General features: G+C 34.9%; 1 long non-coding RNA gene across 3 annotated transcripts; it reads left to right on the top strand.

The window, feature by feature from the left end:
- The first annotated feature begins 35,867 nt into the window (after positions 1 to 35,867).
- Positions 35,868 to 140,760, top strand: LOC123837052 (uncharacterized). Of its 3 annotated transcripts, XR_010413712.1 has the most exons (5): positions 35,868 to 36,007; positions 43,200 to 43,351; positions 54,918 to 55,025; positions 59,176 to 59,225; positions 140,225 to 140,760. It is a non-coding gene; the product is annotated as an uncharacterized LOC123837052 (long non-coding RNA). The 3 variants fall into 3 exon arrangements; XR_006789141.3 differs by lacking the exon at positions 54,918 to 55,025; XR_010413711.1 differs by lacking the exons at positions 43,200 to 43,351; positions 54,918 to 55,025 and having other exon boundaries at positions 35,877 to 36,007.
- The last annotated feature ends 3,419 nt before the right edge of the window (positions 140,761 to 144,179 follow it).

The raw sequence follows: 144,179 nt of genomic DNA, 5'->3' as shown, positions 1-144,179 counted from the left end.
ACCAACAGTGCAAGAGGGTTTCCTTTTCTTGACAGCCTTACCAACACTTGTTGTTTCTTGTGGTTTTGATTTTAGCTATTCTGACAGGTGTGAGATGATATCTCATTGTGGTTTTGATTTGCATTTCCCTGACATTGAGTGATGTTGAGCATCTTATCAGATGTCTTTTGGCCATCTGTATATCTTATCTGGAGAAAATGTCTGTTTGTATCTTCTGCCCATGTTTTAATTGTATTGTTTGGGTTTTTTTTGGTGTTGAGTGTTAAAAGTTTTGTATATATTTTGTATACTAACCCTTTATTGGATATGTCATTTGCAAATATTTTCTCCCATTCAGTAGGTTGTCTTTTAATTTTGTTGATTGTTCTTTTGTTGTGCAGAAGCTTTTTATTTTGATGAAGTCCCAATAGTTTATTTTTGTTTTTGTTTCCCTTGCCTCAGGAGACATATCTAGAAAAATGTTGCTACAGCCAATGTCAGAGAAATTACAGCCTGTGCTCTCTTCTAGGATTTTTATGGTTTCATGTTTCACATTTAGTTTTGAGTTTATTTTTGTGTATAGCTTAAGAAAGTAACCCAGTTTCTTCCTTCCTTCCTTCCTTCTATTCTTTCTTTCTTTCTTTCTTTCTTTTTTTCTTTCTTTCTTTCTTTCTTTCTTTCTTTCTTTCTTTCTTTCTTTCTTTCTTTCTTTCTTTCTTTCTTTCTTTCTTTCTTCTTTCTTCCCTTCCTTCCTTCCTTCCTTCCTTCCTTCCTTCCTTCCTTCCTTCCTTTCTTCTTTCTTTCTTTCTTTCTTTCTTTCTTTCTTTCTTTCTTTCTTTCTTTCTTTCTTTCTTTCTTTCTTTCTTCTTCCTTCCTTCCTTCCTTCCTTCCTTCCTTCCTTCCTTCCTTCCTTCCTTCCTTCTTTCTCTTTCTTTCTTTCTTTCTTTCTTTCTTTCTTTCTTTCTTTCTTTCTTTCTTTCTTTCCTTCTTTCTTTCTTTCTTTCTTTCATTTATTTTTGCATGTAGCTGTCCAGTTTTCCCAACACCATTTGTTGAAGAGACTGTTCCCCCCCCCACATTGGATATTCTTGCCTGCTTTGTGGAAGATTAACTGTCTATATAATTGTGGGTTTATTTCTGGGTTTTCTATTCTGTTCCATTGATCTATGTGTCTTTTTTTGTGCCAGTACCATACTCTTTGGATTACTACAGCTTTGTAGTATATCCTGAAGTGCTCGATTGTGATAGCTCCAGTTTTGTTTTTCTTCTTCAAGATTACTTTGACTATTAGGAGTCTTTGTGATTCCATACAAATTTTAAGATTATTTTTCTAGTTCTGTGAGAAATGCTTGTGGTATTTGATAGGGGCTGCATTAAATCTATAGATTGCTTTGGGTAGCATAAACATTTTAACAATATTTGTTCTCCCAATCCATGAACATGGAATATCTTTTCATTTGTTTGTATCATCTTCAGTTTCTTCCATAAGCGTTTTATAGTTTCAGAGTATAGGTCTTCCATCTCCTTGATTAACTTTATTCCTAGTTTATTATTTTTGGTGAAATTATATGGGATGGTTTTCTTAATTCCTCTTCCTGCTACTTCGTAGTTTGTGAATAGAAATGCAACATATTTCTGTATATTGATTTTGTATTCTGTGACCTTACTGAATTCATTCTAGTAGTTTTTTGGTGGAGTCTTTAGGATTTTTCTCTATATAGTATGATGTCTTATGCAAATAGTGAAAGTTTACTTCTTCCTTAATAATTTGGATGCCTTTTTTTTCTTTTGGTTGTCTGATTGCTCAGACTAGGACTTCCAGTACTATGTTAATAAAAATCGTGAGAGTAGACATCCTTGTCTCCTTCCTGACCTTGGGGGAAAGGCTCTCAGTTTTTTCCCATTGACGATGTTAGCCGTGGGTTTTTCATATACAGCCTTTATTACGTTGATGTATGTTCCCTCTAAACCTACTTTGTTGACGATTTGTATCATGAATTGATGTTGTACTATGTCAAGTGCTTTTTCTGCATCTATTGAAATGATCATATGGTTTTTATTCTTACCTTTATTGATGTGCTGTATTACATTGATTGGTTTGCAAATATTGAACCACACTTGCATCCCTGGAGTAAATCCCACTTGATCACGGTGAATGATTTTTTAAAAAATATTTTGTTGGATTCAGTTGACTAATTTTGTTGAGGATTTTTGCATCTATGTTCATCAGAGATATTGGCCTGTAGTTCTTTTTTTTTTTTTAAAGATTTTATTTATTTATTTGAGAGAGAGAATGAGAGAGAGAGAGCATGAGAGGGGGAGGGTCAGAGGGAGAAGCAGACTCCCTGCCGAGCAGGGAGCCCGATGCGGGACTCGATCCCAGGACTCCAGGATCATGACCTGAGCTGAAGGCAGTTGCTTAACCAACTGAGCCACCCAGGCACCCTGTAGTTCTCTTTTTTGTAGTGTCTTTATCTGGTTTTGATATTAGGGTGATTCTAGCATCATAGAATGAATGTGGAAGTTTTCCTTCTTCTTCTGTTTTTTGGATAGTTTGAGAATAGGTATAACTCTTTAAATGTCTGGTAGAATTCACCTGTGAAGCTATCTCATCCTGGCCTTTGTTTATAGGGAATTTTTTTTTATAGGGAATTTTTTGATTACTGCTTCCATTTCATTGCTGGTAATCAGTGTGTTCAAATTTTCCATTTCTCCCTGATATAGTTTTGAGAGGTTATATGTTTCTAGGAATTTATCCATTTCTTCTAGGTTGTCCAATTTCTTGGTGTATAATTTTTCATAACATTCTTTGATCATCCTTTGTATTTCTGTGCTGTCAGTTGTTATTTCTGAATCATTTCTGATTTTGTTTATTTGAGTCCTCTCTCTTTTTTTGTTGTTGTTTTGATGAGTCTGGCTAAAGTTTTATTAATTTTGTTGGTGTTTTCAAAGAACCATCTCCTGGTTTCATTGATCTGTTCTATTGTTTTGTTGTTGTTGCTACTGCTTGTTTTTTGTTTTAGTTTCTATTTCATTTATTTTTGCTCTAATCTTTATTATTTCCTACCTTTTACTGGTTTTGGGTTTTGTTAGTTCTTCTTTTTCTAGCTCCCTTAGGTGTAAGGCGTATTTGTTTATTTGCAGTTATTCTTGCTTCTTGAGGTAGGCCTGTATTGCTGTAAACTTTCCTCTTAGAACAGTTGTTACTACATCCCAAAGATGTCCAGTTATTGTGTGTTCATTTTCATTTGTGTCCATGTGTTTTTATTTCCTCTTTAATTTCTTGGTTGACACAGTAATTGTTTAGTAGCATGTTATTTAATACTTCCACATATTTGTGTTCTTTCTAGAATATATATATATATATACCACATCTTCTTTATCCATTCATCAGTTGATAGACATTTGGGCTCTTTCCATAGTTTGGCTATTGTTAATAATGCTATTATAAACATTGGGGTGCATATACCCCTTCAAATCTGTATTTTTGCATCCTTTGAGTAAATACCTAGTAGTGCAATTGTTATTCTACTATTTTTAGATGGAATGCTCTGAATATATCTGTTAGATACAAGATTAATGTACAAAACTCACCTACAAATTTCCTATATGCCACAATGAATAAATGGAATTTGAAATGAAAGCCACAATGTTATTTACAGTAGTACCCAAATAAATGAAATACTTAGGTATAAACCTAATAAAATAAATGCAAAAGATCAATATAAGGAAAACTATAAGACTCTGATGAACAAAATCAAAGAACTAAATAAGCAAATATTCCATGGTGGTACATAGAAAGACTCAACATTGTCAAGATATTAATTTTTTTCAACATGATCTATAGAATCGTTGAAATCCCAGTCAAAATTCCAACAGCTTATTTTGCAGAAATGAGAAACTGATACAAAGTTTATATGGAGAGACAAAAGACCCAGAATAGCTAATACAATATTGGTGGAGAAGCAAGTTGGAGGACTGACACTACTTGGCTTTCAGATTTACTTTAAGGTTTAAGTAATCAAGATATTGTGATATTGGTGAAAAAATAGGTAAATTAATTAGTGGAGCAAAATGGAGAGCCCAAGGGGCCAGGAGGTGTATAGGAACTCTCTCTACTTTCTGCTCAATTTTGCTATGAATCTAACACTGCTCTGAAAAGTAAAGTCTATTTAAAAACAATTCAAGGTATAAACTAATATGGAATTATTCCCTGGGTACCATTTTTATTTTAACCACCCTATCTTATCAATGAAACCATTTACTCATAAATAAACACAAATTTAGTGCTTATATTTATAAAGATAATCTTTACCTTATTTTTTTTTAAAGATTTTATTTATTTATTTATTTGAGAGAGAGAGAGAGAAACAGCATGAGAGGGGAGAGGGTCAGAGGGAGAAGCAGGCTCCCCGCTGAGCCGGGAGCCGGATGCGGGACTCGATCCCGGGACTCCGGGATCATGACCTGAGCCGAAGGCAGTCGCTTAACCAACTGAGCCACCCAGGCGCCCCTAATCTTTACCTTATTGTTCAACATAATTCTTCCTTAAAAAAAAAACAACATGGAATTACATGTAAATGGCATGTACAGTGTTATCCATTTTACTTTGCAATGAGACTGTATGTCATTTGTATGTTGTAGTGGATTGAACTGTATCTTCCAAAAAGATATGTCTAAATTCTAACACTGTAGAGGATGATTCATGCTCCTACAGCCTTATTAATCTTAGAAAGCTGAAAGAGTGGATCTTAGAAACTACTTGAAGTTCCACAGGTTCTAGAAAGTTATCATTTGAGTTTGTTCACCATCTTCCTGTCTAGTTTCAGCTACAGATTCCTTAAAAGCACACTTCTCGGCATCACAACTTTATATGCCAAATTCCTAGAGAAGGAACTTGTGAGCATATTGTTTCTCTCAGGTAAGAATCTTTGGGGTTTTGACAGCAATAGATATCATCAATATGAATAGGATTTTATCTCTAAAGTTAGTAATTTTTCAATTTCTTCATTCAAATGCATTATGAAATTGATAGATAATAATATGGAAGATTTTTGCCTCAAGAAATCTTTCAGTCTACTTCTGTTGATATATATGAATGCTTTCTAAAAGGCTGATCTTACATTTTATTAAAATTTCTGGGAGTTTTTTAAGTAACAGATAAAATTGATATTAAGAAAAACAATGTTTACAAGGAGACCTGATTATATCTTTTACATATATGCTCTGAGAGACTGAGAAAATGCTTTCCAGAACACCTTATCTGAAAATTAAACTGGTATCTTTTTTAAGCAGAATGATTCCTTTAATATGGACTACAAAAGTAACCCCTAAAATCCCTTCACGTATTACTGTATTGTGTCACACTCAAATGCATTGCACATTGATGGCTTTTGAAATGTCATTATCATTTATTAGTTGCTAACATTTATTTCAAGCATCGTGTTTTGTTGTTTCCTTTTATGAAGCCTTTTTGTCTATTTCAAAATCTTTCACATGAAAATCTTTTCTCTTTGCAATTTCTGCTTTTATTGTGTTTCCTTCAGTTGCCTTTTGGATGCCTTTCTTTTTTCTTAGGTTAGAGAGTTTTTTGGTAATTAGTTTTCATTATTTCTTTAAATGGCCCTCTGTGGGCTTTTTCATTCTCCTTTTATTGCTTTAGTTAGTTTTTTTTTTTTTTAATAAGGTATACTACTTTCTCTTACTTGGAATCTCCTTGACCCTTTCCAAAAAATAACAATAAAAATTAAAAGCAGGGGAGAAAAACACACAAAATACGAGTTTAGAATAACCTCTGTGTGTGTGTGTGTGCACTCGTGCACACATGCATGCATATGATGCATAATACTGTGTTTTTCTTTAAAGATAGGCATTGGTATTTTATTTGGTAGATTTCCTTTTCATATTGGTTTGAAATAACAGTAATGCATACTAATAAAGAACAAAGAGAATAAAAATATAAGAAGGAAAAACAAGAAAATAATATAAACTTACATCTTTCAAGTATTATTCCTGGTTGAATTGCTTTATTTCCTGGAAAATTAACAGTCTGAAATACAGCTTATGTTGGAGACTAGATAGACTTCCTACTGCTTTGTATCTGTGATAAATTAGTTTCAGGAAAAGAAGCTAGACATCTGCAGAACTCACAGAGCAAGTTATCCTTCATGCTTACTGCATGGAAGATGGGGAAAAAAGAAACCCACTTTTTGTGAGCAAGTCCATATCAGAGAGGGATTACAAAAAGGGTACATTTATGTCTATGCTGTATACAGCATGTGTTTGTGCACACTCTATGAAGAAAAAGGAGCATTATTTTAGAATATTTCTACAGGGCAGAATTAGGACCAGTAAGTAGATTTAAAAGTTGGGTTAGGTACAATAAATTAATTTTTTAATATTAACTTGGGGTTCTGTGCCCCACTCCTGCTTAAAACTAAATCTGAATAACCATCTCTATGACATAAAATACAAGGAAAGCTTGAAAATTGTGGCTTCTAATATATTCTAACTCAGAAAATTATAAAAGGAAATAAAAATGGTTTAGATAATAAGTAAGAAACAAAATTACTTGGGGTCAAACTTTATCAAAAATAGGTATATAGGGGCGCCTGGGTGGCTCAGTCGTTAAGCGTCTGCCTTCGGCCCAGGTCATGATCCCAGGGTCCTGGGATCGAGCCCCACATCGGGCTCCCTGCTCCACGGGAAGCCTGCTTCTCCCTCTCCCACTCCCCCTGCTTGTGTTCCTGCTCTTGCTATCTCTCTCTGTCAAATAAATAAATAAAATCTTTAAAAAAAAATAGGTATATAAAACATTGTTTTCTACTATGATTTTTGCCTCATCACACTTACTGCTATCTTTATAATTGTTTTTTTTCCCAGTATAATTATTTGGTACATATAGAATCTGATTATAGCATGTTTATTCTGATCTTTACCTTTTATGATACAAAATTATAGAATTCAAAATTTTGAAAAGAATTAACATGATACCTGTTGGTACCTGTGCTATATCACAAATTAGTAAAATAAGAATAAAATAATTGCTGGTTGGGTTAGAGCTAAAGTAAAAAGGTATGGAAGGGATGTGTTTCAGCAAGATCAGACTGCCTCACAATTTGGTTAGTATCAGTGAATTTAATACCTTCATGGAGTTTTGAAAATTGAACCCAAATACTTAGCAATATGTACTATAGGTTAAAAAAATCTATATTAATATATAATGTGAAACTTAAAATTAAATCACTAAATATTTGACAAACTTCCATAGCATATAGTAATATGAATTCTTATTATATGCATGATTATCATGATTTAGAGGTATATAAAGTATTAAAACTTATTTTGAGACAATTTTTGATATCAGATTCTTAATAGTTCTGTTTTTTCTTTTTTTTTTTGAGAGCATAAGTGAGTGGTGGGAGATGGGCAAAGGAAGAGGAGAGAATCTCCAGCAGACTTTGCACTGAGCATGGAGCCTAACATGGCCCTGGATATCATGACCCTAAGATCATTAACTAAGCCAAAATCAAGAGTTGGACACTTAACCAACTGAGCCACCCAGGCACCCCAATCGTTCCATTTTAAAGGTAAGGAAAATTAAAACAAATTGACTGAGAAATTTTTCCCAAAGAATGTACTTATTTTGGGGTAACAAATCCTCTTGTCCTTCTACTAAAATGTGTCATTTCTTTATTTCATAGGGAACTTGTAGATGCCATGGAGAAATAAAATAAATTAGGAAGTGGTTCCTGGCTTTAAAGGGCTTGTGATATAGATTGGAAAACAGACATATACATATAACACCATAAACAAATGGTTATACCTTAGGCATTATAGCGTAGGTATGAAGTAAAGGATCAATTGCAAAGATATGATGAGGATAGTCTTTTTTGTCAGACAAAAAGAAAAATATAGCGGTCAATGGTGAAACACCTGTATCTGAAATATTGTTCAGAATTTTTAACACCAGAATTTAAGAGGTCTTTGAAATGATGGAATGCAACTGGAATAACACAAGGGGAAAAAAGGTAGATGATTTGAACATAAAGAAGAGTGAGTTTTGAACAGGGTTGGGAGAGGAAGTGTGTGAGCATGATTTCATTGTGGTTCCAGCAAATGCTCTTATAGGAATTTTCTAATAATTAGCACTGTTTCAAAATGGAATTGGACATTATCATTCCCCTTATGAATTTTTAAATAGAGGCTGAATTATTTTGTCTCTCTGGATTAAGTGCATGGAAGGTTGAACTAGATTTCTTTCAGTCCTTCTTGATTCTAAGCACCTAAAAGTCAATTAATGAACCTAGTAATTAGATATTAGCAAGAAATTTCAGATAAATTCCATTTGTCACCATGCCTGCCAGGGTTTATTTGTTCTTTAACTCAATAAATGCTTGTTAAGTAACTATGTGCAAGCTGCTGGGATTGGGACTAGAAATGCATAATGTATCAAGTAGAATTAAATAAATATAAGTAAGTGATCATACTAGATTATGACAAGTGCTTGTTGCAGGAAATGTGAGTTGGCTACCCATAGCCTTTTTCCTTTTTATTCCCTGTTTAAAACCTCTAGAACTTGTTGTTGATGTTGTAGGGAAAGTTCTTTCACCAGAGAACCCCAGATGGACCTTTTCTCCAGCTCTAGGGATGAATCGTAACTATGTTAACCCCACTCTCTTTTGTCAGTTATTTGCCTTCCCATTCTCCCATTTGACTCAAGGTGACCTTATGGCAAATTCTAGCAAAGGAAAGAGAAGGGTTTGACTTAAGATTCCTGAAAAATCTATTTTTATAAAATATGGGAAAAGTACACAAATTAAGGGCCTTATTGTCACTAATTCCTCAATGCTCTATCTTGCTTATTTTTGAATATATTTGTGATGCCCAGAACTTCTGCAGATAACTTAGCAGTCAGGTAACAGGTACAATAAAAGGGAAAAAACACCCATATTTGAAGAATAGTGGCTCATAAAGCTGGGAAAATCCTGGGGCTTTACTGAAATCATTGAGTTGCTAAAAAACAACACAAACAAACAAACAAAAACTCTAAGATTACCCATCTCTGCACTTTCCTTGTAAAATTGATAAATGTTCTTAGTATAAGCTACCATTTGGTATCTTTTAATTGCATCTGGAATCAGTCCCAACTTACACAATATTGTGTGCGTGTGTGTGTGTGTGTATGTGCATGCACACCTCAGGTGAAAATTAAAATATATGATCAAGAACACTGATCACTGAATTTTATATTACTAGTTGTGATGTGTCATGTTTTTCTTTCTATTTTGGTCATGTTTCTCTGTGTGCATTAACCATGTGACAAAATTGCCAATCGCTTGAGTCTTTTTATTCTCCCCTATGAGCATCTGTGTCCCAATAGAAAACACGTAGTACACTCAAACTGGATAATTTGAGAAAATTCAACATAGAACTATTGGTGAAAGTATGGCAGGGTTTAGAGGACCTAAAAAGAAATAGAATAGGGCCCCTGGAACCACCAGTAACAAGAATCATCACGACTACCAGCCCTAAAGGCACAAGGAAAGAGGGATTACTATAATCCCCAAATGTAGCTGTATGGAAAGACATCAGGTCATGGCTGGATGTTTCCTGGAAAAGTTAGTTGTGGGTCTGTCCATAGAACTGACATGACAGTTGGTTTCCTTCAGAGGAAGCAATTGAAAGAGTAGGGGAGAGCGAGTAAATTGGAAGCCACAGTATCTTTGTAATCTGATTGTGAAAGTGCTATCACATCACTTTTGCCATTTTCTGTTCATGGAAATGAGCCATTAGGTCTAGTGCACATTCAAGGAGTAGCCTAAACAAGGGCTTGAATACCAGGAAATGGAGATCCTTAGGAGCCATTTTAGAGAGTACCCATAATGTTAGTGTTAATCATCTAAGAATTGGTTTTTATCAACTCAGATAAAGTGATTTACAGAGATGATACTGAGATATGATATAGCTGAAGCATAGTAAATAACTAGGAAACATGAAGGAAAGTAGTCAGAGAATATCCAAGACTCAGTAATGCAGTGACCTGTAGATCATGGAAATTAGTTCAGGGGCGCCTGAGTGACTCAGTTGGTTAAGTGTCTGCCTTCGGCTCAGGTCATGATCCCAGGGTCCTGGGATGGAGCCCCACATCGGACTCTCTGCTCAGCGAGGAGCCTGTTTCTCTGTCTCCCTCTGTCTGCTGCTCTTAGGCCTACTTGTGTGCTCTCTCTCTCTCTGTCAAATGAATAACTAAAATCTTAAAAAAAAAAAAAAAAGAAAGAAAATAGTTCAGGCATAATGCTATATTTAAGTGGTATCCATTGATGTATTTTAATTAAAGTATTGAGAAATTTTTAATGCAATTAAAATGAATTACTTTTGAAAAGAAATTACTTTTGTATTTAGATGGAGAATGGGTTGCCAAGAAGCAAAAGTGAAAGAAGGAAATCAGTTAGGAAGGCAATAGCTGTAACTCAGGTTAGAAGTAATTTTGCTTTGGTCTGGAGTGGTGGTAATGGATATGAAGTAGGTGGATTTCAGATAGATATATTTTGGAGATTGAATTGTCTTGCTGAGTATTTAATATAGGTTAGTAAAAAAAAAAAGAAAAAAGAAAATCAAAGGTCTGCCTTAGGATTTTGGTCCTTATATCTAGGTGACTTACAGTTCTATTTACTGAGATGTGGAAGACTGAGAATAGAACAGGTTTGTTATAAAACCAGTTAGTTACACTTCATCCATTTTAGGTTTGCCCTATTATTAAACAATCAGTAGGTGGTACCAAGTAGGAAGCAGGATAGAAGAGTTTGGAATTGATAGTATTTGTCTGGGCTAGAGATAATGATGTGGAAGTCATCACATATAGATGACTTATTATATCAACACAGAGATATTTTGTGTGGAACTTTTCTACCAGAGAAGTGCTGGAGCTTTTAGAGGGATGTCTCCAACTCAGATGGCCACATCATTTATTTTACCAAACCAGAAATCATACTCTTCCTGAATATCTTTCTTCGGGCTTAACAGACTTTACAGTTTTCTTCAAGAATAATATGTGAGCACTTGCTTTAAACTTGTGTAAATAAATGACTCAATCAAATTACTTTCTAATTCGAAGGAACTATCTACACCAATGATAAACTCAATTTTCCATTCCTGCGTGACAAAAAGTAACATACTATCTTGAAATTAAAGTTTGTATAGTTTCTAGTTCCAGCTTATAAAAACATGTAGGTATATTTATAAGGAACCATATGAAGCTTATAATTATATAATATTTATTATTTTGCATTCCTAATTCTTTACATTGCAAACTAAGTATTAAATTCACCATTACAGAGTTTCAATAAATATAATTTCAATCACTGTGTTATAGTTCAAATCATAGATACATGAAATTTTATGTGATAGAAAATAGTACATATTTCAGGTGATGAACCATAACTTCTGGGCCTACGTAATCACTGATAAAATGAAGTTTTTAAATATTTTTTTGCTTGATGAGTAATTATTTAAATAAACATTTATTCAGGATTTAATGATAAAACAATATAAGAAATACAATTGATTTCATTTCAGTAACTTACATCCACATGGGGGATCTAAGGTAGCAAGCATGTAACTATAAAGAAGCAATATAGGTCAGATTATAGTCTGAATCAGAATCATTTAGAGTTCTTTTTTAAAAGGAAAACAGAGTTTTCTAGTTTAGGCATTGAGAACCTGCCTTTTATGACAGGATTCCAGGTATTTTTATACTCTAAATTTTGAAAACATATGATGTAATACATACATTTTATAAATACGGTATAATATATATTGTGATAATGGATACTTACAGGGTATAATGAAAGCAAGAAGACCACCCTAACTTGATTCTAAGATATTAAGAAAATTATTACTGAAAATAGGAAATCTCCCTAAAATGTTTATCAGACAATAAAAATAAGTAAGATTATTGAGCTCTGCCCTTCTAGGCAAGTGTTTCAAAACACAATTGTGATGGTCTTTTTGAAAAAAATCTATACAGAACAATTTTTAATGCAATTAAAATGAATTACTAGAAAATTAAAGATTAAAAAATGCATGCAAAATGCATGTCCCAATTTTTTTCTGTAATTCACAGACATAAAATATTGGTCAAAGCGCCATATGATTTTCTAAATATTTACTTTCAATTTCTGCACTTAATTTTTTGCCATTTGATAACAGTTTGCAAACCACCACCAGTCTACAAGATACACTTTGAATAGCACTATTCCTGGTCATGTGGATAAAAATTAAATATGTCCTGTGTAGAAATAATTGTTAAAGCAATAAATAGGTAGGAGACATCCACATCCATCCAGCACAGTGAAGGAACTGGGCCTTTTAGTATTGGTCCAATGTGGAAATGCATGAATACGTATACATGTGTGGATATATGTGTAAATAGTGATAGTTTATTTGGGTGGAAAACAAGAGCAAAAATATTATATCAACAAAACAAAGAAATAAGATGTTGTGAGCTCTGACATTATTCTCAGACTTTAAAAAATATAGTTTTATTTTACTATAGAAAAGATGTGAGTACTTACATACATGCCTAAAATTATATAAAAACTCTTATTTTATTTAATAAGCTATCATATTTTGACTTTTAATCCCAAAGCTGACATCTCAAAAACCATTACATGCCAATATCTAACCACTAAATAAATGTCTTCTTTTTAACCACTCCCGATAGGAATGCAGGGAGAAATTGTAGGAGCTGGAGCCTAAGATAGGAAAGGAGTTGGTCTCAACTGCTGCCATCAGTGGAGGTTCAGAAATATGAATTACCCTTAGCTCTTATGAATGGCTATTTGATACATCCTTAGAGACTCCTACTATAAGATTAACTATTTCTCTCATTTATTTCCTCCAACATCAATTAGGCTTGATAAGGCAGAAAAAGCCATATGTCACATTTGGTGTGTTTCTGGATGACTGCATTGATTTTTGGCTTGTGGATAAATTCAATTACATACAGCATTCAGAGATTTCTGTAATTGTAATTTTGTTGGATCTCCTCACTCAATAACTTCTCATTTCCTAATCTCCAGTAAGGTCAAAGTGGCAGAGTGTAGAGTAATTTTTTAAAGCAGTACATGAGTAAAATTCAGTATCTAATAATAGGCAAAGCAAATGCTATTATACACTCAACATTCAGCTTTTAAAATTCATAATAATTGCAAACTACCATCTGCTCAAGTTCTGTGGATGTCTCATACCTGAAAGCGTGGACTCCTGATTTAGAAAATAAAAGCTGTAATTTCTGCCTGAATGCTTTGGATTTAGCATTACTAAATTTTGCAAAAGTTAATTATGAAATCTTGAAGCTTAAGTTTAAATTATGAAGTTTTATAACAACGGGAATATGTATGTGTATGTATATATACAGTTAACATGTTATAAATATATCAAAAACATGCAAACCTGCAAAAAAGAGAACAAAGAAAGTGTTACATTCCAGGACAAGGATTAGGATGGAGAAAAGAAGAAGAGAGAGATTACCAGGAACATTTGTATAAAGAGAATGAGGAATGAAGTTGTTTCTCTGTCAGAATTTTTTGCTACTTCTCTTCATATATAGTCACTGATTATTGACTCAGACTGGCAGTTGGCTATTGATGGAATACACACACACACACACACACACACAATTCTATAAGGTACTACAAAAAATATCATTTATTTCACTCAGTTAGCTTTGGTATATTAAATTGTCAATGTTCCCTTCTGTTTCCAGTGTCATACTCCATATCATTGATACCATACATTGCTTCTTGAGCTCAGCTCTAATCTTTTACTTCCCCATGATCTCCTGGTTTATGGTCCTCTTGATTTTGTTTTGTTTGTTTGTTTTGTTTTCATCCCCTTCCTTGCTTTTTGTTGTGTATGGTACAGTAGAAGAGCACTAAACTAGGAGTGAGAACAAAGATTTGAATGCTAGGGCAGCTACTTAGTAATTCTTTTATGTTGGGCAAGTCTCTTTCTTCTCTCAACCTCAACACTCATCTGTAACAGTTATCCTACAGGGTACTTGTGAAGATTAAATAACGTAATAAATAAATGAATATATGATTGGAGCAAGACTGGCCAGAATGAATGGCCTCTAGAGCTTAAGACTATTATCTTAAATGACAATAACAGGATGCAAAAACTTATAAAACTTAGTTAAATTTTAAAAACCTTATAAATATATAATTTATAAATAAATTTAATGTTAAAACAAGTATTTTAGTAAGCCCTAAGAAGAAATAGATAAAAATGTAAATGCCCGTTGTTTCTAGGTTGGTAGCCATGGCTATTCATTTTATTTTTTATGTCTTTGTTTTTACAAGCTACTAAAAATAAGGATATTTTGATGGTTTAAAGAAAAAATATACATATACTAAATCACTAGGATAAATGAGAAAGGACTCTTCATACTCTGGGAGAAGAATGAAAAGAAAATAAGGAAGACAGTTGAAGGAAATGTTTGAAAATGCAGTAAAGCCAAGTTGCAATTACTTACTGTTACTTACCTCCTCTTTTCTCTGAAATAGAAGATAAAATGGCCCAGTGAGATCTAAAAGGAAACAGTGGATAAGGGAGCTTAAAAATACTGAGATACATGTGACATTCAGCCTAAGTAGTAGCCCAAGATAAGATTCAGGGACCAAGTATGAACAGATGATAAAACTTTTTGAGAAAAATCATTTGCTACAGAAACAAGGCTGATGGACTGAACATGTAATTACAAGACATTATGTTGCTATGTCTTAGAGGGTGTGGACTTAGGATAATCATTCAGCTACTCTTGTAATTAGTCTCCTAATGTAAAATTCATTCTTATTAGGACAGTTGAAATTATATTTTGGAAGTAGTGTGGAAAAGATAATAACATGAACCTAGGGCATGCCAATGAGGATGCTTGTTTGAAGTGTGATGAAAGACAAGATGTCTGAAGCTGGGATGGTCAAGGAACTGAGGAAACACTGAGTGTCGTACTGATATTTTAATGCAGATTTTTGAAATCACCGAAGATATTTATGGGAGTCAAGGTATAAAAAAGGGGGTCCTGTTGTTATGGAATTTTTTTTTAGTTATATGAATATGACTACATTAGCTAAACTATGTCTGCTGTGAAACTTGACTTTTATTATTTTTTTTAATTCCAGTATAATTGTCACACAGTGCTATATTAGTTTTAGGTGTATATTATAGTGATTCAACATTATATACATTTCTCAGTGCTCATCATGGTTAAGTGTACATTATGGACATTTTTTAATGTACTTGGTTTGGATATTTGTTCTTATGCAAAGACTATTTAGTTCTGATTTATGACTTTTATATTTTCTTGATATCTTTATCTTGAGACTTTGTTTGCTATTTGTTCTTAACAAATACATCTGTTAAAATTGGAGTTACACCAACTCAGTATGAAATTCCTAATTGCCATTGACTGGTGTTACAAGGCAGCATTTAAGGATTTCTCGGAGTTAAAAAGTTTATCTAGAAGATGCTGTGTAATGATGAAAATCGCATATTGGCCCACTTTTCTGTCTAACAATTCTTATGATGCTTTCTGACATGATTAGTGTATTGATATCCTGCAGAGAAGATATGTTGCATAGTTAATACAATAACATTTGATGGGAGAAAGTTTGAGTTTTGTCATATTTTACTGTAGTTTATTCCTAGGACATCCCATTATGTACTTTGAAGGTACCAGGGTCTGTAAGAAGGATGTTGAATTCTTCTTAGGGTTCTAACTAATCTGCAGACCAGTGTTTTCAAACTTCTTGGATGCAGAGCCCTTTGATACTTTTCAAAATAATTGAGGAATCTAGATAGAGTTTGATTATGTATATCATATCTATTAATATTTACTATTTTAGAAATTAAATATTTTTCTAATTAGTTGACTTTGTTTTTTGATTTAGGTATAATTGACATGTAACATAATGCTAGTTTCAGGTTTATAGCATGATGATTAGATATTTGTATGTATTGTGAAATTATCACCACAATAAGGGTAATTAATAGTTTTAAATACTTAGTGATTTTAAAATTACTGCAAAAATCCCCTATAGGGTGTCATAAATATTTTATGAGAACTAACAATATCTTCAAAAAATTTAAGAGAAAAGTCACATTGCTTTATATAAAGTTTTGGAACTGCCTTTAGTGTCTGACTTAAGAGAAGAAAGATTAATTTTCATTTTTGCCTCTGCTGCTATCTGTTTTGTTTGAAATTCATAGAGAAAATCTGGCCTCACATAGGTAATTATGAATATGCCATATAGTCTGTGGAAGACTATGCTGCACACTCATGAAATAATGAGTAAAGAAAATAATATCTTCCTATTATTATAAAAATATTTTTGACCTTCTGAACTTTGTGTGCAGTTCTCTATACAGTCAGTATCTGGGGATTGACACACACACACACACACTCAATACTCAATAGAGTCATGAAGTATAGCAAACAGTTCCGCTGAGGAGGGTGTGATCAGATAGAGAAGAGTATTTAGAGAAAATGGTGTCCGGAGGGGTCAGTAGAAAGTAAGAATCATTAGGAAATGCATGAGCTGTAGCTGAGTTAACAGTTAAGTGTTGTTGATGTGGGTGTGCAAGAGTCACAGTGGTCCAACACCAACCACAGTTAATTACAGATGGCCTCAAAATGAAGATGCTGGGTAAGCCCTTTGGGGCACAGTCAAAACACATGACCAAGAGGTTAACCTTATCCATCTACAATTGAAAACTGCAAACAGATTCTAACTATCCACAAAAGAATTGTTGTGTAAAGAGTAAAGAGTAAGACAGTCAGTTTAATTCAGCATAGAGGCGACATAAGGAAGTATCAAATGGGTGCATGCCCTAGAGCTAGAAACGCTGGGACACAGGAAAGTTGTGTCTTGTAGAGCGTTCAGTGTGTTCAGTGTATATTGCTCCTTCCTGTCATTATGAAAATGAACAAGATCAAAATTTGAAAGGAGAAAAAAATAGCTCTTAACTTCATTTTTTTCTCATTGTTCTTACTGTCATCTAAGTATTAGTCTAAAAACTTTTTATTTACTATCACCCCATAGCCTGCACACCTCCCATCCCCCTTTCCAATCAATTGTCCTTGCTGATACCAGAGTTAACGTCAGATGTTAATCTAATCAGGGCTATACTGCTTAAAGGGCTTCTCTGACTTATCTCTGATTTTATGATAAGCATCAAACTTCTTAGTCCATCATTCTTATCCTGCTTATTGGCACAAGCTCACCTTCACATTTCCCAGAGATACTTTTCTAATTTATTTGTTTAGAATTTATTCAGAATCTCCCTCTCTCTCCCACACACACACACACACACACACACACACACACACACACACACAGTTGAGACCTCTGGATGCTCCTATGTAGCTATGGGGCTGGCCACCCTACCCATCTCCCAATCACCTGTTGTTCTGCCTTTCAAAATAGAGATTAACCAAAGAGATCCTCCCAGAATAAATTAGAAAATGGAAACAGCAAAGACAGTATCCTTCCATGATGATACGAGAAGCAAACTCCTGGAGCGCCTGGGTGGCTCAGTCAGTTAAGTGGCTGCCTTCAGCTCAGGTCATGATTCCAGGGTCCTGGGATCGAGCCCCACATGAGGCTCCTTCCTCAGTGGGGAACCTGTTTCTCCCTCTCCCTCTACCTGCTGCTCTGTCTACTTGTGTTCCCTTTCTCTCTCTGTGTCAAATAAATAAATAAAATCTTTAAAAAAAAAAAAAGAGAAGCAAACTTCTTTTCACATCAACAGAATTGCTTCCAGATGACAAAAAACAGAGAACTATGTGCATGTAGGACTGCTCCACGGGTCATGTGAATAATCAAGTCCCCTTGTTTGTGGATGAAACTTTCCTCAGAGGACTATATGAGGCAGAACACAGCAAGGCCAATTCTCAGTATGCAATGGGTTCTTCTTTATCCCCACTGCAAAATTAAGCAATTAGGAAGATCAAGAAATGAATGTATCTACCTTTGGTCCTGGTGATGGGAAAGGTATAGAAAAGGACAAGAGTCATTTACTTGTTTGAGCAATTTATTTTTTAACGGTCTGATCATTCGGAGTGTTTAAATCTTCTGGTCCAACATATGAATAGGGAATATTGTTAGGGCAGGTAGGTCTCCCATGAATTCCAGGCAAATTTATATAAGGTACCTGGGAAGGTCAGAGCTACAACCATGATGATCCCAAATAAAAACAAGTGAGTAGAATATAAGTCCACAGAGATGGTATTGGCATATCTCTATCTCGATTTATATCTGTATCATATCCATTTCTGTAGCCAGGCCAAATTACCATCTCTTACAATGCAAGTATGTTTCCCCCGATATATTAAGTTACAGTAAAAAAACAAAAGAAAAGAAAACTGTCATAAAAATAGTAATGATACTTCTCAGTGCCTGTGTGTAAAAAATGTTCGTTTATTCTATGAAGACAATTAAGTGGGAAGGAAGCCAAATTATAACCATGAAGCAAATTCTGGGTGAGCATGAACTTGGAGGCAGACCAGCTATCTAAGGGAATTTTATGTATCTGCCTAGACTCCTGATATTATTTGCCAATAGATCCAAACATGATGGCTAGGAAGACTTAATCTGTTTGTGAAAGCTCCCTCTCCGGAGACAGCTGGGGTGCACACTGTTGTTGCTGGCTTCTGAGACTCATTTACTCATTTGTCTCTCCCCTCTTTGCCTCAGCACTCTTCTTCTTCTTCTTTTTTTTTTTTTTTTTTAAGATTTATTTACTTAGGGAAAGAGTGTGAGCAGAGGGAGGGGCAGAGGGAGAGAATTCTCAAACAGACTTGCTGCTGAATGGGAAGTCTGATGTGTGGCTCAATGCCAGGACCCTGAGATCGTGACCTGAGCCGAAATCAAGAGTCTGATGCTCCACCCACTGAGCCACTCAGGTGCCCCACATCATTCTTCTTTTGATTGAACTAACACATTCAATTAAATCGCGTCAAATTTTGTTTCTTTTAGATAACTTTGCTATCCTTTTATTGACAGAACATATATAGACTTTACTTTTGATACTCAAAAGACAATCTTTTTTTCTTCATGTTATATTATTAGAAGACTCTTAACTATAAACTTTAGTACTGTCTTCCTTTTTTTTTTCCTCTTTAAAAAAGGAAAAAAAAATGCATCCCATTAATGACTATCTGAATGGCACTTTACATGAATCATCCCTTTAAAATTTCTCAGTAACACAGATAAATTGAGATTATTATGTTTATTGATGTGAAAATACAGTGCAGAGGTGTCCAGTGACCTGCTTAAGGTCATTGAGTTATCAAGTGGCAGAACCAATATAGAACTCAGGTTTCTTTGGGCCCAGTACTCAGTCTGTACTTTTATTTATTTATTTTTTTTAAAGATTTTATTTATTTATTTGAGACAGAGAGAATGAGAGACAGAGAGCATGAGAGGGAAGAGGGCAGAGGGAGAAGCAGACCCCCTGCTGAGCAGGGAGCCCAATGCGGGCCTCGATCCCGGGACTCCAGGATCATGACCTGAGCCGAAGGCAGCCGCTTAACCGACTGAGCCACCCAGGCGCCCTCAGTCTGTACTTTTCTAACCTTAAGTTGAAAGACCATGGTAACTGTTCACTCAACCATGTAGTATGTAATCTATACATGATCATGTGCCATACTTACCAAATGAGATAAATATCTTAGGACAATATACTTGTCCTAAGTATTGTGCATTCAATATGAATGAGGAAATGATATATAAGAAAAACTGATATAGATTGGAAGAAAGTATGGAAACACCTGATATGGGAAGTAATACCTCTAATTATATAATACATAATAGTATTGTCCTGTGTGTTCTATACCTGAACGTATTTACTGTCCCTGGAAATGGTTTTGTAAATTCACTTATCAGCCATTTTAAGTCTAAAAGCAAAGACTTGCCTTGGCATTAATTGTAGATGACTAGTGATGGAGGGAGATGTGGGACTATTAATTCTAGTTATAACAAAAGTTAAAAGTTCTGTTGATGATTCATTTTGCCTAATCAACATCTTAATAACAGGTGAATAGATTAAGAGCAATAAGTAGTCTCAGTTTCTTATTGCTGATTGCTGTGATATTTTAAAGATTGAAATCAATAATTAAGATAATTAAGTCATTCAACGTCAGCCTTCTATGCAGACATTTAAAACTATTTAAATAAATAGCTGGCATACATCCATATGACATTTGGCTTATTCTGACATGCTTTGCTCTATACCTGATTAGATTAAAAAAGGGCAAATTATATATTTACAAATATACTAAAGTATGAGAATTTGCAATAGGACTTCATAAAGTAAACTCCTAAAGATATGGAATAAGGCATTGTTTGACTTGGATGCACAAAACTCCAACATTTCCATTTTCAAGAAACATGTTTATCATAATACTTTATTATCCATCACCATTTGGAGAATTGCAGGCAGCTGATAGGACACCCAGTAGTGTGTTCAACCCATCTGTTCATCCATCAAACTTATGGCAAATATGTGAAATGAAAGGTTTGCCTTAGGTTACAAAACCAAAGGCAAAATTTAGTCATGACAGTTAAGGAAAAAAACAAACCATACTTTAGCCTTTTGGCTAAATTTGTACTGAAATTACCTTGTCTCCTTTATAAAATAATCTGACAAAACCTGAATGACGGATCTTAAACAACTATGTCAAATCCTGTTTTACATTTGATAGCAATTTAGTTGACATTAAAAAAATTCAGTCAATAAATCTATGTAATGAAAAAATGGTCAGGACAATATATGTTTTTTTACATATGATTTATAATGTAAGGAGCTCTTAGATTATATACTTCTTTTAGTTGTGGGTTGGAGGGGTGCACACAACATCTTGGAAAATGGTAACTTAAATTTGTCCATCACAAGTGTCCATCTGGTCTCTCTTTATCACAGAGAGCAGCTCAAAAAAATTTTTTTTTAAGATTTTATTTATTTATTTGTCAGAGACAGGGCACAAGCAGGAAGATTGACAGGCAGAGGGAGAAGCAGGCTCCCTGCTGAGCAAGGAGCTGATGCGGGACTAGATCCCAGGACCTGGGATCATGACCTGAGCTGAAGGCAGAAACTTAACTGACTGAGCCATCCAGGCATCCCTCAAAAATTGTTTTTATAACCATCAGTCCTTAGTAGAGAATAATCTATAACTTGAAACATGGAATTATGTATGTTAAATTATCAAAAACCTCTACAATACAGCTACATGATTAAAGTTAAAGTGCATATATATCAAGCAAATTTATCTTTCAGTATAATCAGAAAAAGTATACTGTTATGCTTTATCTTAATATTTGGCATTATATTTATTGAAGTCTATATGAAATAACCTAGAATTCTGACTTCTATCCCCGTTTCTGTAATAGTATTTTTCTTATTCATTAATTGCTTCAACAAATGAAACACTTGAAACTCATGAAAACACTATGGTTAGTTTTAGATATTAGGAATGCTACAATAAATGAGAGTATCTGCCCTCAAATTGCTACTAGGAGAGACAGTAAGTAAATATGCAATTAAAGTGCAATATGATAAGAGTTATAATGGTTCCTAGTTCAAAAGGACAAGGCAACCCACAGAAAAGGCACATAATCTCTTCTTGAGTACCTAGAAAAACCTCACATTGGAATTCACATCTAAGATGAGACTCAAAGAATAAGTAGGAGTTTATCAATGAGAATAGGAAAGAGCATTCTAGGTAAAAGGAATTGAATGTGTAAAATTCCAAAAGAGATGAAGAATATGGTATCTTTACAAAACCACAAAGTTTTGGAAATGAAGAGGGCAGATTACAAGCAGTGGTGGTATGAGAATGATGCTTTTGTGGTGGTAAGAGAGGTCTGGAGGCTGTGAAATCGATTCAGTGAGAAATAATCATCACCTGACCAAAATAGTGACAATAAGGATAAGAAGAAATGGATAGATGCCAAGCATGATTGATTACTGATTTTCTATGAGGTTGAATGAAGGGAGTTTTGGAGGGGTGCACACAACATAATAAATCATAATCAATCAAAAATATACTGAAATTCATGTGAAGATATGGTTAGCAGTGAGTAGGCTCTTAGGAATGAATTCTGGAATGCAGGAATGATTTGGAGAACAATAATATATGGGAGAAAAATGAGATTTTGCATTTCTTCTTGTAACATTTTTCTCATTTGAACTCAGTGCTCAGTTCTGTGGAGGGATTTGACAGTTAAATCAGAGTTGCTTGCTGACATTTTGAGATTCCATCTGTAATCTTATTAGAAAATGGAAAGGGCTTATAGCAGAAGAGTCTCAGGCAAAATATAATAAGAAGTAATCTCAAACTTCCTGTCACAGCAGTAGGAACTTGTTATACCTTTGTGGATGAGGGAAAGCCATGACTATAGACTGAATGTTTGTGTTCCTCAAAATTCATATGTTGAAATCTAACCCCTAAAATAGTGGAATTTGGAGGTGGGGCTTTTGGGAGGTGATTAGGTCATGAGGGTGAACCCCTCATGGGTAGGATTAGTGCTCTTAAAAAAGACACTCTATAGGGATCTTTTGCCCCTTCCATCTTATGAGGACAAGGCAAAAAGACTGCCAGCTCTGAACCACTTTGAACCATGGAGTGGGCTCTCACCAGACACAATTTGCCAGTACTTTGACATGGACCTAACCTCTAGAACAGCGAGAAAAAAGAAAAAGAAACCCACTGTTTGTAATTCATCCAGTCCATAACATTTTTTATAGAAATCCAAATGAACTAAGATAGGCATCATGGAAGCAAGGAGAACATAGATGTGTTTGTATCTGTTTGTGTGTGTTTGGGGGAAGAGGTGGCTCATGAAGAGAGGAAACAGGAAGTTAGCTTCATGATCCATGTTCTAGGGAGGTGGCAAGGTAGATGTATTTGTTGATTTGTGGCCAGAAAAGATATATGCCCAATTTCCTGTTAAAAACCTTCTATCTGCTCGTAATAAAAATTAAGAGAAATTATTATATAGTTGGGTATATAGTTATATAGGTAACATATATATGGTTATATTTCTTTTATATTGAGGTATAACTTGCATACAGTAAAATATATTGACCTTAAGTGGTTCATTCATTGAATTTTCAAAATTGCATAAATCCTTGTAATCTGCACACCAAAAGAATAAAGACCAAAGCTATCATCCCAGAAAATTCATCATTGGCCCTTTCCATTCAAATGCATACCCTATTCCTACCCATGGATTAGTTTTGCTTTTACTGAATTTTATATAATGCCCTGGCCTCTTTTACTCCATATAATGTTTTTTGAAATTTATTATGTGTTTGTATGTATCTGCAGTTTCTTTTTTTTCTTAATTGTTGAGTAGTATTCTATTATATAGGTATGCCATAATTTCCTTTTTATGTGGATAGTTATTGGGATTATTTTCAATGTATTGGCTACTATGAATAAGGCTGCTATACACGATTTTTTTCAACCTTTTTTTTAGGGCTATATGCTTTCCTTCTATTCAGTAAATACCTGAGAGTTTAAATATGTATCATACAGTAGGAGAATGAATAATTTTCAAAGAAATGTCAAATACTTATCTATAACCTACCATTTAAAATTATAAATGTATGAATGTTCCAAGCACTCTGTATCTTCAGAGACATTTTGTATTGTTAATATTTTTAAAGAACTTCTCCACCTCTACCTTACTACTTCACTTTAATTTTTTAAACAGATTTATTATAGGATATTTTGATCTTTTTAAACAATTTATTGAAACATGATTAATATACAAAATGTTATACATATTGAGTGTAAATCCTCATAAATTTTGACGTATGTATAACTTGTAAAATCATTACTAGAATCAAAATGAACATATTTATCTCCCAAAAGTTTCCTTATGCCCCTTTGTAATCTCTCATTTCAATCCCTGGCTAATTCAAAGCGTCGCTTATGTACTTCATGTCACTCTAGATAAGTTTATATTTTCTAGAGTTTTATGTAAATGGAATCATGCAATTTATAATCCTTCTTACCTGACTTCTTTATCTCAACATTTTTGAGATTTTTCCATGTCATTGTGGGTATCAATAGTTCATTCATGTTTATTGATACATAGTATTCTACTATGTAGATATACTATTTATTTATGGACATTTTAATTTTTTTCTAATTTTCAACTATTATACTATGATCATTATTGGAAAATCATTTTAATGACATATTCTTTGTTTTATCTTGAGTACATCCACTATGGCAGCATTATTATATATAGCATATATTATATGTTTAACATTTTAAAAAACTATTCCAAAGTAGTTGTACCCTTTTACAGTCCCACCAGATCAAATTGCTCTACATCCTTGCAAACCTAAGTAAGTGTGCAATGATATCTCATTGTGATTTTAATTTCCATTCTCCTAGTAACTAGTGATGATGAGCATATTTTCATGTGTTTATTTGTATCTTCTTTGGTGAAATGTCTGTTTAAATCTTTTGCAAATTTTTATGGTGTTGTTGGGTTGTTTGTTTCATTGAGTTTTGAGAGCATTTTATATGTTCTGGATACATATCTACTTTTTTTTTTTTTTTTTTTTTTTAAAGTAGGCTCTATGCCCAGCATGGAGCCCAATGTGGGGCCTGAACTAACAACCCTGAGATCAAGACCTGAGCTGAGATCAAGAGTTAGATGCTTAACCGACTAAGCTGCCCAGGATACAGAACTATCTTAAGTTTCTTCCTGCTCTTGAAAAGGTTTCATTTAGCTGTGGTTGAATGAACTTTTTAAAAATGACAATTAAGGGGCGCCTGGGTGGCTCGGTCATTAAGCGTCTGCCTTCGGCTCAGGTCATGATCCCAGGGTCCTGGGATCGAGCCCCGCATCGGGCTCCTTGCTCCGCGGGAAGCCTGCTTCTCCCTCTCCCACTCCCCCTGCTTGTGCTCCCTCTCTCGCTGTGTCTCTGTCAAGTAAAAAAATAAAATCTTTAAAAAATAAAATAAAATAAAATAAAAAAATAAAAATGACAATTAAGACAAATTGTTTGATAATGCTAAGTCTGTTATATTCTTACTGATTTTCTGCCTGTCTTCCCTATCAAAAATTGAGACAGGTATGAAAGTTTCTGAAAATATACACATACACATATTTATATACACATATAATGTATATGTATGTATACATGTATATATACTATACATGTGTATCTTACTGTAGATATACACATATATATTATACATATATATACACACACATATATAATGTTTATATGTGTATCTATATACTTTTTACCTTTTACTTTTGAATTATTTGTGACTTCATAATAAAGATCATTTTTGGAGTCATGTTTTGATATTTTTTGTAATTTAACAAATGCTCTATTATATCTGGAGGCTATAATTTTTGCCAAATTATGTACAATTTTCAGCCATTATATCTACAGATATCTTTTATTTTCCATCCTCTTTCATCTTATTTGGGGACCCGATCACAGGTGTTTTAGGATACTTGAAGTTGTCCCACAGTTCACTAATGATTGATTGATTGAATTATTTTGTCTATATTTCATTTTGAATAGTTTATATTGCTCTGTTTTCAAGTATATTAATTCTTTCTTCTTCAGTGTCTAATCTGCCATTAATTTCATTGATGTACTCTTTATCTCAGGTAAGGTTTAACAATCTCATAGTTTAATCAATACCAGTTAACTAGATCTTTTAAGATTTTTTGTGTATCTAATTTTTTTAACATATAGAATACAGTTATATGGACTGTTTTAAGGACCTTGTCTCCTAATTCTAAAATCTGTTTTATTTTGAGGTTTGTTTTGATTGAATTAACTCCTCATCATGGTCATATTTCCCTACTTCTTTGCATGAATGTAATCCTGTGGATTTTAAATTTTTTGGGTGCTGGATATTTTTATATTTCTATAAATATCCTTGAGCTCAGTTTTAGAATACAGTTACTGTTGGGGTTAATGTAGAGCATGAAATCATCCATAATACTTGGCTTGCTAAAATGTAACAACAGAAGCCGCTGGGGGTGAGGGGAGTTTTCGGAGAAGGGCATAGGCCTTTAGAATGCCGAGGGGAGTTGCCTTCCGGGAAGCTTTCTTAGCCCAAACAGCCACCCTGTGATCTAAGAGACATATGCATTGTCCCTTAGGCTATGTTTAGCAGAACTTGTAGAACACACAGATTAGCATATCGTATCTTTCTCGTAAACAGATCCTCCTAGTTCCTGTAAAACCCTTTGTCACACATCACACATGCTTGAGAAACAGTGATAAGGATTTGTGATTATCCTGAAAGACCAATAAAAGCAGGAACAAAGAAGGGCAAAGTGTCGACCCCCTTGCTTCTCCTCTCTTTCACACCAAAGTTTGGGAGTAATCTTTCTTCCTTCAGTACAGGGATTGCTGGTCATTTCCGGGAAGTTACTTGGAAACAATTTGATCTTTTCAGGTCTTCTCTCAAGATTACCTTGGTGTGTCTGTAACAGTGCTCATTCTTACCTATTAATGGACATGTTTCCATGTTCTTGACCTTATGCCGCATTACTAACAATAATTTACAGACTGTCTGATGGAAACAGGTGTTCTTGCCAGCCCTATGTGAATGTTGCAGACCTACCTCCATTTCTTTCAAATACTTCTTTCCCAGATCTTGGGTGATTTCCTCACATATTTGCATTTGAGTTCTCTCTCTGTAGACTCTTTTCTCTCTGGTATTATGTCTTGTGAACACTAGTCAACTTGGTCTCCCAAGGACCTCAGCTGTCTCTCTCCAACTCATTGAGTAACCTCTTCTCCCCTGGGCTTATCTTACCCTTTCCTGTGCTGCAGCCTGGAATCTCTCTGAAGGCAATAAGTGGGGTCCATAGTAAAGCTTATCTCATTGTAAAGTATCTCAGGAATTGTCTTTCATTTCCTGATAATCTAATCACTGTGTCTTTTGAGTACATATGAAATCAAGTCTTCCATCCTTATTATTCTTTTTTAAAAGTTTTTTGGGGGGAGTGACTACTCTTGTATTATATTCATATTCTTGCTTTTTTGTGTTTCCATGCAAATATGAGATTGAGTCTCACAATCTCTTCAAGAAATCCCATCAGATTTTGACTGAGAACTTTTTAAATCTATAGATCCATTTGAGAAAATGGGTGTGTCAACAATACTGTCATTCTTTCCATGAACATGTTATATTTCTCAATTTCTTATGTCTTCTTTAATTTCTCTCATAATTATCATACTCAGTATTTAATTTTTATCCTTTTAAAAATACTATTTTTGAATTTTATTTTTCAAATGATTATTGTTAGGAAATAAAAACAAATAAATATTGCACATTAAAATATGTCTTACAGCCCCTCTAAATATACTTCTTAGTTCTAATATGATTTGTAGATTTGAGACTTCCTATTTTCAAAATCATGTTGTCTATGAAAAGGGATTGCTTTGCTTTCTTTTAAAACATCTATATTGATATCTAATTCACATCAAAACATTTACCTATTTAAAGTGTGCAATTCAATTTCTTTAGAAAATTCATACATTTGTATAACCATCACTGCAGTATAATTTTAGAACATTTTCATGACCCCAAAAAGAAGCATTGTCTGTACCTGTTAAGCAGTTACTCAATTCCCTCCTGCCTATCTCCACACAAAGCACTAAGCATCTAGTAAATTAAGGTCTACCTCTATAGATTTATCTATTCTGGAAATTTCATATAAATGGATTCATACTGTATGTGGTCTTTTTGTGTGTGGGGGGGTGACTTTTTTTTTTTTTTCTGTTTAGCACAAGGCTACAATGTTTCATCAATATCGATCATTACTGCCAAATAATATTTCATTGTGTTGATACACCACATGTTGTTTATCTACTCATTAGTTGATGGACATTTGGGTTCTCTCCACATTTGGGTGGTTACGGGTAATACTGCTAAAAACATTTGTGTGTAAGTGATCCTTTTTCTTTTATTTATGGAAGAGTTTTGAAAGGATTGGCATTTATTCTTTAAATGTTTGGTAGAATTTATCGGTGAACTAATCTGTACTTGGGCTTTTTCTTGTGAAAAGTTTTAAAATTACAAATCCAGTCGCTTAATTTATTAAAAGTATATTTGGATTATCTTTTTCTTTCTAGAATTAGTTTTGGTGTATTTCTAGGTTTTGTCCATTAATCTTAGTTGTCTAATTTGTTGGTATATAGTTATTCATAGTATTCCCTTATAATCCTTTTTTCTTTCGTAAGGTTGGTAGTGACATTTCCTCTTCTGTTCCTGATTGTAGTAATGTGAATTTTCTCTTTTCTTTTAGTTGGACAATCTAACTAAAGTTTCTCCATTTTCTTTGACCTTTTCAAATAATCAGCTTTTGATTATTGATTTTCTCTATTGTTTTCATAGTCTCCATTTAATATATTTCCATTTTATTACTATTTTTATTTTTTTCATTTAGCTACTTGAATTTAGTGTTTGGTTCTTTTGTTTGTTTCTAGAATAATGTAAAAGGTTAAGTTATTGCTTTGAGATTTTTCTTTTTTATGATTCAGGCCTTTTAACTATAAATGTCCGTTTAAACTTTGCTTTACTTGTATTCTGCAGCTTTTGGTATGTTGTGTTTTCATTTTCATTCATCTCAAAGTATATTCTGATTTATCCTTTGATCCTTCTTTTATTCTTTTATTTATGTTGTGTTATTTAGGGTTAGTTGTTTAATTTCCACATATTTGTGAGTTTCAGAATTTTCCCCTGGTTCTTTTTTTTTTTTTTTTTAAGATTTATTTACTTAGAGAGAGAGAGAGAGCATGAGTGGGAGAGGCAGAGGGAGAGAAAATCTCACGCGGACTCTGCCCCTGAGTGCAGAACCTAACTCAGGGCTTGATCTCACAACCCTGAGATCACAACCTGAGCTGAAATCAAGAGTTGGTGGCTCAAGCAACTGTGCCACCCAGGTGCCCTTTCCCCTGGTTCTTGATTTCAAATTTGATTCCACTGTGGTTGCAAAGGATACTTTATATAATTTAAATTATTTAAGTTTAGTGAAGCTTATTTTATGGCCTAGCATAGTGGCTGTTCTGGAAAATGTTCCATGCATGCTGGAGAAGAGTACATATTCTGCTCTTATTGGGTGGCATGTCCTACAGATGTCTGTTAGGTCTAGTGGATTTACAGTGTTGTTCAAGTCTTCTGTTTTCTTATTTAACTTATGCCTAGTTGTCTAGTCATTATTAGATGTGGGATATTGAAGTCCTCAACTCTTTTTTCTCAACTTCTTTTTTTTTTTGGTTGTTTTATGGTTTTATTAACACATACTACTCTCAACTCTTATTTTTGAAGTGTCTATTTCTCCCTTCAATTCTATCCATTTTGTGCTTCATGTATTTTGGAACTTTATTGGTAGGTGCATATTAATTAATTATTATATTTTATTGGTTTTTAGATCTGTTTGGCATTATGAAAAGCTCCTCTTTGCTCTAGTAACAATTGTTTTGTAAGTCATTTCCCCCCTGATATTACTATAGCCACTACAATTCTCTTTTCCCTGCTGTTTGCATGGTGTATCTATATCTATATCTATATCTATATATTCTGCTAATCTCTGCTTTTAGAGTTTTAATCTATTTACATATAATGTAATTAATGATAAGATAGGAATTATATTGGTAATTTTGCTGCTATTTACTATATGTCTTATGGCTTTCTATTTCTGTTTCATTATTGTTCTTTTTGTGTTACATAGACATTTCCTAATGTAACACTTTATTTTTTTTTTAAAGATTTTATTTATTTATTTGACAGAGAGAGGGAACACAAGCAGGGGGAGTGGGAGAGGGAGAAGCAGGTTTCCTGTGGAGCAGGGAGCCCGATGCAGGGCTTGATTCCAGGACTCTGGGATCATGACCTGAGCCGAAGGCAGATGCTTAAAGACTGAGCCACCAAGGCGCCCCTCTAATGTAACACTTTAATTGTAATATAGTATATATTTATATATATATATATAAAGTTATTTTGAAATAGTTGTGCTGTATATTATAATTATCATCTTTAAAATAATCTTGTTCAGATTAATACCGATGTCAATGAAATCTGGAAACTTTCTTTCAAATTGCTGTGTTCCCTCCATGTTCTTTTATGTTATCATTACCATATAAATTTGTGTTTTCATATCATAGTATTTGATAAATAATTTAATTCTATATAATTTACCTGATTTAAGGCTAAAAAGAAAATTGTAAAAAGATAAATACCTATAATAGGAAAATTTAGGTAATTTAAAATAGATGGAACCATAATCTGAATATAGAGATTAAGTCAATTTAGTTCTTAATACTTCCAGATATAGATCAGGCCAAAATTGATCAAATGATTTAAATATTTTTTTAAATGTCATTTAAAAAATCCATAATAATCAGTTTTCACATAATCAAATCAATGACACTACAGTTAATCTAAATCAGCAAATAATGGGAAAAATGAGTGATTTTTACCAAATTTTATATATTTATGTATTTATATGTACATGTATATATACACACACATATATATGAACAAATTTCATAGAGTGAGAAAAAATTAGGTAAATCTAAAATGTATTTAAAAATTATTTGTCTCGGGGCAGCTGGGTGGCTCAGTCCTTAAGCGTCTGCCTTTGGCTCAAGTCATGATCTCAGGGTCCTGGGATCGAGCCCCACATCGGGCTCCCTGCTCCACAGGAAGTCTGCTTCTCCCTCTCCCACTCCCCCTGCTTGTGTTCCCTCTCTTGCTGTGTCTCTCCCTGTCAAATAAATAAAATCTTTAAAAATTTATTTGTCTCCATTAAAAATTACTTTTGAGGTCTGTTCTTCCAGAGTGCTCTGTAGTGTGTGGTAATAAAGTTAAAAAGAGAGAGAGAGAGAATAAAAAAGTAGAAACCTAGTAACTAAAATGCCTTCTTTTGTTTTTGCTGTATTTACTATGTATAGTAGTATATATCATTATTGCAAAATAAAGGGGACTTTTTTCTACATATCTAGAACCCTGTGAAAATTCTCCAATGTAGGGTAGTAGCTTAGAAAGGGTGATATTTTCTTGCCTTTGCTTGGAGAGAGGAAGCTAAATTGGTAAACTGAGAAGAATTAACATTGAACACATACTATTTTTGATCATATTATAATTTTAATGTACTCCTCCCAAAACAGATGTTTTATGCCTCTAACCCTTAGTACCTATGAAGATTATCTTATTTAGGAAACCTTTGCAAATGCTATCAAGTTAAAATGAAGTTATTAGGGTTGGCCCTAATCCAGTATGACTGGCATCACTCTAAGAGGGAAATCTGGAGATAGCAATGTGCATGGAGAATGTCAAGTAAAGACTGAGGCAGAGATTATAGCAAGGCATCTGTAAACAGAGGAAGCTGCCATCAGAAATTGCATATACAACAGGTCAGGGAGTACTACGGACAGCTAGCTGTTCCCAGAAGCTAGGAGACAGGCATGAAATAGATTGTCCCCTAGAACTTGCAGAATGAACCCATCTTGCAGACATTTTGATTTTGGACGTGTAGGCTCTATAATTGTGAGACAAGAAATCTTTGTTGTATTAAGCCATCCATTCATGATACTACAGTAGAGCAGCCCTAGACTATCAACATACGGACTGTTCATAGATTTTACTTATTTCCGGGACTTCATAGTTTAAGAAACTTGAATGGATCATTTTACATTTCTGGATAACATATGACTCAATTTTTGTGTTGGTATGAATTGTTGGAAAAATGCCATAATAATTACACAAGACAATTTGGGGCTCAATTAATAGAAAGGTATTTTCTCAGATATTAACCCTTTTATTAAGTTGTTACCTTGCAAATTATATGTAGATTAGTATATGTGAGTAGTTAAATGTGTGCTAACCAACATTTAAAACCAGAATTTCTCATGTTTAATTCCCTACAAACTTAGTCTAAGTGCTAGAGTACTATGCATTTCTTTCATATTTTTCTTGCTTTCCTTGAAAATGGAAATCCTTCTTTTCATTTGAACTTTAATAAACTGCTAACATGGGAGATGCCACTTATCTCTGTGAGACCATTTTTCTTAAACATAGAGGGGGTGTAAATGTTTCTTTTCTGAGGTGAATACAGAAAACTATCACAAGTTTCAGAAAACTATCACAACTATCACAGCTCTTAAATTACTTTTAATCTTTAGATGGATTGTATTTTAAAGTATCAAAGAAATAAGATATAATTTAAAGCTGTATTTCATAGGAAGGTGTCTGTGTGTGTGTGTGTGTGTGCATATATATGTTTTAACTACATAAACAAAACTGCAAGCCTTTATTAAATAATATTAAAGGAATCCATGTAAATGTAGAGCATCTCTCCTCTGTCCAACCTTTAAAGAATGGGTTAATATACTATTTGAGAACTCTGGAACCCCCAGAGACATTTTTAAGTTATTTAACATAAGGCAGCTCATCTAAAGTGCTTAAGAAGGCATTTTAGGGACCTAACAAAGAATTAGATGTTTTAAATGTTTTCTCAAGTTTAATATTTAAGAAAAAAATAATTAGGTAAATTTCTTATACCTCATAGGCATTACAGGGAACACTCATAAAGGATAAAATGTCTGAGAGCAGAAAATACATTGACATTAAAGAGACAACATTTGGGGGGGCACCTGGGTGGCTCAATTGGTTAAGTGTCCGACTCTTGATTTTGGTTCGGGTCATGATCTCAGGGTCATGGGATCAAGCTCTGTGTCTGGCTCATGCTCAGCTTGGAGTCTGTTTGAGATTTTCTCTCTCTCTCTCACTCTCTCTCTGCCCCTCCCCCCACTTGCACTCTAAATAAATAAATAAATAAAATCTTAAAAAAAAAAAAAAGACATTTGGGAGGGTCCTACTTGTGCTCTTTCAGATAGGTTTAAATAATTGTGCTCAATACTTATTGGTGCCTTTCCCGGCACTGCTAATGGAGAAAAATAAGAAGTGCCTAGAATGCTCAAAGGGAAACATATGGCAGTAGTAACCTTCCACTATTATATATTAATTTCTTTAAACCCACTAAGAGGGGTGCCTGCATGGCTCAGTTGGTTAAGCAGCTACCTTCGGCTCAGGTCATGATCCCAGGGTCCTGCTCAGTGGCGAGTCTGCTTCTCCCTCTCCCTCTGTCCTTCCCCCTGCTTGTGCTCTCTCTCTCTCTCTCTCAAATGAATAAATAAAAATCTTTTAAAAAAATAATAAACCCACTAAGAGATGGAATAGGTAACTGAGGATTTATTATGTTGGAATTTACCAACTACAGAGCAAAGGAGATTATAATGCAGACAGATTTAAAATCAGATGTTTATTTAAAAAGAAGAGAAAATTTATGTTAAGCCCTTCTACAATTAGGATTTTGATGTGTATTGTTTCAAATAGCTTATCTACTAACTATTCAACAAATATTTAATTAGTGTCAGCTTTGTGTCAGATATTAACCTAGGTATTATTTCACACTGATGGTGTCTGCCCTTGAAGAATACACATTTTGGTATTAGAGATATGACTAAGCCAAGAGATAATAGTAACAAAGTATAGAAGGCATTATGATACAGTTAACACCAAATACTTTGGAGAATGCATATATGAGAATTGCTTTTGAAATTAATAATTATTTTCTACTGAAAGGTTACTTAATATTTGGTGTCTGAAAATACTCTGTTTGCCAGAGTACCCTGTTTGCATTATAAAATTTACAGAAAATATATGTCCAAATTTTTAAAAAGTTAAGAAGCTAATTCTCTGTTATGAAGAAGAATCTCAACAGGGGAATGTGTTCTCTATCATTGTTCTCTAAACAGGGATTTTAGAAGTTTCCTATGAGAATAGTTTCATTTTAAGTTTTCATTTTTATTATAATTTAAACATATATAAGTACATTCTGGATCATCCAGAAGAAACCTTGTAAATACATACATGCTACTTCAGAGCCTGAATTTATATATTTTTTAGAGCATTATAGTAGCACAATGTAAATGGGTATGGACTGATGAGAAAGTGCAGAAGTAGACTCATAAAGAAAAGCCTTGCTGAGGCATACAAAGAGTTCATAGTAATTCAAATAAAGAGAAAAGTTGGAAGACTTCAATGACACATGATACAGGGTGCCAACAGACATGTTGAAGTGAGTAAGATAATATTGTTACGTTATTGCAAATTTGAATGTCATTGACTTTATGGTTTTCCTTGTTTTACATTTATAAATATGTTTCATTATATAAATGTATAAAGCTATGTATATTCATATTTATGGTTTTATATATTTAAACACATTTTAATTAAAATTGTTTACATTATTCAAAGTCTTCTCATACAACTCTTGAGTCCTGGGCACCACTGCTGCTGAAAAGCTTTCAAAAAAGCAAATCTACTCTCTGCTGCTGAATTGCGGTGTTCAGAGTTCCCCAGAAATGCATCACAGAAGCCACCTAGTTTTGGGAAGTTCCCCCCTTTCTCTTATTTGTACTTACCCTAGGGTACCTGATGGGAGATTTTAGGGCATACCTATTTTTACTCACAATTCTAGGTATAGAAAGGCAAAGTTCCCATTACCGTCACTGAACTGGACTGTTAAATAGTCACATATCATCATTCAGGACTTTGTTTCTTAAACTTCAAGTACATAGAAACCATATAAAAAATGAAACAAAACAAATACCTTGAGTGTCAGGTGTTTCAGTACCTACTCCTCCTGGGACACATGGAAAAGTACAAATTAGTGAAAAAATTATCTTTCCCGTCTGAAATTATCCCGAGTTTTCAATAAAGATATTTTTAAAGTAAACAAAGCCTCATGTGGTATGTGTGGGCAGATTAAATGACAGGCTGGCTGGAGTGTAAAAGGTGTCCTATCATTTTATCTTCTGACATTTCCCAATAGAGAATTGGCATGATGTATTAAGAGGATTGCAACTCAGAGTCCCAGATGATGCCTGGAAGCCCAGGAGAGTGAATTTGTCTAAATATCAAATTTATGTCCAGCATATATGATTTAACATCTGACATGTTAGCTGAAAAACATCTGTGGAAAGTGTAAGAGCAATGAGTTCAAATAGTCCTACTCAAATCTTAATTTGGATACCTCTTACTGTGTAACCTAGAACAATGTACTTCACCTCCATATATGTTAGTTTTCCCATTGGTGGAATGTTAATGATGATAGTTCTGATTGCTATGGTATACAAGAAATTAATATGAAAAAAAATCAATAACTTGGGGTGGCTGGCATACGTTCAATAAGCATTTAATTAATTACAGATATTAGTACTATTGTTATATATTTTATTTAGTCTGAAAATAAACCATTAAAGTAGTTTTTTTTTTTTTTTTTAAGTGGAGAAAGTTAATATATAAAGTTAAGTATACAATAGGGGTGCCTGGGTGGCTTAGTCAGTTAAGCATCTGACTCTTGCTTTCCACTCAGGTCATGATCTCAGGGTCATGCAATCAAACCCCACATCCGGCTCTGCACTCAGTGGGAGTCTGCTTGGATATTCTCTCCTTCTGCCCCTTCCCCTGTTCTCTCTCTCTCTCTCTCTAAGATAAATAAAAAAATCTTTAAAAAAAATATACAATATAATGCCACATTTAAATGGATGTCCTTTGCCTAAGGATCTAAAGAAGACTCATTTCAGATAAATTTGCAAGTGAAGAAGATACTAGAACACATTTTATATTTTGGACTAATTTTTGGCAAGCATATGTATGATATCACTTAAAAACTATGCAAGACTGGAATTTCAGGGAATTTGATTTTCAAGCACTGAAAACACATGCTTCCTTTTTAAGCTGTCTTTTTATCAGATATTTCCTATTTCCTGAACCATATTTCTTTTAGAGTAGCCCTGGACTGAACAGAAATCATTAAATAGGTGCCCCTAGCTATGTTCAAATCTTCTATCTGCAGTACCTAAAACTGCTGTATAAAAAATGCATCTGAGAAAACAGCAGGTATGTATATTAATCTAAATTATTTAAGCCATTTTTCAAGTCCATTTATTTGCCATCCCATATTGCATTTAATTTATTTAAGTGTGCATTACCTTTTGTTTTATATCCTGCCAAAGGGAAAATCGTGTCTAGAGGGAGATTTACTGGGAGCCTCGTATGAGAAGAAGCAGTGTTAAGAACCATAAATACATTGGCTCGTTCAGTTGATAGAGCGGTATGTAGACAGGGATCCGCAGTAGGGGTGAAACGTATCCACCGTCTGTCTTTTCATCTTGTCTGTGTGGTTTTCTTTAGCACCCGTTTGCTTTCTGTTCCTTATTTCTAAATCCTAAATCATAAGAAACAAATATGCTTTTTACGTTCACTTGTGTCACTACTGAGTTTGTACTTTTGTATATCTATAAAATATATAAATATATTTTTTCTTTGTTCATTATTATTTAAATGAAACAGCTTCCAAAAAGATAAATAGTAGTGTATTCAAATTATCAACTTGGAATAATTTCTCATTGGCTTTAATTAATTTAACCATTTATCAATAGGAGACTGGCATATAAATATTTAAAAGACCAAAACCAAAATTAAATGACACAGTAAGTGGTTCTAGAGGATAGAAAACTGTATGTGCAGTCAGATTGTCTGGAGGTCAGTGATTGAGGAGCTGAATCTCCTACTTAGAATATATAAATGATTTGTTGGAATCACCTCTCTGAACCATTGCTGATTGTAAATATTAGATAATTTTTGAAATAAAACACTATCAAAGTATAAGTCCTGGCCCCCCTGAAAAGTTTGGTATCCTGAATTTTGTTGTTTGCATGGCACTTTTAATTTTAAAGACCTATTTTCTAGTCAACTACTGTATTTGAGTATATTTACTTTTAATATCAAATCTACTTAGAATGATCTTTTCTACTGCATCGTTGTCATGTAAGAGAGTCACTGCTTTGCCATTTAAATGCAAAAGAGTTTCCTCTTTAGTTTTTGGAGTACTGAACATTGATTTTAAATGACAGATATCTAAATCATTTACCTTGATGAGTGAAAAAATATAATTTGATGATTTTTTTTCTATCCATCAGTAATTGCTATAGTGCTTACCTAAGTGCCCCTTATGATACACAAAGGGAAGATTGAATATTTTTAAAGCCTGGTTGGTTTTAAATATTCATTCAATTGTACAACATTACACGATTTAAAGCTTGAGTAGTGTATATAGATATAGCCAACTTGACATAATAAGAAAAACTATTTAAAGCTTTAAACCATAAAAGAAACAAAGCTTTAAACGATTTAAAACTCTTTCATGAACAATGTGAATGCATAGCATTATGTACTTTGAAACTAACATTTAAAAAAATGAAATGATTATAGGATATTTATTTTGAATGGTTAGATTCTCATTTCTTTCTTCAAATGTCCAACTTCACCCAACTTTCCTACTTGTCCCTCCACAAGGATGGATAAGTCATCATGAATTCCCTTGTTTGTGTGAGTGTGTGCAAATCTTCCCCATACATAACTGTCCCCATAAAGCTCATCCTCTATCCATATTCAAGATGCATCTTTTATTTTACAAACCTTGTAGTTACCACTTAATCTTCTAATAATTTATAAACACGTTAGAGTTTACCAAGAAAAATCTGATTATTTACTTCACTATATATTTTTTTATTTACTTTATTATATTAATGGAAGTTCCACATGAGATGCTCTGAAAACATTTTCCATTATGAGCTTTCTATGAACTTAACCTCGACTCTTCCTTTCCAGCCCTCTTGCTAAACACAGATAGCCCATAGCTGCTAAATACCAAGAAAGATTCCCTCTTTTTCTGAGAACTGTTTTTGCCCAACTATTCATGAAACCAGCTGGACTTTTGCGGCTAAGCCTCTGTAAAAACTTGTCTTCCTTCCCCCAAAGTAGAACACCCCTTGACAAAGACACTTTCCTTGATCAAACTTTAGTCAAACTCTCCTTTAAACTCTCTTTTCAATAGGGCCTTAACCTTTGGATTGCATGATACTGTTCAACAGGAATACAATTAACATAAAAATTAACATGGTGGGAAATGTTCATAATACTTCTGAATGTACTTTCTTGCTTTGAAGTATATTGGTGAGGAAATGAAAAAGTAATAGCAATTTCCTTTTTATTTTAGGAAACTTAACAATTCAGAATTTCAGTGATTTGCCAAGATGATTCAACTAGTTAGAGAGAAGAGAGTAGAAAACATTACTTCTGACAAAAAAATGTTTCTCAGATCTATCACTGAGATGTAAATTGGAGGAATTAATAAATAGATATTACCTTAAGTTAAATTAACAATAAAATATAATAATCGAGTTTATTGAGTCTATTTTATAAAATATTTGGGCTTTATGTATGATTTCCTTAATTTTATACATCCCAGATTCCTTTATGTTACTGAAAGAATGGAGTTAGTGGTTACATATTGAGACATGAAGAAGAATAAACAAGGAGGGTTATAAAAATTATGTGTCTGTATATGTGTGCATGTCCTACTTCATAATCTTTTGTTATGTCTGTTGGAAATTAAGTAATTTTTTATTATTAAGAAAAATACAAATCTCTATTCATTCCAGCAACACACTGATGAATGTCATCAATCTTAATGGACCATTGAAGTTCACTTACCCTTATAGTACAATTAAGTATAAAATCAACTCCCCAAACTATTTATGCTTTGCTCATATAAATAGAAACATGTTTATTTGTTATAAAGGACTAAGAATGCAGAGAACTTAAAAGATATTTTTTTATGTAAAGGCAAATTGTATTTAAACATTCATCTACTTCCTAAAGGTTCTACAAATGTAATGCCGCCTTAAAAACTGAAGGTTTTATGTAAAAATGTATTTAAATGAGTACTTTATAACTGTGTGTTCTGCATTTGGTTAGTTTATTTCTACAGTTTGTTCACTGAGGACAGTTCTTTTGTTTTATTCATCTTTTCTAAACCAGCTATTTCATCTTTACCTCCAAGCATGCAGTTTGCTTTCTCAAGTAATAGCTACTTAGTAAATGTTAAACAAGCAAATGAATACATGAAGAATCTACCAAAATAGATAAATTTACACATGTAATCTATCAACAAACTTGTACATTTACTGAATATTAAGTGTTGTCCTAGGCAACAGAGTTTTAATATAAATATCATTTTTTTTTCAAAATATAAATTCAGTGGGAAAGGTAGGCATAAAAATAAATGGATATAATTCAGTTTTGTGATGGTGGTGATAATGAGAGGTTATTGCTGGGTATCAGAGGGGTGGCATGCAGGTACCAGGAAGTCTTACCTTACGTAGGTGAAACTAAAGCCAAACCTCAGAAAATCTTAGGTGGAACTCCCCTTTTCAAAGAAATTCACAACAAAAACATTCTATTTTGTAATACTTGAAACTCTTAGTCACAGTCTGTCTGCTTCATTTCATGGAAGAGAAAGAACGCTAGGCAGTGATATTACCTACTGCATGTGCTATTCAGGCTTTAAATTGGCTTTAAGTTGGACGCATAGAGAATTCCCATTTGTGAAAGAATAGTGAATGTATCACCATTGTCCACCTACAGTGTTACGTGTTTCATGGAGAAAACTGAAATTGAGATTCAGCAAAACAAAGGAAGAAGGATGGGGAAAGTGGGATTTATTTTGACAGAGACTATAGTGTATGATCTTAGGGTTTGGTGAGGTTGTGTGAAGCCTCCTGAGAAGTCAGGAGAGCTTTTTTGCCAGTGTGTCCATGGATACAGTACTAGCTTTTCTGGAATACCGCTGCTGTGGGAAAGTGAGAACGCTAAACTAGATGATGTGCTCTGGGCAAATTATGTAAGGAACGTCTCTTTTGCTTCGTTTTTGTCATCTGACAAATAGAAATAATCAGAGTATCAGCATCTTAATGTTTTTGTGAGGACTAAATAAAATAACACATTCGGTATACGTAGGGAAGTACTAATGAGCATCTACTAATTTCTCAATAAAGGTATTATCATTAATAATTTAAAAGTTTATGGTACCTACTAAGTATCCAAAGAAAACATAAAAATATCTTTCAGTCTCAAATTCCATATTTGTTAAAATATTTTTCAGGTGACAACTTGTACTCCCAGTCCTTGGAGGATTTCAGACTGTGTGTTTCTGCCAAATTATCCCTCTGTCAGTATAGTCTTTTCTATCTTATGGATTGATTAGTCTACTTGAGTGATTTTAAAAACACACTTTGAGAACAAACTCACTATGGAAGAATAAAAGCTATAAACTACATCTCCCACATAAGATGCTCTAAAATGAGAATAAAGTGAATAATAACAGTACTGTAAACAAGAAAAGTACCATTAATAGAGCAGAGATTTTAAGAAATTATAAAAAATTATTAAGAAGTAGTTGGAATTGAATAAAATCTCTAGAGAAGTAAACCAGAAAAACAAAACAAAACAAAACAAAACAAAAAAACAAAACAACAACTCAGAGTTCAAAACATTAGAACAGGACATCTGTATAGTTAAGATGTGTGTTCCAAGATCAGAATCTAATGCATGATACAATGCATTAGAAAAGTCCCTGAAAAATAGTCAATACTGATTATTTTTGGCAGAACATTCAGAGAAGCAAGATCTCCTCTAGGCTTTTGAAGATCAGTAAGCTCCAGGGTTTCCCCAGGAGAGATCAAACACGTTCAAGAGTTTAAGAGGAAAAGCTATGTTCCAGGTACCTAGACAACCAAGTAGTATGGGGGAAACACTCATTTAAACAAGCTTCTTGGGGTGCCTGGTGGCTCAGTTGGTTAGTCTACCTTCAGCTCAGGTCATGATCCTGGGACTCTGGGATCAAGCCCTGTGTCCGCTCCCTGCTTAACAGGGAGTCTGCTTCTCCCTCTCCCTCTTCCCCTCCCCACTCTCATGCTCTCTCTTTCACTCTCTCCCTTTCAAATAAATAAATAAATAAATAAATAAATAAATAAATAAATAAAATCTTTATAAAGAAAAAATAAATAAACAAGCTTCTCGTACATTTAAGCCAGCAACATACCAGGTTGGTCCCACCCTTGTAATCCTAGCCAGCATATTTAGTAGAGAAAAAGAAATAGTGGGGAAAAATAAAATAAAAAAAAAAAAAACAGGATTCACAGCTGACATTAATGTAAACATAAAAACTGAAGGGACACAAAGTGGATTAGAATTAGAAAGTTCATTAGATTTGCCAGATATAGCTTTTAAAAAAGAAAATCAATTACACTTCATATACTAGCAATAAATAGTAAAACATATTTTAAAAATTACCATTTAAAACAGTAAGAAAGCTATAGGATATCAAAGATGAGTAATGAAAGATGTATAGGACATTTGTGGAGAAAATTATAAAATGATTTTAAAGTATAATGAAAATGAATAAATGCACATAGAAATACATATGGTGGTATTTAACAAGATGCCATTTTATAAATTTCTCCAAATTCACCCACAAATATACTCAATTCTTATTAAAATCCTGACTTAATTTTTCAAGGATTTTTGCGACCTTATTCAAAAAGTTATTTGGAAAAGCAAAAGCTCTAGTAATAACAAAGACAGTTTTCAGGAGAAAAAATAACTCTGTAGGGAAAAATATCCTGTCAGATAAATAACAGCCTTATTATGATCTACATTTAATTAAGGAAATAAGACATTGGTATATGTATATATAAACAGACCAATGGAATACAGCCCAGAAACAGAACACTTACTCACTGTAAATTGGTGAGTAAAAGGTGGACTGTTCAAAAGTATTACATTTTTTTTTAATAGAGAAAAAAATAAAACCGAGTCATTTCATACCATTCACAAAAACAAATCCTGGAAGAAATAATGGAATGGTCTAAATGTCAAAAGACAACCTTTTTTTTTTTTTAATTTTATTTTATTTTGACAGAAAGAGAGAGTACAAGCAGGGAGGGGGAGAAGCAGGGAGCCTCACGCAGGACTCCATCCCAGGACCTGGGGATCATGACCTGAGCCTAAGCAAGACGCTTTCTTTTAGAGAGTTTGCTTCTCAAACCATTTCAGTTATCTGGACCAATAGGATTTTCTTCTCGGAAATTTAGAATTGTGACCCAGCTGCTTCTAGGTGATTGATGGTGAGAGTAAGGCATGTGAACAGAGGGCCGGATGTCTGGATGCTTGCACCTGGAGGGTTTTCTTATTTTCTCTTTTCCAAACGCATATTGTTTAGTTTGTCATGGAATTTAAAGTCTTTTGGACACAAACTGAAATTGCTCTTCATTTGAACTAATATGTGTGGATTTTTATCTTTGGATTCATTCATTTATTATTCACATTTTTCCCCCACATGTTCAATAATGTAGTTCTTTAGGAAAAGAAATCCATAAGAACAATAATAACAAGAACCAAAACAAATTTTTTCTGAAAATTAATCTAGTTCTCCCAAGTGCATTCTGTTGCTTTGATGTTCTAGTGCATATATTTTAATAATAAACTACCTGTTTAGTAATAGTTCTGCTTTAGGTCATGTACAGTACATTGGATTTCATCTGTCAGGACCATAAATTATTATTTCAATTATGGATTTCAATATATTTTCCAAATTGTATTTTCTTTAAATTGGTATTAAAATCATTTGAAATAATAATGAAAATTCAAAAAGTATTGCATAAAGAAAATATTTCTCATTGAATCAGCTTTTTATTTCTTTTCTGAGGGTTATTTTCCATAAAAATTTACATAGTCTGAATGAATTACTAAATAAATTGTGGATGTAACATCAGATTTGCATTTATCTTTTATTTTTAAGTGTTCCATTGATTAAATATTGCATATTTAATGATATTACTGGCATTACTCATGCACTTCTTTAGTAAATCACGTATAAAATAAAGACTAAATTTATGAAATATATAAATCTAACATGTGACTTACACTTGGCTAAAATTTAACTCAGAGGGTATATTATGAAGTACTTTCTAGAGTAAAAGAAATCAAAAAAGTAAAGTAGAAATGCTACTTACATTAAAGCAGTCAGCGATATTAACCAAATTTGTTTAAACAACTTCAAAAGTGATAATATATTACCATTTACAATATGCCACTCAAAAATAACTATAAATCCATACTATATATCCATAATCTTATTGTTCTGCTTTTACACTTCTGGTGACTTTGAGTCTTTGTTTTCCAACAGCAATCACAAAGGGGAATTATTGCTAATCAGATTGGTAATGTGTGGATGTAGGCTCTGGAGATAACATGTTGAATGGACTGACAAGGAACCTGAGACTTGTATTTGAAAAGGAGAGTCAGAAAATAGCTGTATATGGGGAGGTGTCACTGAAGGTAAGACCTGAAGGCTGAAAAAGTACAGTCTACACTGTACAGTGTGAGGGAAAACCTTCCAGGCTAAAGGAATAGCATATTCCAAGACCCTGAGGTGAAGAATAATTAGACATATTTCAAGGACTGAACCATAGTGTCTATCTTGGAACCCTGCAAATTTGAGATGTTACACTGCACTTTACAATTTCATTCATTTATGTATTATTCATTAAAGCAACACCTGTTACCACTGGAGAAATATTATTTAATAAAAAGAAAGGAAAGAAAAAAGAAAGGGGAAAAAGGAAGGGAGGAAAAGAAAAGCATCTGTTTTTTTTTAAAACTAACTTTCTAATAAAGGCAACCAACATTAAACAATCTCACAATAATAATTTGACTTTGTGGTATATAAACTTCTGACCCCTTTTATCAAAGAAAAGTGAAAACTGATATCAACAGATGTAGAATAAAATTGTGCTAAATTTTCTTGAATTATGTGATACTATTTTTACTTCATTTGAGCTTATAATCATCTACTCAGCACATTTACTGCTCTTAAATCTTCTTCATTTATGTTCACTTCTTACTTTCCACTGTCTCTATATTGTTATTTTTGTTATTGTTATTAAATCATTCATTTGCAAATAAAAATATGCTAAAAAACATACTTGAAGTCTAGGTCCACATCTTCTCACTTTTCATGCTTGAAATCATAACTAATAACCAGGAGACCATCACAACAAAAAACTTTTCAATGAAACAGAGAGCACAAATACATATAGCTGTGGACTAAAGCAATTGACCATATGAGAACACACCTGGGAAGTCTCCCTGTTACAGCACCCCACCCCATCCCCCCACCCCACCCTCCCACCCCTGGCAGAGAATGACTGAGGAAGTGGAGCAGGTCTACTAATGGTAGAAATCTGCTGGACATACCTACTCTGAGAACGAAAGGACTCACTCTTGAGTGGGAAAAGCTGCAAATAGGACTGAGATCCATTTTGACTGCTTCATTAGGGAAAACACATAGACAAAGCAGGAAGGTTATGTGATGGTAGTAGGTGTCACAAAAGTGACAAATCTCCAAAAAGCTGCATCTGCTACAATGGAGGGAGCAGTTAGGAAGCAGGAGCCCTCCGCTACAATAGCAGTTTCAGGTGAAGGAACTTTAGAAGCTCAGTGGTGGCTATAGAAACACTCCTGAACAGATGATGTTTGAGAAGCAAAAGAGATTTTAAGGTAACAGCCCATCATGTTAGAAATAAAAGGCAGGGGTGCCTGGGTGGCTCAGTCGTTAAGCTTCTGCCTTCGGCTTGGGTCATGAACCCAGGACCCTGGATCGAGCCCCTCATCGGGCTCCCTGCTCGGCGGGAAGCCTGCTTCTCCCTCTCCCACTCCCCCTGCTTGTGTTCCTGCTCTCACGGTCTCTCTCTCTGTCAAATAAATAAAATCTTTAAAGAAATAAAAGGTAGAGCTTGGGAGCAGAGAAACCTATAAAATTCTCCTGGCCCTTCACTACCCTCACCAGGAAACTTCTATTTATTTTTTTCCCCAGGTTTATTGAGATATAACTGAGAAATAACATTGTGACAGAGTAAGTTGTACAATATGATTTGATATGTGCATATATTGTGAAATGATTACCATAATAAGGTTATTTAACACATTTATCACGTCACACGTGTTTATTGGGGGAAGGATGATATGAGAACATTAAAAATCTGCTGCCCTTAGCAAATTTTAAATATACAATACGGTATTGTTAACTACAGTCATCACCCTACTTTGGATCCCCAGAATAAATTTGGTTAGTTTGTGTTTTATAATTGAACTATTTCTAGTAATACTTTTCAAATCTGAGTCTTAATTTTTGTCATATTGATATAATTGAAGAAATATATAAAATATGTAAGTAATATATTTTTGAATTACTATCATTCAAATTATCAATAAACATTAGCTGAAATGATATCTTAAAGAACACATTTAATTAACTGGAATTCACAGCTCTGTTCTGAATATGGAGACTACCTGCAAGATAGTGTGTGGATCACAATCTAGAGATAGGAAAGGGTGTTGTTATGGATATTTTAGTTTCATATAATGGCAGTATAAATTGTTTTGAATTATAAGCTACACAAAAGCTAGGACTATTTCCTACAGAGTACAAAATCATTGGGAAATTCAAAGACGTTATTTAGGTTACCAAATTTAAAATGACACTGTATATATACTGGTGCATCTCATTATTTCTGCTTTTATGTTGTGAAGAATATTATCAGGTTCACTTTATTTTGATAATCTTTTCCAATTTTCAAGTTATTTTTTGTTAAATTAATTTTAAAGTAAACAATAATGTCTTTTTGTCAATCAAGTTAAATATGCATAAAAATATAACTATAAATGTAAATAATTACTGTGGGGCGTCACAAGATAAAGCAGTTAAAAAGTACAGGAACACTGCTTTGGTAACTGCATAATGAAGAGTGAGAATATTAATCTGTTGGCTTCATTAGGAATTTCTAGTACCATTTAATTTTCATAAGGAAGTATATACTATATTATTATTGATATATTCAGTATTTAAATAAGAGAGCATTTATGTTGGTCATTAAATTCCCCTCAAGTTTTACTAGTTAATACACAGTTTGGTGAACTAAAAGAGGTGTTAAATATGTTTACTTATCTAGAGTAAAATAAAGGAACTGAAAAATGAACTCAAAATGTGTGAAATGAATAATTTCATTCACATTTGGCTTTAATTACCATAAGTGTAAATATGAAGATTTTAGACATGGCCCACTCCCCTTTAGATTTCTGTAAGGTAGGCAGTTTTGCTGTTGTGGATTAAATAATTTCTCTGTGCAATAGGTATCTTACTCTCATTGGACTTAACTAGTGGAGAGAAAGTTGTATAAAATGTAACTCTTGTTTGCTTTGTAAAATTGTTACTATTTCCTTCTACTTTGTAACATTTATCACATAACATTTTCCATTTTTGACTTCCCAATATTGGCTAGAATATTCACTTCTCAATTTCTTTTCCTATATTTTGGTTAATATCCTTATTCATTCTGTTCATTGTTGGTTATTTCTATATTTCCACTGCTTACTCGCTCACCATCTGTCATTCTCCCTTCCCACTCCCTGCCTCTTTCTACATTTTTTTTTCTTTGTGTAGATGACATCAGCCTAGTTTTCACTTGCCTTTCTTCCAGTTCTATTCTGTTCTTTTCTGTGTTCTTTATCTCTTCTTCTCTGTTGTGTGCCTTGAGAAATAACCAAATCATATCAACATTTTCAAATTCATTAATCTTCCAGGATTCCCAGGGCAGTGATGGTTTGGGGATAACATAAGAAAGAGACTCTTCTGATACTAAATTTAAAGAAACATGAGAAAGTTTAAATAACTTGTGAGAAAGTAAGTTTATTACCAATGTCAGTAATGACTTAAAAACAGGGTTTAAATTAAGAAGGGATTAAAGAATTTTAAGTGATAGAAATAGGGCCCTTGTTTAATTCACAGCACAGACATCACAGTATATCTTACAAGTGTTCTGATCACTTCCTTTGAGTACTAAACACTACAGCTAGCACAATATTCATACTCTGGTAATATTGCCATTTTTCCTTATTTATTGTGTGAAACCTTAAGCTCATTAAAGTTCTGCCTTTACACAATTACAGTATGGCTTATAGATTAGCATTATCAATCAGTGCCATGCTTTCTCTGAAATATCCCTATATTTTATTTTTTAAGATTTTAGTAATACCACCACTATATTATTTTTGTGAATAATGAGTCATATGATGTTTATAAAATTATTAGCATATATCTTACAATTTCATATTATTCCATGCTATTAGTATGTATTTTAAAAATATGTTTTAGAACATAAACAAATTTAACATTTGCTTTCATTCCCTTACCATCCTCACTAAAATAGTTACAAATGTTAAACATATTTATGAGGTAATAGGTTAAGGAAAAAATATCAGTTAATTGAAAAACTGTGGAATTATTGTCACTGGAATTTGTCTTTTGCTCTTTTGAAATAAAATGTCAGAATTTTCATATTACATTCATTGATTAACTCATATTTACTTCTTCTTATCTCAGACTAACCTGTGATGTCAAAGGGGATATTACTTGAAGTTTTAGGCTAATGCATACAATTTAAATTATGAATTGGAAAACTTCAGTGGAATAATTTTTCCTGAAAGATCATAACTTGCCTTGTCTTCCATCTATGTAGCATACAAAATCACATGTATAATAAATATATAATTTGATTTAAATATTTAACAGTGGAAATCAAATTCTGTTATTCCAAGAGACTTACAGGAGTCCATAGATGTTAAAACTGTGATTGTTATAGTAAACTTTACAGATTGCTACCATGACAAAATGATTTCCTTTATAGTAATATACCCAAAAAGCATTATGAAGGCCTCGCATGGAATGTTATAGACTAAATCAAATACAATATTTTTATATGAGACAAAAACCGTAAAATATAAGGTATTGACACTTATTTGAAGAGAAAACCAATACAAACATAACAAATATATTAATTTACTGATACTTATTAATTGCTTGTGTGTGTTAAGTGATTATTTTTAAAGATATAAATTATACATTTATTGAACATTCAATACAAAAAGTGTTTTGAATCGCAGTTTAGTGAAGCAAAGCAAATGTCATGAGAGATATGTCATTTCAGTTTTGGTCAATCAAAGGACAAAGTAAGAGGCTAAAATATCTTTGTAAGAGAATAATAGGACAAAACTATATAATGTGTTATTCACTTTATTTGTATAAAATATATTTGTTTTTCTGCAATTCTAGAGTATCAGCATATATTATTTATGAGCAGTAAAGAATAAGGATACCATTCATATTGTAAACATCATTATTTTGACATTTTTTATATTCTAACTGGGACTCTACTGACTCAATGGCATTATGATTTGTATCTCATTTGCTGAAGTTTTCCATCATAAGACAGTATTCTGATAAAATCTGTTATAGAAATTTTCAAAAAATGTAAGTTTCTTCTAATGGATGACTTTTTTTCTACTGCTTCTCCTTAGAAAGATATTATGAGCTTAATTAAAAAAAAACTTAATTGTTCAGATTCAAGAAAAGATGAAATTAACAAGAATAAATTACTCTCATACTTGAAACCAACCAAAATAGGTAAAGTGTATAAAACAATAGTTTTCAAGACACTGGGCATCACAAAATGAATGATAGTGAATCCTGAAAAGTGGAAAACAATAGTGCAAGCCCCAAATTTGCCCAAAATTACTGCTCTGAAAAAGTTTGCAGTCCATGCCACAGGGAGTGGGAAGTCAGGCAGAACCAGAGGACACCCTGGAGACAAAGCTTACAGTCTAGGTAAAGCAAGGTAGTTAGAGTTCACAGGACAGAGCAGCAGCAAGGAGAAAGCTGAACAGAAAGAGAACTCTGGCAGTCTGCAGAGGGTGCCCTGGGTAGTCTGCTTAGTGCGATCAGCCAATGTAGGTTAAGAAACTAGTGTGGAACGTGGATAGAATCACTGCAAGGTTTGGAGGTAAGAATGCATGCCGGTCACAAAGGATCAGAAATTTTTATTCATAAAATATAGAAATACGAAAGAGTGTAAGATGGATTGTTACCATTAATAAGTACTAGGGCTCATACAAATATCAGTTTTAACATAAAACAGTAACAGTTATAAAATGGCAGAAATGAAATTTTAAGTGATATCATATGTAAGAGCAGCAAGAAATCCTCAAAAACCTGGCTTTGTATCAAGCATTGACCTTTTCAAGATTCTTTGTTTCCAATAATTTATTTTAAATATCTGGGTTTTGTCAAGATGGCCCTAGCCCATATGATTCCTGGTTATGTAACTACTAGAATAACCCTTTTCAGTGGTATGAAAAGAAAGAGATGATACTATGATAAATTCTCATTTTCCGTATTCAGTTTGTATCTACCTTGTGGATAGGAAAATGCCTACATTTGAAAGCTTCATGGGATCTCACCACAAGGCCTTTTTATTTTTATTTTTAAAAATTTTTTAAAGATTTTATTTATTTATTTATTTGAGAGAAAAAGAGCGAGCACAAGCAGGGGGAGCGGCAGGCAGAGGGAGAAGCAGGCTCCCTGCTAGATCCCTGGACTCTGGGATCATGACCTGAACCTAAGGCAGGCGCTTAACCAACTGAGCCCCCCAGACATCCTGCCACAAGGCCTTTTTATTTATTTATTTTTTTATTATTATTTTTTTTATAAAGATTTTATTTATTTATTTGAGAGACAGAGAATGAGAGACAGCATGAGAGGGAGGAGGGTCAGAGGGAGAAGCAGACCCCTCGCTGAGCAGGGAGCCCGATGTGGGGCTCGATCCTAGGACTCCAGGATCATGACCTGAGCCGAAGGCAGTCGCTTAACCAACTGAGCCACCCAGGCGCCCCACACAAGGCCTTTTTAAATGATAATCTAAGAAGGTGATAAACAAAACTGTCTTTTTATTGTATGTCAAATGAAAGATATGAAAGGCATTTATACAGAGAGCAAGGAAATATTTTAGATATGTTATGAATTGTCTAATAAAGAAATGCATTTTTATGCATTCATATTGAAAGACTCAATGCTATTAAAAAATGTCAATTTCCTCCAAACATATGTATAGACTAAATGCTAACACAATAAAAATAGTAGCAGGATTTTGATGGAAATGCGAAAGCTGACTATGAAATATACATGAAAATTCTATTGTCAAATCTAGCTAATAATTTTGAAGAAAAAGTACAGAGAGCAAGAACCTAAGATAACAGAAACTTAATATAAAACACAAGTATTAAGACATAAAAAAGTATGGGTTGAAAGTGTAATTTAACTTAAGTTTATAGTTTCAATTATTTTGAAAATTTATCTATGTTAAATATTCCTACTGCTTTATAGTGCTAGATACATGAAATGTTAGAACATTACTTTCCTAATTGTCTTTAATATTAGAAACAATCCTGTAATTTTCTTTTTGTGTTATTAATCATCAATTTTACCTAGAAAACAGTTTCTGTAAGTGAGCTAGTTTTTTGCTAAACCTAGACATAACAGCAGTTGGAAAGTAAATAAAACAAAAAACGGACAGTTAAAAAATATTTTATGTCTTTTCTCATACTTAAACAAAATAGCAAAATACTGTCTCAACTTAATCTAAGTGCCGTTACTTTAAAAAGCTTAATAATTACTATGACTTGATTTGATGAACTCTACTTCCCATCCCCTAGTATATTAAGAACTGGTATTGTTCACTTAAAGCTTATTATACTATGGCTCATGTTATTTCTTCCTATCCTGGAATGTCAGCCCACATACATTATTCACAGGAAGCAGAGTGAACTTTAAATAGGGAGATTATACTGGAGGGAAATGAGAAAGCCATCATTCTCAATTTTACCCCATACTGTTATTAAAGGTTATATAGACAGTGATCTTTCTTTTCCCCACTTTTATTTAACGCTTTTTCTTCTTCCTTTTTTCTTTCTGATTATCTTATTCCTTTTCATCTCCCATAACATCCACATAATTCTTGCCTTTTTTCTGTATTGTGTGAAGGAACTAGTTGAGTTATTTTAAATGATTTACTGTCTTCATGTTGTGAGCTAGACATTGAAATAACTTATGATGAATAACATATTGTATACTATATGACTTCCTTCTATTCTTTGTCTAAAATGTGGTCGATCTGAATTTAAGTCATTAAGTATGAAAATATTTGCCTGAAGAATTTGAACAGCAAGTTTCAGGCTAGTATAAATTAAATTATTAAACAATGACAATTGCAATGGAAATGCTAACAGACCTTTTACTAAACAATAAACTATGCAATTATAGACAGTGTTCCCTGACAATCATGTGCTTACTTATCAGCAAAATGTTTCCATAACAGCATTTCCATGTTAGATGACTGACAGATACTTAAACACTGCAGGGAACATATAAAAGTTTTGCTTATTATTTATACTCAGTTCATAATTTCTGAGGAAGTATTTAAACTGGAAACTTATAAAGTGACATATTCAATTTTATTGATATTTGAAATTTTGGTCATAAAATAAAAAGTAGCAGTATAATCTAGAATCTTTTAAATTAAGTGTAAAACTCAGTGTTACTAATAATCACTACAAGAAAGTTTATATCCACACAAAAACCTGCACACATATTTTTATAGCAAGCAGCTTTTTTCATAATTACCAAAAGATGGCAACATCATGTGGCTATACTGATATCCATAGATTAAATCAATGAATTAGAAGAGACATCTTCCATGCAGAAGAATCCCAAATAATTTGGTAAATATGCCATCTTCTGCGAGATGTAACTTAATTCTCCACTCTTTAAGAGTGGACTGTACAAAGTGTTTTCCTTTCAGACTTGATGGGGAGCTAGCAAGTAATTTTCTGGTGGAGAAACCTCTCAAACACTACTTCCACTATTAACAACAGTGATACGTCATGTTGATAGTTTTTGCCCTTGATATGAAGTAATGAAGGGCACTTTACCTTAGTGGCCTTCATACCCAAAACACACAACCCCAGTCTAACAATGAGGAAAATAGATATAAATCCCAGTAGAAGAATATTCTGCAAAATTCTGCAAAAAAGGACCAGTATTCCACAAAACTACCAAGGTCATCAAGAACAAGGAAAGTCTGAGAAACCGTCATAGCCAAGAGGAGCCTCAGGAAATATGATGACTAAATATAGCGTCATGTCCTGGATGTGATACTAGAACAGAAAAATGGCATTAGGTAAAAAAAAAGAAAAGAAAAAAAGGAAATCTAAAAAAAGATGGACTTTTAGTTAATAATAATATGAAAAATACAGTTTCTGAAATTGGTAGCATCGAAAGAAAATATTAATAAAAGTTAGAGCAAATATCATTCAGTTGAAAACATGTTGAAAAGGTAATTTTCATAGACAATACATTCAAGGAATACATAATAACAATTTAGAAAACAAAACAAGTGGAAATTGAGAAATACATCAACAAAGAAATAATAGATGAGAATTACATCAGAAAATCCCAAGTCTTCATATGTAACTGGGCCCCCAAGTGTTCAAAACTGAAAACAAAGAAAGATCTAAACGTAGACACAATGTAATGACGTTTCAGGAAACCACAGGAGAGAGCAAAATCACATTAGTTTAATTAGGAAAAGGTAAAATAAAGATCATCACCAGAGAAATCAGAGTCATACTGGCATCTAACTTCTTATCCCCAACACTAAATTGCTACAAAATGCGGGTGAAATATAAAAACAATAAGATGCAAAAACAAATGGACCTTAGAATAACTAATTTAATACATAAATAGTGTTTATGTAAGTCATAAAATATAATTTTGAGAAAATAACATTTAAATTAAGAAATAATTAAATGTGTAGTTTAAGGTTTTTGATTAACACAAATAGTGCTACAACTCTCTAAGAGAGTTGCATGTGGTTACAACTTCTCAGGAAGCTTTTTCTCTCTTGTTTGGCTCAGAGTTGAGGCAAATTCATTTGCATTCTTTAGGGAGTTGAGAGAAATGGGGATAGTGCGATTGTTGTTTACCTTTACCGTTATTCTGAAGATATACATTTTTACGTCTCCAGCTTTGTTGGGAGGGCTGCTACTTGACTCCATACACTGGATACCGGACCTTCACAGCAGACCATCTTACATGATGCAAAACTAAAACTCAAATTTACATGTATCAACAAAGGTTTTCAGGATAAAAGTAGCTTCAGTAATCATTTGCCTTACTACTCCAGGCTCCTGAGTTTTCTTAGTATGACTTGGTAGGGCCTCTTATTTTTCTGTTATTTTGATACACTTGAGGATTTAAAAATAAAAATATTTTACACAGCATTTTTACTTTTTATGTGTGTGGAGGGATAGGTTCAAATAACCTAGCCATTCATGTTCCCAGAAATTAAAGTAACCTACACATGTAAGAAAGTTATTTCCATCATTGCAAATGGCAAGATTTCATTCTTTTTTATGGCTGAGTAATATTCCATTCCACATCTTCGTCGTCGTCGTCGTCTTCTTCTTCCTTCTTCTTCTTCTTCTTCTTCTTCTTCTTCTTCTTCTTCTTCTTCTTCTTCTTCTTCTTCTTCTTTCTTCTTCTTCTTCTTCTTCTTCTTCTCCTCCTCCTCCTCCTCCTCCTCCTCCTCCTCCTCCTCCTCCTCCTCCTCCTCCTCCTCCTCCTCCTCCTCCTCCTCCTCCTCCTCCTTCTTCTTCTTCTTCTTCTTCTTCTTCTTCTTCTTCTTCTCCCATTCATCAGTTGATGGATATTTGGGCTGTTTTGGCTATTGTAGATAATGCTGCTATAAACATCAGGGTGCATGTATCCCTTTGATTTAGTATTTTTTGTAATTGGGTAAATACCTAGTAGCGCAATTGGTGGATCATAGGGTAGTTCTATTTTTAACATTTTGAGAAACCTCCATAATGTTAGAGAGAAGCAAACCAGGAAATGGCCTCATAACTAAGAGAACACACTAACGGTTACCAGATGGGAGGTGGGTGGGGGGAAGGGTGAAATAGGTGATGGGGATTAAGGAGTGCACTTGTTGTGATGAGCACCAGTTGATGTGTGGAAATGTTGAATCACTATATTGTACACCTGAAACTAATGTTACACTCTAAGTTAACTAACTGGAATTTAAATAAAAACTTAAAAAAGTTATTTCTAACTATTAAATTCATAAAACTTTTGGTGGAGTTAGAGATGAATGTGTCTGGCACTTTGATGCAAAGTCTATTTCACCCTACCCCACCCATCTCCGTTACTATATTTATATCCTCTGATCTTATGGAATTGAATAGCTAAGTAAAACCATAATCTCATGGTTCAAATAGTGTTTTTAGAATTATATGTATATTTTTTTATTACATAAGCTCCACACCCAATGTGGGGCTTGAACTCACGATCCTGAGATAATGACCTGAGCTGAGATCAAGAGTTGGACACTTAACCGACTGAGCCACCCAGGCATCCCTAGAATTATAATTTTTTTCTGTGCAATGTTTAAAAGCTCAAAGACTCTTGATTTTCAGATCTTTTTTTTCATATTTGAATACTTCCTCAGTACAGCAAAACGTCCCTTCAGTTGATTTCAACACAAAGCTCCAAAAGTTTATTTACTCTCCCCCTACAAAAAATAAGCACTGAGACAGGCTAACAGTTACTATCCTGATTTTGAGAAAATGCCAACAAAGACACATCTCATTATAAATTTAAAGACAGTGGTATAAATAAATTTAGAGGCAGTAGAGGAGGAAGTCAAGAGAGGTATTATCAAATGGTTCATTTATTTCAGTAATGTCCAAGGTAAGTTTTTCTCTTTAGAATGAAGAGGATGTAGGCAGTCTAAAGAGGGAGATAAACTTAGAATAAAAATTTAGAAAAATGGGAGAGTTAGTAAGAAGAGGTACAAAAAAACATATAGGTGATATTTACGGTCAAGTTAAAATGTAGAAGGAGAATTGTAGTGAACCCAATACATAGATTTCTGTGATTTTTTTTTTTTTTTGGCAGCTTAAGAAAAGGACTGGGAATTTATAAAAGATTATTTATGGTTGTGGTGGTATTGCAGAGCATGTGTGCTGAAAAGACAAGAAAGACACTTCAGGTTTGGGAAAGAGAGTAAGTCATTGATTTCTCATGCAATTATGGCTCAATAGTGAAGAAAAATAGGTCAGAATAGAACTTATAAATATGAACAGATTGTGGTGATTTGGAGACTAGAGATTTGGTGAAGTTTTACATAAAATTTATTGAGTAAGAAAATGAAAGAGCACATAATAAATATAGACTTATTAAATACCTGTTGATTAACTCATGAGGCAAAGATGCATATTATTAAATTGAATTATGATTCTTGGTTATCAAAGTTTTAGCTAACTTTTATTTTTTCTGTTTCCCTAAATTTGGATTGCGTGTAGTTCATAATCACAGTTAAGTTTTAAAGTGAAGTATTTTCACCATGTGTTCCACTTGATTATTAACATTTTGCAATTGGCTGATTAAACATGAAGAAAAATAATCTCACTGGTCACATTTCTAACTTTTTTTCGTGTTATGAAACAACATTTGACCTGAGAAAGTATTCAGTTACTGAGAGCATGATTTTGCTCAGTGATTTTGCTTGTATTTGCTTCAAAAATGGATGCAAGAGATCAATTGGTATTTTTAAGTGTGAAACTCCTTGTGGCGTGATTTATCTCTAAAATTTTGAACATCCTCTGGACTAATTTTGTCATTATATCACATTAGTACTAATTGAAGAGACTCAAAGTTAGAGTCTTGTTGTTTCTAGATGAAACATAATTTAAATTCTAAGAATGCAGACTGTCATTGCTTCTTAAGTAAAATTGCTAGAAAATTATGCTGATATATCTTAAAGTAACTGGAACTTTACAGCTAAAACTTTGTATGAAATTTTTAAGAAGTAATCATGATCACAAAACAACTATTATGAGCTTGGTTGCATTAAATATCGCAATAGGACACATAGAGAAATAATGATTGATCTAAATTGTGGCCTTTGTTCTCCAAGAGCCTTCAAAATTAAGCCCTGCTTTAGACCTACGTGCAAGACATATAGAGAAGAGAAAAATATTATTAAAGCAAACATATAATTGAGCAAGCTATTTAAAAACATACATACACATGTGTAATTCACTAGAGCTTCCTTTTATAATGGCAGTTGTATTTACTTGTTTCCTTGTCTAATTCTCATGCTTCTGTGAACATCTGAAACACCCTTCTCAAAAATGTTTACTTCCTCCTAAAGAAACTAGTAGAGAGCTGAATCAATGCTATATTTACAAACTAGATTGTCTTAGGGGGTCATCTAGGTCTTTGACTATTTTTAGATTTCATTTCCTACCTTATAGTACAGTTTGTTTCAGAAGTAATTAGATAGGGCCATGAGCCAGTAATAACAACAGACATCATGAACAAGGTGACAAGTGAATATGCAGAGATACCTTTGAAGTCAGCTGAGTATAAAGATGACAATGATAAAATCTAAAAATGAAGAAGATGGCTTTTTAAATCTTTTTCTTGTCGTTGCTCTAGCTGGAATTATTTTTGAAAGTTCAGTTTACTGCTGTATTAAGGACACATTTAACTGAATGGAGACTTTCAGCTACAATTGACTATAATACAGAGTATGCATTTTTCCGGAAATATTATCTACAGCAGGAACAAACTTTTATGATTATTTTGACCATTACCTACAAAAATTAGGTATGTTTATGTGGGGTGTATGATAAGGAAGGCTAAAAATAACATTTTATTTAAATTTAGTGTAACATATAATTACTGTCCAAATCACACACGAATGACCTTATTCATCTAGAATAAAAGATATTTTCATAATGGAGTCCCTTCCCAGAAAATAAAATAGCATGAAAACACTGCATCTAAACTATGCAAATATTAATATAAAATCATAATTAATTTGAAAGAATTGTAATTCTGTTGTTATAAAGATACTATTGTTATAAATATACATTATAAAACCAGCACAATTTGATTGAAGTTTATTTCAAATTTGTATCCCACAAGAGTGCCATAGGCCCATGGTATTTTAGGTTCTATCAATTTTCATAAATTTCAGCATTAATACTTTCCCTTGATTAAAAAAATCTGCTACAATCTTTAATTTTGTTGAGACCTGAAAAGGTTTATTACAAATTAGCAAATGTATGAGGATTTGTATTATAAGAACTCATCTTTCTTCCCATTATTTTCCCTATTAACCTGATAGAAAATAAAATTTCTGAGAAATTCTTTAAGTCTGCAAAGAAATAAACTTTGAAGACAGTTATAATCTTATTGTTGGTCTATCCATTTTTAAAGTGTCCTCGGTGAAGTCATATTTTAAATACTCTAGGACATATTTGTCCATGTGTTGACTAAACATATTTTATTTTCTGTAATGTCTCTTGGATGCAGATGTGTTTTTTTCCAGTTTTGCTAGCACCACTTAAATTTGATAACCACTTCTTACCTGGATTCTAAGTGTTCTCTTTTTGAATATCCCTAATACCAGTTGCTAGTCCCTGCCAGACATGAATACTGTTAACCAGTTAGGAATATGATTACATTAGGCTTCTCCCTATATTCTTTAGAATTACTTCTATTTCCATACAACTAAAACACCCTTGGGGAGCTTAAACTGTTACTCTAATTTATGAAATTTGTGATTCTATATTACTACTTTATTACATAATATGTCTTATAGGAATGTGTTACTAAAAATTTGATTCTTGGTTCAATCACATCTTCACATAAAATTAGCTAAATTTTACACCCATAACAGCCTTATTTTGCCTCTCAAAGTTATTATTTCCTCTCTTTTTAAATTAAAAGTATGGTATAACAAGATGTTAAAAATTATTTTAACCAACTTCCCTTTCTCTAGTTGGAACAATTTTGCACTAAATATTTTTAGTATGTCAGACAATTACAGAGGAACACAATACATTGACAAATTATTACAATAAAAATATAGTCTATAAACCTACAATAATTACTTTTCATATTTCCATGTTTTTATTTTCATGGGCTTCCTGTATAGTTATTATCACCTGTAAATATAACATATTTTGTAGGCAATTATACAATTTTTTAATTTTTTCCATTTTGTTGAGTTACAATTCAACCACAATAAATTGCAAATAAAATATTAGATTGGCTCAGGTTTTTTTTAAGATTTTATTTGTTTATTTATTTGAGAGAGAGAGAGAGAGAGAAACAGCATGAAAGGGGAGAGGGTCAGAGGGAGAAACAGGCTCCCTGCTGAGCCGGGAGCCCGATGTGGGACTCGATCCCAGGACTCTGGGACCATGACCTGAGCCGAAGGCAGTCGCTTAACCAACTGAGCCACCCAGGCGCCCTAAATTGGCTCAGTTTTGATGCAGTGTATACCTTTTGACCAACACCAGAATTAAAAATAACAAAGTTACTTCACCCAACAACATTTCCTCATGTCTCCTTGTAATCTAACTTTTTCTTCATCCCAGGCACTCAGTCATCCAAACATCTGCTTTCTGTCACCATAGATTAGTGTGTATTTTCTAGAACTACATATGTGTGTTTATATTTGTGTGTATGTGTGTGTATGTGCGTGTGTGCATGTGTGTGTGTGTATAATTATGGGATGCATTTTTGCCTAATTTCTTTCACTAAGTGTAATTATTTTGACTTTAATTCGTACTGTTGCTATATCAATATATTTTTCCCATTTATTGCTAAGTAGTATATATTAGTATGGTAATATATTAGTATAGTAGTATGAATACACCAAAACCTGTTTATCCATTCATCTGGTGATGGACACTTATATTGTTTCCAGTTTTGACTATTACAGATGAGGCTGATATGAATATTTGTGTCAAGTCTTTTTGTGGACATAGGTTTCTTTAGTCTAGGGTTAATTCCTAGGGGTGGAATGACTTGATCACATGGTTGTTACATGCTTACCTTTGAAAGAAACTGCAAAATTATTTTCTAACATGGTTATACTACTTTACATTGCAACCAGTAGTGTATGAAATCTTCAGTTGTTCAACATCACCAATATTTGATAGTCAGTCTTTATAATTTTAGACACTTGAATAGGTATGTAGCAGCATCCTCTTGTAATTTGAATTTCCCTTACATATAATAATATACAATAATTTTTCAATTGACTTTTGGTCATCACATATCTTGACCATAGAGGTAAGTCTATTTTTGAACTAATTATTCTGTATCACTAATCAGTTTGTCTATGTTTTCACAGATACCCACAGTCTTGATTATCAACAGCTAAACGATAAGTTGTGAAATCAGGTAGGGTGCATTCTCCAACTATGCTACTTATTTGTAGAAATTGCTTATGTTCTGCTTGTTTCCTTTGGCCCTACATATAAATTTTAGAGTCAGCTTGTCAAATTAACAAAATTATTTCTGTTAGAATACAATGGAGATTATATTGAAAGTATAGGTTAATTTTGGGAAAGTGCCATCTTAAAAATATTGAGTCTTTTCATTATATGCTCTTTGTAAATCCTTTTATTTTATTTAGGTTTTTAATTTATCTCAGCAATGTTTTATAATATTTTTCCAGCTTTATTGAAGCGTGATTGACAGATAAAAATTGTATATCTTAAAGGTGTACAACTTGATGCTTTGTATATGTATACATTGTGAAATAATCACCACAATTAAGCAAATTAACATATCCAGCACCTCACATAGTTAATATTTGTGTGTGTGTGTGCGTGTGCACGCGTGTGTGGGTAAATGTGTCGGGAACACTTAAGATCAACCTTCTTAGCATATTTCTAGTGTACAATATATTACTGTTAAGTAGAGTCACATTACTGTACATTAGATCTCCAGAGCCTATTCATATTGCATAACTGAAGCTTTGTACCCCTTATCAACATCTTTTCATTTCACCCACCCTCTAGCTCCTGGCAACCACAATGGTACTCTGTTTCTGTGGGTTTGACTATCTTAGATTCCACACATAGATGAAGTCATGTATTATTTTTGTTCTTCTGTGTCTGGCTTATCTAACATTAACTTACATAATGTTCTGTAGTTTTACCTAATGGCAGGATTTCCTTCTTTTTTTATGGCTGCATAATATTCTTGTGTGTGTGTATTATATTTTCTTTAACCATCTGTCTGACAACGGACATGTAGTTGTTTCCATAGCTTGGCTATTGTGAATAGTGCTGTAGTGAACATGGGGATGCAGATATCGCTTCAAAATCCTGATTTCATTTCCTTTGAATATATGTTCAGAAGTAAGAGTGCTGAATCATAAGGTAATTCTGTTTTTAATTTTTTTGAGGTGCCTCCATACTATTTTTCACAATGGCTGTACCAGTTTACAATTCCACCAGAAGTACATAAGAGTCCCCTTCTCCCCACATCCTCACCAATACTTATCGTTTGTCTTTTAATAATAGCCATTTGAACAGGTGTAAACTAAGATCTCATTGTGTTTTTGATTTGCATTTCCCTGATGATCACTGTTATGAATTTGTCAACTCAACACTTACTAAGTGGGACACAGGTTGCAGGTTGGTGATCTGTTCAACAGACCACAACAGGAATTGAAATGAAGGTCCTGAAGGAAGTACCCAGAGGCCTCAGGGGGCCACACGGGGAGGTCAAGGCAGAGTGCAGAAAGAGAGATACAGGACCTAAAGCTCATGTCTTTATTAGGGTCCATGAATGAAGTACTTTGGGGTTCCCATGCTATGACCAGATAGGCCAATTCAAACTGAAAGAGTAGAGTTTTAGTAGCCACATAGGGGTTTTATCTAGGGGGTACATAAGGGGAAGGCACTGGGAGGCAGGGGAGACTGTGGATCATAAGGGCTGTTAGGGAAGTCATATCAGAAGCTTACATTGCTTGTGACTCTGCTACTGTTATCTAGGGCATGTGCTTGCATGAGGAGGCTACTGTCATTTTAAGGTCACTAGAGCCTGCTTTGACAATTAGAATGCAATTGAGGCAGCAATACCATGGAGTAGCTTAGCTAAACCCTTGACAGTAAGTGCTGCTGAGCACTTTTTCATATACCCGCTGGCCATTAGTATGTCCTTTTGAAGAAACATGTATTCCAGTCTTTTGCCCATTTTTAAATTGGGTTATTTGATTTTTTTTTTTTTTTGCTATGGAGCTGTATGAATTCCTCATATATTATGCATATTAACTCTTTATCATGTAAGTGTATATATATATACATATATATACATGTATATATATAAAACTATATACATTTAGTTTTACATACATAGTTTGCCAGTTTTTTCTCCCCTTCCAGAGTCTGTCTTTTCACTTTACTTTTTTTTCCTTTATTTGATCACAAACTTTTAGTTTGATGTAGTCCCATTTGTTAATTTTTACTTTTGGTGCTTGTGCTTTGGAGTTCATATCCAAAAAAATCATTGCCCAGACCAATGTCAAAAAGATTTCTCCCCATGTGTTCTTCCGTTATTTTTATGGTTTCAGGTCTTATATTTAAGTCTTTAATGCATTTTAAGTTGATTTTTTTATATGGTGTTAGATAAGGGTCCAGGCTTATTCTTCTGCATGTGTATATCCAGGTTTCCCAATGATATTTGTTGAAGAGATTATCTCTTTCTCAACTGGGTGATCTTGGCATCCTAGTTGAAGATCCTTGACTGTAGATGCATGGATCTATTTCTGGATTCTCTCTTCTGTTCCATTTATCTATATGTCTGTTTTTATTGCCTGTACAATATTGTTTTGATTACCAAAGTTATAATATATTTTTAAATCAGTAAGTGTGATGCCTTCAGCTTCAATATGGATATGTCTGTCAGTTCCATTTGATCTGTAGTATTGTTCAAGTCTGCTGCCTCTTTATAGATTTTTTCTATGGATTTTCTTCTCATTTTTGAACTGAGATATTGAAGTATCCTACTATTATTGTATTGCTGTCCAGCACTCCTTGTTGTGTTCATCATACTGAGGATCTCATATCTGATTGTATTTGACTCTGTCTTTGGGAAGTTAGCCAAATTTGTGGTCCACTTCTAACCATTATACAAGAGTTTGGTCTTTCATATTACTTTATTTTCTTCTTTGAAAGTTCCCTACATATTAATTATTTACTATTTTAATGTATTCATTTTACAAATAATAGAGATGGTTTCTAAAATTTTGTTGAAAACTGTCATATTGCTTGAAATATCTAGAGAATGTCCATTCCTGGAAATTCAAAGCTATGCCAAGAAGTTTGCTTGCAAGAGAGTAAGAGCAAAAGAAGGAGACTGCTGATCGGAACCTACATTTGACTCTCCCACATACCCTCACTGATCAACAAATTGCTAGTAAGGAGGAGGAGAATTTCCACTCTTCAATTAGCTCAATAAGAAGGCTCTTTGGCTATAGGCAGACTTAAAGGTTTGGAGTCTTGCTCTACCATTCACTAGCTGAGAAGTGGCTGGCAAGTTACCAACCTTTCTGTGTCTCAGTTTTTAATTCTATAAAATTAGAATAATAGCAAGATCAAGACCTACCTCATTAAGTTTTTGTGAGGATTAAATGTGATTAAAACACACACACACAAACATGCATCCATACATATGCACACATGCAAAATATTGAATAGTGCTTGATGTGAGAAGTATTAAATAGGTGTTAGCTTTTAATGTTGTTGATTAAATGATGTATGAAATAATTAGGAAACCATGTAATTTGGCAACATATAAGTTCCCACTGAATTGTTGTATAAAAACATATACAGTTGATATCCCAAAATAGGAATATTCTGACTATGTGAAATAATTTAAATTTGCCTTAAATAAAAAGCTGAACAAAATCAACTCTTACCATCTTACATTTGCAAATCTATACAAGACACAGTAGATACTAATTCATGGCAAAATTAGTAAAAATTTTTACTAATTTTTAATATTTGATTTGGAACCTTATCTTTTAGCTATACTCTTGATTCCTGGTTTTTATCAATTATATGTGTGAATCTTGACGTGAATAGATCAAGTCCTGTTATTTTGTTTCACTTATCTTTGAATAAGGGGCAGTATACTATGTCCCAACATAAAGTGTGCTATATGAAATTATATTTTTGTCATATTTCACTAAATCACTTGGCTTTGAGTTTATGATAATGTCTTTTTCCTACAAGTGTTGATTAGAAAAATTGTATAATGTTGCATTATTAGCAACTAGTAAAAGTCACAGTGACTGTTTATGACCACATGATTTGGCTCTCAGCATGTTAATGATCCCTTAAAGTAATGCAAACCAATTTAAATATAATATGGAAACTACTTATCATAAAAACCAGTAGTGAAAACTCCATGAAGTTTAATCCTCTTCTGATTTTATGTGTTTTATGCTGTGATTTTTAAGAGACTTGATTAGATTCAGGGGAAGAAGGAAGTCTTATTGAAATAAAGATAATGACTCACATTGAATAATTTCCTTTCCTCCAAATAAGCCATGGTAATTGAAAATGTTACTTTAGGGGTTAAGTTTAACCATCTTTAAAATGATTCTTTCATTGTTGACTAACTATTCAAATGAGCTCTGATTTGAAATAGTCATCCTTTTAAAGCCCTTTGGTAAATATTGCTAGGTGCCATGTATCCACATCCCCATTCTAATTATTTGTACCCATAATTTGGCTGTCAAAATGAAGTGCAGGCTCAGACTGGTCTTTCTGAGCCCATTCTGAGTGGGACCAGAGGTTATTATTAAATCTCTCTGTGTCTGACTTATATTTGTTCCATCTCTAGATGCTTTAGAAAGGTGTTACGATTCCAAATATCTGAAAATTAAGTCAACATTGTCAGTCTCTTTTTTCAGATCAAAATACACTTACTAGATGTTAAAAAATTGAATAGGAGGTCAAAGAGATACCAGTTCATGGAATGGTTAAGGCTGGATGTGCAGACTGAGGCTCTGCTGCTTTTGCTAAGATTGCTGTGCTCCACTCTGGAGGTTCCCCTTCATGAACAAACTGACAGCTGGCTCAGTTCTGCTTGGTCACATAGCTGCCCAGGAGCCCAGCTGCCTGTTTCTGGGGATGTGGTCAGCAAGAGGACTGATGAGATTTCAGTTAATCAAATTTCACACAGGCCAGTAAGTTTGATTCTTCAACTCCCATGCAGAATCCTGCCAAGTCCCCTTTATGTAAGTCCTGAGCTGTGAACTTAAAAAGCTGCTGCCACTGCTTTCTCAAGCAAAGGTTTTCTAATGCTGGGGCCGTACAGGTAGGGCACCCTTTGCCATTTGTTTTCAAACACTTGAGAACATATGAGAAGTGGAGTAGTGGTAGGAGAGAGTGTAATGTATATTTCCAATAAATCAAAAGACTTCTCATCCGAGGCAAAAATTATCAAGAAGACTCAGTCCAGGTCAAGTTGCCCGAAATGAGATGGAGATCTCATTTACTTTTATGCTTGGTGAAAGCCAACTGATTCCCTGGATATAGGAATCTTCTCTTCACGGTGGAGCCCACAATGCAAAGCTAAGGGGTGAGTCTTTGTTTTTTTGTTTGTTTGTTTGTTTTGTTTTTTGTTTTTGTTTTTAAAGATTTATTTATTTAAGACAGAGAGACAGAGCACATGGGGGGAGGGGCAGAGGGAGAAGGAGAGAGAATCCCAAGCAGTCTCTATACTGAGTGTGGAACCCAACCTAGGGCTTGATCCCACCACACTGAGATCATGACCTGAGCCAGAACTGAGTCAGACACTTAGCCAACTGTGCCACCCAGGCACTCCAGGGGATGAATCTTTGAATAGATGGCCAGGCATGGCACAGTGTCCTGATAACTACTGAAGAGCTCATGGAGAAAACACATTTTATTTGGAAGCATATTATGTCTGTGTCAAAGCACATATTTCCCCAATGACTATGTCTGCTTCATCAACATTTTTAGGCACTAAGCACAGAGAGCTTAAATAAAATACAGTTGAAAAATTTCCCTTTTTTTCCATACCTAACACCATTCCCATGGCTTTTCCCTTTATCAATTCTCACTATATTAGCAGAATATAACTGCCTTTATTGAACTTAGTATGTTGCCCTTTCAATCTATATTCTGTATTCTTGCCAGAGTAATCTTTCTAAAACATTCATTTGAATAATGAACTCCTTTCCTGCTTAAAACAGTTAGATGGTTCACTGTTTCCCTAAGGTTTTCCTAAGGATGATCTTCCATATGTCTATAATTGGTTCCACTCTCTTTTACCAATTTACTTTTCATCACTTATACCTCATCTCCAAAAATGTCCTCTAACCCGATGAAAAAAAATAAAAATAAACAAGACTCATTAGTCCTTCATACTGTTTCTCATTCATGTTTGTTCAGTCTTGTTCATGGTAAATTCTTTGAGTGAAATGTCCTTCTATTCTTCTTTTCTGCCATTCAGATTTCTAGTCAGGATGTAAGACTTTGTTTCCTAAAAGCCTGAATTAGTTTCTTCATTTATTCAACTTCACTGCAATTATTATATTTAATATCTATTATCCTTTATATTTAGTTTGAGAGGTTTCTGGTTTTAGTATGATGGGTGATTTCCAGTTGAAACATGTACAATTTTGATACCATGTTGTGAGACTCTAGGTATTGTTTGAGACTTATATTTTAGCTGTATTTTTGTGATGTTGGTCTGGCAAGAGAAAGAGGGCTCTACCTCATTATTGCTAGGTGGAGACAGAGGTCAATGGTCCCCACTTGGCTTCCATTGGCACCACGGGGAAGATCCTCATTATGTCCAGGTGGAGGTGACAGTTCTGCCTGGCTCCATGGTCTCTCCACTAACATCATGATGGAGCTGGCCTCTTTACCATTGGGCCATGGTTAAAGTCCTGAATTTCCTTCTGTGGCACTTGCTCAGCAAGGACAGGGAGGGGAGCCTCATTACCTGCTGAGTGTGGGTAGAAGTCCAGGATCACCATATAGTCTTTACTGAAACCATGTTAGGGGATAAAGTCTCATTAATGGTCAGCGTGGAAGAAAATCCCAGCTCCCAAATTGACCTTTTCTGATACCACCCCAACAACAGTGTTGAGACACATTGATTATAACCTTGCTATATTGGAAGTCTAGGCTCCCCATGTAGCCTTTTCTGGACTGAATGGGGATGGGATCACAGTTTTTTTCTGTGGTGGTTGACTGATGTAAAAAGGTTATATCGTGAACATTTTCTATCTTGTTAGTTGAACCTTTCCTGGCCCTTTGAGCTAGTGTGAGCAGGCATTTTTGGGGACTTTTTGTTGGTTGGTTCTGTTTTTTCCTTTAAGTACTTTAAAGATGCTATTCAACTTTGTTATGACTTTCATCGTTTCTCATGAGACTCCAATCTTTAGTCTCATCATTGCACTCTTGTATGCAATGAGTTGTTTTATTCTAATCCAACTTTTAAGATTTTTGTCTTTATCTTTGGCTTTCATAGTTTGATTATTTAATAGGTCCCTGGGTCTAATTATCTTTTTTACTCTTTTCTTTCTCTCTGTTCTTAAGATTGAATTATTTTTATTAATCTGTCTTTAAGATTCATATACTCTTTCATCTTGATTCAGCTATTAAGTTTATACTGTGATTATCTTATTTCAGTTATTTTAATTTAGATTTCTAGAATTTCTCTTTTTAGTAAATTTATTCTTTCTTGAGAATTTCAACACACATATATACAAAATATGTATATATGTATACATATATTTTCACTGTATTCATACTTTGCTTTACTTAATTGAAGGAAAACATAAGAACCTCTTTAAAACACTTCCTTTTATTTTTCCTCTGAATTCAACATTATTTCATACCAGAATCACACTTGGTTGATTTTTTATTTCTCTTGAGAATATGTTTTTTCTTTGTTCTTCATGTGTTAGTTAATTTGGGATTATTTCCTAGACATTATGAGTGTTGAATTGTGGAGAGTCTAGGTTCCATTCTTTTTCTTCTGATAAGTGTTGCCTTTGTTTTATCAGACAGTTACCCTAACTGTACTTTAACAGAAAAATTTTGGCAGGGGAAGGCAGCTTCAGTAACAGTTCAGACTTTCTGCCTTCATCATAGCTTCTTTGAGTGTGTTGCACATGTGTGAGATTCACCTATCAGTCATTGATGTGGGTAGATGGAACATGGGGATCTCCTTTCTGGTTCCTTTCCTTCTACATTTCCCCATTTTCTGTAGCAGCCAAAGTTCTCCAGCTTCCTTGGCCAGAAAGATTGTTTTTAATTTCTGGCATCACCATCTTATCACCCATGTTCTGTGAATAGCACTTTGATAAGGTTAAAAGCTGCAAACATGAGAACTTCATACATTTCTCTTTACATGCTTTGAGCGTGTCTCCCTTACCAAAACCTGACATTTTCTGTTCACTCTCCTGTCACTTCAGGTACTCACTTTTTGTTCTCTATTCAGATTTTACGATTGTTTTTATGAGAGTAGTCACCCAGTACGATCTTACTTACTCCATCATTCCCAGAAGTCAAAAGTAAGTTATCTAGTTTTTAATGAGGCACTAATCATTATGCTCTTTCCTCTCATTCTCAAACCTGTCGTTCTATATTCTGCTTAGAGATTTGGGGCCAGAGACTCCACAAACTACATTTCTTACTTGCCAGTTGACTCCTTATTGGGTTCAACAAATGGAGAGATTGGAAGTATGAGTAGAGAGAAGGGGCTTGATTCTTCTTTTTTGATGTTACTGAAAAATCACTTTAGCATCATCTGAATAATGCATATGATGCTTGGTTCTATTCATTCAAGTTTTGGCCTTTTTGTGGCACTCACAGAACCAACTTCATTGTGCCCCCTCAGAGACTTCCGCACCAATTGGTTAGGAATTCTTTCTCAGATTTCTGCATCCTAGCAACATCTGACAGTGATACACTTGAAAGCTGCTGAGATACTGACATAGTATCATCCTTAGAAGAGAGAGTCTTAGATCCCAAGACCTTTCTTCCAAGATTCTAGGTTCTAACAACCCAGATCCTCCATCACCCTTTACCCCCTATAGTCCTAGAGGTGGTAACTGCTTCTGTGGGTATTATTTTAGTGTTAGTGTATTCACTTCCTTTTTGATTACTTAATTCTTCAACAGCCGTTAAATGAATTTGTGTTCAATTCTGTGTTTTAAAATAATGTTTCTTATATGCATCCAAGATATTTAGTACCTTCTGGTCATCTGGACTATTCAGCATTATGTCATTAATGTAGCATACCATTGTGATGTTTTGTGTGATGCATCATAATCTTTGCAGACTAGAATGTTAGAGAGCTAAAAAAAGTTGGCATCAACCTGAGACAAATCCAAAAAAGATACATTAGGTAAAAATAAATTACTTCTGGTGGTTATTGAAAATTGGTATATGGAAACAACACCAACAATAACAGTATTTTCCAAAGAGGTAGCTTTTTATAAATTGCCACAACCTCTGTTTCTTTGTTCCAGTAAAAGATACCACATAGGGAACAGCAGTTTCAGTTGCTTTGTGTATATATTAGTCTACAGAAATCTCTAAAATCCCATCGACTTTTGCCCTATGCCATACAGGAAAGTTAAATAAGCATTCAATTAAGCATACCTGAATCTTTTGAGTCTTTTTTTTTGTTTCTCTAATCTGTACAACCCTGGAAAATTAATAAGAAAGATGACTTGTTCAGCTATCTTTATGTACATGCTAATGACAGACTTTCTGGCAAACATACTGATGGTATTTCTAGTAAGAGAATCCTTGATCCTGGAATGATTTTCAGCAGATGTACTTGATTTGTTTAGGATTGATAATAATAATAATAATAATAATAATAATAATAATAATAATAGAAACCTAAGAAATATTTATGGATTTGTGAGGTATGATTTCCTGGAAAATGTGTTGGAGGATGAATAGAACTTTTTCAGCATTAAAAAAGCTGTCATATGTAGAAATGATCCAACTGCAGGTATCACTTCACGAAATCATATGTGAAATCTGGGCCACGGTACATCCTACCACAGTGAGAAAGTGTCTGGCATGGCGGGTTGGCAGTCCTGATTAATCCCCGCTTCTCCTGTGCCGTGACATGAGTTTTATCCTTGAAATTGTTTATAAAGCTTTATATTGTATAGCACATGATTCTTGTGAATCTCATTTAATGAAAGGATTCTTGCATTACTTCAAAAGCATTACAAATTATGAAGCAGAATTCTGTGTGATTATATGAAATATCTTCAATAGCAATAAAGGGAAAATCATCAGAATTTGCAACACCAGGAACTGTTTGTTCCCCTTTCCTGTGAAATAGATTGAATGTAACTTAGGTGCCATGAAGTTGCATAATTGTCTATCTCCCAAATTTAAAGTTATACATATATATTTATACCAATATACATTTTATATTGATATATCTAAGCTCTGTTTATCTCTTTGTGGACACACAGATGTTCCGTAGTGAGGAGGCAAGTTATTTTGTGCTTATAGCATTTTGTTTTAGTGGAATCTTTAAACTGTTTATTGACTACTCTTATAATTAAAATAATAATAAAGCTCTTCATATTTTGCTAATGCTTAACCATTGTGAGACATTGAAAATACTTCACATTTTTCTCTGTTCACTTATATTTAACTATTGTAATCAATCTTACATTGATTGATGTAAGCAGGGAGCCCAATGCGGGGTGCTCCTCACATTACAAGATATGTGAAAAGATTTAAAAAGGTGAAAGTTTGAAACTGTAATACTCAATTACATGCCTGAAAGGAGAGCTGGGATTTCTATCTTCTCTCTCTATTACTCAGAACTATGCAGGAGAAAGGGTGGTCCTTCACATAGAATTGCTCTGCGAGGCATTCTCCTCACATCATCCCAGAAGGTTTACTAATGGGTGAACTCTAGCTGCCAGTTATTTGAAAAATTACTCATCAATCATTTATAAAACCTAAAATTAGTTTGCCAAAAAAACACATTAATTCTCATCAACCAATTGGCTATTGCTTGGTTTTACTACAAAAATACATCTAAGGGAGAAGGTAAAATTATTTTCTCTTTTATAATTAAAAAAATCTAATATCCTAGTGCCAATCTGAAAATTGTTGTTAGTGTCAGACAATAATCTTCCTTGCATTCTCCACAAATACCTTTAAACATGAGAATTTCAGGATGATGTGAATAAAATGCTGTTACATTAAGAAAATAAATACAGTTGAGTAAATACTGGTTATTTTTAAAACCTTAATACGTTAGGGAGTTGGCTTTTTATATTCTTTCTATGTAAGTAAGAGTTATTAACCAAGCAGAGCATGCATGGCTTTTATTGTTTAGATGACTGAGCCAGGTTTAAATGTCATTTAGGAATGCTTACAACATATGGCATTGATAGATGAAAAAGAAAATTGCCATTTCAATTCGACCTCTTCTCTCTAAAACCATGGCTGCCTTAAGTGAGTTTAGATAACTACCTAAATTAGTCATCATTAAAGAGTCGCAAGCTCTAAAAAAATTGACTTTAAGTTGTCTTACATTTAAAAACTTTGTTTTGAAAGAAAGGTAAGACTCACGAAAATTTAAAAAAGCATTTATGTATATTCTTTTCTTTTTTTGATTTGATTCAGATTTATTCATAATAATTCTTCAGATATGGGGTGCCTGGGTGGCTCCGTTCGTTAAGCATCTGCCTTCGGCTTAGGTCATGATCCCAGGGGCCTGGGGTCCAGCCCCGCATTGGGCTCCCTGCTCAGCGGGGAGTCTGCTTCTCTCTCTCCCTCTGCCTGCCTCTGCCCCTGCTTGTGTTCTCCCTTTCTCTCTCTGTCAAATAAATAAATAAATAAAATCTTTTTAAAAAAAGTCTTCAGATAATCTGCTTTATCTAGTCACTGTTAATATAAAAGAAAACCTCTCTGGAGCTTGTATTCATTATGGCTGAAATTTTATTAGAAATATTTAACTGTAGGGGCGCCTGGGTGGCTCAGATGGTTAAGCGTCTGCCTTCGGCTCAGGTCATGATCCCAGGGTCCTGGGATCGAGCCCCACATCGGGCTCCTGGCTCAGCAGGGAACCTGCTTCTCCCTCTCCCTCTGCCTCTCTCCCTGCTCATGCTCTCTCTCTCTGTGTATCTCTGTGTCTCAAATGAATAAATAAAATCTTAAAAAAAAAAAAAGAAAGAAATATTTAACTGTGGGATGTTCTTGTGTTCCCCCAATATTTCTGGGATGAAATTCGACCATGGCAAAGACTATGGTTGCAACAAGAAAGACCCTATATTTTCATAATATACATAAAATTTATCGTGTTAGGCTAACTAAAGGGTTTATTCTCTATCAGACTGGTTTCACTTATATAAAGAAAAAAAAAAGACAAATTTCTATTTTGGTCCCATTCCTGCTTAGACATTTGTTATATTCTTTATTTCATTTAATTTTGTTCAAATCAGTACTTTTCTTTATAATCTTATAATATCTATTAAGTACTTTTTTGAATTTTTCTTGATACTGAGAAAAAGAGGATAGAGAAACATACATATTGAGCATCAACTATGTGCTGGTGTCTGCTAGGCATTTAACATATATTATTGGCATTTATGTAGGACATAACCTCTTTTAAGGAGGCTGTGGGGACTTAAAAATATGGTTTGTGGAGAATTGAAAACTTTTTATTTAGTCAAACTAGCCTCTATATATGTAGTTTCTATTGCATTAACTTTTTCCATTTAATTTTCTTTTTTTTAATAAAAATATGTTCAGATAAACCTCACCAAGTGAATGTGAAACATAACAACCAGTTCCTAAAATTATAATTCATATACATGTGGAAATTAAGGTGTGGACATATATCTGGAAATGTTACGTACCCGTGTAGCCCACCAGCTCTTTCCAATGACTAACACGCACAAAAACAAAACCACTTCCATTGTATTTCTGTTTGTTGGCAAATATAGCCTGGCTTAAACTGAAAATATGTGGTTTTCTAAATGTACAAAATCATTCAATTATTCCATTTTCTAAAAAGTTATTTGTGATTTTGTTAAAATGAGAAAGACGGGGCTCCTGGGTGGCTCAGTTAGTTAAGCGCACTGCCTTCGGCTCAGGTCATGATCCTGGAGTCCCAGGATCAAGTCCCACATCAGGCTCCCTGCTCAATGGGGAGTCTGCTTCTCCCTGTGACACTCCCCCCTCTCATGCTGTCTCTCTCATTCTCTCTCTCAAATAAATAAATAAAATCTTTAAAAAAATAAGGAGAAATAATATAAACTAATGGTTTAATTTGGAGTTCTTGATTTTTGTTTTATGTTGTACAAGAACTGCCATTTTCAATATGATGTCCACAAACTACATGTGACTACTTAAGTTTAAATCAATTAAAATTAAATATAATTTAAAATTCTGTTCCTCAGTAACAATAGTGACATTTCAAGGGCTCAAGAGTCATATGTGGCAAGTGGTTATCATTTAGGAAAGGTTCAGATATAGAATGTTTTTGTCATTGCAGAAAGTCCTGTTGCATAGTGCCATCCAAACTGACATATATATAAGTTTAATTACAATAAGTAAAACTGGCAAAAGTTTAAAAATAAATTTGAATCTACTAGCATATTATACACGGTAGTTGTTTACTACTTGATTTATACTTATGTTTATATATATTTTTTTAAAGACTTTGTCAGAGAGAGAGAGAGCATGAGAGAGGGAGAGCACAAGCTGGGGGAGCAGGAGGCAGAGGGAGAAGCAGGCTCCCCGCTGAGCAGGGAGCCAGACATAGGACTTGATCCCAGGACCCTGAGATCATGACCTGAGCCAAAGGCAGATGCTTAACTGACTGAGCCACCCAGGAGCCCCCTATTTACATATGTTTTACAGTAAAATTTTCCAGGTTTGCACTTTTGCAATGTATCACAACCACACAGAATTGCTTCATATTATGTAAGGCCATACATGACAGCAGGTTCCTCACTCCTAAACATTCTAACATGTTCCACACTGACTCCTCATTTTTGGTAAGCTTTCTGCATATTCCCTTGAGTATTTTCGTTTCTGAATAGCTGCTTTATATTTTCCTAGTGTGAGGTTAAACAACTCCTTTTAAGTAGTTTTTACTTATTATTATTTTGGCTTCTGGAGATTTCTGTTCTGAGCTCATGTCTTGCTCTGCAGATTTAATACTGTGAAACTCCTTAAGTTCTTTCTTTTGAAGAGACCTCATTGGGCCATTTCTCTTTTGGAAGACTGGCTTAACAGTTGCAGTAGACAAGGAGAGTCGGTTCTTTGAGAGTGAGAGACCTAGGCTAAATCCCATGTTAAACCAGTGACTAAGTGAAGAAAGCTGGTTGATCTACTGTTCTCATCTTATTCTCCTTATATCTAATTTGGGCATGTTAAGTATACTTTTTTACTTAAAGATCTGTTGGGTGAATAAAATTATATAATGCATGCACATGGACCATTTGGGTATTTGAAATTTCTCTCAAATATCATTTGTTTTAATCTACATTTCTTACGCATGTTGCCACCTCTATATTTTAGATTTAAAAAATAATTATATTTCAACTGTTCTGCCTAGATAGAAAACAGATAAATTCTTGGGCACTAAGTTTCCAAAAAATGTAATAATATTTTTTCATATGTCATAAATGCAACTTTTTCATGAAAGATTATCATCCAACACCTATTTGGTGTCATTAATGGGCTGGTTAGATAATTTTTTTTTTTAAGATTTTATTTATTTATTAGAGAGAGAGAGCACATGAGACAGGGGGAGGGTCAGAGGGAGAAGCAGACTCCCTGCCGAGCAGGGAGCCCGATGCGGGACTCGATCCCGGGACTCCAGGATCATGACCTGAGCCGAAGGCAGTTGCTTAACCAACTGAGCCACCCAGGCGCCCTGGTTAGATAATTTAATCAAAAGAATTAAACTAGCTGTATATGCAGTTTAACACTGATCTTTAAGAAAAGCCCTAAAGACTTGACTTCCCATAATTTTCTTTATGAAATCCCATTAGTGGAAGAATATTATTTACATGATATAACAAGAATTTCCTAGTGTTGGAAATACTTTTACAACTAAAGACTGTTTTAAAAACTAACATGAAATATGATCTGAACAATTATAATCCATTGGCATATACTTACTATGCTCAGACTACGAGGGCCATAAACCTGAGTGGACTGAATTTTGCTGAGGCATGATAGTGACTAGTGCTTGCTTTGAAATTGGTGGACAAAAGCAGATTCTTGAGGTTTTGGTTTAAACAACTGGCAAAAGAATATTATTTAACTGGTAGGGAAAACTGAGAGAAGCAGATTTCATAAAAAATCATGTGAAAAACATAGGTTCAAGATGTTTTAAACTAGAAAACCCTATTAGCTACCAAGCAGAGAGCTTAGGATATGAATTTCAGGTCTGCACTTCAGGGAATGAGCTCAGAGAAGTATGAAAAAATTGGGGCATCTTCAGCATGTCAATTATATTTACAGTCTAATCTAGCAATGAGGTCATGAGAGAGGACAGAACAAGGAAGTGACGTTGTGCCAAAAGCTAGGTAAACTCTCTTCCCTGTAGAAGCACAGTGCCTGGGGGATGCTTGGGTTTAGAAACTCACAGTAGCATGTATAGCCTTCATGGCTGTGGCTCATGGTGGTGCATGGTCAGCGTGTGACAAAGCCAAACCCACCAGGAAGGCTTTACTCTACCTAACTTTACTCTTTACTCTACCTAACTACTGATGTCACTCAGAACAGTAAAGGAAGGGGCTAGGCTTTATGTTAAGTATTTTCATCAGTTGCTGTGGAGGATCTTCAGCATGTTTTAAGTTCTAAGAATCACCTTTTCTTAGATGTGATTAGGAAATAAATGTGGTATGGGATATAAATCTGTTAATGAAAATGACGTATTATAGCAATTTTAAAAAGCTAGGGGATTACAGTAAACCATCTACAGAAGTAGAGCATAGGAGGGTGTATGGTTTAAATGTTTGTGTCTCCCCAAAATTCATATGTTGAAACTAACTCTTGGAAGTTAATAGTATCAATAGGTGAGGTTTCTGGGAGTTGATGACGTCATGAGGGTCGAACCCTCATGAAGGGGATTAGTGCTCTTATAAAAGAGAATCTGCAGAGCTCCCTAGCCCCTTTCCCCATGTGAGGATACAACTGGAATTTTGAAATCTGGAAGAGGGCTCTCACCTGATCATACAGGCATTCTGATCTGGGACTTCCAGCCTCCTGAACTGTGAGAAATTGATTTCTGCTGTTTATAAGTCACCCACTTTGTGGTGTTCTGTTATAGCAGCCTGAGTGGACTAAGACAGGAAGCAACTTATTCAAATGTTACCAAATGTTCTTCATTATAAAAAAATAAAAAAGCTCATGCTAAGAGCATAAATTTGAAGGGAAATGCCATTAAGTTCAAAATAAATAAAAATAAATTATTCAAGTAGTTTGAATGCCAGCTCAATCACAAAATTTGCTTGATTCTTAACGTATTTTTTGAACATATTTTCTCTCATTTCTTATTTAGATACAGGTTAATTAACAAATGCAAAACAGGGGCGCCTGGGTGGCTCAGTCAGTTAAGCAGTCAACTCTTGATTTTGGCTGAGGTCATGATCTCAGGGTCCTGAGATGGAGCCTTGCCTCAGGCTCTGCACTGATTAAAATTCTCTCTCTCTCCCTCTGCCCCTCCCCCATCTCACTCACCTGTGTGCTCTCTTTCTCTCTCTCTAAAAAAAAAAAAAGAAAGAAAGAAAAGGAAATGCAAAACAATGAATTTTTTTCAGTTGTCTCCTTTGTCCGTTAGGCTGGTTTCATAACTACTATTCAGTTTGGAGTAGATTCACTATTATTTATCCACACAAAACTTGGAAGATTTGTAAGATAATAAATGAAACTAAACCATCCTTTCCCAAAACTTGGTGTAAGAGCGTGTATATGTAACTTCACTTGAATAGGATCTGACATATTCAATTAGGAAAAAAGTGTGTGTGTGTGTGTGTTTGTGTGTATAATGTTACTAGAAAATTCCAACACTCCAGATTTTGACATAAATCTAACCTAAACTTCTGGTTTCCAGTCCCTTATGTAAGAAACTTGGAAGTTGCTTCTCTGTCCTAACAACAAGTAAAAACTGAACAATAAGCACAAACTGAAAAATCAACTCTTCTTAGATCTGCAAGAGAAGTGAGGTCACCAGGCAAATCTGTACCCCCCAAGTTGGAGAAACAGGCAACGATGAATGCCTGCTTTAACTAAATTGTTGGAACTGAAAAGGAGACCACCTGGGTCAACATCATTTAACTGTTGGCTCCAGGAAACTATTGCTCAGAACATGAGACACCAAACTAATATGTAACTTCACTATTTACTTCTAAAAATTCGTGCAAAGAGGTTAATCCTGGCAAAATTTTTACATCTGATAAAACAGTTCTCTTATCATAACAGATTACTCAAGATTCACATTGAAACCCTCATCTTACCATTCCCAATTATTATATGAACTTTCTCTAATCTTAAACCCCTCCTGGAAAGGTTTTTCTTGACCAGTCTTGCTCCGAGCTCAAACTCCCATAAACAGACTGCTAAGATTGCCAGGATTGTGTTTTCCCTTGCTGCAGTAATTTTTACAAGCCAACTTTACTTGACTGACAGAAGTTTTCCTGGAAACTCTATGTCAGTTGATGTGCTTGATAGTATATTACATAAACCGAAATAATCAAACACAAAAAATATATCTTGGAGATTAGAAAGTCAGACACAGATACTTTATTTTCCCTCCAAAAGTATAATTTTAATTTAGAATACCACAATATGATGATAGAATATGAATAATAATAACAGGAATGCCTGGTGGCTCAGTCAGTTAAGTGTCCCACTCATGTTTCGACTCAGGTCATGATCTCATGGGTTGTGAGATGGAGCCCTACATCGTCCAGGCTTCATGCTCCAAGGGGAGTCTGCTTGAGATTCTCTCTCTGCCCCTCCCCCAACTCATGTGTTCTCTCTGTCTCTCTCTCTCTCCCCAAAATAAATAAATAAATCTTAAAAAATACAATAGCAGTGTAAATCCTTATAGTTAATGTACATGCAAAAAATTAAAAATAAAACTTCAAATATCAAGATACCTGGATAATTTTATGACCAGAAATTTTAGGGTAAACAGACATTTTTCTCAAGTAACTTATAGACATTATATATTTTTGTGACCAATATTTTTAACAATTTTATTTAGCTTTATCTGTTATCATAATTTGTATGGAGAAATGTTATTCCTTGTCTTAGATTATTAAAAATACACAGCCATTTGAGTGCAAATCAAAATGTTAATAATAGAAATAAAAAATGCAAGGGTAGATTTTGAATTATTAACAATTGCTTTATATCTTTTAGGAAAACTTTATGCTGTCCTATTTGTAAAATTAAATATTATGAGATGGAGTTACCACTTAAAATGAATACATATGTATGCCTATGTATGTGTAGAGAAATATTTATAATTTCATATCTGTACATATGTATGCATATATATTTTCCAATATTTTTATATCACAAGCTACAAATATTTTATATTTGGATATATTAACCCTAAAATACATAAGCTAGCATTATTCTACTTTTATTATCTAATATGATATCAAAACAAAATAAATGACAAGATACTAAATGAGATAAATAATTAGTTATGCAAAGATTTCATTTAGTAATACATGACATAGAACATTCTTTCTGGTATGCCACGGAGGCTTAAATGACCTTCGATGTGAAAAACAAACTGGAAAGTAAATCCTGTCATGTTTAGTTTCACAGCCATATAAAAATATAATAAAATGTCAGCACAACAGCTTGCACGCTAACAATATCAAGTCCCAACAAAGTGTTTGGAATGCTACATTAAATTATTGGATATTGATTTTTATCAAATTTGATTTTTCCCTTGAGAATTTGATAGAATCATCAGACACAGTCCTATTTTATGAACTGAATTCTATTTTTATTTTATTTTAAAATTTCCATTGATTTTATATCAGGTGTGTAAATAAATGTATGAAAACTAAGAAAAAAGCCAATAATTAGGGTATTTTAAGGAGTCTGTTTTGTATAATTATATTTTCTTGTTTAATAGTATAACATATTGTCTATACATCAGAAATCCCAAACTCTGTTCCAGAGAGACCACATCCAAAGAACATTTGTTTGTAATAAAGGCAATTCATTAAGAAAAATATTATGAAAACTTTCATCACTAAAAATCAGATTTTTCATATATTAAAAACCATATACTAAAAATCAGAGATATTTGTCTTTATCATCTCTAGTTTAGTAAGCTAATATTCAATATACTTCACAAACATGAAGAGTTATAAATCAAAATATACCTGATAAATTATAATCTTATGAGCATTAAAATTTTATAATTCTAGGGCATTATTTTTGTATCTGTGCTATATGTTTTGCATTACACTAGCTGTAATTTTACTTTTATCTGTAGTAGGCAATTGATAAACACTTGTTGAATAAATTATTAAATTTCATATATAAAACAAATAGAAGAATGGAAATATTTATTATTGAAAAAATAAATCAATAGAATTCAATTTTCAAGCAAAGGAGAAAAATCATACAATGATTTCAGTAAATGTTGACTATTTTGACAAAATTAAACATCCATTCACAGTAAAATTTTCTTAGAAAACTAGGAAAAGAAGAAAACTTAGTTCATCTAACTCACCTAAAATACAAATAAACACACAAATCTTCATGCAAACCCCATTCTTAATGTTTAAATGTTGAACTATTGTCCTTCAAGGTTTGAAACCAGGAATGATATCTACAGCATCTCTAGTCTAATAATTTAGCTTTGCGTTTTTTCCTACTGTTTTCTGTGTATTCTGTGATATTAATTATCAATAATGGCAGTTTTGTGTCTTCCATTTTCATCCTTGTTCTACTGCAGGAACAAAGAAATTAGGTCAGTATACAAAATATCTGTTGTCTGTACACATATGTATACAAAATTTCTAGATAGCAATAAAAATTTTTCAAGTGAAATTTTAAAATCTACTATTAACTGTTTACTTCAAAACATCAAAGGACTGAAATAAATCCAACATAGAAGTGAATGACTTTTGGGGCGCCTGGGTGACTCAGTCGTTAAGCGTCTGCCTTCGGCTCAGGTCATGATCTCAGGGTCCTGGGATCGAGCCCCGCATCGGCTCCCTGCTCGGCCAGGAGCCTGCTTCTCCCTCTTCCACTCCCCCTGCTTGTGTTTCCTCTCTAGCTGTCTCTCTCTCTCTGTGTCAAATAAATAAATCTTTAAAAAAAAAAAAAAGAAGAAGTGCATGACTTTTGGGGCGCCTGGGTGGCTCAGTTGGTTAGGCGACTGCCTTCGGCTCAGGTCATGATCCTGGAGTCCCGGGATCGAGTCCCGCATTGGGCTCCCTGCTCAGCGGGGGGGTCTGCTTCTCCTTCTGCCCTCTTCCCTCTCGTGCTCTCTGTCTCTCATTCTCTCTCTCTCGAATAAATAAATAAAATCTTAAAAAAAAAAAAAAGAAGTGCATGACTTTTGTAGAGAAATTTTTAAACATTACTGAAAGAAATGAAATATCTAATGAATAGGGCTACATGCCATATTCAAGATTTGGAATATTCAGTAATGTAAAGATAATGTAATAGCATTTTTATTAAAGCAGAAAAATTGCCTATGTTTATCAAATATTTTATTTGTAATCACATAATAAAACACATTATATCAGGGGAAATGAATGGACTCTGGCTACACACAACCAGGATAACTCTCATAAACAAACTGCTCAGTGAAAGAACCTAGCCTTAGAAAGAATACACTAGGTAAGATTCCCTTTATATAAATCTAACATTAAAAAATAACAAAACAGGCAAAACTAAACTCAAGGTTTAGGGATGCAAGGTTACATGATAAAACAATTTGCATCAAACTGATATCCAAAAATGTTAGTGTTAATTTTGGCAATGTGGAAGGGAATTTGTAATTGGAAGGTATGGGAGAATAGAAATTTATGGGAAAATGGAGATTTACATGTGTGTTTTGTGTTTCTGTGTTATATTTCAAATTAAAAATATTTTAAGTATATAATCCAATATAAAATGACTACAATTTAATATGACAAGTGATTATTTTAAATATTATTTTCAGGTATTTAATTTTAAAGAAATAAAGGTAAAAACTGCTATGAAATATGTTCTTTACATTGGTTGACACACGTATAATAAACATGTATGAATATATCATTCACATGACATATAAAATAGGCTCAAAGTAAAGAACTGTTATTATTTTTAATCCTCAAATTATGTAGATCTGTAAAAGGAACTTTATCTTAGAAAATTTTACCTTATTTTACTTGCAATTGTGTTTTACTGAAATGTAGAAATTTTGGAAATGCATACACATTAGTCACATAAGCCATATGAAAAAATGAAAATAATGTATGTCAGATTTTGAACATGGAATTTCCTGTAGTTATTTTCATCAGCTACTGATCTTTCTTATGCTTGTTTAGAATGATAATGTGGCAGTTTATTTGTATTTATTTTTTAATTTATTTAAAACAAATTAATTAACATATAGTGTATTAGTTTCAGAGGTAGAATTTAGTGATTCATCAGTTACATATAACACCCAGTGCTCATTACATCAAGTGCCCTCCTTAATGCCCATCACCCAGTTACCCCATCCCCCTTAGTGTAATAAAAATATCTGTTCTGTCATGCTTATGTGCCCAAGGAATTACTACCCTTAGGAATCTACTTCCTAAATTTTGTCTTTAAAATATTAATGCCAGTTTTAAGGGCACCGGAGTGGCTCAGTCGGTTAAGGGTTTGCCTTTGGCTCAGGTCATGATCCTAGGGTCCTGGGATCCTAGCAGGCTCCTGCTCAGCAGGGAGTCTGCTTCTCCCTCTCTCTCTCCCTCTTCCTCTGTCCTTCTCTCCCGTTCGTGTGCGCTCTCTCTCTCAAATAAATAAAATCATTTTTAAAATATCAGCACCAGTTTTAAAGATTCAAGTTTATCACCTAAATTTATATTAAGCATCAAGCTTATTATACCTTGCCAACTGTTCTGAAAAACATTTATTTGGAAAGCATATATCATATATCTACTATTAGCAATATAAATCAAAATATAAAATATTTGGATACTTAGCTTGCATTTAACAAACACTTGAAAAAAACAATAATAATTATAAAATGTTCCTATTCTCCTGACTTATTTCACTTTGCATACCTATTCTCAATTGAAGACCAGAGAAAGACAATACCGCCTCTTCCATAGTACACCCTTTCTCCACTGTTTTTCTCTTTTCTCTGCTCTTACATTTTTTATGTGCTCTATTGTATCATTATCTAATTTCGGCTTTTACGGCATTTGTTTTTGTACTTTCCTAACTTCTTTGATAAAAATGAAGTCTCTGAAGGCATTGTGTGTGCACGTGTCTGAGTGTGTGTGTGTTTCTGTGTTTTGTATCCTTTTGCCTAGCAATGCCAAGCTACGGTACTTATTAAGTAAGCTATTGTTTCTCAGCTTTAAATCTACCCTTTTATTGTCTGCTTAACAATGATTCTAGGACTGGGAATCTATAAACACCATTTCTTCTTTGTCAAAGAGTTCCTGTTTCAGATGCTACGGGCAGGGTTTGCACAGTAAGATTGGCAGGCTGGAGAAGAAAGAAAGGACTTGCTGGGTTTTGTTTGCTTCCTGTGGGGCTCCCCGTTCCTTTCTATTGGCTAGTCCTTTTGTCAGCTTTGTATTTGCGGTGGACAGAATAATAGCTGCTCTCCCAAAGGATGCCCATATCCTAATTCCTGAATCCTGTGAACACGTTACCTCATGTGGCAAATGAGACTTTGCAGATGTGTTTACATTAAGGGTTTTGAGATGGGAAAATTACCTGGATTATCCTGATGAACTCAATACCATCACAAGCATCCTCAAATGTAGAGACAGGAGAGCCAGAGTCAGCAAAGATTTCACAATGGAAGCCAAGGGAGAGTGGAGATGTGACCAGAGCACCAGAGGCTTATAGGCTTTGGTGATGGAGGAAGGAGACACAACCCACGGAATGCAGATGGCCTCTAGAAACTGGTAATGGAAAGGAAGTGGATTTTCACATAGATCTTCCAGAAGGAATGCAACCGTGCTAACACCTTGATTTTCTTTCTTTCTTTCTTTCTTTTTTTTTTTTTTAAGATTTTATTTATTTATTTGAGAGAGAGAATGGGAGAGAGAGCACATGAGAGGGGGTAGGGTCAGAGGGAGAAGCAGACTCCCCGCCGAGCAGGGAGCCTGATGCGGGACTCGATCCAGGGACTCCAGGATCATGACCTGAGCCGAAGGCAGTCGCCTAACCAACTGAGCCACCCAGGTACCCAACACCTTGATTTTCAACAGTAAGACCCATTTCAGATTTCTGACTTCCAGAGCTGCAAGATAATTCACTTGTGATGTTCAAAGCCAGTAACTTTGTAATAATGTGTTACATTGGCAATGGAAAATAATAAACTGCCCTTGTCATCACCATGCCAGCAATGCTGCTTTCTGCCAGCAGCAGCAGTTGGTTCCAGTAACAACGGCTGATTTATTTGCATTTTTCTGGTCCTTTCAGAACCAGCCTTATCGTACCCCCTCAAAAAAAATCAACACTCGACCAGCCATCACTTCTTCATTTGTCTTGGTTCTCGTCTGTGGGACTCCTTTTTCCTGCTCAGAAGGAGGCATCACAAATATCTGAGACAGTAGCAGGCTTTCAGAATTATGAATTTCTGCTCTGTGGGACCCCTCCCCCTTTTGCTCCCTATGGCTGCACTAGAAACCTGCTACACTAGAAAGTGCTACCACTGAGATACCTTAATGTTCTCTTTTTGCCTTTTTTAGTCAATTCTTTGTATTAAATTCCCTCTGCTAAAATAAGCTGATATAGTTCCTTTTTTTTTTAAAGATGTAATTTGTTTATTTGAGAGAGACAGAGAAAATAGTGCACGAGGGCTGGGAGGGATCCCAGGGTCCTATACTTCCTGCTTGGTGGGGAGCCTGCTTCTCCCTTTCCCTCAGCCCCCATCTCAAATAAATAAATACATAAAACTTCAGTTATCTTTACTATAATTTTAAATAATAACATCCCCTGTGTTTAGTCACATAACTACCATTTCTGGTGTTCTTCATTCTTAGCTATAGATCCATATTTTCCATCTGACGTTACTTTCCTTCAATAGGCAAAACTTATTTTAACCTTTCTTGTGGTATGGGTATGCTAGTAATGCATTTTTTTCTTCTCATGTTTGAAGATTCTTTATTTCATATTCATTTTTTTAAAAGATTTTATTTAGTTATTAGAGAGAGGGCGTGCACCAGTGAGGGGAGGGGCAAAGGGAAAGGGAGAAGCAGGTTCCCCGCTGAGCAGGGCGCCTGACCTGGGGCTGGCCTCCATCCAAAGATCCTGGGATCATGAGCCGAAGGCAGATGCTTAACCAACTGAGCCACCCAGGTCCTCCTCATATTCGTTTTTTAAAAACTTTTTTTTTCTATATTTAGAATATTAGGTTGACTGTTGTTATTCTTTCAGTGCTTTATAAATATCTTTTGTGTACTGTCTTATTGCTTGCATTCTTTCATACCAGAAATCTGCTGCTGTCCTTAATTTTGTTCCTGTCTATATAATGTGTCTTTTACCTCTGGCTGCTTTTAAGATCTTTATTACTGTTTTCTGTTTTGTTTTGTTTTGTTTTGTTTTAAGATTTTGATTTATTTATTTGAGAGAGAGAGAATGAGAGAGCGAGCGAGTACATGAGAGGGGGGAGGGTCAGAGGGAGAAGCAGACCCCCTGCCAAGCAGGGAGCCCGATGCGGGACTCGATCCAGGGACTCCAGGATCATGACCTGAGCCAAAGGCAGTCGCTTAACCAACTGAGCCACCCAGGCGCCCACTCCTATAAATATTCTTGAGGTTTCCCCCTACTACTCTGGGATGATGTTAAATTAAGTGGAGACAATTTGATCCTTTTAGGTTTTCTTTTGAGATTGTTAAAAATGGCCAGAACCATTTTGAATCTAAGTTTAAATATCCTCCACTTTTGAGGCAAGACCTTCTTGAATACTCTACCTACTGCCCCCTGAATTATGAGGTTATTAGAGTCTCTGAGTGCTGAGCATTTTTGCCTCTATTTATTTGCATGAATCATTCCCCTAGTTTTGGATAGTTTCCTGCCATACATGCACCAATTGCTGCTGCTAAGTAGTTGATGAGGATTCTCTGCAGATCTTCAGAATTCTTTTCTTGTGCACTTTCTCTCCTCTGTTAGTCTGGCCTACACATTGTAGGGGATTTGGTCTCCCTGGACTCAAATTTCCATCTCATCAATTAAGAGAGTATGCCAGGCATCCCTGGATCCTCCTTCCTTGTGCCTGGGAACTATTCCAAGGCAATAGCTTAAGGCAATTGTAGGGTCCATCACATTTGTTTCCTTTGTTTCAGGAAGGACTGTCTTTGTTGACTGATACTCAGTGTCTTGATAGCCATTGTTTTTTTGCTTGTTTTGTTGTTAGTGCTACTGCCTTTGGCAAGGGGCATAAATCTAAACCCTGTTACTCCATGTTGGTCAGAAATAGAAGCCTGTGTCTTTATTCTTAAATTATATTAATTTTAAACACAGTTGAGTCTTTTATCTTTTATCTTTATATTTTTAATCCAGTCTTACAATCTCACATTTAGTCACATGTTTAGCCATTTTATATTTAATTTTAGGTTTAATGCAATTATTTATATGTTTAGATTTAAGATTTCCATTTTTATGTTTGGCTTCTCATTGTGCCTCTTGATCCTTTCATGGCTTTATTTTTTGCCTAAATTGCTTTTTCTTCCTTTAGTATCTTTTTATTTCTCATCTATTTACTTGCAATGTATTTTTTTTTCTTCTTGCTAACTTTTTAGAGTCTGCTATAAGCCTCATAAACTTGTGTGCATGCGTGAATGGATGTGTGTGTGTATGTGGAGAGCTTCATGAACAATGCAATTGGTAAAACCATATGATCCTTACAAAGCTGCATTTCCAATTCCAATTTCAATACCACCACCTTTGTGCTCTTTTTGTCAGGTATTTTACTTCTATGTATACTGTAACCCAGTATTTCATCTTTATTATTTTGGGTTTAAACAATTAATAGTCTTGAAATGGTTTTAATTACAAATACTCAGAAAATTGCTTTATAGATAGTTTCCACTTTTTCTGGAGTTTCCTGTTCCTTCCTGCAAACCAGCCTTCTGCCTGACATCAATTTTCCTGAAAACTAAATAACTTTTTTGATGGTGAACTTCTGGGAATAAATTTTTACACTATTTGTCTTTCTAAAACATTCTTACACTTTCATTTTTGAAAAGTTTTTTTTTTTTAGTAGATTTCTAAGTTGATAATTTTCTTCCTTCAGCACATTAAAGGTGTCACTTCTTTGCCTTCTGGTCTTCATTGTGTCTTATGAGAAGTCAACCATCTATTGCATTATTGTGATCTGAATGTTATACATCTCATCTGAATGCTCTCAAGATGTTTTCATTTTCTTTGGTTTTTTTTGGTGGTTTTACTTTGATATTCTTAAGTTTTTCTTTCTGTTACTCTTTTTGGAATATGCTGAGTTGCTTGGATTTGTGGGTTTATGTTTTTCATTCATATGGAAAATCTTGGCCATTCTCTCTTCTAATGTTATTTCTGCACTATTACATCTGTCTTCTTCTTAAACTCCCATCTCACATATGTTACACCATTTGATATTATCCCACCAACTTCAGAATGCTCTATTCCATTTTCTTCTTCACACTATCCTTTTTGGTTTCTGTTTTTATAGTTTTCCTTGGTCTGGTTTCAAGGTAAATGAATTTTCCCGTGCTGTATACAGTCTGTTGTTAAGCTGAATTCTTCGTCTCCAATATCTTAGATTTCATTTCTAGAATTTACATTGGTTTCATACCTTTGCAGAAATTCCCAGCTAGTTCATATTGTTCATATTTCTTGTTCACCTTTTCCTCTCAGTCCTTTAACATGTTTATTTTAGCCAAAAATAAATTAAATGACACAATTTATCAACTTTTATAGTCCCTTTCTGAAAATTATAGCCCCACTGGAATACTCTCTTTGTCTGATTCTATGGATTATTCCCTCTCTTGATAATAAATCATACATTCTTGTCTCTTTAACATGTCTAGTGATTTTTTATTGAATATTAACCAATATGTACAAAATTCTGCTCTAAGTATTTAAGTATGGAAAAGGGAATGCTTCTTCTGCCAGGTATTTAGGTTGGGACACTTGAGTCAAACAAGTCTGTAGTGGACTGGTTCTTGGTATTATTGTGCTTCATTTACATTCAGTTCACGACAATATTCAAATTATTTGAGGCAGGGTTACACCTTTTCTTTAGCAGTGATTGAGACCTGAGTCACTGGAGGATTTGACTCATTTCTTTCCCGCCATTAGCCATCAACAGACCTCAGAGATACTCACTCTCAGGTCTCCTTTACTTCTGCGGTGGTAGAAAGTTTTGATGCCAGGTACTTGCAGCAAGGTCTTAGTGCCTTTGAGGTTCCCTTTAGTAATCCTCCCTGCTGATGCTGCATCTGAGTCTAACTAACAAGGCTTCTCTTTCAACTCTCTTGTGTCTTCACTGATAGCAGACACTTGCTGCCTGGTTCCAGTGTATGGCCCAATTGCCTGTGAATTTACTCTCAGTTCTCCTTTCTGCTCTCATTCTTTAGTGGGTTACATATGCCTATGACCTAGAATGGGTTGCTCAGCCCTCCTGACTTTCTCTGAGTCCTAAATACAGAAGTGTGCACTTTACCTATCACAAATAAATGTTGATAATCCCTGATGTATTTTTATTTGTCTGAGTTAGATTATTCCAGAGAATTTTTATTTAAAACTTATTTTTCCCCTGAAGCATATAGGAATTAGCTTATGTAATAGATATAATCTTGAAATCTGTTATCACACAGATTCAGTTTTGCTCACTTACGTGATTTGGATATATTACTTACCTATAAACCTCAGTTTCCTATCTGGGAAATTTCTTAAAATAACAGCACTAATATCTTCGGGTTGCTGTCAAGATGAAATGAAATAAAACATATCAAATCATGTAGCTTAATGCATGGACATAGTAATACACAACAAATTAGGTAATATTATCATTAGTATTATAACTCTAATATATGTAATAAAGATTGTAGGCACTACAGATATACCCAGAAATTATTACATAATAAAAGCAACATATAGTAACCTTCATCAATGGACTGTATGTATCAAGGTAGAGATTTTCACTGCATGCTGAACACTCATAAGTTGGGAATGGAATGATTTTACCATGCACCATATACCATATGACCTCCAGTGAGACTTACCAGCCTTAAGGATATAAGTTTTATTTTCTAAAAAACATTATTGCTGAAATATATACTCATGCAATATTATCTATTTACAAATGATGGTTAAAGAAGAAAGATAAGTTTGGTGTGAAATATGAGTTTCTCCCCCTGCCCCCATTTTCTTGGCAACTCAGTCAAATGACATAAATAAAATATTTAAATGATTTTGAGGCACAGAGTAGGTGATCAATAAATGATCCATCCCTTTGCCTTGTTTGTATGCATTTTACATTATCTCCTAGTTAGACAATACTGTGTGAAAACATAAGGACCCTATCTTTGTGTGTGTGTGTGTGTGTGTGTGTGTGTGTGTGTACGTGTGAACAAATGTTTACAGCAGCTTTATTTGTAATAGCCTAAAACTGGGAACAATGCAAAAGTCCATCAGCAGGTGAATGGAAAAACAAACCTTGGGATATCCATGCAATGGACTACTATTCGGTAATAGTAAGAAATGAACTATTTGATACATACTATAACATGGATGAATCTCAGAATCATTATGGTGAGTGAAAGAAGCCAGAAAAAAAAGAGTAATACTATATGTTTCCATTTATATAAAATTCTACAAGATGGAAGCAAATTGACAGTGACAGAAAGCAGATCAGTGGTTGCTGTAGGATGAGGGCGGGGGCTGGCAGGGAGGGGCAAAAGGAAATTTCTGGAGGTGATGGGTATGTTCATTATCAAAATTGTGATGGTTTCCTGGGTGTCTATATACATCAGAACTTTCAGTATATTTAGTATACACTTTAATTTGTGCAGTTTATTTTATATTAGCCGTATCTTAATATTCCTGTTTTAGAAAGGACCCTATCTTGTAGATCAGAGGATTTATCCCAATATTTTGCATAGAGTAAGTGGTTCAAATTTTTCAAATGAATGAATCCTCTCATTTAACTATGTGAATTCTCAGAAGAGGTGTTTAATGAAATTAAATTATTTTAGATAAGGAAGTTTGTATGAGGTGGGCTGACACATCCTCTAAGTACATTTCAGTTTTAATGATTTCTTTCTGGATATTAGATTGGCCCACTGTGCTACTGGGTGGATTTCTTACTAAGCATTATCTCTGAACGGGCTTGATTACTTTGAAAATTGAGTTGATTATGATTGGGCTATGACTACTTCCCATGCTTCCTAATCAGATTTTGCTCAAGTGTTCGCCATTATTCTTTCTTTTACTATCTTTCCTTCATCCCTCAGATTTCTTCTCATCCAAGGTAATCTCTAGAAAGTGAAAGGCTGATTGTTAAGGATGAGACTTCTTTAAGTCACAGATAGATACTTTCTCTTTGGTTTCTTATTCTGAATGTAGCTGGTAAATATAATTATTCTGGAACTTAGTTTGTCCCAGGTGAATGTATAAAACTCTAAGGCCAGAGTCAGACCAAAAAAATGTGTTAATTTACATCACTTTATATTCTGGACATTTATTTCCCAGAGAGACAACATGAAGAAGAGTGGTTTGTATAGAATAGGTGTCTACTACTAATGGGATCTAAAGCCATTCATTCTCAACACTGTCCAACTAGAAAATTGGAGAATAAGTTATGAGAGAACATATTTTACTTTAAACATTAAGTCCTTCCAATTATTGGCATTGTGGTATTGTTATGGTCTGATAGCTATAATCTGATATGCTTATCAAGCCAGAACAATAGGAATCATACTGGGAATGTAGTATCTGCCGTTAGGAAAGATTAAAGATGATTTTATTGTATTTTATGAGAAAGCTTATAAATTTCATAGAATAAAGTGTACTTCCACTATTCAGAAGACCTGTAAGATGCCCAGTTATGCAGTCATCGATAATGAGTCTCTTTAAACCATCACTGCCTTGCTTTCTTTTACTTTAATCTTCTCCATATGTAGATGTTATGAAAATTCATCATTATAAGCAACCCTAATTTTTACCAGTTGGAACTTCCTGATCCCTCCCCAAAGAAAGACATGTGTATTTTGTTAGTACTCTTGGTATTCTCTCTTAAAGGTGGCATGTATTGCAGAATCTTACTTTTACTATAAAAATACATAAATATATAAAATGTATTTCTTTTTTCCTCTCACAAAACATTTAGAATTTTTTGTTAAGTGTTTTGGTTGTGTTTTCAGATAAACCCACCTATTACATTGAAATGAATATTAATTAATTGCTTTATGTAATATTCCTATAAATAAAATACATTCCAGGACATATTCCATAGATACATGATAAAATTGTTTTCTTTATATTGCCATATTCTTGGGAATTATTATTGTCTGAGACAGTAGTAAGTAGGTATGTTCAATACATGTAACACTGACCATCCATTTAGACTCAGAATAAATATTTTGTTACATAAAATAAAACCCAAATGGATAACTGGGAATTTAATGTAGAATTTTTCATCTGTATATTTCTGGTTTTAGTTATAATGTGGTGGGACTTTTTTCCCCTCAGTTTTTTTTTTTCCATTAGCCCACACTTATATTTAAGTCACAGCATGCAATTGAGCTAGAAAATTATGAAATCATTGTAAACACAGTATGAATCCTCTAAAGAAAATATTTGTGAAAATTGGAGTAATGCACTATTTTACCCAACAAGACATGAGATGCTCTTTCTATTGCAGAAATGCATAATCAGGTGTTGCCATTCATCTTTAATGTTCCTGTTGACTCAGAGGCAAGCCATTAATGTATTTATTTATAGGAGCCACAGTTTGTTTTGATTTCATTTGTTTCAGCTGACGTTTTAGAGGTCAAATACATGACTTGATTATTCCATTGTTGACTTATACAGTAAAGGTTTCATTCCTACTTACCAAATAACAATTTAATTCATTTTCTTCTCTTTATTTTAGTTAATAACTGTTCACATCAGACCAGTAAAACAACAGAAACAAAAATCCTTAAAATTATCATGAACTAAAAGTAGTTGTGTTGTGGGAGTAACAGCAAGCCAAATGTGATTTATGGAGACCAATTTAGAAATTTCTATTACTCATTATTATTATTTCTATTATTTAAAAATGTCTACTTATTATTTAGTGTAGTAAAGATTTTTGTATTATAAAGCAATAACATTTCAATGGGAAATTAATTGTGGTAGATAATTTTTTATCCCATTCTTGTTCCTAATTTTCTCCCAAATCCTATCATAACCAAAATCAAAAATACAGAAAACATTTTTGAGCATTTTTAAGTGTTGTAGCAAAATTTTTTTTTGGACTTATGATACACCTTTGGTTATACTGATTATACAATTGTTAGTCCATTTGGTTACCCTCAATGAACCACAGATAGTCAGCATTCATGCCTCTGTATAGCCTTTTCCGTAGAATCTGTAATGGGCCGGTGACTTGCTTTAGCCAGTTGAATGTGCCAGATGGTACAATGTGGCAGTTCTGGGCTGAAGCCTTATGAAGGCTTCTTTGATCCTCTAGTACAAAGTTAGCTATTCTGTTGGAGCTTCTAAATAGAAAGACCAGGTGGAGAGACCATATTGAGAAAGAGATGCCTCAAAACTACTTGGAATAAGAGGGAAATCCAGCTGTCTCACTGTCCCAGATGAACGGTGGTTGCAGAAGACTTGCCAGCTAAACATAGCTGCTCTCATAACCACCAGCAAGAAGTGGAAAAGAACCACCTACCGAGCCTAGCATAGATTGATGATTTCTGAGAAGTAAGGTCATTGTTTTGTTAAGCCACTAATTTTGATGCTGGTGTGTTACAGAGGAATCATTAACTGAAATAGAAATAGCTAACCAAAATGGACCGCTGTTGCAACAAACACGTGGCCTTGACCTTGGGATCCGGCATTTAGCAGCAGAGGGCACTTAAGAGGAGACTGCTGGTGAAGGCAGGAGAAGCAGGGATGAAATTGCTATGAGAGGATGGAGAAAAGAGGACGGAGTTATATACTGGCAGTAAATTAATGATATTATCCTCTAGGGTAACATGGACACCAGGATATTTAATGAATTTGTGGACCTGGCTAATCATATTTCCAGGCAGACTGTGAAAGTGGCTAATAGTTTCTTTTAGCTCCCTTTGATTAAGAATGTGAGGAGAAATGAGATTAAGAAGGAAACGTGGAGTTTTCAGGGTAGAGAAGACATATACATTTCACATGTTCTTTTATTTTTCCTCTGACTCGAGGTTATTTAAATAATTTTGTAATAACTGTAGCTATTGTTTTCTTGTCCTTAACAAAGAAAGCTATGCAGAGGTGACTAATGAAATTCAGGTAATGTATGTGAATGGCCCTTAACCTCTTGATCAACAAATTATATGCTTTTACAATTCACATTCACATTGTTTAACTCTGCACAGAGATGTGTGCCCACAGCTCTTCTCTCAGCTCTGAATGTCAAGCATAGATTCACTGAATGATTAAACTTCTTCAAATTATTTGACTCCATTCTTGCCACCCAGGCAGGGTGTGTAAACTGCTTGGTTTTCTTAAATGTCATCTCCATTATTTTCTCTTAATTATAAGCAGTGCTGTAACAGACAGTTTTCTATTTAAATTTTTAAGCATAACTCTGCTTCATTCTATTTGATTATTTTGCCCCAAAATTTCCCTTCTTTTGAGATTCTGTATCTAGTGAGACATCATTGTGATGCAGTCCTTTAGTTCTTGAGGCACAGTTTTCTTTATTTCTTTGAGCATATTTAAAATCACTATATTAATGTCTTTGTCTAGCAAGTCCAACATCTGCGCCCCCTCAGGGATAGTTTCTATTGACTTTGTTTTTCTCTGCATATATGCATATTGTTCTTTGAATGGCTCATAACTTTGTGCCCAAACTGTACATCTTTGATAATACAGAGTGGCAGCTCTGGAAATGAGATTTCTCTTACTTAGAGTTTGTCGGTGGTGCGGCTTCTGCTTTTCGGTTTTTGCTGTTTACTGACTTTCCTGGAGTTTCTGCATTTCCTAAAGTGTGCAGCCACCGAAGTCTGGGTTTAGTTAGCTTACTGGTCAGATGATTCGTCAGAACTTTCCTTAAATGCCTGAAACATGTCTCCTGCCCTTTGCTGAGCGCTGTGTGTGTGTGCTGGGGCACGCCTGCAGCGCTCAGGCAGTTTACAAATCTGCCTCAAGCCTTCACGTCCTGCTTGTGCAGCCAGGAGTGGGACGTTGGTACCCTCTCAGGCCTTTCTTGACCATGTGCACAGCTTTGCATATGTGTTCCAATTGTTTAGCCTCTAAATTCTCAGATGTTGGAGCTTTTCAAAATCCCCAATGCACATTTAATTCTCTGGCTGTGTTTGGCCAGGATCTTGTTTTAACCAACTGGTAGCACAGCTTCACAATGGAAAACACTTGCCACTGATTTTTTTAAGATTTTATTTTTAAGTAATCTCTACTACCCAATGTGGGGCTCAAACTCGCAACCCTGAGATCAAGAGTTGCACGCTCCACCAACGGAGCCAGCCAAGCACCTGCCAATGATTATTTTTGACAAATACTCTGAAGATAAGTCTTTTCCAGTGGAATTCCAGACTAATCAAATAATGGAAACATCTGGGGAATGGGCTTTTCCAGAAGGCTGTGAGACAGAGTCAAGTGGTGGTAATACTCTCGGGTGGGAGTTTCTGAAGGATTTCAATACGAGTCTGCCTATTCCAAGGCGTGCAATGTGAGGCTGCTGGTTTTCAAGGGTGCCAAGAGGTACACATATGGAGATGAGAGTAGGCCTAGTTGCAGGGCCACAGACCCTGCTGCTTCCAAGTGCAGTGCTTTTCTAAAGGGGACATTCCTCAGATTGTCAAAAGCCTTTGTTTAATTTCTAGAGTACTGAAAATACTGATTTTGAATGTTTTTTGGCCAGGATTTTTGGTATATTTCTGGAGAAGTAGATTTATGGTGATCCTCACTCTGCCACTGTGAAAGTCCAGCCAACACTACTTTGTGCTTAGAATAGTTTTCTAGAAGATTATCATTTGATATAAGTATCTTTTAAAATTTTTTTTTATTGTTGTTAATCACCATACATTACATCATTAGTTTTTGATGTAGTGTTCCATGATTCACATAACACCCAGTGCTCCATGCAGAACATGCCCTCTTTAATACCCATCACCAGGCTAACCTATCCCCCACCCCCCTCCCCTCTAGAACCCTCAGTTTGTTTCTCAGAGTCCATAGTCTTTCATGGTTCGTCTCCCCCTCTGATTACCCCCCTTCATTCTTATTGGGGAGGGTATGTGCTATGGTGAGCACTGTGAATTGTGCAAGACTGTTGAATCACATATCTGTACCTCTGAAACATATAATGCAATATATGTTAAGAAAAAAAATGATATAAGTATCTTTATATAGCTTGCTTAATTTATTTCCAAAATGGCTATAACAATATTTCCACCAGAAGAGAATGAAAGTGATCATCTTGCACCCTACAGACAGATTGGAGTAATGTTTCTAATGCTTGCCAATATGACAGACCATAAATGCAACTGATTATTGTTGTTTTGCGTTTCTTTTTAACTGATAATGTAATTAACAGACACATGTGCACATGGACACACACATGTATAAACTAATCTTGCTTAGTTAATGTAGAAATTTATGTTAGTCACGTCTATAATGAGTTTCTAAGAATATTTTTAGAGACTTGGCGAGTCAGAAAATGTGTTCTTTCTCCAAGAATGATGTGAAACCAAAAGTACCATCCCTGCAAGACTATCTTTGTGAGTCACAGAAAATCCGCCTGACCAAGCAATTTAGTCTCAGATTTTGTTGCCTTTGTGTACGTACATCCACACTTAGAGGGACTTTTTTTTAATGGTAGTGTCTTGCATGTTTCTGTCTCATATTCTCTTTTCATTGGTTGTCATGATTTTCCTGGGACAAAGAAGGTTTGACAGGGTCTAGTAGATGAATTTCTAATGGGGGATGTGAATGGGAATTTGGATAGAGATAGGCAATTTGAAGGGGAAAATGATGAAAGATGTAATAAAAATGTTAATAAATTGTTTTCCAAATGTGGTACAATTTTCTCTTAATTCTAAGACACCAAAAGTTTTCTGGAAGCCATATATTTAATTGTTTTTCTTCTATACCGATAAGCCATCAATGAATACATAGCATTTTCAGTTACATTTCTGGACCTATTATCAACTTCCTGTGTAATTCTGAGAGAGCCTATTAACTCTTTTATAACAGTTGTTTCGGTTGTAAAATTAGAACTGAATAACTTGACTCATGATTTATCATATGAATAAATAAAGGTGATTGGAAAGTTTGCAAATATCGCCTACATAAAAACTAGAGTTTCTGCCTCAGGTTGAAAGTAGGCTCTTTATAACCATTAACTAATGTGTACTTTTGGGATGGGAGCAATATGTACTTCTGAGACTTGTGTATAAGTGAAAACTCTGGGTATGACATCATTTTGAGTTCCTCTTTTTAAAAATATGAACATTCTACCTCCTCAAGTTTTTTGGAGCAAAATTTCTTAAATCCATTTTTTGCTTCTTTTGAAGAGATTTGGTAGCAATGCATAAAGTAACTTGCTTTTGTCAACATACTGTAATTAGTCACTTATTTTTAGAGCTGAATGTTAATGAGTCATTTCATGTTCTTAATTAAAAATGTTTCAGAATGGCATTGAGCTATAGAACAAATGAACAAATTAAGTCTATTCTGCATGATAGTTCATTTACCCTTTTAAATACATAATGTATTTTTAAATGTTGAAATTAAGCACCAAGATTAATGCTATAATAATAGAGAAATAAACCTACTACTCAAATGCATTTTTTTCATGACATCAGTCACTTTAAGGTCATACTTCTCCATCTAATAACCTTTTAAAAAATTCTGGATAAATACATCTCAATTATCATTCGCTTTTATCTCTCTCTGTTCTTTTAGATCACCTGGCTACTCAATGATTCTCGTTCTCATCCTACTCAACCTTATGTCACTAAGCAACTTATTTATTTGTTACCATTTATTATTTGTGTACCACTCAGTTTATCCTATTTAGTATTTCAAATCCATTGTATCTCAGTTACCAATGCAGCTTAGTTTTCTACTTACTATTTTTTGTTTCATTTTAATTAAACGATTATTCTTTAAAATTCTATGTAAAAAATAATAATTTTAATAATTTTTATTTGGGAAAATTTTCAGAAGATGAGCAGTGGTAGGATCTAAGATTCAGGATCGATGTCAGAAGAAGTTGTAATATTACTTCTCAAACTTTAGGATCATTTTCTGTTACTTCTAAGGTTTTCCTCAAAATATCAGAAAGGCATATTTATTTTATTATTGATGTTGCAGTTGTTTTACTGGAAGCTAAAGGTGTAATAGGAAACCTAGTGTTTTCAATGATATTTCTGCACCTCTAGAGTATCTGTTCTGTAATTGTTGTATGTCTATGATAAGAGACATAACACACTGGCAAATGCATTTGTCTGACTATTGTGTATGTGTGTTGGTAGGGCGAGTATAGTTGCCAGGGATAGCTGAATGTATATGGGTATGGTATTCTAGAGGTTTTTTTTTTTTTTTTTTCGGGGGGGGGGTTTGTTTTTTTGTTTTAAGTCGGTTCCACACCCAACATGGAGCCCAGCACAGGTCTTGAATTCAAGACCCTGAGGTCAAGTCCTGAGATGATATCAAGAGTCTGATGCTTAGCTGACTGGACCACCCAGTGCTCTTAGAGTTGTGTGTGTGTGTGTGTGTTTAATGCCATAGTTCTATGAGGTTTTTATTGGGTTGGGAGTTAGTCTGCAAGTGTGTATTGTAAAATGTTATAACATGAGTTTTGGACTGAGTATCTGTTTTTCATTTTGTGTAAGTTTGTGTTTGTAATGTAGATTTGTTCTTTGTATACTACCTACTCTGATAAAATATGTCCCATTTCAGTTTCTTCTGCCTTGGAGCAATTTCTCATTCTTTTCTCTCCTCTATATGGCCATTCTCACTATTTGTTAGTTCCAGCTCTCACACTTCTCACCTGCCTCATAAGTATAGAAGCCCCTTGAAGAAGGCCCATTTATTGCTCTGTGAGCATGTCTCACTCCCACCTTCATGGATAGTAACCCTGACAGCTCACAGCTGTTTTGCCCCCTTCCTAATCTCCTTAACAGCTTGAAAGTGTTACTGAGATCTTTTAACAAGAATATCTCCTAGTAGTTGAAAAAGTCATAATGGCAGGATCCAATAGAATAGACCCAGACCAAATAAGTCTTGAAAATACTAATTGAGGAAGTGGATTCCACAACCTGCCTCATTTGCATGCTTTGCAAAAGGATCTAAACTCTTGATGTAGCCTCTCAACATCTCACAGGCATTCTGGCCTGTGTTCCCGTGATGTCAGGGAATTTGTGCTGTATTTCCTTTTCCTTTTATTGTAGGCAATCTCAACGGTTTCATCATGAAGTTCCACCCACCCATTACTACATATTTTCAGTAAAGTGTGTGGGGGAAAAGAAATGAGGCAGCTGAGATTTGCTGTGCAATTAATATACTCTCTCTGTTGTCCTATCTCTGTTTCTAGGGTATTTATTTTATTTATTTATTTTTTTATTATATAAAATACTCCCTCGTGAGGCTTCTTTCACTTATCATTTTAAGAAATATTTCTTGACACTTCTCTTTCCTCTCCATCCTCAACATTACTGACATAATTCAAATATTCATTATTTTTTTTTTCTAAAGGTTTTATTTATTTATTTGACAGAGATGTGGCGAGAGAGGGAACACAAGCAGGGGGAGTGGGAGAGGGAGAAGCAGACTTCCCGCTGAGCAGGGAGCCCAATGTGGGGCTCGATCCCAGGACCCTGAGATCATGACCCGAGTGGAAGGCAGACGCCCAATGACTGAGCCACCCAGGTGCCCCCAAATATTCATTACTTTTAATATATGCTATTATAGAAGGCTTCTAAGCTGTTCTACATCTCCACAGTGGATTCTTAATACTTCTGCCGTGTTGCTCTTCCTAAAAACAGATTTGATTATAAAATTCTCCAGTTTAAAAGGCATGCTAATTCTCTACAACCTATGCTGACATATATGGCTCAGTATATGTGGGTAAACAAGCATTTATTTGGCACCATTGTTTAGAACATTGGAGAATATGATAACCTGAGGTCCTTCTTTCAAAGAACTTACATTCTGGTGGGCCATAGAGAGTGGTGCCAAAAAAAAAAAAAAAAAACAAGGAAATGAAACACAAATATGATAATTTCACTGAAAAATAAGGAGGGTAATTTGACAGAGCGTGGGTAAGAATGGTGCTTAAGACATTGTGGTCATGAGTGAATGAAGATAAATGAAAAAAATCAGTGAGCCAATAATGTAGGACCAGAGGTTCAGAGGCAAAGAGAACAGCAACAACAGCTTTGACCCATGAACACATTTTCTGAATGGAGGGGCCTGAATGGAAGTCAGTCCGACTGAAAGTTAGTGACCTGGGAACAGTATGTTACAGAATGAGTTCAGAATGTTAGAATCCTAATCATATGGAAATCTATAGGCTAGTTATTGTTTGAATTTTCATGCAAACTGCAATGAGAAAGAATTGGAGAGTTTGAGTAGAGAAGAGATGTGAGGATTTGATTTAAGGAAATCACGGTGTCTGCTCTGAGAACAATCGAGAGGGTTTTTGTGTGGAGGCAGGGAGACCACTGCAGGAGCTCAGATCGGAAATGCCAACTTCTTGGGCTAGGACACCACTGAGGAAATGGAGCCAAGTAAACAGATTTGGAATATACTTCGTAGTTAGGTCTGAGCGAATGCTGATGGCTGACAGACTGATTTACTGCAATGGGGATGACTGGAGCCGCAGTTGATTTGGAGGAGGAGTCAAAGTTCTGTTTTGGAGATGTTGGATTTGCCCTATCTCTTAAGTATCAAGTGGGGCGCCTGGGTGGCTCAGTCATTAAGTGTCTTCCTTCAGCTCAGGTCATGATCCCAGGGTCCTGGGATCGAGCTCCGCATAGGGATCCCTGCTCGCTGGGAAGCCTGCTTCTCCCTCTCCCACTCCCCCTGCTTGTGTTCCCTCTCTCGCTGTGTCTCTCTCTGTCAAATAAATAAATAAATAATCTATTTTTAAAAAAAGGATCAAATAGCCAATATAATTCTTGGACAAGGGAAGATATCAGTACTATAAATATTATTTGTGGACTTATTAACAAAAAAGTAACATTTGATACCTTATCTGCCCTTATGATACCTGAGAGTAGTTATCACTGTCTGGCATTGTATTGCATATTCTCTTTTGTTTTCTGTATATCCTCCCTACACCATAGATCCCATAAAGCCCAGGGGCTTTCTCTGTTTTGTGTTATACTTATGTACTTAGCCCTCAGACAGCATATAACCTATAGTAGCCACTCAGTAAATACTCACTGAGTGAATGAAATAAATAAATGATTATTTTTTTCTGCCCATTAGGCTAGGCTGTCCTTGATGGAAGAAAGTGCCCATGACAAATAATCTGTAATAGATATTTAAGAGATGTATGTGGAATCTAATTAAAAAGTTATCGGTGTAACTGACTGAGGCTTGTTTGTCTTCTTTATGGCACATTGATCTTTGCGTCTGTCCGTGTTGGTTTAGCATCACTGTTTAGCACTAAACTTAAACTATTACTTGTGCTGCACTACTACCACATGCATTTTTATTCTCATTATGGTTTTCACTTTCTCACTACTTTTCATTTTTTTGCTCACTAAAAATCATTTTCCTTTGGAAAAAAATATTACCAGTAACAACAGCCTTATACAAAACTATATGTGTGGGGCGCCTGGGTGGCTCAGTCGTTAAGCGTCTGCCTTCAGCTCAGGTCATGATCCCAGGGTCCTGGGATTGAGCCCCGCATCGGGCTCCCTGCTCCGCGGGAAGCCTGCTTCTCCCTCTCCCGCTCCCCCTGCTTGTGTACTCTCTCTCGCCGTGTCTCTCTCTGTCAAATAAATAAATAAAATCTTAAAAAAAAAAAAGAACTACATGTGTTCAAGGGGACATTTTCCAACTTTCAAGAGCTACATAATGGAAATACTGGTTTGATAACTCTAGGCTCTGAATATCACAGAATTATTTTAAAAAAGAAATAAACTCTAGACAAAATTTAATTCGTTCCCTTTACAGAAGCGAAAACAATGGGCTAGAAATAAAAAGGGACATTGCTATTTTGTGAGATAAATATGACTAAATTTTATGGATAGTTAAATTTTAGGCCCTCTTTCTAAATTTTTATTTGTACTGTTTTAATTCTCACCATAGTCCTATGCTATAAATGCCCACTCTCTCATCATCATTCTCCTGATGAGGAAATTGAGGCTACGTAACATTCCTGAGACCACCCTGTTTATAAGAGGCAAAGCGGGATTCCAAACCAATGCCAGTAGAGATCAGGAAAGAGTTATTGAATAAACTATTGTCATAAACCCATTTTTTTCATGCATCTTTAGGTTGAATTATAAAATTATCAATTTACACTTACCAACTATTATTTTTGACATGGTATTAGTTATCATATGTTATAATTTTGCTCCTTATAATGAAAAGACAAGATTTCTTCTTCGGGTCATGCCAGAGGAACTGGTGCTATACTTGGCAGGCTGTCATAAACAAGTGTATAACAGAACAAAATATAGGAGGTGGGTGTTTCTATGCAAGACCACTTACTGCAAGACCACTTACTACTATGCAAGACCACTTACTACTATGATCTTGAGAGAAGGGAAAGATAAAAGATGAGGCCTATACATGCCCTAGCTTTCTGCCTAAGGGGATTATTCCTGCAGCATAGAGGAAAAATGCTGGCCAAGAAGAGCCGCAGCCTGTCTGAACTCATGAGGAAGAGTTCCAAGTGGCAGAAGAACTGGGATTTTCAGAGCAGGGTGCTGGGAGCAGGGGACTGTGCCAAGGGGGCATACCAGCTACCTGCCTGGGGATTCCCTGAGAGTCGTTGGTGGAGTTTGGGCTATACAAGCATATGGCGAGCCTTGCTGAGGCCCAGCGGAAATCTCCTGCTGCAGAGATAAGAACTGAATGGAGATGCCAGAGTTGGAGCAAAGCTGGAAGTCACAGTTCTCGACCAAACAAGTGACAAGACCACAAGATCTTGAGCATTCAAGGCAGTCCACAGAAGGCCATACCCTAGAGTGGCCTTACTAGACCACGGGTCACGCTAGAAGATGAAGTTCAAAACCAAAAGCGATCTGCCCTAGCAAATAATAAAGCTAAGTCTGACAATAACAAAAACTGCCACACAGTCTCGAACATATAATTTAAAAACTACTAGAAATGAAAAAGAGAAATTTCAAACTGAATATAATAATATATAATATAATAATTTGCAACTTGATAATATTTATGGAATATAGCTAATGAGGTACTTAAAGGGAAATTTATAGTTTTAAATGTGTATAGAAAGAATAAAATTGTAAAATCAATGATCTGAGTTGCTTTCTTAAGAATATAGGAAAAAGAACAAATTAACCCCTCAAAAATGGAAGAATAATAATGACAAAAACAAATTAATGTAATAGTAAAAAAGGGCACAAAAAATAGTAAAAAAGGACACAATAAAGAAAATTAACAAAGTCAACTAATCACTATCAGGAATGAAAGAAGGAAAATCACTATAAATACTATAAATGTATACATTAAAAGAATAATAAGGAAATATTATGAAGACCTTTCATGGCAGTACATTTGATAACTTACATGGAATGCAAAAATTCTTTGAAAACCACAATATAATAAAATGGACACAAGAAGAAATAAAATTGTGAATAGTTCTTTTCTATTAATCTTTGAATTAATAATAAATAATTTAACTCAAAATAAACCTTGTTACCCAGATGGTTTGATGGGAAATTTTATCAAAAATTAAAGGGAGAGTGGGGGACCTGTGTGGCTCAGTCAGTTGAGCTCTGACTCTTGATTTTGGTTCAGGTCATGATCTCAGGGTTGTGAGATCAAGCCCCGTGTCAGGCTTCATGCTCAGCACGGAGTCTGCTTAGGATTCTCTTCCTCTCCCTCTGCCCCTCCTCACCCCTGCTTGCACTCTTTCATTCTCTCTGAACAAAGAAAAAAATTAAAGAAAGTGTAATATTAATAATATTCAGACTTTTTTTCAGAAAATAGAAGTGTACACTTCCTACATAGTTTTATGAATCCAGCATAATCATGATATAAAAATTTGACAAACATGTAAAAAAATTGAAACACAAATTCCTTACAAGTATAGGACACCCCCCCCCCCCACAATTCTAACCAAATAGTGTAAAATCATACCCAATAATGACAAAAAAAATTATTATGACCAAGTGAGTTTTATTGCTGGGATGTAAGTTCGATTTAACATTTGAAAATCAAAGTAATAACCACATTAACAAAATAAAGATTAAAAAGAATACCTGTGATAATCTCAAGTAAAAAAAAATCACAACACACAATCTAACACCTATCCATGATGAAATTCTCAGCAAAATAAGAAAATAACTGTAGTCCCTTAAACAGATCTATTAAAAACCTAATTAATGGTAATATACCAAGCGCTTTGCCTCTATAATTAGCAACAACATGAGGTCTGCAACCACCAGGGCAAGCAAAGGAATTAAAAGGCATACAGTTCTGTGAATTGTGTAAGACTGTTGAATCACAGACCTGTACCTCTGAAACAATACATTATAAGTTAAAAAAAAAAAAAAGAAGATGATAGCAAGAAGGGAAAAATGAAGGGGGGAATCAGAGGGAATTGGAGGGGGAGATGAACCATGAGAGACTATGGACTCTGAGAAACAAACTGAGGGTTCTAAAGGGGAGGAGGGTGGGGGGATGGGTTAGCCTGGTGATGGGTATTAAAGAGGGCACGTTCTGCATGGAGCACTGGGTGTTATATGCAAACAATGAATCATGGAACACTACATCAAAAACTAATGATGTAATATATGGTGATTAACATAACATAATAAAAAAAAGGCATACAGTTTTGAAATGAAGTAAAATTCTCTTTGTCAACAAAATACATTATTGTATACCAAGAAAACTAAAGAGTACTTAAAGAAAAACTGATAACTAGGGCGCCTGGGTGGCTCAGATGGTTGGGCGTCTGCTTTCGGCTCAGGTCGTGATCTCAGAGTCCTGGGATCGAGTCCCGCATCGGGCTCCCTGCTCCTTGGGAGCCTGCTTCTCGCTCTGCCTCTCTCTCTCTGTCTCTCATGAATAAATAAATAAAATCTTTAAAAAAAAAAAAAAGAAAGAAAAACTGATAACTAATAGTGACGTCAGAGAAGTTGAAGGCTACAAAGTCAATATTCAAAAATCAATTCTATTTCTGTATGCTACCTGTAAACAATTGGGATGTAAATTTTACAATTAATTTTTAAATACCAAGAATAAATTAAAAAAAATAAATAAAAGGTGTATAAGTCTTCTGAACTGTAAAGATTGAAAGCATTTTTGAAAGCAATTAAGATATCTAAATAATCCATGTTCATTAATTGTTTTAAATTAATTCCCTATATGTTGATGTATTCATAATATAGATAAGCTTTTGTTGTAGAAATTGATAAGCTGATCATTAATTTTTTGAAAATGCAAAAACCTAGACTATCCAAACAATCTTGAAAAAGAAAATGTAAATAGAGAACTCACACTATCTTATTTGACAAACTCATGAGTAATCAAGACATGGTGGTATTGGCATGTGGATACAAAAGTCCAATAGAAGAAGAAAGTGTCATGATATAGATCTACATATATGTGTGTGTGTGTGTATAAAATCAGTTGATCTTAAACAAAGGCACTGTGACAATTCAAAGGAGAAAGAAAAGTTATGTTCAACAAATAATGCTGGAACAGCTGGATAGATAGGTAAAAAAAATAAATAACATCATTTCCCATCTCATACCATACAAAAACATTCATTTGAGATCAATCACATTCCTAACATAAAAACCGAGACTATGGAGCTTCTGGAAGAAATAACAGGAGAATATCTTCACAGCCTTGTGATAAGCAACAATTTAAGTTTTTAAAAATAACTTAAATATTTAAAAACAAATTTTATAACTTTACTTCATCAAGAAGAATCTGCTCATCAAAAGTTAATACTAGCAAAATGAAAATTCAAGCTACACATGGGCAGAAAATATTCATAATAAAGATATCTGACAAAAAATGTGTGAGAAGAATACGTAAAGAACATGTACAAATCAATAATAAGACGAAAAATATTTTAAATAGATAAAGATTTCAACACAGTGGGACAAGATATCCAAAATGTCGGTAAACATATGAAAAGTGTTCATTGAGAAATACTAGTGAAAGACATAAGGTGCTCCTCAGGGAAAAACAAATTAAAGATACCTCTTTAGACACAGCTTTAGATAGAATTAAAGAGATTTAATTTCTAGGGGAATATGAAGCAACTAAAATTCTCATGCATTGCTGCTGGTGGTGTAACATTGTACAGTGTCAAAAACACTATGTTGATAGAAGAGCCCAGTGTAAAAGAGTATGCAATACATGATACCAATTACATGACAGTTAGAAATAATCAAAATTAACGCACAGATATGAAAATATGGAAGAGTTGTCACCTACAGAAGATTAAAATAACCATAAGAGGGACGGACACAGGGTAAAGTTTGGATAGTGGAAATATACTGTACATTGATAGAAGTGTTAAATGTACATATATACATTTGTAAAAATTTATTGAACTACACATTTAAAGTCCGTGCATTTCTTTTATTTATTTATTTATTTATTTATTTATTTATTTATTTATTTATTTATTTATTTATTTATTCTTCTTATGTTAATCCCCATACATTACATCATTAGTTTTAGATGTAGTGTTCCATGATTCATTGTTTGTGCATAACACCCAGTACTCCATGCAGAATGTGCCCTCCTCAATACCCACCACCAGGCTAACCCATCCTCCCACCCCCCTCCCCTCTGGAACCCTCAGTTTGTTTTTCAGAGTCCATCGTCTCTCATGGTTCGTCTACCCCTGCGATTCCCCCCCTTCATTCTTCCCCTCCTGCTACCTTCTTCTTCTTCTTTTTTTTTTTTTCCTTAACATATATTGCATTATTTGTTTCAGAGGTACAGATCTGAGATTCAATAGTCTTGCGCAATTCACAGTGCTTACCAGAGCACATACCCTCCCCAGTGTCTATCACCCAGTCACCCCATGCCTCCCACCACACCCCCCACTCCAGCAACCCTCAGTTTGTTTCCTGCGATTAAGAATTCCTCATATCAGTGAGGTCATATGATACATGTCTTTCTCTGTTTGACTTATTTCGCTCAACATAATACCCTCCAGTTCCATCCACGTCATTGCAAATGGCAAGATCTCATTCCTTTTGATGGCCGCATAATATTCCATTGTGTATATATACCACCTCTTCTTTATCCATTCATCTGTCGATGGACATCTTGGCTCTTTCCACAGTTTGGCTATTGTGCACATTGCTGCTATAAACATCGGGGTGCATGTACCCCTTCGGATCCCTACTTTTGTATCTTTGGGGTAAATACCTAGCAGTGCAATTGCTGGATCATATGGTAGCTCTATTTTCAACTTTTTGAGGAACCTCCATACTGTTTTCCAGAGTGGCTGCACCAGCTTGCATTCCCACCAACAGTGTAAGAGGGTTCCCCTTTCTCCGCATCCCCGCCAACATCTGTCGTTTCCTGACTTGTTAATTTTAGCCATTCTGACTGGTGTGAGGTGGTATCTCATTGAGGTTTTGATTTGGATTTCCCTGATGCTGAGTGATGTTGAGCACTTTTTCATGTGTCTGTTGGCCATTTGGATGTCTTCTTTGGAAAAACATCTGTAGATTTCTTCTGCCCATTTCTTGATTGGATCATTTGTTCTTTGGATGTTGAGTTTGATAAGTTCTTCACTGATTTTGGATACTAGCCCTTTATCTGATATGTCATTTGCAAATATCTTCTCCCATTCTGTCGGTTGTCTTTTGGTTTTGTTGACTGTTTCCTTTGCTGTGCAAAAGCTTTTTATCTTGATGAAGTCCCAATAGTTCATTTTTGCCCTTGCTTCCCTTGCCTTTGGCGATGTTTCTAGGAAGAAGTTGCTTCAGCTGAGGTCAAAGAGGTTGCTGCCTGTGTTCTCCTTTAGGATTTTGAGGGACTCCTGTCTCACATTGAGGTCTTTCAACCATTTGGAGTCTATTTTTGTGTGTGGTGTAAGGAAATGGTCTAGTTTCATTCTTCTACATGTGGCTATCCAATTTTCCCAACACCATTTGTTGAAGAGACTGTCTTTTTTCCATTGGACATTCTTTCCTGCTTTATCAAAGATGAGTTGACCATAGAGTTGAGGGTCCATTTCTGGGCTCTCTATTCTGTTCCATTGATCCATGTGTCTGTTTTTGTGCCAGTACCATACTGTCTTGATGATGACAGCTTTGTAATAGAGCTTGACATCTGGAATGGTGATGCCCCCAGCTTTGCTTTTCATCTTCAACATTCCTCTGGCTATTCGGGGTCATTTCTGGTTCTATACAAATTTTAGGGTTATTTGTTCCATTTCTTTGAAAAAAGTGGATGGTATTTTGATGGGGATTGCATTGAATGTGTAGATTGCTCTAGGTAGCATTGACATCTTCACAATATTTGTTCTTCCAATCCAGGAGCATGGAACGTTTTTCCATTCCTTTGTGTCTTCCTCAATTTCTTTCATGAGTATTTTATAGTTTTCTGAGTACAGATCCTTTGTCTCTTCGGTTAGATTTATTCCTAGGTATCTTATGGTTTTGGGTGCAATTGTAAATGGGATCGACTCCTTAATTTCTCTTTCTTCTGTCTTGTTGTTGGTGTATAGGAATGCCACTGACTTCTGTGCATTGATTTTATATCCTGCCACTTTACTGAATTCCTGTATGAGTTCTAGCAGTTTGGGGGTGGAGTCTTTTGGGTTTTCCACATAAAGTATCATATCATCTGCAAAGAGTGAGAGTTTGACTTCTTCTTTGCCGATTTGGACGCCTTTTATTTCTTTTTGTTGTCTGATTGCTGTGGCTAGGACTTCCAATACTATGTTGAATAGCAGTGGTGATAGTGGACATCCCTGCCGTGTTCCTGACATTAGGGGGAAAGCTCTCAGTTTTTCCCCATTGAGAATGATATTCGCTGTAGGTTTTTCATAGATGGCTTTTATGATGTTGAGGTATGTACCCTCTATCCCTATACTTTGAAGAGTTTTGATCAAGAAAGGATGCTGTACTTTGTCAAAAGCTTTTTCTGCATCTATTGAGAGGATCATATGATTCTTGTTCTTTCTTTTGTTAATGTATTGTATCATGTTGATTGATTTGCGTATGTTGAACCAACCTTGCAGCCCAGGGATAAATCCCACTTGGTCATGGTGAATAATCCTTTTTTTGTACTGTTGGATCCTATTGGCTAGTATTTTGGTGATAATTTTTGCATCCATGTTCATCAGGGATATTGGTTTGTAGTTCTCCTTTTAGATGGAGTCTTTGTCTGGTTTTGGGATCAAGGTAATGCTGGCCTCATAAAATGAGTTTGGAAGTTTTCCTTCCATTTCTATTTTTTGGAACAGTTTCAGAAGAATAGGTATTAGTTCTTCTTGAAATGTTTTGTAGAATTCCCCTGGGAAGCCATCTGGCCCTGGGCTTTTGTTTTTTGGGGGATTTTTGATGACTGCTTCAATTTCCTTAGTGGTTATAGGTCTGTTCAGGTTTTCTATTTCTTCCTGGTTCAGTTTTGGTAGTTGATACATCTCTAGGAATGCATCCATTTCTTCCAGGTTATCTAATTTGCTGGCATAGAGTTGCTCATAATATGTTCTTATAATCATTTGTATTTCTTTGGTGTTGGTTGTGATCTCTCCTCTTTCATCCATGATTTTGTTGATTTGGGTCATTTCTCTTCTCTTTTTGATAAGTCTGGCCAGGGGTTTATCAATCTTGTTAATTCTTTCAAAGAACCAGCTCCTAGTTTTGTTGATCTGTTCTACTGTTCTTTTAGTTTCTATTTCATTGATTTCTGCTCTGATCTTTATTATTTCTCTTCTCCTGCTGGGTTTAGGCTTTATTTGCTGTTCTTTCTCCAGCTCCTTTAGGTATAGGGTTAGGTTGTGTACTTGAGACCTTTCTTGTTTCTTGAGAAAGGCTTGTATTGCTATATGCTTTCCTCTTAGGACTGCCTTTGCTGCATCCCAAAGATTTTGAATAGTTGTGTTTTCATTTTCATTGGTTTCCATATATTTTTTTAATTCTTCTTTAATTTCCTGGTTGAACCATTCATTCTTCAGTAGGATGCTCTTTAGCCTCCATGTGTTTGAGTTCTTTCTGACTTTCCTCTTGTGATTGAGTTCTAGTTTCAAAGCATTGTGTTCTGAAAATAGGCAGGGAATGATCCCAATCTTTTGGTACCAGTTGAGACCTGATTTATGACCTAGGATGTGATCTATTCTGGAGAATGTTCCATGGGGACTAGAGAAGAATGTGTATTCCATTGCTTTGGGATGGAATGTTCTGAATATGTCTGTGAAGTCCATTTGGTCCAGTGTGTCATTTAAAGTCTTTATTTCCTTGTTAATCTTTTGCTTAGATGATCTGTCCATTTCAGTGAGGGGGATGTTAAAGTCTCCCACTATTATTGTATTGTTGTCGATGTGTTTCTTTGCTTTTGTTATCAATTGCCTTATATAATTGGCTGCTCCCATGTTAGGGGCATAGATATTTACAATTGTTAGATCTTCTTGTTGGATAGACCCTTTAAGTAGGATATAGTGTCCTTCCTCATCTCTTATTACAGTCATTGGCTTAAAATCTAATTTGTCTGATATAAGGATTGCCACCCCAGCTTTCTTTTGGTGTCCATTAGCATGGTAAATGGTTTCCCCCCCCTCACTTTCAATCTGGGGGTGTCTTTGGGTCTAAAATGAGTCTCTTGCATACAGCATATCGATGGGTCTTGTTTTTTAATCCAGTCTGATAGCCTGTGTCTTTTGATTGGGGCATTTAGCCCATTTACATTCAGGGTAACTATTGAAAGATAGGAATTTAGTGCCATTGTATTGCCTATAAGGTGACTGTTACCATATATTGTCTGTGTTCCTTTCTGGTCTATGTTGCTTTTAGGGTCTCTCTTTGCTTAAAGGACCCCTTTCAAGATTTCTTGTAGGGCTGGTTTTGTGTTTGCAAATTCCTTTAGTTTTTGTTTGTTCTGGAAGCTTTTTATCTCTCCTTCAATTTTCAATGACAGTCTAGCTGGATATAGTATTCTTGGCTGCATATTTTTCTCATTTAGTGCTCTGAATATATCATGCCAGTCCTTTCTAGCCTGCCAGGTCTCTGTGGATAGCTCTGTTGCCAATCTAATGTTTCTACCATTGTAGATTACATATCTCTTCTCCTGAGCCGCTTTCAGGATTTTCTCTTTGTCTCTGACACTCGTAAGTTTTACTATTAGATGTCGGGGTGTTGACCTATTTTTATTGATTTTGAGAGGGGTTCTCTGTGCTTCCTGGATTTTGATGCCTGTTTCCTTCCCCAAATTAGGGAAGTTCTCTGCTATAATTTGCTCCATTATACCTTCTGCCCCTCTCTCTCTTTCTTCTTCTTCTGGGATCCCAATTATTCTAATGTTGTTTCGTCTTATGGTATCACTTCTCTCTCGAATTCTGCCCTCGTGATCCAGTAGTTGTTTATTTCTCTTTTTCCAGTTTCTTTATTTTCCATCATTTGGTCTTCTATATCACTAATTCTCTCTTCTGCCTCATTTATCCTAGCAGTTAGCGCCCCCATATTTGATTGCACCTCATTAATAGCCTTTTTGATTTCTACTTGGTTAGATTTTAGTTCTTTTACTTCTCCAGAAAGGGTTTCTCTAATAACTTCCATATTTTTTTCAAGCCCAGCTAGGATCTTTAAAGTGATGATTCTGAACTCTAGATCTGCCATCATACTAATATCTGTATTGAGTAGGTCCCTGGCAGTCGGTACTACCTCTTGTTCTTTTTGTTGAGGTGATTTTTTCCATCTTGTCATTTTGTGCAGAGGAGAATAGATTAATGAGAGAACCAAATGCTAGCAGAGTAACAACGTCCCCAGAAAATATACTCTAAACAAATCAGAAAAGACCTGAAGCAGTGGGAAAAGAAAGGGAAAGAGAGAAAAAAGAAAAAGAAAAAAAAAGAAAAAGAAAAAGATAAAGATAAAAACAAACAAAAACAAACAAAACAGAACAACAACAACAACAAAAAACCAGAATGTGATCAAATATGATCAGGCTGGTATATAGATCAGTGCCACACACTAGATTTGGGTTGTATTTTGTTCTGTTAGAAGAAAGTGCCTCCCAAAATTTTAAAGAAAGAAAAACATATATGTACAAAAATAAGGGTTGATATGATGAAGGGATGGAATATGACTGTAAAGATGAAAATTATAAAAAATTTTATAAAAGGAATTGATAAGAAGTTGTTTGAAAAAAGAAAGAAGAGGATTTAAAAAAAGAAAAAAGAAAAAAAGGGGAGAGAGTGTGATCAGGCAGGGGAGTAGAAAAAACCATATACTAGAGATTTAGGGTATATTTTGATCTGTTAGAAGAAACTATCTCAAAAATTTAAAGAGAGAACAACTTATATATATATATGCCAAAAATACGGGTAACTACTATGAAGGGATAGAATATGACTCTAAAAATGAAAAATAAAAATGTTTTTTAAAAAAGGGATTGATAAGATGTTGGTTGAAAAAGGGAAAAAGAAAAATTCAAAAAAAAAAGAAAAAAGAAAAAAAGACAGTTAAAAAACAAAAAAAGTTAACTTTGAAAGACTAAAGAATCATGGTAAAAAAGCCATGAATTCTATGTGCAATAATCCCCTAGCGCTGGAGTTCTGCCGTTCTCATTGATCGGTAAACTTGGTCTTGGCTGGCTGTTCTCGCTGATCTTCTGGGGGAGGGGCCTGTTGCCATGGTTCCCAAATGTCTTTGCCAGAAGCGGAAGTGCCCCACCCTTGCCCTGTCCGGGCTAAGTAATCTGCTCAGGTTGCTCTCCAGAGCCTTTGTTCCCTGCGAGCTTTCTGTACAGCTTTGGAGGTGGAGAGTGAAAATGGCGGCCTCCCAATCTCTGCCCCGGAGGAGCCAAGAACTCAGGGCCCTGCTCCTCAGTGAGCCCCCAGAGAAAAGCCGTCAGTCACTCCCGTCTCCCCGGTCTCTGGCCGCACTCCGTGCTCACCCGGCCTGTTACCGCACGTTTCTATCTCTGGCACTCAACCCTGGGTGGAGTCTCCAAACCCAGCAGATCCCTGCAGTGCACTCCCGCGTGGCTCCTCCCAGGAGGAGCAGTGGCCCGACTGTGCTGCGGATCACGGTTTATGGCAACCCCGAGCTGAGAGCCCACGCCGGGGATCCGCCTCTGCAGCTGGCTTCCCTGCTCTGTTACCTGGGAGCTCTGCCACACTCAGGCACCCCCGGTCTTTCTGTGACCCTGAGGGTCCTGAGACCACACTGTCCCAGAGGCTTCCACCCCCTGCCTAGCCACCAGAGTGACGTCCCTTAGCAGAGCAGACTTTTAAAAGTTCCAATTTTGTGCTCCTTGGTTCTATCACTTGCGAGAAGCGGCTGATGGAGGCCCCTCCCCTGCCGTCTGTCCTCCCGAATATCACCTCGGATTCACTTCTCCGCACGTCCTACCTTCCAGAAAGTGGTCGCTTTTCTGATGAGAGAGTTGTTGATATTCTTTTCTTCGATCTCCTGTTGAGTTTGTAGGTGTTCAGAATGGTTTGATCCCTATCCAGCTGAATTCCTGAGAGGAGACGAAATCCAGATCCCCTACTCCTCTGCCATCTTGCTCCGCCCCCCCCCCCCCAGAATTTCTTAAATTTATGTTCTAGGAATATCAGGAACAAGAGTCTAGATCACCGGATATAAGTCAGAAACCGCCAAAGAGAAGAACTGCACAGGGCAAGGTATAGGTAGGGAAAAGTGTGTATAGCCTGCATGGCTCTCCCGGCCAGCCACTTGCCCCACACCTCTACATGTTCTCCATCCCGGATGCTCAAGTCTGTGCATTTCATTGTGTGTAAATTTTACTTCAGTTACTTTTAAAAGCTATTACGAAAGTACTTCATCCTCTGATTTAAAATTGGGCCAAAAAATAAATCAAAACTTTGCCTGAACTTATTTATAATTTCTAATTATTTTCTAATTATGTATATCTGAAATGACCACATGTATAGCATTTGTTTTCTTCTTTTTTTTAAAGATTTATTTATTTTAGAGAGAAGGAGAGAGAACATGAATTGGGAGGGGCAGAGGAAGAGAGAGAGAGAGAGAGAATCCCAAGCAGACTCTTCACTGAGTGCAGAGCCTGACATGGGGCTCAATCTCATGACCCTGAAATCATGACCTGAGCCACCAAGATTGCCATGCTCAATCAACTGAGCCACCCAAGAGCCCCCATAGCATTTGTTTTCTAAGAATATGTCCTTTAACAAACAAATCTAGGTTGCTAATGAAATGTTGGAACACGGAGTGGCACTTAGTGATAAAGAATATGGACCGTGTCAAAGCCTAAGAAAATATTTCTCTTTTAGAAAGGTTTTACAAAATTCCTGAATAAAAACCCACTATTTTGTGAACTATGGGAATTCCCAAGACAAAAGCTACCTATTAAAATTTTGTTTTTCACTATTAAAATTTTCTTGTTCCTGGCTGCAATCATGTGTTTAGAGTAATAAACATAATTTCAGACATGCCTGTTTTCAGGTGGATATGATATTTGTCTTTGAATTTTAAAGAATTAAAATTAATTTCATTTTATTTTCTCTCCTGAGATTGCAATTACATTAAAAGATCATCTTTTTAATTCCATTAAAAGGATACTTTTGTGGAGAGTGTTTTTCAAAAATTTGTTTGTAGTTTTGTTATATAATTCTTGGAAGCAAATACATAAGTTTATAAAGAAAGTACAGCTCATGCTTTTTTGAATTACAGAAACATTTAATAATAACCATGTAAAATTTTACCGAGACACTTGACTGTTTTTGTTATAGAAGTTGATAAGGCGATTATAAAATTTATTTGGAAATGCAAAAGACAAAGAACTGAAGTATTTCACTTTAAAAATCATATACTCCTTTTAGTGTGGTTTATATAGTCTTTATTTCCTTTGCTCTTTTTCCCTCTTTTTAAAAAAGAAATGTCATTTAAAATTAAGACAGAGAGTGGTAATTTGCTTCACAGGCTTTTAGCAGTGATAACCCTATATTAGGAGCTAAAAGGATGTTTTGTAAGGCAGTAAACATGCAAAGTCTTGATGTACATTGGAGATAAAAAAAGGCCATTTAGGTGAACATTGGATGTGTTTATCCTTAAATAAACAAATCTATTTCTTAGATGGGAGATGAAAAAAAAAAGTAGAGTGAAATCATTCACATTAGGCTCCAGATCCTTTTTATATGTTTACTTTTTTTTTTTTTTTTTAAAGCACTTTCACATATTAGACTCTGGCTTTATATTTAAATAGAAGACATGCAAACTTCTATAATTAGAAAATAGCAATTATCTCAAATATCATGAACATTTTATAATTTTGTTTCAAAATCTTTAATTAATAAAATGTTCCATGTGTTTTTAACATAAAGATTTTTTTTTTTTCTGTAGCACGTGAAGGATTTGTTTTAGTTGAAGATGATATGAGATAGTGATGCTGAGAATATGCTTGCACTGAAGGAGGACTGTTGGCCTAGTGTTTCACCATTAAGAGTCACTATTTGGAGGTGCTGATTATTTCATTTTGAATACTTAATAACACCCTTGATGATTAACCCTTTTATGTCTTCATAATAGTGTTACTCCAGCAAGGAAAATAAACCAATTTAAATACATAGAATAAATTAGTTATTACCACGTGTGTTACACATTTTTAGGTACAATTATTTGGAGAAATAGAACACACTGAATTATCAATTAGTGGTTAACCTAAATTTTTCCACTTTGGGGAAACTGTTTAAAAACAAATTGACATTATTTTATTTTTTTATTTGGAGACCCAGAAAAAAAGAAGTTTGATAAATCAATAATATGATTTTCAGTGAAAGAAGCATTTTATATTTATTAGTAGTAAAGCTTTAACGTTTCTTGATATAGATTGGAATTTTTGAAGTCTCTTGGCCTATTTTTGTTCCTTAGACACTAGGACAATAAAATGTCATCAGATAGGAAAACAAAGACAAAATGTTTTATAATTATACATTGAAGTTGCTATTTAAAAATTGTAAATGTCACTCTTCTTTCTCTTAAAAGATTAACCTTTTTTTAATGTAGAAAAGACAGGAGGAATTATTGAAAGGAACACTTTTTTATTATTTTATTTTAATTTTAAGCTCCTCTTAAAATTAAAGATTGTCCCAAGTACAACAAAATATGTCAATGGTAGTGATAATTACCATGTAAAATTTAATAACAGAATCTCAAGAAAAGAGGGAAGGCGTTCATCCTGAAGTTCAAGGTACACTCCAAACTCATAAATGCTTTTGGTTATTCTGTAGGGGGCAGCAAAATCTAAACAAAATAAATATTGAAGGACTACTGACAGGAACCGTTTAGCAGCTGGTTTGTACTATGAGCAAGGGGGTGGAATATACCTGAATTGCTGCAAAATTACCATCAAGCTAATTAAAATTCTTTACGTTAGCAACAGGGGTTGCTTGTATTCCCCTTTATCTAATCTCTTCTTTTATATACACAACTACTGAAGCTGAACAAAACCAGTGAGATAAAATTAACACACAAATTGTTTTTCCTCCCTTTGGGCAGGAAACATCCTGTTTACAAGGAAAGTGATATTATACATAAATATTTATGAAAAACAACAAAGAGTCAAACCAAATCATTGAGTTTTTGTGGAAACTAGCAAAAATAACATGAGGTAGAATACTTGATACTTTTATGAACGGTTCCATGGTGTTCTGAAATAAAAACCTATTTGGAAAATGGAGCAGTTTCTGACATTGTGTCAGGTGAAACTGAAGACTTAATTAACTGATATTGTAAATTAATTCAAGTTTCCTGTCCATCATACATACAATGCTTTCATTTTAGTGTATTGTCAAAAGGTGAGCTCTCCATTTTCTTCACCCTCAAAAAATTTTTCTAAGGAAGGAATTAAGAAAGTGAATGGATGCATTATCTTCATTAAGATTCTAGGGGGAAAATTGAATCTGATCAGAGGTATAGGAGGAATGACTTAAAGTAAAGGGCAACATTTTTCATTTAATGAGACATCTACATTAACCTATAAAATCATATGATTTTTAAGAGTGCATTAATTCATTAATTCTTTCAGAACTAAATTGCAGTCTTTAGTGAAAAAACTTACATAAGAAGCTCCTGGATTGAACCCTTATCTCATGTTCCTTAGCTTTATTTTTCAGCTCTTGATTTTATCCTAGGCATAATCAAACAAATAATGTGTGTTGATATCCAACATTGAACACAATATTTCTTAAGTATGTATTAAAATATGTAGATGGTAAATTAAGGAAGCACAACAATTTGTGACAAATAGTAAGTATATTCTTAAGATGTTAAAATGAAAACTTAAAATGACAAAAACGCAAAGAATACCAAATAAAAAATTGAAATTTCATTTATTTTTTTTTCTATTTGAAAGCATAGTAAATGTCTTAGTTTCCTCTTTCTAAATTTCCAACATGAATTCTTTTCCTTTCTATTTGATATTCCTTATTCAAAATCTTTTCCCATTGGGACATTATATGAGGAATGTTGTTTAGTATCTCGCATATGATTAAATCCCAAATTCTTATTTTCTAACATTACAAGAAAGTGAAAGATTGAGATGTGGACAGTTATTAAGTTGAGAAAAAGGACTGATTTATGTTGATTCTTCTACTATTGAAGACATTTTTTAGATGCAATTTTAATTCTCATTTCATTAGTTCATCACTATTTCAGTATGATTTATTAATATTATGAATAGTTTTTTTCTTGATGTGACAGGACAAATTGTGGGTAACATAGAGACCACACAAAGAAACCTCTTTATTTGTAAAGTATTGTGCATCATGTTGTAAAAATTGTATTTCAAGGGAAGGAAAACCTCCTATCATTAATGGAAGTAGAATTTTCCCAGATGATACTGATGTATTTTACAGTGCAGGAGCAATTGTAATGGACCTAAAAGAAGACTATCTAGTACATTTTAAAAACAACTGAATATGGAAGCAGAACTCTGTTAAATTACAAAAACAAAAAATGAATTCACTGTGATATACTTACAGTCCTTTTATTTCTAAAGTTGTATTTTATTTTATATTATTGAAAATCTGCATCTTAGGGTCTAATGACTTATTTAAGTCAACAATTTATAAATCATATTTGTCTTGGAATCTATTATTTTAGCAATCAGAAACTGCTTGCTAATAGTAATAATACTTAACTGAGCTCCTGTCAAAATGAAAAGAATAATGTCACTGCAGAAACTTCTTCATAAAGCCAAATGCCAGACGTCCTTCGCTACCCAGACACTCTCGATCCAGTCTCTGGAGATGAGGTCATATAAATAAATTGTTATGGAATTATTTTAAGGAAGCCCTCTCTCTGGCATTCTGATGTCAATGTCCTAACTTAGGAGTCAAACGGATTTGTATACTGAATGATACATGCTTTGATTTGAAATTATATCCTTTCTATATGCTTGGTCTTAAAAATATGCTTCAGTTAATGACACGGAAGAGTGTGTGTATGTGAGTGTGTGTGCGTGCATTTGTATGTTTGCTTTTTAGAACCATTACTTAGCAAAATACATAATTCACAAGCTTATGGTGGTCTCCATTTGACTGGGAATCATGTACAATTCATAATAATGGAACTTAGGACAAAATCTTTATGGAGTTCCCCTGATACATACTTCTCCACTTCCCAGTATTTGTTTACATAATACCCATTCCTTTTTTTCCCTTCTCCCTCAAACTTCCCAAAAATTTTAGAATGATTTTTGTGTGGCAGAATGGATACTATTTCTTTTCAATTTTCTTTATTTATGCAATAGATAAACACTCACATTTGATTTCCAGACTGGTGTTATTTCTGCTACACAGCACTTAAGAGCCAATTATTCAGAAAGTCATGAAATTATTGATATTTTCAAAAGTCTCGAGGAAAGGCTTAAATAATTCTGAGACTCACATTCAGATAAAACATTTAGAATATATAACATTTGTTTATGAAAATGTTATCAAACCTCTTTTTGAAAGGTTTTTAAAAATTTTAATTCCAGTATCAATAGCATACAGTGTTATATTAGTTTCAGGTGTACAATATAGAGATTCAACAGTTCCACATATCACCCAGAGCTCATCGTAACAAGTGCGCTCTTTAATCCCCATCACCTTTCACCCATCCTCCCACCCACATCCCCTCTGGTAACCATCAGTATGTTTTCAGTAGTTAAGAGTCTGTTTCTAGGCTTGTCTCTCTCTCTCTCTTTTGTTTGTTTATTTGTTTTGTTTCTTAAATTCCACATATGAGTAAAATAATACGGTATTTATCCTTCTTTGATTGACTTATTTCACTCAGCATTATATTCTGTAGCTCCATCCAGGTCCTTGCAAATGGCAAGATTTCATTCTTTTTATGGCTGAATAAGATTCCAGTGTGTGTGTGTGTGTGTGTGTGTGTGTATGCTACTTCTTCTTTATCCATTCACCTATCTATCAATGGACATTTGGGCTGCTTCCATAACTTGGCTACTATAAATAATGTTACTATAAACATTGGGGTACATGTATCTCTTTAAATTAGTGTTTTTGTATTTTGGGGGTAAATACCCAGTAGCACAATTACTAGATCCTAGGGCAGTTCTATTTTTAACTTTTTGAGGAACCTCCATACTGTTTTCCTCAGTGGCTGCATCAGTTTGCATTCCCACCAACAGCGCAGGAGGGGCTGGGAGGTGGGGAAAATGGGGAGATTTTGGTCAAAGTGTACAAACTTCCAGTTAGAAGATGAATAAGTTCTGGGGATCTAATGTACAGCATTGGGATTATAGTTAACAATACTGTGTTACATACTTTAAAAGTTGTTAAGAGACTGATTCTTAAGTGTTCTCACTTCCAAAATAAATGCTAATTATGTAATGTGATGGAGGCAGTAACTAATACTAATGTGGCAATCATTGCAATGTATGTGTATCAAAACAACATGTTGTACATCTTAAACTTACACAGTATTATAGGTCAATTAAAATAAAAGATAGTAATAGTACCTCCCTGATAATACATGTAGAGTTTTCAGTACGGTACCTTTCACTTGGTAAATATGCCAGGAGTATTTATTTTTGTTACTCCAACTGTTAGTGCTATTACTATTTGTAACTTGACTTACATAATTTTCTGGAGTAATTACCCTCTTCAAGTAAAACACAACACTAGTACTTTATTTTTTATCTGAGTCTAGAAAATTTCATTTCTTTTTATATATGCATTCTATTCACTATCAGTATATATGATTATGTATATATGGTTACATAAAATAAGCCCACTCCAAAACTTTAGGGTTAAATTTGTTGTCAATTTTTTTTTAACACTAAACTAAATCGATCAGTTTCTCTACAGTTTCCTGTGAAGTTCTTGGAATCATTAGTTTAAAATATCTCTATTATATGTCCTGCCCTTAGATCTGTCACTTTGATAGATGACACTTTCTTGCAGAGGACACCTATGTGTCATAATGGTTTGAAAAGAGAAACTTCTCTGAGAGGTCCTTTAGTGATCATGGATAGGCTTCAAAGGTTGGCAAGTCAGATAAATGTCACTTATTCTATTTTCAGATCTTCTTCCATTTGAATAATTTAAGTTTCTTTATTTTGTGGTCCTTAGAGATCTGTGAAACTCCGTTTGAATTAGGTGCTGTCAAATTATTAAATCTGTCAAAAATTTAAATTCTTTGCAATTCAATATTAAATTTTACTTGTCATTAAAAAAAAATACTGAAGACAGTTTTCCCCAAATGGGGGTGGAAATGTCAAAAATTCTCAGTTTTAGCATTTTTAATACTAGATTAATGAATGTCAATCAATAATCTTATATCAGGTCATCTTTCCTCCATGAAGTGGGTTTAAAAATAAAAATATCCTGCTACACTGTGTCATTACTTTTGTATATATTTGCATCTGAGAGTCTACTTTTTGAGTAGAGGACCAGAAATGTATGTGCTGTTGGACAACTTTCTAGCAGCAATGGAAAAGAAAAAATGTAAGCTGAAAAGAGGAGCAGGTGATCATTTATATAAGAATGCAAGCTAGTATTTTAGGAAACTCTGCTAGCATCATTCTAAAAATTTTCTGTAATGAAGATCTAAAAGTATGACAGGAAATTCAAACTTCTAATCTTAGATTCAGAAGTCCTACTCCTGTCTTTCAACTTCTCCTATCCCTATTCTCCAAAATACCTTTTTTCCCCCCACATAGTCAAAAATAGACAAACTCTCAACTCCAGCTGTATCAACTCCCCCCCGCCACCCAGTTTGTGAGGTCTAGCTAGTAAAAAGTTTTTAAAAATAATGACATTGCAGTTTTATTTTCTTATCCCAAATGTGATTCAGGGCTATTACAACATTTCATGTCCTTTCCCAGTCATATCTCTTTCTGTCCTCAGCACTGCTTATCTGCATGTTTCCTTTTGGATTCAGGTTCTGCAATCCAGGGCTACACAAACTGTGTTTGGCAGGCCAGAAAATGTCTATGAACTCTTTGCCACCATGCATTTTAAGAAAGGGGCAGCATTCAAAAGTATTTAGAAACCTTTATAGCAATTTAGCAGACTAATATTATATCAATTAAAGTGATATAAAATTGGGTATGTTTTTTTCATTTATTTTTTTTTAGTAATTCACATTTTATTGTATTTTTTATAAATAAGAGTTTGCATCACATAAGATATTTGTTCAAAATAAATAACTGGTTCCTCACCACAGATAGTTTGGAAACTGTTCTGATTCATCTCCAGTTCAATGACTCTCAAATAATGGCATTGAATGCTTTTATTTATTTTATTTTGTTCTGTTTTTACTTCACAATAAAGGAGAGGCCTGCATGTCAACACTACAATGAAGTATATCAGTAAGCTAAGTCAGATCACACTTTTTCCTGGACTTGAGAGCCTTGAGCCAAATGTGTAAATAAAATTTCTGGTCTCACCATTCTGATTAGAGAAAAAGCTGGTTCAAATGATATGCCCCAGAGCCAGAGGAAAAGAAAGCAAAGCAAACTGAGGCTGAGAGAAACCACATTTGCTTATAATGTATAGGGTGGAGCCAGATCGGGACAACTGTCCTAGACCTTCTTGAACTGATGCAGTAATTCTAGGCTTTTCTTTTTAAAACCCTAGCCCATCAGTACATGAAGATTAATACCATGTCCATCTACCCAGCCTACAAATAAGAGGTTTTGTATTTGCCCTCTATTTCTCCTTCCCATTCCCAATCACAAAAAGGTCTCCTGGTCCAATCCACTTTTTAACTATTTATTTTTCTTTTCTCTGCCCCTTTTCTCCAATTTGAGTCCACACTCTCACTTAGAGCATTGCCACATGCCCAACTCATCTCATTACTATTACCTTGTGCATTTTCTGATATAAAACATTAGAATACAAATGTACCTGCCCCAATTCTCTCACATTATGGAGCTTACTAAAATCACTGGTTTCTGCTTGTTAAAAGATCACTTCAGATGATTGTATCAAAGTTTGTAAAAGTCAGAACAAGACACCCTGCACATTTTTAGAAGCTTTTAGATGGTGTTTAGTGTCAACATGACATCAAGCCATCTACCCTAATAATGTGACATCAGGGACAGCTTTAAATCTCATCCTAAATAATAGGTTCAGAGGTACCAACTGCTTTAGGAACCTTTATTTTGAATTGCTGAGGAAAGCAGAATTCAGTGACAGTTTCAGCTCTGTAATTTTTCTTGGGAAGTAGTTTGCCTATAGAAAGGGATTTAATCTCTCCCTAGTTAAGAACTATGTAAATGAAATGCAAGAAGTCCTACGATTTCTTATTGCAGTGTAAATTTGGAAGATCCTAAATGCAATTATTATTTGGCTTGATGACTCTTAATAATAGATTACTCCATCTTATTTAAATTACCACCTGCAGAATATCCATACAATAAGAGTTACAAAGTCCTTTTTGAAGAAAGACAAACTATTTCCGTATTCTACTAACCTATTATCATCAAGGATCAAAGACTAAAATGACAATGTGGGTGGAGAGGTAGGATGGGAATTTGATTCAGGACATGTAAACCAGTGGTTTTCTAGCTAGAGAATATCCTTAGCATTCTCCAAGAGTATGTGCTCTAGTGAATTGCATTCTGGAAAACCTGAAACCATTATTAATGTAGTTGTTTGTTGTTTTTTTTATTATGTTAATCACCATATATTACATCATTTGTTTTTGATGTAGTGTTCCATGATTCATTGTTTGCATATAACACCCAGTGCTCCATGCAGAACATGCCCTCTTTAATAACCATCACCAGGCTAACACATCCCCCCACCCTCCTCCCCTCTAGAACCCTCAGTTTGTTTCTCAGGGTCCATAGTCTCTCATGGTTCATCTCCCCCTCCGATTCCCCCCCTTCATTCTTCCCTTCCTGCTATCTTCTTCTTCTTTTTTTTTTTAACATATAAAGTATTGTTTCAGAGGTACGGGTCTATGATTCAACAGTCTTACACAATTCACAGCACTCACCATAGCACATACCCTCCCCAATGTCTATCACCCAGCCACCCCATCCCTCCCACCCCCCACCACTCCAGCAACCCTCAGTTTGTTTCCTGAGATTAAGAATTCCTCATATCAGTGAGGTCATATGATACATGTCTTTCTCTGATTGACTTATTCAATTCCAGTTCCATCCACATCGTTGCAAATGGCAAGATTTAATTCTTTTGATGGCTGCATAATATTCCATTGTATATATATACCACCTCTTCTTTATCCATTCATCTGTCGATGGACATCTTGGCTCTTTCCATAGTTTGGCTATTGTGGACATTGCTGCTATAAACATCAGGGTGCACGCACCCCTTCGGATCCCTACATTTGTATCTTTGGGGTAAATACCCAGTAGTGCAATTGCTGGATCATATGGTAGCTCTATTTTCAATTTTTTGAGGAACCTCCATACTGTTTTCCAGAGTGGCTGCACCAGCTTGCATTCCCACCAACAGTGTAGGAGGGTTCCCCTTTCTCCGCATCCCCGTCAACATCTGTCATTTCCTGAGTTGTTAATTTTAGCCATTCTGACTGGTGTGAAGTGGTATCACATTGAGGTTTTGATTTGGATTTCCCTGATGCTGAGTGATGTTGAGCACTTTTTCATGTGTCTGTTGGCCATTTGGATGTCTTCTTTGGAAAAACATCTGTAGATTTCTTCTGCCCATTTCTTGATTGGATCATTTGTTCTTTGGATGTTGAGTTTGATAAGTTCTTCATTGATTTTGGATACTAGCCCTTTATCTGATATTTCATTTGCAAATATCTTCTCCCATTCTGTCGGTTGTCTTTTGGTTTTGTTGACTGTTTCTTTTGCCATGCAAAAGCTTTTTATCATGATGAAGTCCCAATAGTTCATTTTGTCCTTGCTTCCCTTGCCTTTGTCAATGTTTCTAGGAAGAAGCTCCTGCGGCTGAGGTTGAAGAGGTTGCTGCCTGTGTTCTCCTTTAGGATTTTGAGGGACTCCTGTCTCACATTGAGGTCTTTCAACCATTTTGAGTCTATTTTATATGTGTGTGGTGTAAGGAAATGGTCCTGTTTCATTCTTCTGCATGTGGCTATCCAATTTTCCCAACACCATTTGTTGAAGAGACTTTTATCCATTGGACATTCTTTCCTGCTTTGTCGAAGTTTAGTTGACCATAGAGTTGAGGGTCCATTTCTGGGCTCTCTATTCTGTTCCATTGATCCATGTGTCTATTTTTGTGCCAGTACCATACTGTCTTGATGATGACAGCTTTGTAATAGAGCTTGACATCTGGAATGGTGATGCCGCCAACTTTGCTTTTCATCTTCAACATTCCTCTGGCTATTCGGGGTCATTTCTGGTTCCATACAAATTTTAGGGTTATTTGTTCCATTTCTTTGAAAAAAGTGGATGGTATTTTGATAGGGATTGCATTAAATGTGTAGATTGCTCTAGGTAGCATTGACATCTTCACAATATTTGTTCTTCCAATCCATGAGCATGGAACGTTTTCCATTCCTTTGTGTCTTCCTCAATTTCTTTCATGAGTATTTTATAGTTTTCTGAGTACAGATCCTTTGCCTCTTTGGTTAGATTTATTCCTAGGTATCTTATGGTTTTGGGTGCAATTGTAAATGGGATCGACTCCTTCATTTCTTTCTCCTGTCTTGTTGTTGGTGTACAGGAATGCCACTGATTTCTGTGCATTGGTTTTATATCCTGCCACTTTACTGAATTCCTGTATGAGTTCTAGCAGTTTTGGGGTGGAGTCTTTTGCATTTTCACATAAAGTATCATATCATCTGCAAAGAGTGAGAGTTTGACTTCTTCTTTGCCGATTTGGACGCCTTTTATTTCTTTTTGTTGTCTGATTGTTGTGGCTAGGACTTCTAATACAATGTTGAATAGCAGTGGTGATAGTGGACATCCCTTGACCTTAGGGGGAAAGCTCTCAGTTTTTCCCCATTGAGAATGATATTTGCTGTGGGTTTTCATAGATGCCTTTTATGATATTGAGGTATATACCCTCTATCCCTATACTTTGAAGAGTTTTGATCAAGAAAAGATGCTGTGGGCGCCTGGGTGGCTCAGTTGGTTAAGCGACTGCCTTTGGCTCAGGTCATGATCCTGGAGTCCCGGGATCGAGTCCCGCATCGGGCTCCCTGCTCAGCAGGGAGTCTGCTTCTCCCTCTGACCCTCCTCCCTCTCATGCTCTGTCTCTCATTCCCTCTCTCTCAAATAAATAAATAAAATCTTTAAAAAAAAAAAAAAGGAAAGATGCTGTACTTTGTCAAATGCTTTTTCTGCGTATATTGAGAAGATCATATGGTTCTTGTTCTTTCTTTTATTAATGTATTGTATTACATTGATTGATTTGCAGATGTTGAACCAACCTTGCAGCCCAGGGATAAATCCCACTTGGTCGTGGTGAATAATCCTTATTTTGTACTGTTGAATCCTATTGGCTAGTATTTTGGTGAGAATTTTTGCATCCATATTCATCAAGGATATTGGTCTGTAATTCTCCTTTTGATAGGGTCTTTGTCTGGTTTTGGGATCAAGGTAATGCTGGCCTCATAAAGCGAGTTTGGAAGTTTTCCTTCCATTTCAATTTTTGGAAAAGTTTCAGAAGAATGGGTATTAATTCTTGTTTAAATGTTTGGTAGAATTCCCCTGGGAAGCCATCTAGCCCTAGGCTTTTGTTTTTTGGGAGATTTTTGATGACTGCTTCAATTTCCTTAGTGGTTATAGGTCTGTTCAAGTTTTCTATTTCTTCCTGGTAGTTGATACATCTCTAGGAATGCACCCATTTCTTCCAGATTATCTAATTTGCTGCCATAGAGTTGCTCATACTGTGTTCTTATAATTGTTTGTATTTCTTTTTTTTTTTTTAAAGATTTTATTTATTTGACAGAGAGAGACACAACAAGAGAGGGAACACAAGCAGGTGGAGTGGGAGAGGGAGAAGCAGGCCCCCTGTGGAGTGGGGAGCCTGATGCAGGGCTTGATCCCAGGACCCTGGGACCATGACCTGAGTTGAAGGCAGGCGCTTACGACTGAGCCACCCAGGCACCCCAAATTGTTTGTATTTCTTTGGTGTTAGTTGTGATCTCTCCTCTTTCATTCATGATTTTGTTGATTTGGGTCATTTCTCTTTTCTTTTTGATAAGTCTGGCCAGGGGTTTATCAATCTTGTTAATTCTTTCAAAGAACCAGCTCCTAGCTTCATTGATCTGTTTTCCTGTTCTTTTGGTTTCTATTTCATTGATTTCTGCTCTGATCTTTATGATTTCTCTTCTCCTGCGGCGTTTAGGCTTTATTTGCTGTTCTTTCTCCAGTTCCTCTAGGTGTAGGGTTAGGTTGTGTATTTGAGACCTTTCTTGTTTCTTGATAAAGACTTGTATTGCTATATACTTTCCTCTTAGGACTGCCTTTGCTGCATCCCAAAGATTTTGAACAGTTGTGTTTTCATTTTCATTTGTTTCCATGAATTTTTTTAATTCTTCTATAATTTCCTAGTTGACCCATTCAGTCTTTAGTAGGATGCTCTTTAGCCTCCATGTGTTTGAATTCTTTCTGACTTTCCTCTTGTGACTGAGTTCTAGTTTCAAAGCATTGTGTTCTGAAAATAGGCAGGGAATGATCCCAATCTTTTGGTACCAGTTGAGACCTGATTTGTGACCTAGGATGTGATCTATTCTGGAGAATGTTCCATGGGCATTAGAGAAGAATGTGTATTCTGTTGCTTTGGGATGGAATGTTCTGAATATGTCTGTGAAGTCCATTTGGTCCAGTGTGTCATTTAAAGTCTTTATTTCCTTTTTGATCTTTTGCTTAGATGATCTGTCCATTTCAGTGAAGGGGTGTTAAAGTCCCCCACTCTTTTTGTATTGTTGTCAATGTGTTTCTTTGCTTTTGTTATCAATTGCCTTATATAATTGGCTGCTCCCATGTTAGGGGCATAGATATTTACAATTGTTAGATCTTCTTGTTGGATGGACCCTTTAAGTAGGATATAGTGTCCTTCCTCATCTCTTATTACAGTCATTGGTTTAAAATCTAATTTGTCTGATATAAGAATTGCCACCTCAGCTTTCTTTTGGTGTCCATTAGCATGGTAAATGGTTTTCCCCCCCCTCACTTTCAATCTGGGGGTGTCTTTGGGTCTAAAATGAGTCTCTTGCATACAGCATATTGATGGGTCTTGTTTTTTTTTATCCAGTCTGATAGCCTGTGTCTTTTGATTGGGGCATTTAGCCCATTTACATTCAGGGTAACTATTGAAAGATAGGAATTTAGTACCATTGTATTGCCTGTAAGGTGACTGTTACTGTATATTGTCTGTGTTCCTTTCTGGTCTATGTTGCTTTTAGGGTCTCTCTTTGCTTAGAGGACCCCTTTCAAGATTTCTTGTAGGGCTGGTTTGGTGTTTGCAAATTCCTTTAGTTTTTGTTTGTCCTGGAAGCTTTTTCTCTCTCTTTCTATTTTCAATGGCAGTCTAGCTGGATATAGTATTCTTGGCTGCATATTTTTCTCATTTAGTGCTCTGAATATATCATGCCAGTCCTTTCTGACCTGCCAGATCTCTGTGAATAGGTCTGTTACCAATCTAATGTTTCTACCATTGTAGGTTACAGATCTCTTCTCCAGAGCTTCTTTCAGGATTTTCTCTTTGTCTCTGAGATTCGTAAGTTTTACTATTGAATGTTGGGGTGTTGACCTATTTTTATTGATTTTGAGGGGGTTTCCCTGTGCCTCCTGTATTTTGATGCCTGTTTCCTTCCCCAAATTAGGGAAGTTCTCTGCTATAATTTGCTCCAATATACCTTCTGCCCTTCTGTCTCTTTCCTCTTCTTCTGGGATCCCAATTATTCTAATGTTGTTTCGTCTTATGTTATTACTTATCTCTTGAATTCTGCCCTCGTGATCCAGTAGTTGTTTATCTCTCTTTTTCTCAGCTTCTTTATTTTCCATCATTTGCTCTTCTATATTACTGATTCTCTCTTCTGCCTTATTTATCCTAACAGTTAGAGCCTCCATTTTTGATTGCACCTCATTAACAGCCTTTTTGATTTCAACTTGGTTAGATTTTAGTTCTTTTATTTCTCCAGAAAGGATTTCTCTAGTATCTTCCATGCTTTTTTCAAGCCCAGCTAGTATCTTTAAAATTGTCATTCTGAACTCTAGTTCCAACGTCTTACTAATGTCTGTATTGATTAAGTCCCTGGCAGTCAGTACTGCCTCTTGTTCTTTTTTTTGAGGTGATTTTTTTCTGTCTTGTCATTTTGTCCAGAGGAGAATAGATGAATGAGAGAACAAAATGCTAACAGGGTAACAACAACTCCAGAAAAAGATACACTAAACAAATGAGAAGAGACTTGAAATTGGGGAAAAAGAGAGGGAAAGAAAGAAGAAAGAAAAAAAGGAAAGAAAAAAAAAGAAAAAGATAAAAACAAACAAACAACAACAAAAAAACCCAGAATATCATCAAATATTATCAAGCTGGTGCATAGGTCAGTGCCACAGACTAGATTTTCGGCATATTTTGGTCTGTTAGAAGAAAGTGCCTCCCACAACTTTAAAGAAAGAAACACTTATATATTTACAAAAATAAGGGTTAATACGATGAAAGGATAGAATATGACTGTAAAGATGAAAATTATAAAAGATTTTATAAAAGGAATTGATACGATAAGTTGGTTGAAAAAAGAAAGAAGAGGATTAAGCAGGAGACTAGAACAAAGCCATACACTAGAGTTTTAGGGTATATTTTGGTCTGTTGTGTCCCAAAATTTTAAAGAGAAAACAACTTATATATATATACCAAAAATAAGGTTAACTACTATGAATGGATAGAATATGACTCTAAAAATGTAAAATAAAAAAGATTTTTTAAAAAGGGATTGATAAGATGTTGGTTGAAAAAGGGAAAAAGAAAAATTAAAGAAAAAGAAAGTTAAAAAAAAAAGAAATTAACTTTGAAAGGCTAACGAATCATGGGGAAAAAGCCATGAATTCTATGTGTAGTATTTCCCTAGTGCTGGAGTTCTGCCGTTCTCATTGATCGGTAAACTTGGTCTTGGCTGGCTATTCTTGCTGATCTTCTGGGGGAGGGACCTGTTGCCATGGTTCTCAAATTTCTTTGCCAGAGGTGGAATTGCCCTGCCCTTGCCAGTCCGGGCTAAGTAATCTGCTCGGGTTTGCTCTCCTTAGCTTTTGTTCCCTGTAAGCTTTCCCTACAGCTTTGGAGGACGAGAATGAGATGGTGGCCTCCCAATCTCTGCCCCGGAGGAGCCGGGAACTCGGGGCCCCACTTCTTAGTGCGCCCCCAGAGAAAAGCAGTCAGTCACTGCCATCTCCCCAGTCTCCAGCTGCACTCTGTGCTCACCTGGCCTGTGACTGAGTGTTTCTATCTCTGGCACATGACCCTGTGTGGAGTCTGCAAGCCAAGCAGATCCCTGCGGTGTGCTCCCGTGCAGCTCCTCCCGGGGGAGGAAGGGGAGTCTCCCTGGATTTGCTGCTTGTTGGGTCCCTGCTTGAAGAACAGTGGCCTGATTGTGCCGTGGATCACGGTTTATGGCAACCTCGAGCTGAGAGCCCACTCCTTGGCTCCGTCTCTGCAGCTGGCTTCCCCACTCGGATACCTGGGAGCTCTGCCACACTCAGGCACCCCCTGTCTTTCTGTGACCCCAAGGGTCCTGAGACCACACTGTCCCAGCGAGTGTTCCCCCCCCGCTTAGCCACTGGAGCGACATCCCTCAGTGGAGCCAACTCTAAAAGTTCCGATTTTGTGCTCCACGGCTCTATCACTTGCCAGTAGTGGCTGACGGTGGCTCCCTCCCCCGCCATTTATCTTCCCAAATAACAGCTTGGATTCACTTCTCCACACATCCTACCTTCCAGAAAATGGTCGCTTTTCTGTTCAGAGAGTTGCAGCTATTCTTTTCATCAATCTCCTGTTGAGTTCGTAGGTGTTCAGAATGGTTTGATCCCTATCTAGCTGAATTCCTGGGACCAGACGAAATTTAGGTCTCCTACTCCTCTGCCATCTTGCTCCTCCCCCCGTGTTTATTGGTTTTAAACCAAGGCCTGGCATATTTTCTGACAATATGAATAGGTATTTTTATTCTAGACTTTTGTGAAAAATAGCCTAGAACCTGCCTTTTATATTTTAGTAAAATAATTCTAATTTTATAAATTTCATTTCCTTCTGCTGTTTACATTTTGGGAAGTGGATGAAAATAAGGGGTTAGACAGAATTTCTGAGCTTTTATTTATTTTTTTTTAAAGATTTTATTTATTCATTTGAAACAGAGAGATACAGAGAGAGAGAGCATGAGCGGAAGAGGGGGGCAGAGGGAGAGGGAGAAACAGACTACTTGCTGAGCTGGGAGCCCAATGTGGAGCTTGATCCCAGGACCCCAGGATCATGACCTGAGTTGAAGACAGATGCTTAACCATCTGAGACACCCAGGCACCCCATTTCTGAGCCTTTATTGACTAAATTCACTGAGACTTTCAAGTTAGAATAGTGGCCTGGGCTAAAATAGAAGGGGCTTATTCTGGGCCTTTTCTTTTCTTTTCTTTTTTTCTTTCCTTTTCTTTCTTTCTTTTCTTTTTCTTTTTTGAGAGAGAGAAAGAGAGTGAGCAGCAAGCACAGGAGGGGCAGAGGGAGAGGGAGAAAGAAAATCTTAAGCAGTCTCCAAGCTCAGCACAGTGACTGACGTGGAGCTCAGTCTCATGACCCTGAGATCATGACCTGTGCCGAAATCAAGATCAGACCCTTAACAGACTGAGTCACCCAGGTGCTCCTGGCTGGGCCTGATATTTTAATTAATATATTATCATAGTTCTGAATTGAAGTATATACCATAGCTTAATTTAAGTATGGAAAATATTTTACTATCATAGATTAAAGAATGTCTTTTTATTTATTTTGTTTCAAGTTGTTATTTAAATTCCATTTAGTTAATGTATAGTATAATATTAGTTTCAGGAGTAGAATTTAGTGATTCATTATTTACATATCAAACCCAGTGCTCATCACAAATGCCCTCTTTAATACCCACTGCCCATTTAACCCATTCCCCTGCTCACCTTCCCTCCAGCTACCTTCAGTTTATTCTCTATACTTAAGAGTCTGTTTTACGGTTTGCCTCCCTTTTTTCACCCATGTACATCTGTTTTGTTTCTTAAATTCCACCTATGAGTGAAATCATATGGTATTTGTCTTTCTCTGACTGACTTATTTTGCTTAGCATAATACACTATAGCTCCCTCCACATCATTGCAAATAGCAAGATTTCATTCTTTTTATGGCTGAGTAATATTCCATTGGGTAAATACCTAGTGGTTCAATTGCTAGGCCATAGGGTACCTCTATTTTTAACTTTTTGAGGAAATTCCATACTGTTTTCCAGAGTGGCTGCACCAGTTTTCATCCCCATCAACAGCATAAGTCGGTTCCCCTTTCTCTGCATCCTTGCCAACATCTGTTGTTCCCTGTGATGTTGATCTTAGCCATTCTGACAGGTATAATGTGATATCTCACTGTAGTTTTGATTTGTATTGCCCTGATGATGAGTGATGTTGAGGATCTTTTTATGTGTCTGTTAGTCATCTGTATGTCTTCTTTGGAAAAATGTCTATTCATGTCTTCTGCCTAATTTTTAACTAGATTATTTGTCTTTTGGATGTTGAGTCTTAGATTATTTCAGTATAGTGTGTAGAATTTCATGATGAAAGGCAGAAAATTGCTGATGAAACTTTGGCAAAGATACCTTAAAAAATCACTTTACTCAATAATAATAAACATTTATTGAGCATTATGTGCTGACACTATCACATTTTCTTTACATTCATTAACATATTTAATATTCACAATAACATTGAATAATAGTACTATTTTATTCTTTACAAATAAAGACATTGACACAGGGAAAGACTAAATTAGTTCCCAAGGTCTCATAAATAGAAAAAGTCAGTACTGAAATGGGACAAAGCCTATTTGGGTTTTTATGTTCTGATATGCTTGCTCTAATGATCACAGTTACTATCCTATTTTGTAAATTATTACGCATTTTGTTATTTAACTTTGTTATTTAACATGGCTTCATTCATTCAAAACTTGTTTACAAAGAGCAAAGAATGCTTTTACATGATGTGCTTTAAAATAGTAGGTGGGGCACTGGGTGGCTCAGTCAGTTGAGCATCGGCCTCTTGATCTCAGCGCAGGTCTTGATCTGAGAGTCGTGAGTTCAGGCCCCACATTGGGCTCCATATGGCATGGAACCTACTTAAAAAATAAAATAAATAAAATAGGTAAACCAGAGACATTATCTGCTCTTATGAAGTTTGCAGACATATCAAAAGGCAATCTAATTGCAGATTCAGGTATAAATAAGTCTTTCAGGAGATCAATGCACTGGAAGGATTTGGGAAATCAGAATGACTTGTGTTGTGGTCCCAAGATATGCAGAGCATTTTGGGAGAATAATCTCTTGAGGATAAGTGGCTTGGGAAAGTAGGCACTGTGACAACAATTAAGCAAATAAATGAGAAGTACACTGGATTTAGATGATGTAATCTCTGTAACACTATTTCAGAGGTTGTGGTATCTTGTGGAGATTTTGTTAGGCACTTGTAGACGTTGAACACAAACCTTGCAGCAATGTTTTATCTCTATCCTCTCTTATTTGGCCCAGGAATTACTGGTAAATGGTGTGTAGTCTCATTTTATTTCACTTTAGCATGAGATTTCATCTTTTGGGGGGGGCTTATTTGGAGCCCCATGATTAATACGAAAATTCCTTTAAGCTGAAGACATTTGAGATTCAACAGATATTAGAAAGAAGCCTTCTTAGATCTTTCCTAATCTGACTAAAAGCAGCAACTTCTGCAAAATGAGGCTGTCATAAATTCCCTCTTTGGGGCAGGTCTTCTCCCAGGAAGAAGACTTAGAGTAAACCAAACATAAATCCTCTCTCTCAGGGGACTTTCTTGGCCATGAAGAAGGAAAGACCACTCCCACCTACATAAACAGACATCGCAAACTCTTATCTCTTGTTTGTTCTTCTGAAAATCCTTTTGTCTTTCCTAAAGAGACCCATTTGTTTTTCTCATAGAAGCCTTTCTATCTTCTCCTTTTCTCCTACTAATTTAGGTATATAAGTCTCTAACTTTAACCATTTAGTGAGCTAGCTATTGCTCTTGTTAACTTTCATATGCATACAAATAAACCTTTTGTTCTACTGTTAATTTGACCTTTGTAACTTTAATTCGCAAGCCCCCAACATTGAACCTAAGATGATAGAGGAAAAGTTTTCCCTCCTTGACAATCTTTATACAGCCAACCCAGTGTAGATTAACTTCTAGAGGCAAATATGTCCACATATGCCTGGTTTCACATGCTGCAGCAATTTGGTGTCTATTGGCTCTGAGCCCTGCTCAAGATGCTAATTTTCCCTAGGGCTAGACTCTACATTTAGTAATTTATTGGTCTGGGTAAAGCCTGAGCATTAGTACATTTTTTCAGAGTTTCCCAAGTTAAAACTGATGTTCAGTTAGAGTGGAGAATGGAGATCCTAAAGAAAACCACTTGAAGTTTTATCTTTTCTAGAGGCTTCTGTCTTAATAAATGAGGCTTGGGGGTGCAGAGGTCTTATTTTTTTGTTTTGTTTTATTTTTCATTATTTTTATTTTTTAATTAAAATTCAATAGCCAACAAATAATACATCATTAGTTTTTGATGTAGTGTTCAATGATTCATTAGTTGCATATAACACCCAGCACTCATCACATCACATGCCCTCCCTAATGCAGAGGTCTTATAATGTGCAGTTTTGGGTCACCTGGGCTGAATGATATTGTCGACAGACAAAAGATAATAATCTGTCTGGCACTCTGCCAAGTGATAATGTTATAAATATGCTTAAATTATAGTCACTGCCCTTACGGAGTTTACAGTCTACTTGGGAATAGTTTTACATACAATGGAGTCTAAATTTGTGAGAAGGGGTATGATAGGGATGTATACAAATTACCAGAGTAATAAATAAGATCATTACTCTGTCAGGATGGATGAGGTACATATAGAAAGGAACACTTGACCCAGGACTTAAAAAAGTATAAATTTGACAGGTGATAAAGAAGAGGAGAAAATAAAAGTTTTAGAAACTAAGGATAGCATGTGTAAGAAAGAGACATAAATAAGGCATATTTTAAATGACCTTGGGTTTAGTGTGGATGAAGCATAAAGTGGAATATGGAAAAGTGACAAAAGATCAAGTTGATAAGGCTGGCTCAAGCTAGATTGTGGGATTTGGATTCTACCGCAGTAGTTAAGCCAGAATGAGACAACAATATCTTTGATCTAGAAAATCAGCATAGAAAATAATTTTTTTAAGTTTATGTGATTTTTAATATTTATCTGAAATGTCAACAACCTAAAAAAAGCCCACACATTTTAATCTTCTTGAATGTGAAATATATTGAATTGACATATGTCATATGTTGTTTAATAAAGGGATTTCATGTGAACTCACGGCTCACATTTTTTTCAAGCCTTCCAGCAAACTTTAAGTTCCATGGATTGTGTCAAATATTGTAAACGAGTATCAATAAATTCTTAGTTTAATAAATAGTAGGAATTATCAAATATGAAAAAAATACAATTCTGGCATTGCATAAGGAGTCTGTCAATAGGTATTCTAATGAATATTTATCATACTAATTAAATTGAATGATATTTATTTTTAAACTTGCTGACAGTAGATGACTAGTGACTAAAAGTGACAAATAAGAAAATTTTAATGTGGGAATAAAAAATGCTTTTTCTCATTGTGTATCTGGAAGCAAATGTTCAGCATTTGTAAGATGAGATTTACTAAATTGTGTTACATTTCAGTAGAGCAAAGCCTGGTAATGGCCTTTCAGTACAGAGAATACAGTTCCTATATAGATGTCTGCCCTATACATAAGTGGCTATGTCTACATAATAATTAGATAAATATACATAAAAATAACTATATCCAAAAAGCATAACTGGTTGAAGGTGTCAAACAATCTCGACTTGAAAAGAAACTGAATTGTTCATCATCTTGCCTTTTCTAACTGTTAAGTTTGAAGTAGTATATACTTCAGAGTGGTAAAATTAAATTGATAAAGTGAAAGCAATAAAGGTAAATTAATGGCGTGGGAAGGGTACTGTGTACTATAATGGAAGAATCTCATACAAAAGAGGAAATGATTATCCCTATGAAAAAGACATATGTATGTAGTCTAAGTCCTGGCTATTGATTGTAAAGGAAAATAACTTCAAAATGGTTCTATATGCACACACACATATACAGAGATCTGTACAAATATCAGCCTCATCCAGGGGTCTTGTGATATTTCTCCAATCACATTAAAATACTGAAAGATATATTTTACACAAATCCATGTGGAAACACTATAATTCTTTTCCCTAAATCATGGAATTCCAATATGGGCTTTCTATGATTCTCTTTTACATTCAAATGGGAAAGGAAGGGAGGAAGTAAGGGAGGGAAAGAAGAAACAAGACAGACAAATTAAGTTTTTCCCTGCAAAATTAATTGAACCTTATATTATTTTACAAACCAAAGGTAATATTATGTAATAACATTATAGTGTATAAAATTTTAAGACAATTTTGAAAAGGGCTTTTTATCTATGATTATCATTACTTAAGATGAGTAAGTACAGGGGTGCCAGGGTGGCTCAGTCAATTAAATATCTGATTCTTGGTTTTGGTTCAGGTCATGATCTCAGAGCCTTGAGATCCAGCCCCACATGAGGCTCCACATCCAGCACAGAGTCTACTTGAGATTCTCTCTCTTCCTCTCCCTTTGCCCCTCCCCCTACTCACTCGCATGCATGTACTCTGTCTCTCTAAAATGAATAAAATCTGTTTTAAAAAGTCTGTTTAAAAAGAAGATGAATAGGTACATGTGATGACCATGGAACTGAATAGAATGTTGAATAATGGAAATAAGACATTGTTCAGTGTTAGAAAAACTTAGAACACGAGAGTAAGATCCTGGGATATAATGTGGACAGTATATTCTACATTACCAACCAGACCATGTTAAGGAGAACAGATATAACCAGAGCAAAGAGAACAGACACACACACATACACACACACACGCAGTTAAATTGCAGAGTAATACCATGTACTAGGATCAAATAATCTTTTGCAAAAGGAGTACGTGATTTTAACTATGTAAGATGACTTTTATATCTAGCCCATGTGCTAGCTCTTGGAGGAAGGGAAGGTAAGGGAAGTTAAATTAAGGAGAAATTCTAATATGTAGCAGCCACTTAGATATGTCGAGAAAGAGATTGATAGGAGTTGAAAATTACTCAGAACTTCTCTATTTCAGTTTAAAAAAAAGTAGCAGTGTGTTCTATTGGAAAGAAAGTAAGAGAAGCAGGGCGCCTGGGTGGCTCAGTCGTGAAGCGTCTGCCTTCGGCTCAGGTCATGATCCCAGGGTCCTGGGATTGAGCCCCGCATTGGGCTCCCTGCTCCGCGGGAAGCCTGCTTCTCCCTCTCCCACTCCCCCTGCTTGTGTTCCCTCTCTCACTGTGTCTCTCACTGTCAAATAAATAAATAAAATCTTTAAAAAAAAAAAAGTAAGAAGCAGACCCATTACTACCATATTTAATGATGTCAGTCATTAGCATATATGTGATCTAATATTCAGTCAGATATTTAGAGAAGGGCAGATTATGAGAACAACCCAGAGGTTAAGAAAATTGAGTTCAGTGTTTGTCTGTTAGCAAATAACTTTACCTGGACTCTAATGTAGACGTAATAGGCTAAAAACAGAGTGAACTCAGGAAAACATCAGTACCTTTAGAGACATGGTAAAAGTGTCCAGAGAAAAGACAAAAAAAACCCAAAAAAACAAAAAACAAGAAAGATATCTGGAAAGCTTGGCTTGAAGATGAAATTGAGCATTATATCCATTAAATTGTATTATAGAAGTGAATGGAGATGGTGCTGTTTCATGCCATTACTTGGCGAATGGAATCAAATAGCTCAAATGGGTTTTGAGAAATCTTCTGTTCAAACCCCTTGCCTCAAGGCAGATGGATGTGTAAACTATGCAGGCTAGGTTCTTTTTGTTGTTCTTGAATATTTGAAAAACTTATCCTAATAACTTACTCCAGTGTTTTGTCCTTCTTGGGTTATCTTTTCTTTCTATCTAGTCAAAAATCATCCCTGCTGAGAGTTAGGACACAGTGTTAGATACAACCAAACAAAGAAAAAGAAATATTGAAATTGGGCACCATTTGTAATACTTACAACCTAGTATCTTGTGCTTACAATTGAGGTATTTTGCACAATTATTTTAATAATTAAGATAGAGAAGTTAGGATGTATATTTGTCATCATTTTAGTCCTCACTGCTTAGGTTAAAGAAGAAGAAACTCTCCCTATATTTGATAACTCCCCTAGTATTCTGAGCTCTTCTTCGTTTCAATTGTCAATTATAAGTGCAGTTCTCTTAAATTTAGGCACAAGTCTTTAATAGGGCTTGATGAATATAAACTATGTTAGAAAATTTCTATTAACTTCAGGTGGACTTCTTTTCTATTCTATTCAAATGGTTTACATTATTTTTTGGAGATGGAAAACAAATGTGTCTTAAATAAATAAAAAAGAAATATTATTTCTAGAACTTTTTCTTTCCTTTTTTTTGTACTTCCCGGAGCTTTGAGATGAATCCTGTCCACGTTGTTTAGTGATGCAGCTATAAAGGTGGCCTCACAAAACAAACAAGCAAATAAGCAAAAGATAATTTTGCTGTTTTTTTAATTTTCTCTCTCTCTCTCACACACACACACACAGTATACATAATGTATAGAATGAAATGATCATCCCAATCAACCATAATTTGGCTTTATTGTTGATTTCCTGCCTGGGGGGAGATTGGGGCTTAGTCTTGGAGTATTAAGAATGAAGTGAGAAATGTTTTTTGTTTGTTTTTTTGTACAGATAATTCTGTCTTGTGGAATAAGGCTGAAAATCATGTACTTGAATTTCTGAAAATTTAATTTTGTTGTTTAACTATAAAACTGTACTTGGAATTTTGAATTTTGATCCTTTCCTGGGCTAGCAGTTTGAAGTATGATCCTCTCTCATGATGCTGGCCAATAGCAGTGAGCTTCGGCTCCCAGTCAGCCATGTGATCATGAGGGTAAAAAATCAATACATGTACAACCATTCTGTACCCATAGACCTATTCTGATTTTCACTCTCAGTACAGTATTCAATAAATTACATGCGATATTCAACACTTTATTATAAAATAGGCTTTGTGTTAGAGGATTTTGCCTGATTTGTAGGTTAATATAAGTGTTCGAGTGGGTTTAGTGTGGTCTAGGCTAAGCTATTGATATTCCACAGATTAGGTGTATTAAATGCATTTTTGACTTACTTTATTTTCAGCTACAATGGGCTTCTCAGGACATAACCCTGTCATAAGTGAGGAAGATCTCTATCATTATTGTGAAAAGAAATACATTACACATGTTATTAGAAAAGTGCTTAGCACATTATAAATGCTCAAAAGTGAGAATAATCATCATATTTAGGTATAGTTACCATTATTATTGATTTTCAAAAAATATATAGCTATTTCCTATTTATTAAATATATTCTGTGTTCTATTTGACCACCTAGAGATTAGATACTCTTATTAGATTATAAAAAATATTCCAAAGATTTTTAAAACACAGTAGAAATATAAAATATACTAGTGCTGGATATAAAGATAAGTATTATGTATTGTACACATTATTTGCTAGAAAAATATGTTCCCCCTTCAAGGAGTCCTTCTCTGTTTAAAATACTATGTCTATTCATTTACCCAGCTTTGTTTCTCTTCATACCATTTACAACTACCTGAAATGCTTTGTTTCTCTTCATACCATTTACAACTACCTGAAATGATATTTAATTTGCTTTTACTCAGTACCTTCCTCAATTAAATTGTAAGCTCAAGGTACATAGAGACTGTCATTTTAAAAGATGTAATGTCAACAAATTTACAATGAATAGTAACTGAGTCCTGGAGATCTAATGCACACAGTTTGATGACTATAGACAACAATATTGAATTATAATCATCAGCTTGTTAAGAGACTAGATCATAATTATTCCAGCCACTAAAAATAAATGATAATTATGTGACATGATAGATGTGCTAATTATTGCTACAATGGCAATCATATTACAATATAAAAATGTATCAAATTAACATATGTACACCTTAAATTTACACAATGTTATATGTCAAATGTATTTCAATAAAAAATAAGAACTCACAGGTGGTAGATGCTTAATTAATGTTAGGTGTGTGTCAAATATTGAATTAATTGAGGGATTACTTTTAAAAGAATACACTAGCTAGGATATTGATTTGATTCTGGGACATATTTTCCCGGAATGCAAAGAGACAGCTTTTCTCTGTTATCAATTTGTGCAAGCTTTATAAAATTACTTAATTTCTCTGCCCTGGTTTTCTCATATTTAACAGGAGGACTTAAGTGTATGATTGTGTTTATTCTCTAAGAGAATATCTTTCTAAAATGGGGTTATACGAAAACCAGAAAGCTGAAAACCTAAATCCTAATCCCACCTTTGCCTCGTACTAAACCCAGTTTTTCCAAGTGTAAAAAGAGGTTTATTAGACCTATTCAACTGGATTGTAAAAGCACATAAACACAATGCCTACTCTCTGTATAGTTTCCATATGTTTTTTCATTTGTTTCCTTTAAGATACTTTCCGGTTCCAATAATTAATAATTTAATTATATAATTCTAGCACTAAGGTAAGCGTGAGTAAACTGGGCACTATCAAATCACAGCATTTTGGAAGCTTTAAACTCCTCTGTTAGAGCACTCAAGACCCCACAGGCTAGATTATAATCTCAAATAATGAAAATGCCAAACATATAGATCTATTTCAGTGCAATGCTCATTACAGCTTCTTAAAATCAAACTTGTTAGTGGTGTGCATCTCTGAAGACAGCTGATCCAAAGTCTGAGCCTGGCTTTTAAGACTGACTAACTCAGAACGACTAGACGAAGATAGCGTTGGATGACACTGGCTGGTCACAGATGACTAGTGAGCTGTCTTTGACTTCGCAGTGAGGTGCAGTGAGAGGTGTATTAGAGCCGTAATTGGTATCGAATATATCCAGGACATTATGCAATAATAAAGCAGTGAAAAGGTCTTCTCTCTGAATGTAATATTAGCTTCTGCCTAAAATCAGAAAATACACACATGTGGATTTCAGCATACTGACAATGACATGACAGAAGTTGGTTAAGTTTGTGCTAAGGCAGCTCCTGGCCTGACTCTAAATTTAGTCATCTCTGACTGAGATACTGCTGATGAAACTCGCAACTTAGTTCGCATAGTCATCCCAATATTATCTCAAGGCAGCTTCTAAATAGATATTTAAACCAATATTCACCAACATGAGCTTTCTTGTTCAACTTCCCTATTGGCACCCACTTATAATTGTGATAACATGGCTAAAATTAATTCTAAGTTGGGCGCCTGGGTGGCTCAGTCGTTAAGCGTCTGCCTTCGGCTCAGGTCATGATCCCAGGACCCTGGGATCGAGCCCCACACTGGGCTCCCTGCTCAGCTGGAAGCCTGCTTCTCCCTCTCCCACTCCCCCTGCTTGTGTTCCCTCTCTCGCTGTGTCTCTCTCTGTCAAATAAATAAATAAAATCTTTAAAAAAAAATAATTCTAAGTTCATGTGTGCCTACTGCTAAAACAAACACACACTCTTATTTTAATAATACACTCCATACTGGAATTAGAGACAAAGTTGAAAAAATCAAATACGTTTCAGTAAACTAAATTTAGTGTAAGGTTCCGAAGGGACAACATACAGGAGTGTACCGTCCTCTTTTCTACGCCACAAGAATGTCTCTTATCCTGTATACATTAGTTCAATTAAGGGTTCAAGTTTCCTTGCTATTCAATATAAAGTATTCCTCTGACCTACTAAAGTGTTACAGTTGATAATATTGACAAGGATTTTTTTTTTCTCTTCACTTCTGGGCACATGGTTACATCCTCTGGCCCCTTAGTATTAGATGTGACCATATAACTTGCTTTGGTAATGAAATGCAAGCACAAGTGATGTGTTTCACTTTTAGATTAAATCTCTAAGAGCCAGAGTACCGTTCATCATACACTTTCTTTCCTGCTCTTTTTAAAATCTGTCTATAGTGACAGATTAGTTTTCATATTATAGATGCTAATATAAATAAAATCATATGGCATGAACTCTTTTGTCTAGCTTCTTTAATTCTGCATATTTTGATATCCATACATTTTGTTGAATATCTCAATAGTAAATTTTTTGTTTAGTAGAATTAATGTGGTATAGACATAGCACCTTATGTTTACCCATTCACCTGTTGATTGACATTGACATTAGGTCGTCTCTATTTTGGTCTATTAGAAATAAATCTTTTATGAACTTTTACATACACGTCTTTGCATGGGCACATGCTTTCATTTGTCTTGAGTAAAAGCTTAAGAAACTGTTGTTCTATTTTCCAAAGTGGTTGTACTACTTCTCATTGCAGCCAACAGTGTATGAGGGTTTCAATTCTTCCATATCCTCACTAAAAATCATACTGTGTTTAATTTGCCCTTCCCTAATTATTAGTAATGGTGAACATATTAATGTGTTTGCCTTCTGCGTATCTTCTCTGATGAAGTTTCTGTCCAAATTTTTCCCCTATTTTTTATGTCAGTTGTTTTCTTATTATCTAATTTGAGAGTCCCCTAGACATTCTGGATGCAGTTTATCTGATACAAGATATGCAAATATTGTATTCTAGCAAATATTGTCTTTTCTTTCTCATAACTGTGATTTTTTAAGAGCTGGAACTTTTTTTTTAATTTTGAAGATGTTCAATTTATCAATTTTTTTAATGAATCATGCTTTTGGTGATGTATCTAAGAAATTTTTGTTGCTAAGCCCAAGGTAACAAGATTTTAGTCTATTTTTTTCCTAGCTTTTTGCACAGGGTTACGATCCTTTGAGTCAACACTTGTTTACCGTCCAAGGCATATATCAATTTCTTTTTTTTTTGGCACATAGATATCTAGTGTTTCTCCAGTATCATGCCTTTGAACCTTTGTGAAAAATGAGTTGGCCCTTTTCCTGCACACCTTCCTTCAGCAGTGGCGGATTGTGCAGACATGACCAAGATGAAGGCTCGAGATCTTCTCAGCAAGAAGAAGGAGGAGCTACCTCACCAGCTGGAAGAGCTGAAGGGGGAGCTGCCCCAGCTTGTGTCCCCGAAGGGACAGGTGGCGTGGCTTCCAAGCTCTCCAAGATCCAAGTTGTTGGCAAATCCATGCCCGTGTTCTCACAGTCATCAACCAGACGCAGAAAGAGAACCTCAGGAAATTCTACCAGGGTAAGGAGTACAAGCCCCTGGATCTGCGGCCCAAGGACACACGTGCCATGTGCCGCCGGCTGAACAAGCACGAGGAAAACCTGAAGACCAAGAAGCAGCAGCAAGTGCGGGGTCAGGGCCTGAGCATCAGCATCAATAGAACACAAACAAACTTGGGAAAAATAAATACATAAAAATAAACAAACAAACAAATAAATAATGAGTTGTCCTTATATGTGTCAATCTGTTTCTTGACTCTATATGCTATCCCATTGATCTGTTTGTCTATCTTTATGAAAATACCACATGGTCTTGATTACAGTAGCCTTAGAATATGCTTTTAAAACATAAATCCTGCAACTTTGCTCTTATTTTCAAGGTTTTTTTTTGAATAGTCTCAGCTTTTTAAATGTTCATATAAATTTTAAGAATCAGCTTGTTAATTTCTAAAAAAAAAAATGCCCAGTGGAACCCGTATTGGAATTGTATTAAATCCACAGATCAATGTGGGAAGGATTGACATCCTAAATATACAGTCTTCCTACATATTAACTCAGTATTATCTCTCCACTTATTTTTGTCTATTATTTTGATATATTTATTATTGAAGTTTAATTTGAGGACTCTACATATTTTCATTCTCTACTTTTAGAACATAAGAAGTAAAATTATAACTGTTGTAAAGTACTTTTCCTTTACTTCTAATCATGGCGTCATTTTTGGGGTGCTTTTACTAATTGATTTTTTTCCTTATTATGGACCATATTTCCTTGTTTATTTGCATGCCTGTTAATTTTTAAAATTTGTGCCAGACATTGTAAATTTTATATCATCGTATGTTGGATATTTTCTTATTTCTATAAATGTTCTGTATCTTTGTTTTGGGATTCAGTTGAGTTACTTAGACATATTGTTCCTTTCAGGTCTTGATTTTATGATTGGTTGCTGCAGAGCAGTTCCCAGGAAGCTAATTATCTCCCATCAATGAAATATGACTTTCCCGAGTTTTCCATGTATTGCCTCATGAATTATGACTTTTCCATCTTACTGGTGGGAACACACACTATTCCTGGCCCTAGCAAATACCAGACGCTTTACTCTCTCATCCTTTTGGATAGGTCTTTGCCCGGCCCCAGGTCATTTTCTCATGTGTGTACACTGATCAGTATTCTGCTGGCCATTTGTGGGGCCTTCTATAGCTCTCTGGCATTTTCTCTGTATGCAGCTTTCTTCCCTGCAGTACTTGGGCTGTGAACTTTAACGGCTTAAGTCTCTAGGAACTTTCAGATCCATCTCCTCAACTCTTGGAGTCTGGCAGGCTCCTCTGCACAGTTTGTGAGAAAACTCTCTCAAATGTAAAAATGATACTGTCATTTCCTTCATCTGAAATCTACTTTATATGGCTTGGCATAACTTACAGGAGTCCTCATGATTAGATTCTTGCCTACTCCTTCAATCTTACACTGTTAGACTCTGACACATAGAGCAAAGAATCCTAAGCACTGCTCATAACAAAATCTCCCAAGTGGATTTTTATGTAATTTGTTATTTTTATATATTTTTAGACGTACAGAAAAGTTTCAAGAAATATAGAGATTTCCCATAATCCTTTCACCAAATTTCCCTAATGTTAACATTTTATATAACCATACTATAATCATCAATACCAGAAAATTGACATTGTCACAATACTACAAACTAAGCTAAAATTTTATTCAGATTTTATCACCCTTTCCACTAATGCCCTTTTTTTTTTTTCTTCTGTTCTAGAATCCCATATTGCATTTACTTATTATTTCTCCTTGGTTTTATTTAAGTATTTTTATAGTTGCCAGATCTTAACTTTTTTTCATGACCTTGACACTTTTGAAAAGTACTGGTCAGTTATTTGGAGAACTTTTCCTAATTTGATTTTGGTTGATGTTTTTCCCATTTTTAAAATGAAGTTGTGCATTTTGGAAAAGAATGCTATAAAAATTATAGTACGCTTTTTTTAGTGGCTTAGGTCAGAATCTTCCTGATGTCAAAATATCTTAAGAGTGGTGATCACTTGTTCATGTTGGTATCGGCCAGGTTTATCCTTTTTAAGGTTACTCTGTTTCCCTTTGTAATTAATACAAATCTTGGGGTAGATACTTTGAAACTCATCAAATATCCCATTTCTCCTCAAACTTCCACAACCCTCTGCACTTCTTGTCTGCAACAATTGTTGCTGTGGTATTTGCCTAATGTTTGGCTTCCTCTTTTCCTCTTACCTTTTAAATTTTTAAATTGGAATTATTCTGGGAAAAAGTACTCTTCCTTCTCCCCCATTTATTTATTAATTAAACATTGATTTATATCAATATGAACTGATGCATATTGAATTCTATGGACTATAATTCAACACTATCATTATTTTATAGTTCAAATCATTAGGCCAGCAGGTTCTACTTTAGGTGGATTCCTGTATTCTTTTGTCAGCCTTCCATCCTTCTATGAAAGCTTTCTTACTTTCTAGCACCCCAAATATCTGTATCTATATTTAATTTATTTATTTAAAGATTTATTTATTTATTTGAGAGAGAGAGCAGGGGAAGAGTCAGAGGGAGAGACAATCTTCAAGCTGATTCCCTGCTGAGCCCCAAGCCCTATGTGGGGCTTGATCCCAGGACCCTGAGGTCATGACCTCAGCCAAAATCAAGAATCTGCCGCTTAACTGATTGAGCCACTCAGGCACCCCTAATATCTGTATCTATATTTAATCTATCAATCAACCATCTATCTAATCTCTTGCCATGTATTTATACTGACACTTCTAATTCCATCATTTGAGCTTTCTCCTTTAAAAAAAAAAGATTTTATTTATTTTTGCATGAGAGAGAGAGAAAGAGAATGCATGAGCGGGGGGTGAGTGGTGGGGGGACAGAGGGAGAAGCAGGCTCCCCACTGAGCAGGGAGTCAGACGCTGGACTTGATCTCAGGACCCTGGGACCATGACCTGAGCTGACTGAGCCATCCAGGTGACCCTCCTTTTCTTATTTACAACTTCTTTCTTAGGCAGTTATGTTATCAGCTCTTTTTATCAGTATTTGTATCTATATATTCATGTAATGCCAGTATATAAATAATATCAGAAATACTTATCCATTCCCTGGGTGTCTATTTTAATAATATTATTATATAGATTACAGTATTTATTCATAGTTTCTTTACCTTTAAAAAGTTTCTGAAGTTATATGTTGCTTTCCCCATTCCCTTTTATATAGTTATGTTATTGATTTGTAGTTCAGTTAGGTTAACTTTTTACTCTTGTATTCTGTTTTGGGATTCTCACCGCATGCTGGTAGGTTTTAATTCTGGGTTAAGAGTCGGAGATATATAAAGGATCTATTCACTGAAATGTCATCGCCTCCTCATCCCTACTAACTATTCCCATTCTTTTCCTCTTTCCACCCCTTTCCACCCACTCCTTGCAGGTAATCAGTATCTTTTTGAAACATTTTCCATTTCACCTCTTTCTTATCATGTTTTGTAATTATTTTTAAAATTTACTGGGCCTAGAGCCATGCTAAGGATTTTATATCACATTGTTTGATCTTCACAAAAACCCTATGAAATAGTTAATATTCATATCTCAACTTTATAGGAAACAAAGCTTCAAGTGTAAATTGT

The sequence above is a fragment of the Mirounga angustirostris genome, unplaced genomic scaffold (assembly GCF_029215605.1).
Source record: "Mirounga angustirostris isolate CCGP_5_RB_7025 unplaced genomic scaffold, mMirAng1.0.hap1 SCAF_8, whole genome shotgun sequence".
NCBI lineage: Eukaryota > Metazoa > Chordata > Mammalia > Carnivora > Phocidae > Mirounga > Mirounga angustirostris.
Note: the sequence above shows the minus strand (reverse complement) of the source record. Positions and strands in the feature narration are given on the sequence as shown.